Source organism: Chlorocebus sabaeus, chromosome 1 (genome assembly GCF_047675955.1).
Source record: "Chlorocebus sabaeus isolate Y175 chromosome 1, mChlSab1.0.hap1, whole genome shotgun sequence".
NCBI classification, from domain to species: Eukaryota; Metazoa; Chordata; class Mammalia; order Primates; family Cercopithecidae; genus Chlorocebus; species Chlorocebus sabaeus.
Genome location: NC_132904.1, coordinates 13,885,532 through 14,003,818, shown reverse-complemented (window position 1 = coordinate 14,003,818; position 118,287 = coordinate 13,885,532). Strand labels below are relative to the sequence as shown.

Here is a 118,287-nt window from a genome sequence, read left to right as displayed (position 1 = left end):
TAGCAATCTCTAACATCACCTGGTCAAACTTAGATGTGACCTCTGCAATACTCTTTGTAGAAGATCCGAGACCTTCAGTTTCTTGCCTTTAAAGAAGCCTCATCTGGCTACCCTGTCTCCTTGCCCTGAGGGATCAGTGAGCAGGAGAGTTTAACCAAAAATTATGGGGAGAGTTTAACCACAAATTATGAGCTTTGGAAGGGAGCGCCACGAAAGACTTGGGATGCTTCCCACTGGGTATGGTAGAGAAATTGGCAAAAGTTTTCTTTTTTTTTTTTTTTCACTCTGTTGCCCAGGCTGGAGTGCAATGGCACAATCTCAGCTCACTGCAACCTCCACCTCACAGGTTCAAGTGCTTCTCCCACCTCAGCCTCCCAAGTAGCTGGGATTACAGGTGCCTGCCACCATGCCCAGCTAATTTTTGTGTTTTTAGTAGAGATGGGGTTTCACCATGTTGGCCAGGCTGGTCTGGAATTCCTGATCTCAAGTGATCCTCCCACCTCGGCCTCCCAAAATGCTGTGATTATGAGCCACCCTGCCTGGCCCTAAGTTTTATAAACTTTTAGAAGCAAGTTATAAATTTTGATAACAATCTTAGAGTTGCACAAAATATACAACTATAGTGAATGAATTGCAAAGATTTTCTTTACCTCCTTTTAGGACAATACTGTAGGTTGGTTCTCAATTATCTTGCTGAAAGTAGAGCAAGAAATGTAAAGGTTTAACATTTGTGTGCAAATGCAGAGGTCCCTGACAAATTTAATAATTTATCATTTTGCTGAGTCATAATTTTGAATAATGACTGAGCATGGTAGACCCCTCAAGATCCACATCCCAGTCCATCATGTCACATTAAAGGACTCAATGAGGGGTCGGGCATGGAGGCTCACACCTGTAACCCCAGCACTTCAAGAGGCCGAGGTGGGAGGATTGCTTGAGCCCAGAGTTCAAGACCAGCCCAGGCAATATAGTGAGACCTCCATCTTAAAAAGTAAAAATAATAAAGGATTCAATGAGGGATCGTTAAATGTTTCAGCTACATTTGATTGTCCCTAATGCAGGACATTGTATGCCATGGTAGTAGTCAAGATTGCAGGATGCAGCTCTCACAAATGTCAGGGGTCTACTGCAGTGGTTCCTTAGCTTGCCAGAAAAAAAACCTTTGCTGAAACTTAATATCAAATCCAGCCAATGGGAATCAGGCAAATGACTTGAACTTAGGTGGCCTTCCTAAGAACCAGGCTAGAAAATCACCCCTGACATCAGAGCCAACTTTGTAGACAGGAGGGCCTTGATCAATCAAGGAGCCTGTAGGCTGAATTTCAGGGATGCGCCTTTCTTCACGTAGAGCCTTAAAAGAAATGGTGCTGCTGGGCACGGTGGCTCACGCCTGTAATCCCAGCACTTTGGGAGGCTGAGGCGGGTGAATCACAAGGTCAGGAATTCGAGACCAGCCTGGCCAACATGGTGAAATGCCATCTCTACTAAAAATACAAAAAATTAGCTGGGCGTGGTGGTGGGTGCCTGTAATCCCAGCTACTTGGGAGGCTGAGGCAGGAGAATCACTTGAACCCGGGAGGTGAAGGTTGCAGTGAGCTGAGATCACGCCACCGTACTCCAGCCTGGGTGACAGTGCGAGACTCCATCTCAAAAAAAAAAAAAAAAAAGGAAAAAAGAAATGGTGCTATCGACATTAATTAGCTTCTGGAAATGGAAATGTGCATTTATGCATTATGTGATACAAGCTAGGAGGAAAGTGCTTATCAGCTGCCTTCCAACCCAGAGTTTCTTCCAGAGCACAGGACTGTAGAGGTCACAAACTTAACCCAGCTTTGAATTCCAACACTGTGACTAACTGACCAGCTACATGACCATGAGTAAATTTATTTAAATTAGGTTTCCTTCATCTTCAAAATGATTGCAACATTTTCCTCTTAAAATTATTTATACGTAAGCCAGAGAATGGTCAGAGTTCCTATTTCAGCACCCTGTACATGTAGGAAGATGCTCAGCAAATGTGAGGTCCCTCCCACGGGCAGGAATTGCGCTTGCTCTGATCTGAGCCCCCGCCAGGACCATAGGTTACTTTGCCTATCCGCTCCCTGAACCTGAACTTTCCAGTGAAAACTTGTACAAACATGTTCACTATCATCAGTTTTCTCAAAGGTCTTCAAATCAAAACTCAATTGCTTGTTTCAAAAACAGAATTTGAGGCCAAGTGCAGTGGCTCACACCTGTAATCCCAGCACTTTGGGAGGCAGAGGCTGGTGGACTGCTTGAACCCAGGAACTCAAGACCAGCCCGGGCAACATGGCAAAACCCTGTCTCTACTAAAAATTCAAAAATTACCTGGTTCTGGTGGCATGCACCTGTGGTCCCAGCTACTTGGGGAGCTGAGGTGGGAAGAATCACTTGAGCACAGGAGGCAGATGTTACAGTGAGCTGTCATGACACTGCCCTCCAGCCTGGGCGACAGAGTGAGACCCTGTCTCAAACAAAAAACAGAATTTGAAATTCCCACACAAAACAGCCAACAATCTGAGAATCTAAATGGACAAAGGGAATAAATTCAATTTACAGGGAAAATTTTCATTTTTTTGAAGTGAAGCAGGCCCTATATCAAAGACACTAAAAACTATTCCCCTGTACCAAGGTGGGATGTTGACTGTCAGTTTAAGCAGCAGGGGTTGTTAAAACTACTCCTCTGCTCATGGCCCTCCAGAGTGGTGGTGAACAGCTTTTCTTTCCATTTCTCATGAAGACCAGGGCTTCTGAGCTCTCAGAGCAGAACAAATTACCATTGGACCAGTTCTCCTTCCCCTCCCCAACACCACTTCCTGCCTAGCAGCAGAAGTGAATCAGACAAACAATATGACTTTTAAAAAATTATTTAATTTAGTAGTTTTTTTTTTGGAAAAAAAGCAATAAGGCAAAAAAACTGAAAATATATATAGTTGTGTTTTGTTTTCATGTGACTTTATTCCACCTGAAGGATTCTAAACTTCTTCCATTAGCGGGAATCTGATTGGGGATCAAGCCAGAAATGTAGTGCAGATGGCGAAGGAAGGAAAGGAGATAAAGCAGAGAAGTCCAATTTAGTTGGGGAATTCTCACTCTATCCAAAGCCCCAGATGAGGTCACTGCTTTTATGAGCCTCCTTGAAAGAAGCCTTGACATAACCCCTGGCTTATTTTGGGAATAAGGTTCTTAGGAGGAAATTCCCCAGCAGTCAAAGTCACTCCTCTCCCATGTTTATCACAACTAGGAAGGAAGGGATAGGGGAAGGAATAAAAGTACTAATTTACCCAGTAAAACCAATTTCCCCGTAGGGATGGCTTCCTTTGGAATGATATTTTCCCCCAGGACCCACGCTGGCTGAGGCTCAGCAGTTAAGGAACAAAACAAAAAATACTAACAAAAAGCATACAAGGAAGGCACCTCAATTTGTGATCCTCAACCAAGGGTGGGTTGCGCAGGGATATTTCTCAACAAGACAACGAAAACAAATACAGAACAAACAGAGAAGGAAGCCAGGGCCCCACAGGAGCAATTATCTGATCCACCCCACACGACAGTGCTTTAAGCCCCACATACTAGGAAGAAAGTTCTTTTGGGGTTTAGCCCATGTGCCGGACAGAGCAGAATTAAACTGGAAGTTGCCCTCCGGACTTTCTACCCATACTCTTCCTAAAAAGAGAAAGAAAAGAGGCAGGAAAGAGGTTAGGATTTCATTTTCAAGAGTCAGCTAATTAGGAGAGCAGAGTTTAGACAGCAGTAGGCACCCCATGATACAAACCATGGACAAAGTCCCTGTTTAGTAACTGCCAGACATGATCCTGCTCAGGTTTTGAATCTCTCTGCCCATAAAAGATGGAGAGCAGAGGAGTGCCATCCACATCAACACGTGTCCGAGAGAGAGTCTCAGGGAGACAAGGGATATCAAAAAACAAGATTCTTAATGGGAAGAAAATCAAACCAAAAAATTAGATTTTTCTCTACATATATATAATATACAGATATTTAACACATTATTCCAGAGGTGGCTCCAGTCCTTGGGGCTTGAGAGATGGTGAAAACTTTTGTTTCAGATTAACTTCTCCTCTCAAATTCTGAAGTATATCAGAATGGGACAGGCAATGTTTTGCTCCACACTGGTGCACAGACCCAAAATGGTACTGTGCCCGGAGAAAGAAGAGAAGCCAGAAAGACAATGAAGGATGGCATTGAGGGGGGCTGGGAAAGCAAGTGACTAGTAGTCTTTTCCCGTCCTGCCTGTGTTCTCAGAAGCTCTCCGCCAGAGAAAGTCCATAAAACTCCTTTGTGAGGAGAATGCACCCCTCTTACCAACCACCAAAGTGGTCTCCAGTTGCTATTAAAGATGATGGAGAACAACAGAGGGGTGTTCGATGCAAGTAAAAACAGAAACTTCCAAGAATGTAACTCTGAATATTCCAGCCCTATAGAACAATCTCTCTCACAGGTGTTCCAATATTGCAGTTATCTCCGTGTGGACACTCCATTAAACCAACCCCACGTGTGAACACATTTGATGATGTTATACCTAAGCTCCACTGCAACCATTCACGATGCCTCCATTGGTAAGTCTTACAGGTTTCTTTTTAAGGGAACTTCTAAATTCGGTTCTTGCTTTGAACAGCACCAAAATGCCCCTGAATCATAATCTTACGCAGATCTTGGCTGAGCAGGATACTACAAGGGGAGGGTAAGTGACATCATCTTAAACGGGGGCAGAGGGAGAAAGAAGAGCCCAGAATACTTGACTTTGTGGATGTGGAATACACTAACCTTCAGCCACTAAACCTCTCCCTTACAGACATAGTATCTCGTATGTCGATTTCAGTTTCAATCAGCTAAGGCAACCAGCCAATCACCACCACTGGTGTCTCCTTCTGGTGACTGATTTGGAAAAAATGATTGGTCAAGAGAGACAAACTTGAGGAAAGCACTTGGCAAAGAGAGTCACAACTGCCAGCTTTCCCACACATCCTCTGTCCTCTTCTCCATTAGATGCTCCTCTTTTTTGTTACTGCCATTTCAGAAAATGTCCGGGCAAGAGCTCCAGTCCTGTTTTTCTTTACACTCCCAGTATTCTCCCCTATAAATATGGGTTAACTCCTTGGTAACAGGGTCCTTCTTCCGCTCAAACCACAGTGCCTTATAGGGATCATATGGTGTGCCTAAAAGGAAAAGAGAGACAAGAAAAAAATTAGTGCTGGCATTCTCTATGCATCAAGAAAGAAGAGTAGAAGGGAAGTTCATTACCATCCTCTGTGGCTTTCATAGCTTCTGCTTCTCTCTTCTTTCTGGAAAGTCTTTGTTTTTCCTCCAGGCGCTGCTTCTCCGCATTTGCTTCATCCCAGCGCCCATTTTCCATCAGTCTCTGGTCAGGTCGTAACCGGCTGTCTGTGGGGGCAGTGCCACTTTCCCAAGCATTGAGAGTCAGAGCAAGCTCTGAGAAGTAATACATGTTTTCTGCATTCTTCCTAAAAGTAGAAGATAAGAAAAAGAAATGGTAATCCCAGAGCCCAGATCCTATTTAAGGAGCAACAACAACTAAGTACACTGCCAAGGCCACATCACCAAGGCTGTTCTACAAAAACAGGGTCTGTGAAAAGGATCTAGGACCATGTCACGTTGCCCTAACTAAAGGAGAGATCACTCCCCATCTCCTCCCCGGCATCACTCAGTTCCACAGTGTTCTGGTGTTGTGTGGTGCCCAGCTGAAATTATCTACATTCAATAGAAAGAAGGAAACATTCTACTGAATGAAAATTCCTCACTCCTGTTTCCTTAGTTTTCTTTTTAACCTCTCTCTGGGATAATCTTGGCTATCACTACAAACTGACTGTATTAGATGATGACAGGAAGTAAGTGACCTCCATCTTGTTTCCAAAGTCCTGCACATTGTCTCAGGGATCATTCTTTTCTGCTAGGCTTTTTTCTCTTTTTATTATCTATTTATTTAGACAGTCTCACTCAGTCGCCTAGGCTGCAGTACAGTGGCATGATCTCAGCTCACTGCAACCTCAAACTTCTGGGCTCAAGTCATCCTCATGCCTCAGCCTCTCAAGTAGCTGGGATTATGGGTGCGCACCATCATATGTAGCTAATTTCTGTATTTTTAGTAGAGACGGTGTTTCGCCATATTGGCCAGGCTGGTCTTGAACTCCTAATCACAAGGGATTCACTTGCCTTGGCCTCCCAAAGTGCTGGGATTACAGGTGTGAGCCACCGCACCTGGCTGCTGATGGGCCTTTAGGCTAAATTGTTAACAGGTGCTAGGCACCTTCCTCCTCTAGCCACTTTTGAACAGTTTTGCTCTAAACAGTAGAAAAATATCCTTCTGAATCACAATCCAAAGGACCAAAGCACAAAGTATTTTTTGTCAGATGTAGTTTGGTTTGAACTTCCTTGAAATAAGCATATGCTGCAAGTCAAATCACACAATGACAACCTTCTGTTAATCTCTCCAAAGGTCTCAATTTCCCTTGCTCAATTCCTCACATAAATAAGTGAGAGGGCAGGCAGAAATGCCTTCGATATTGCTCCACAGTCAAGGTCAGAGTGGTATCTGGGCAGCATGCATGCTGATACTCACGGTAAAGGATTCCTTTTCCACAGCATGACCCTGCTATCCTCTGCTTCATGGCCTCTCTGTCGCGCATCACCCCCATTTTCCCCAATGACTGGCTGTACTTTGAAACATTCCATTTTCTCATCCCATGTCCCCAGAAGGGCAAAGTGGACTTTTCCTGATGGATCTGTCACTTCCCCTGTCACCTGCAAGGGTGGAGAACAGGGCTTGACTATATAGAATTCATTGTGAATTAGCTTACCTGACTATACTAGAAGTCCTAGGATAAATACTGGTTGGGTCCTGTTATAACAAACACCAGGGAGTCATCCAAATTATTCTTATTATTAGAGATGGGATCTTGCTGTGTTGCCCAGGCTGGAGGACACTGATGCAATCATAACTCACTGTGGCCTCCAACTCTAGGGCTCAAGTGATCTCTCACCTCAGCCACTTGGGTAGCTAGGACTACAGGCATGTGCCACCACATCTGGCTAATTCTTTAATTTTTTTTTCAGAGAAAGGGTCTTGCTATGTTGCCCAGGCAGGTCTTGAACTCCTCGGCTCAAGCAATCCTCTTATTTCTGCCTCCCAAAGTGTTAGGATTATAGGCATGAGCCACCATGCCTGGCCTCAAATTATTTTGTTGTATTTTTTTTCTGCTACTTGAAATAACTGAGCCATTACTTGGGGATTTCATTAATATTTTTTGTTATATGGGGATTTTTGGTAAACTTTTTATTTTTTTATTTTTGTGAGTACATAGTAGGTGTATATATAATTTGCATTTATCCTTTGTGTTGTAAACAATTCAATTATACTCTTTGTTATTTTAAAATGTACAATTAAATTATTTTTGACTGCAGTCACCCTGTTGTGCCAGCAAATACTAGACTTTATTCTATTTTTTGTACCCATCAACTATCCCCACTTCCTCCTTGCTCTCTGTCCCCTCTCCTCACTACCCTTCCCAGGGAGTTTTGTATCAAAGATACATGTAGAAAAAGCACTTGACTGGTACTCAGAATTATATTTTCTTCTCTCCAGAAATTCATAGGGACCCATAAACAGATTGAAATCCCCAGCTATTCTTCAGTCTCCCACAGAAACTCATGACACAAATCATTATGGTGGTATCACACAACTCCCCATCAAACTTCTCAAACTTCTCAGGGATCAAACCCCTTCTTCCTGAAATCTTTTATTAGTCCTTCCTCTGTGTTTTCCCATTTACTTTCTCTTTTTTTCTTTTCTTTTTTTTTTTTATTGAGACGGCGTTTCTCTCTTTTGCCCAGGCTGGAGGGCAATGGCGTGATCTCGGTTCACCGCAACCTCCGCCTCCCCGGTTCAAGCAATTCTCCTGCCTCAGCCTCCCAAGTGGCTGGGATTTCCGGCATGCACCACCATGCCCCGCTAATTTTGTATTTTTTGTAGAGATAGGGTTTCTCCATGCTGGTCAGGCTGGTCTTGAACTCCCAACCTCAGGTGATCCGCCCACCTCGGCTGTTTCCCATTTTCAATCTCTCATTGCTCTTGACACTTTCACTTCCTCACTTATTGTCATTCCCAGAAAAGAGAAGGAATTGATTTAGTAATACAATATAGTATTTCTTGCTGACTTTCTCCTTCACCTCTACCTTTTTTTTCTTTTTTTTTATTTTTCTTTTTTTTTTTGAGACAGAGTCTTACTCTGTCGCCCAGGCTGGAGTGCAATGGTGCGAGACTCACTGCAGCCTCTGCCTCCCAGGTTCAAGTGATACTCCTGCCTCAGCCTCCTGAGTAGCTGGGATTACAAGCACATGCCACCACACCCAGCTAATTTTTGTATTTTTAGTAGAGACAGGGTTTCACCATGTTGGCCAGGCTGGACTCGAATTCTTGACCTCAGGCAATCTGCCTGCCTCAGCCTCCCAAAGTGCTGGGATTACAGCTGTGAGCCACCGCGCCCAGCCTTTCACCTCTACTTTTTTTGAATCACTGTATGTACACATACACTATATATAATGTACACACCCCCCACACCTCCCCACATGTATATACATTCCAGTCCTAAAGGAGTATGCTTTCTAAGAGATACATGCTAAGTGAAGTAATTTAAACTTCCCTTACCTTTCTTGCTACATCCCGAGAGAAGTAGCTATAAGGAACGAATTTAAGATTACATTTGTCTCCTGTCTTGTGATTCACAATATCAATTTCACCAGACTGTAAAATGAAAAAATTCATAGTTTTATTAAGACTGGATAAATTCAATGTCTGCCAAACTCATGGTTCATAATTCTTTATTTTTCAATCTTACATTCTAGTAATCCCTTGTTTAAGATTCCGATCTTAGCTAGCCTTAGGAATGCTATAGAATCCCTATGTAACCTTGGTTTTCCAGGTTGAGATCAAGACCAAGTGACCACTTGTTTTGAATTGTATCTCACATGTTAGATGGCATGATTTGACCTTCTGCACATATACTGAAATTCACATGATAATTTACCTTTCCAAACCAATCCCTCACTAGTACCCTTCATGAACTCTTCTGCTTAAATCAAAATACTCTACTCACAATTTCAAATTACATATGGTGGGCCTTTCTATACTTTACTCATTTCATTTTCCCTCCTTTCTTCTTCTTTTTTTAAAACATTTTTTGTAGAGACAAGATCTCACTATGTTGCCCAGGCTAGTCTCAAACTCCTGTGCTTAAGTGATCCTCCCAGTTTGGCCTCCCAAGATGTTGGGATTACAGGCATGAGTCAACATGCCCGGCCCATTTTCCCTTCCTTTCTATCTTCTGAATCCCAAACCACACTTTAAGATTCAGCTTAGCCGGGCGCGGTGGCTCAAGCCTGTAATCCCAGCACTTTGGGAGGCCGAGACGGGCGGATCACGAGGTCAGGAGATCGAGACCATCCTGGCGAACACGGTGAAACCCCGTCTCTACTAAAAATACAAAAAAACTAGCCGGGCGAGGTGGCGGGCGCCTGTAGTCCCAGCTACTCCGGAGGCTGAGGCAGGAGAATGGCGTAAACCCGGGAGGCGGAGCTTGCAGTGAGCTGAGATCCGGCCACTGCAGTCCAGCCCGGGCTACAGAGCAAGACTCCGTCTCAAAAAAAAAAAAAAAAAAAAAAAGATTCAGCTTAATTCCCACATCTACTGTGAGGCCTTTCCTGACTGCTCAGAAGACAGTATTCCCTCTTTTCTAAATTTACCGCAACCATTGTCTTAAAAGCAAACTGACAATCAGATACTAGCGTAGGGTATCTTTTATATTAGTGTATGTTGCTGCTGCACACTTTCCAACCTACACATTGGTCATGTATCTCCAATGACATAATAACTTCTTGAGGGACATCTCATCAGACTTTGTATCCCCAGGACCTAGCATACTGCCTGGCAATAAATATTTGATGAATAATGAAAGGATTAAGAGTTGGGGCCACGTTTGTTTTTTTCTACCTGTCGTAGCACCCAACACTGTTCTAGCAGAATAGTCATTGATGAATGTTATAATTTGGTCATTTATAAACAATAATTTGTGGTACAGAAACTTGGCGAAGTAGAGGTAGGGTTACTGCCTGAGAGAAATTCCTTAGGAGAAACTGATGAATCAGTAGCAACATTCTGGGACCAGTTCACATGTCCTAAATACTGCAGAAATATATCTAAAGAGGTATTCTTTTAAACTTCACACGCACTTCAGGTACCTTTCCTCACCTGATCTATCCACAACTTGCCCACAATAATGTTGTGTACAGTTGTGGTAACTTTCTTCCAAGTGTAGTGGTGCCCAGTTGCATGGAAAATACAATGAATGGTACCTGGAAGCAGAAAGAGGTATCCAAATTAAGCCAAATGTCAGAAAAATAGCATCATGCAGCCTCAAAACAGTAAAGGATTAATTTCTTTCTATTGATGTTTATTACTTTTAGAAATAAAACAATAAAAATGACTTATACTTTCTTAAATGCTGGAAGTATTGACTGAATTTTTCTCACTTGACTTTTAACAATCTATGAATAAAACATAACTAAATGATGACAAACCCTGGCAACTGATATACCTTAGCCAGGGCACTGTGTTCTATAACACAACTGCAAAATTCATAGAAACAAGTCAAATGTGCCCCAACATGCATCGTGGAAGTAACTGCATTATGGAAGGAGCACACATTGGTAGCCTGTACTGGGACCGGGCTCTACTGTTAGTTACTAGCTGTGTGACCTTAAACAAACCACTTATCTAAGGCCCCTTAATTGTAAAAATAGAATAGTGGATAGAGCTGGGGCTTTGAAATCAGACAGAACTGGATTAAATCCTGGCCCTAGTCCTCATTAGATGTATGACCCTCTGTTATATAATGAAGAATAAAACCCTTATAATTTCCCAAGTGACAGGAGTATCTCTGTTATTTATGGTGGACCTTGACAATTTATACTAATGAGGTGACTCATGGCGGGCCCCAGAGAGCTAATGCTAATAACTTAGGATGAGAACAAGCCAGGCTCTACCATGTGATTAGAGACAGGGTTTTGAGTCACCTGATACTGGGTTAACTTCCTGACCTCTGGTGATGAAAGAGGATCTGGATATTGAATTCAATACTGCAATCAAACCTAAATAATGAAGCCCTACTAAAATCTCTGGACACCAAAGCTCAGTGGAGTTTCCTGGTTGATGAATATATCAATGTGCCAAGAGGGTGATATGCCCTGATTCCATGGTGACAGGGCACAAAGTTCTGTGTTCAGGACCCTCCCAGACCTCACCCTATGGGTCCCTTCATTTGGCTGGCCCTGATTTGTACCCTGAATAATAAAACGGTAATGATAACTAGAGCCCTTTCCTGAGTTCTGAGTCATTCTAATGAATTATCAAACCTGAGGTAGTTGTGGGAACTCCTGAACTTACAGCCAGTTATCAGAAGTGCAGGTGGCCTAGGGCCTCCAACTTGTTGCTGGCATCTGAAGCAAGGGCAATCTTGTTGGGTACTATGCCCTTAACTTAGGGAATCTGCGGGAACTCTGGGTGGTTAGTGTCAGAATTGCATTACAGTATTGCACTATGAATGTTTCAAGGGCCTTGGTTTTATCATCTGTAAACTCGGAATAACCCGTCCTACTGTGCAGTAAATGTCTGTTTATTTGCCTAATAAAATGCTTGAAACATATAGCTGACTCCTGTTCCTATGAGTCAATCTCCAATGAATACCAAAATCAGTGGTTTCACAGGAGAGATAACTGAGGATTCAAAATAATCAAAAATTTAAAAAGATAGACAGTTAATAATAGTCAATTCCAGGCCAGGTGGGATGGCTCACCTCTATAATCCCAGCACTTTGGAAGGCCAAAGCAGGCAGATCACTTGAGGTCAGGTGTTCAAGACCAGCCTGGTCAACATGGTGAAACCCCATCTCTACTAAAAATACAAAAAATTAGCTGGGTGTGGTGGTGTGTGCCTGTAATCCCAGCTACTCGGGAGGCTGAGGTGGGAGAATCACTTGAACCCAGGAGGCAGAGGTTGCAGTGAGCCAAGATCACATCACTGCACTCCAGCCTGGATGACAGAGCAGTCACTGTCTCAAAAATAAAAAATAAAAATATGGGAGGCTGAGGCAGGAGAATGGCGTGAACCCAGGAGGCGGAGCTTGCAGTGAGCCGAGACCACGCCACTGCACTCCAGCCTGGGCGACAGAGTGAGACTCCATAAAATAAAATAAAATAAAAATAAAAAAGTCGATTCCAGTAAAAGTATAACCCTAAGTTCTCTCTGTAACCACTAATAAAAATAAGTCACCAGTTGTGGTTTAGACATGTTTCTTACACAAAAAATTAAAGTAGCCTTAGTAGTTGGCAGACAAGGATAACAACAATGAAGGCGATGACATTAATTATAACAACAGCAACTCTGAGAACACTTGCTGTATACTAGGTGCCGTGCTATGGCCTCCTCATGCATTATTTCATTTAATCTTCACAAATACCTTCGAAATATTTGCTCCACCTAAACATATTCTAAATCTCTGGGTTTCTTTTTTTCTTTTTCTTTTTTTTTTTTCCCCCCCAGATCTTAGCTCACTGCAACCTCTGCCTCCCAGGTTCAAACACTCCTGCCTCAGCCTCCCGAGTGGCTGGGGCTACAGGCGCCCACCACCACGCCCAGCTAATTTTTGTATTTTTAGTAGAGATAGGGTTTCACCATATTGGCCAGACTGGTCTCAAACTACTGACCTCGTGATCCGCCCACCTCAGCCTCCCAAAGAGCTGGGATTACAGGCGTGAGCCACCACACACGATGGTTTTTTTTTTTTTTTTGAGACAGGATCTCGCTTTGTCACCCCGACTGGAATGCAATGGTGTAATCATAGTTCACTGCAACCTTGACTTCCTGGGCTCAAGCGATCCCCCCTCCTCAGCCTCCCAAGTAGCTGGGACTACAGGCATATGCCACAATGCCCAGCTAAATCTTTTTATTTTTTGTAGAGACAGGGTCCCACTATGTTGCCTAAACTGGTCTTCAGCTCCTGGGCTCAGGCGATCCTCCCACCTCAGCCTCCCAAAATACTAGGATTACAGGCACGATCCACTGCACCCAGCCTAAATCTCTTAACCAATACCTCCTCCTCTACCATCTCATTCTATGAGGCCAGCATTCCCTGACACTAAAGCCAGACAAAGACACTATAAAAACCCAAAGCTACAGACCAATATCATATCCCTTATGAACAGTGATGTAAAAATCCTCAAAAAAAAACTAGGAAATTGAATTCAGCAGCATATTAAAAGGATTACACACCATGACCAGGTGGGATTTATTCCTGGAACGCAAGGATGGTTGAACACATAAAAACTGGTAAATGTAATATACCACATGAACAGAATGAAGGGTAAAAAAACACATGATCATCTCAATTGATGCAGAAAAAGCATTTGACAGAATTCAACACCCTTTCAGGATGAAAACACTCAACGAGCTAGAAATACAAGGAAAATACCTCACCATAATAAAAGTCACATATGAAAACCCCACAGCAAATATACTCAATGGTGAAACACTTAAAGATTTTCTTCTAAGATCAAGAACATGGCAAGGATGCCCACTTTCACTGCTTCTATTCAACATATTACTGGAAGTTCTAGCCAGGGCAACTAGGCAAGAAAAATAAATAAAAGGCATCCAAGATGGAAAGAAAGAGATAAAGTTATCTGTGTTTGCAGATGATATGATCCTATATATGAACATGCTAAGAATTACACCAAAAAAAGAAATCCTGATAGAATTAATACACGAATTCAACGAAGTAACAGGGTATAAAGTCAACACACAAAAATTAGGTACATTTCTATTATACACCAACAATGAATAATCTGGAAAGGATATTAAGAACAATTCCACTTATAATAGTATCAAAAAGAACACTTAGGAATTAACTTAATCAAGGAGGTAAAAACTGTAAAATGTTGCTGAAAGAAATTAAAGTTAAAATAAATAAATGTAAACACATCCTATATTCATAGATTGGAAGACTCAACATTGTTAAGGTTGTCAAGGCCCCTCAAAGCAATCTACAGATTCAATGAAATCTCTATCCAAATCCCAAGATGTTTTCTTCAGAAATAGAAAAACCTATCCTAAAATTCATATGGAATCTTAAGGGACCACAAATAGCCAAAATAATCTTGATAAAGGACAAAGCTGGAGGACTCAAACTTCCTGATTTTGATACTTAATACAAAGTTAGAGTAATCTAAAAAGTGTGGTACTAGCATAAAGACAGACATATAGGCCAGTGGAATAGAACAAAGAGCCCAGAAACCAACCCTTCATACATGGTCAAATGATTTTTGGCAAGAATGCCAAGACTACTCAATGGAGACAGGACAGTCTTTTGAACAAACGGACTCACATGCAAAATAATGAAGTTGGACCTTTATCTAATACCATGTACAAAAATTAACTCAAAATAGATGAAAGACCTAAATGTAAGACCTAAAACTATAAACCTCTTAGAAGAAAACATAGGGCAAAAGCTTCACAATATTGGGTTTGGCAATAATTTCTTAGATATGACACCAAAACCAGAGGCAACAACAACAAAAAGACAAAACAGTCCTCCTGAACATTAAAAAATTTTGTGCAATAAATGACAATAGCAACAGAGTAAAAACGCAGCCTCTAGAATGGGAGAAAATATTTGCAAATCATATATCTGATAAGGGATTAATACCTAGAATATACAGAGAACTCCTAAAATTCAACAATAAAAAAAACCTAAAGAACTCAAGTCAACAATGGGCAAAGGAGGCTGGGTACGGCGGCTCACGCCTATAATCCCTGCACTTTGGGAGGCTGAGGCAGGCGGGTCACTTGAGGTCAGGAGTTCAAGACCAGCCTGACCAACATGGTGAAACCACGTCTCTACTAAAAATACAAAAAATTAGCCGGGCATGTTGCAGGGGGCCTGTAATCCCAGCTATTCTGGAGGCTTAGGCAGGAGAATCACCTGAACCCAAGAAGTAGAGGTTGCAGTGAGCCAAGATTGCACCACTGCACTCTAGACTGCATGAGTGTGAGACTCCATGTCAAAAAAAAAAAAAAAAAAAAAAAAAAGGCAAAGGACTTGAACAGATATTTCTCCAAAGATATACACATGATAAATAAGTATATAAAAAAGTGCTCAACACTAGTTATTAGAGAAATGTACATCAAACCACAATGAGATACTAATTCATATCCATTAGGATAGCTACAATACATTTTTTAAAAGTGTTGGTAAGGATATGGAGTAACGGGAACCTTTGTGCACTGTTGGTAGGAATGTATAACCACTGTTGAAAGCAATATGGTAGTTTGCTCAAAATATTAAGAAGGTAATTGCCATGTGATCCAGCAATTCCATTTCTGGGTATATACTACAAAGAACTGAAAGCAGAGTCTTGAAGAGATATTTGTCGTTTCTGAAACATTTTTTTTCTTAAGACTTTAGGCAAAGAGATGAAAGGGTATTTGTATATTCACGTTCACAGCAGTGTTACTCACAATAGCTAAAACATGGAAGCAACCCAAGAGTCCATCAATAGATGAATGGATAAGCAAAATGTGGTATATACATACAATGGGATAAATATTATTCAGCCTTCAAATGAAAGGAAATTCTGACATTTGCTACCACATGGATGAACCTTGATGACATTACGTTAGGTGAAACAAGCCAGTCACAAAGCGACAGAAAATATATGATTCCACTTACAGGAGGTACTTAAAGTAGTTAAAATAGAGACAGAAAGTAGAATAGTGGGTGCCAGGGTTTGGGGAGGGAGAATAGAAAATTATTTTTTGGCCGGGTGTGGTGGCTCACACCTGTAATCCCAGCACTTTGGGAGGTCAAGGCAGATGGATCACTTGAGGTCAGGAGTTCAAGAACAGCCAGGCCAACATGGCCTGGCCATCTCTACTAAAACACCACAAAAATTAGCCTGGTATGGTGGCGGGTACCTGTGATCCCAGCTACTCAGGAGGCTAAGGCACAAGAATTGCTTGCACGCACCTGGGAGGTGGAGGTTGCAGTGAGCTGAGATCATGCCACTGCACTTCAGCCTGGGTGAGAGAGTGAGACTCAGTCTCAAAAGAAACAAAAAAGCCCGGTGCGGTGGCTCACACCTGTAACCCCAGTACTTTGGGAGGCGGAGATGGGTGGATCACGAGGTCAGGAGATCAAGACCACGGTGAAACCCCGTCTCTACTAAAAATACAAAAAATTAGCCGGGCACGGTGGCGGGTATCTGTAGTCCCAGCTACTCAGGAGGCTGAGGCAGGAGAAAGGCATGAACCCGGGAGGCGGAGCTTGCAGTGAGCCAAGATGGCGCCACTGCACTCCAGCCTGGGTGGCAGAGCGAGATTCCGTCTCGAAAAAAAAAAAGAAAATTATTTTTTAATGTATATAGAGTTCCCATTTTATAAGACTAAAGGTTTGGGAGATGGAGGGTGGTGATGGTTGCACAACATTATGTATTTAATACCACTGACCAGTACACTTAAGAATGGGTAACGTGCTAAATTTTATGTTACATGTATTTTACAATTAAAAAATTGGAGACCGGGCACAGTGGCTCATGCCTGTAATCCAGCACTCTGGGAGGCCGAAGCAGGTGGATCACTTGAGGTGAGTAGTTCGAGACCAGCCAGACCAACATGGTGAAACCCCGTCTCTACTAAAAATACGAGTTAGCCAGTTGTGGTGGTGCACGCCTGTAGTCCCAGCTACTCAGAAGGCTGAGGCAGGAGAATCGGTTGAACCCGGGAGCGGGAGGTTGCAGTGAACTAAGATCATACCACTGCACTCCAGCCTGGGAGACAGAGCGAGACTCTGTCTGAAAAAAAGTAAAATAAGTAATAAAAATAAAAAATACGAAATAAAAAAACTGGAAAAAGGACAAGAAAAACAAGTCATAGAGGTCAGAAGGCAGTGGGATATAAGTAAAATGCTGAAACGAAAAGACTGTCAAAGCAATCATTCCTTTTTTTTTTTTGTAGAGATGGGGGTCTCCCTGTGTTGCCCAGGCTGGTATCAGACTCTTGGGCCCAAGTGATCCTCCTGCCTTGGCCTCCCAAAGTGTTGAGATTACAGGCGTGAGCCACTGCATCTGGGCCAAGAGTCTTAATTAAATCTATCTTTTTGGTCAGGCATAGTGGTGCCTCATGCCAGTAATCCCAGCATTTTGGGGGGCCAAGGCAGGTGGATCACTTGAGATCAGAAGTTCGAGACCAGCCTGGCCAACATGGTGGAACCCAGTTTCTACTGAAAATACAAAAATTAGCTGGGTGTGGTGGTGGACAGCTGTAATCCCAGCTACTTGGGAGGCTTAGGCAGGAGAATCGCTTGAGCCTGGGAGGCGGAGGTTGCAATAAGCAGAGATTGCACCACTGCACTCCAGCCTGGGCGACACAGCGAGCCTTTGTCTCAAAAAAAAAAAAAAAAAAAACCCATAAATAAAAATAAATGCACCTTTTTAAACTTCAAGCATATCAGCTAATTTCTATATTCTAGAACTTGATGAAGAAATTCTTATTTGCACTGGGCATGGTAGCTCACGCCTGTAATCCCAGCACTTTGGGAGGCCAAGGTGGGTGGATCATGAGGTCAGGAGTTTGAGACCAGCCTGGCCAACATGGTGAAACCCCATCTCTACCAAAAATACAAAAATTAGCCGGGCACGGTGGCAGGCACCTGTAATCCCAACTACTCAGGAGGCTGAGGCAGGAGAATCGCTTGAACCCAGGAGGTGGAGCTTGCAGTGAGCTGAGATTGCGCCACTGCACTCTAGCCTGGGTGACACAGCAAGACTCAATCTCAAAAAAAAAAAAAAAAGAAAAAGAAATTCATATTTGCCCCTTACAATAGCTTTATTTGGAAACTTCAGTTATATTTTCTAGAAGCATTCTTCTTTCCAAATGTCAAGCATTCTAATCTTTTTAGCCTATTTTATAGGGAGACTCAAACTCATTGCCACTGCCTCCAAGTATCTTTAGGTACTTTCATTGGTCTGTATTAGATTTTCTTCAGTCCTGGCTATGACTTTTTCACAGTGGAGTTAACAGAACCATAATTTTGTACAAAGTTGTCCTGCTACCAAATAACCTTAAAACTGTCTTATCTTGTCAGACCTTGGTGAGAATATTGAGCTGATGTCCTCAGTGTCCTTTTTGCATTGTAATTGTAACTGATGGCTTGCAGTCTCTCCCTTTCAGTACAGCCTAGCGATAAAGACAGTGGTCCCTGAAGCCAGATTGCCTCAACTCAGATCCCATACTAGCTGATTAAGCTGACCCTGACAACGTAACCTATCTATGCCTAGTTTTCTTTGTTTAAAAAATGGCAATAAAGGTGTCTATCTCATGGAATTATTGTTGGGCCTGAATGAGTTAATACCTGAAAAGCACTAATATCAATGGCTGACCCATAACGAACACTCAACAAATGCTACTTCAATTATCAACATAAAAGTTTGAACTACTTTTCCCGAGATGCATTACTTCTTGCTGAACATACTGGAGCAGTGTATTAAACTGCCAGTCATCTATCTGTTCACTCACTCACAACCCTGTCCATAAATTTTTCTTTGGTTATATCTACTGGCTTAACAATAATTTTCTCTCTGAGAATTGAGTGCCATGGCAAATGTAAAAATTTCACTGCATGATTCGCCTTCCAAGCCACTGAGCCTAAAAGTATTAAATACAGCCATCCACAGGGCAGATATCTAGAAATTCCATTCTTTAGATTTCTATATTCAGCTTCCTATCACAAAGTCAATTCTTTCTTCAATCTCCCCATGAAGACCGGGATTTTTGTTTTGTTCACTTACACTTCCCAAACACTGAGAACCATGCCTGCCCCATGGCAGGTACTCAGTTAAGCAGCTGATATGTGGAGGAATTTAACAGGATCCTGGTGATCCAAATCTTAAATAACCATAGGAATGCAAATACTATCAAATTGTTTTCTTTTTAATTAAGTTTTCCTAATTAATTTTTAAAATGAAGTTTCCCTAGGATAAATGTTTTAACGTTAAAAAATTAGATCCTTAACAAATTACTAAAACTTAGAAAAATTAGATCCACCATCTATACCATGTTCATATATTCATTCCTCAAAGAAACCTAGATTAGTCAAATTATAGAGAAAATGTACAGTATTTCATTAGTTAAGTTTGTTATCTTTTAGATGAATACTCTTCCCTTGGTATTTGTGAGGGATTGGTTATAGAACACCCTGCAGATACCACAATTTGGTCAAGTCACTCATATAAAATGGTGCAGAGTATCTACATGTAACCTACACATATCCTCTCCCTCGTATACTTACATTACTTATAATACAATATAAATGCTATAGAAATAGGTTTTTTTTGGTCTTTTTTTGTATCATTATTTTTTATTACTTCTTTCCCACCAGTATTTTTTCTTTTTTCTTTTTTTTTTCTTTTTTTTGAGACAGAGTCTCGCTCTGTCACCCAGGCTGGAGTGCAGAGGCCAGATCTCAGCTCACTGCAACCTCCGCCTCCCAGGTTTACGCCATTCTCCTGCCTCAGCATCCCGAGTAGCTGGGACTACAGGGGCCCGTCACCTCACCCGGCTAGTTTTTTGTATTTTTTAGTAGAGATGGGGTTTCACCGTGTTAGCCAGGATGGTCTCGATCTCCTGACCTCGTGATCCGCCCGTCTTGGCCTCCCAAAGTGCTGGGATTACAGTTTTTTTTTTTTTTTTTTTTTTCCTGAGAGGGAGTTCTGCTCTTGTCACCCAGGCTAGAGTGAAATGGCGCAATCTCAGCTTACTGCAACCTCTGCCTCCTGGGTTCAGGCAATTCTCCTGCCTCAGCCTCCCGAGTAGCTGGGATTACAGGCACCCAACACCGCACCTAGCTAATTTTTGTACTTTTAGTAGAAACGGGGTTTCACCATGGTGGCCAGACTGGCCTTGAACTCCTAACCTCAGGTGATCCGCCTGCCTTGGCCTCCCAAAGTGCTGGGATGTAATTACAGGCATGAGCCACCACACCTGGCCCCCAGTACTCTCAGTATCCATGAATGCAGAATACCCAGGTATGGACGGCTGACTGTACCTAACCACCCATGGAATGAAATATAATTCATCCCTTTAGAGATCCTCAAGGGGCCTCTGAAACTCTTCTCTATGGCAAAACATCACATTGCAATATGGCCACTGACACTCTAATTCTGCAAATAAGATGGTAACATCCCAGGCATTTACTACTCTTAAGCTAATACTTCTGAAATTGTTAGCTGCAAAGACAATTAAGCATGTAGAAGCTTTTTAAAGCTCCTTGGTAAAGATCAAGAGTGATGTATCACTTAGTCTCCTTGTCATTTAGGGACCTTCTGCATATTAACCATGAAATTAGAGGTAACACTGCAATTTCTTTTCTCCCTTTACATACGTTACAAAACATTTGTGAATTTTTTTCTAGCTAATTTCTAGTTTGCACTATGTTTGCTGCATTTGTGTTTCTGAGCAAAGGTGAATTCATTAAAGAAGCAGTCTATATTGCAATATTTAAGAACTGTAGCTATGCTTCGTGAAAGACTAGAACCTGGAAATGAAAAGCCACCAGCAGCTCAGGGAGTTATGGTCAGCTCTGCCTCTTGGGAGCTACTTGGTTTCTCTAATTGCTTTATGCTTTGATATCTTTCTGTAGAGCGGCTTTTACTCTTCAGTACACACTTGGCCAAACATGGTTGCTCTAGTTCAAGAAAGCATTGAGAAGCTCTACTATACTTTTTGAATAATTGGATTTCTTCTAAGGTATAGGATCTCTAACATTGTATATTAGGATTCCATTCCCAGGACTGATTCTGACACAAAATTAACTTGTAATCCAATAAGAGTTTTTGTTTTTTGGGTTTTTTTTTCTTTCTTTCTTTGTTTCTGAGAGAGAGTTTCACTCTGTAGCCCAGACTGGAGTGCAATAGCACAATCTCGGCCCACTGCAACCTTTGCCTCCCGGGTTTAAGCAATTCTTATGCCTCAGCCTCCGAGTAGCTGAGACAACAGGTGTGTACCACCACAGCTAATTTTTTTGTATTCTTAGTAAAGAGGGGGTTTCACCACATTGCCCAGGCTGGTCCAGAGCTCAGACAATCTGCCTGCCTTGGCCTCCCAAAGTGCTAGGATTACAGGTGTGAGCCACCGTGCCCAGCCCCAAGTAAGATCTTTTTAAAATAAAGTTTCACTGACCTAGAATTCACCCATTACATAATTGATACCTAACCCATCAGGTAGAGGAAGAGAAAAGGGAGGAAGGAGAGGAGAAAGCGGAGGGATTAGCTGAGAAACCTAACCTTGCAATCACAAGTTCCGATTTAGAGAGAACCTGATTGCTAGAGAAAGGAGAAAAACACCACCAGTTAAGAGACAGAAATTTTTTAAAAAAATGCATGCTAGGGCCGGGCGCGGTGGCTCAAGCCTGTAATCCCAGCACTTTGGGAGGCCGAGATGGGCGGATCACGAGGTCAGGAGATCGAGACCATCCTGGCTAACATGGTGAATCCCCGTCTCTATTAAGAAATACAAAAAACTATCCGGGCGAGGTGGCGGGTGCCTGTAGTCCCAGCTACTCGGGAGGCTGAGGCCGGAGAATGGCGTGAACCTGGGAGGCGGAGCTTGCAGTGAGCTGAGGTCCGGCCACTGCACTCCAGCCTGGGTGACAGAGCGAGACTCCGTCTCAAAAAAAAAAAAAAAAAAAAAAAAAAAAAAGCATGCTAGAATTTGTGTTCTAAATAGTGCTTAGAGATACATTAAATATAGCTAAGAGGATAAAGAATTTAGGACTAGATGGGTCCTTAAAGAGTTTCTAGCCTCCACACTCATTTGATAGCTGAAAAGTTAAATATCTGCCCAAAGCCAGTCAGTGAGGGTCAGTGCCTGAATCAGACCTCCTGTCTCCTGACTCTTGAGCCAGTGACTTCCTCCATCGTGCCAGAAAACCTTTCATTCCAGGAGCATTAATTCTGACAAAGATGGGAACCTTACCGAGGGGCATAATGGAGAGGTATTTGCCTCGAAACTTGCTGGTGATTTTGATTTCCTGACGCAATGTCCAGCCATTTTTGGACTCAGCATGGTGCGCAGCAGCAGGGGGATGATGACTCACCTTGAAGAAATCAGGTTCAAATTAAGAAGGCAGAAAGGAGAAGAAAAAGATACTGCCTATAAATTGGTGAGAAACACCCAAAATTCACACTTGATGTTTTTACACCCACAACAGTAGGTGAATCCCAGAACCTCCAGTGTCTCCAATGCTGAAGTTCTGAAGAAAAAGAATAAAAGCTGGGATGACAGGGACTAGAATTTCTGCAAACATTAAGACCCAGGGGATTAACCAAAAAATTATCTCTTTCTTCAGAAAGGAAATGAGTTATGGTCCTGAGGCTCCTTTACCTGCTCACAGAGTGATCGGTACCCATTCTCCTCTAATCGGTCCAGCTCAAAGGTCTCTCCAAGCAGTGGGTTGAATGGCTTACTGGTGCGGAAGACAGTAGTGGAGTAGGAGGACACGGTGAAAGCTGCAACATAACAGAGCTGTTCTAGAGAATTCTCACATTTTGCAGCTCGGTCTAACAGCTCATGGTATTCCAGATCTTCAGTAAGGCGCTGAAGCATGGACAAGGGCTCATTAAAGTTTACCTGTAAGGAAAAGAACAGTTACAAAAACTCTGCCCACCCATCTATATGAGACAGTTTAATGTTTTTGCAGTTGAGGAAATAAATCACTGGGGAAAGAGGGCTTTGCTCAGTAGAGCAGCTCTAATATTTAATCCGCAAACAACCCATTCTCCTTGTTAACTGTTCATGTCTGTGAGTGGCAGAAATCCCTGTTTTCATTTCACTAACTGTAAGCTCTTTGAGATGGGAAGCATGCCTCTTCTGTTGAGCACTACATACCCAAGATCCATCAGTGCCTGGCCCACAGAAGACCATCATCAAATAGGTGTTGGATAAGTTTTTAAAAAAAGAAATGTAATGTATTTTAGCACAAGTATACCCAGAGAGGAAGTCAGGTATTTAAAATTCTTGGAGAATGAAAGAAATAGTAGTAAATTGTAAGTATAGTCGTATCCTGACTAGTTATAGAAGTTAGCTTCCACCCTGGACAAAACAATTGCTAAGTCTCAGTTCAGTTCTGCATCAGGCCAGGATTCTGACTTCTCCTCTGAGGCTGGATAATTGTGTTTCTGGGAGTGAAGTGCTCATGATGGGGGTTGAGAGGGGGCTGTGCATGCTCTTACTTTTCTAATTTTGAAGCCAGCTTAAGGTGACCAAGTACTGGATAAAGCAAGCATGTGTGTGTATATGTCTATGAAGCAGGGGTTGGGGGCTTCTGTTGCGGGAGATGTTCATTCATTCATTTATTCACTTACTCATTCCACAAATATTTATTGAGTACCCACGTGTGCCAGACCCTATGCTACCCACTGGGTACAGAGAAGCGAACAAGAGAAGCTGACTTTTTTGGGGAGTGGAGGGGTAGGGAGTGAGAAACATTGTTAATGCTCCCCACCCATCTACTCCCCAAAAAAGTCAGCTTCTAAATTAACTCTTTGAAATTTTAAATGATTTTACTATGTAAAAATTCACTATAAAACAAGTCGGGTTCCCAAGTTAGTCCATAAAGCTTATTTAATTAACAACATAGATGAACGAGTCTAAATATTATTAGCCTGAGTTCTAAGTCTAGAGAAGAAAAGAAGAAAGAAAAAAATTCCCTTTTTAGTGAACGGTTCTGGCCTTAAGCAACACTTTAGTTAAACAAACAAAAAAAACACAACATTTTTCTTTCTGTTTCACCTCTTTCAGCATTTTTGTTCACCCTCCTAATCACCAACCTCTGAGCTACATATTACCCTAATACTTGCTATCCCCCTCAACTGTGAAATTAATATCGTATAACTTTTAACTGTAAAAAACTTTGAAAACAAAGTATCAAGGAAAAAATTTTCTTGAAATGAGATCACCACTATTAACATTTTCAGTTTGTTTCTATACATTCATACATTTTTTTAAAGTAATAAACTTGGCCACGTGTGGTGGCTCATGCTTACAATCCTAGCACTTTGGGAGGCTGAGGCGAGTGGATTGCTTGAGCTCAGCAGTTTGAGATCAGCCTGGGAAACATGGCAAAACCCCATCTCTATAAAAAAATACAAAAATTAGCAGGGTGTGGTGGCGTGCACCTGTAGTCCCAGTTAATTGGGAGGCTGAGGTGGGATGATGGCTTGAGCCCAAGGGGCAGAGGTTGCAGTGAGTCAAGATCATGCCACTGCACTCTAGCCTGGGTAACAGAGTGAGACCCTGTCTCAAAAAAATAAAAATAAATAAATAAATAAAGTAAATTAAATTAAATTCATAAACTACAGCCTGCTTTTTCTCTGAGAAATATCCCAAATGTTTCTCTGTGAACATTTTCCAGTGAACACAGAGCCACAGGACCAACACTCATCCTTTGAGAAACAGGACCTACCAAAACAGTGTGCCATACTCCAGAGCCCTCTTCCCCACACTGACAGACAAGCAGTATGAGGACACGAATGCACACTGAGGGGTGGTGGGTTGAGAAAGCCCTAATCTTCGATTCTTTTTAAAGAGGGCACTTATTAACTACACCCAACAAAATCTCTCAGTGGCAGAATTTCAGGCAACATGAAGTAACATTTCCATACATTTTGAGGAAAGCTGGGGACAGGCAGTGTACTTCACTGGTGGTACTAGACATACCAGCAGTGCATGGGACTAGAATCAGCACATTTTTATCACTGCTTTTCACACACACACAGCCTTGCCCATCAACAACCAGTTTCTCCAAAAGTGCCAAGCTTCTTATAATGGTCATTTTATTACTCAAAAGCCAAGCAGGGAAACAAATGAGTCTGAGTATTTAAAGTGGAAGGAAGGAGGGAGTTACACAGCTGATGAAAAATTGGGCAGCCAAAAAAAGACAACCCAGAGATTAGCAGCAGCAGGAAGCTATAACCATTGGTAGGGTGGAGAGATGGGGAGAAGCAGCAGTATTTCTACAGCTCAGAGGTGGAGGTCCAAGAGAGGAGGATCAGGAGAATGTAAAACATCAAGGCGGGGGAGGCCTGTCCAGTGAAAACTAGAGCACACAGGTGCTGCCAGAGCACCACTTAAGAGGGCATAGAGGAAGAGACTTCCGACAGCTATAACCTCCTACTGGTATCTTGCATTAGTGAAGCCCAGCCAGACTCCAGTAGCCACGGAAGCCTGAAAAAACACTTCCTAGAGGGATTAGTTTTCCTGTGTCACAGCCCAGAGTAGGGGAAGGGTGAAGACTTGATCTGTGGGCAAAACAGGTACAGGATTGTACATTCCTAAAGGCAGTATCAACAAGGGGACTAATGGTAAAGGACAGAGAAGTCACCTAGACCCAGAAGCTATTTCTTTTTTTTCTTTTTTTTTTTTTTTGAGACAGTGTCTGACTCTGTTGCCCAGGTTGGAGTGCAGTGGCACGATCTTGGCTCACTGCAACCTCTGTCTCCCAGATTCAAGCAATTCTCCTGCCTCAGCCTCCCGAGTAGCTAGGATTACAGGCGTGCGCCAACATGCCCGCCTAATTTTTATATTTTTAGTAGAGATGGGTTTTCACCATGATAGTGAAGGTCTCGAACTCCTGACCTCAAGTGATCTGCTCGCCTCAGCCTCCTAAAGTGCTGGGATTACAGGTGTGGGCCACCGTGCATGGCACCAGAAGCTTTTTTTTTCTTTTTTGAGACGGAGTCTCACTCTGTTGCCCAGGCTAGAGTGCAGTGGCTCGATCCCAGCTCACTGCAAGCTCCGCCTCCCGGATTCACACCATTCTCTTGCCTCAGCCTCCCAAATAGCTGGGACTACAGGTGCCTGCCACCACACCTGGCTAATTTTTGTATTTTTTAGTAGAGACGGGGTTTCACCGGGTTGGCCAGGATGGTCTCGATCTCCTGACCTCGTGATCCACCCACCTCGGCCTCCCAAAATGCTGGGATTACAGGCATGAGCCACTGTGCCCGGCCAGCACCAGAAGCTCTTTCTAAGCAGGAACTACATTTCTGAGGCTGCAATGACACGCCTTTCCAGTCCACTTTCCCACTACTCCCTTCAAGGCACCTAATACTCCAGGCAAGTGGGGAATCTTTTCAAGCCCCCAATAAACTAATTATTATTTTAGGTTTATCCTAAGGTTACTCATGGCCTTTTCTTACCTGAAGGTCAATCTTTTTTTGAGACAGGGTCTCGCTCTCACCCAGGCTGGAACGCAGTGGTGAGATCATGGCTCACTGTAGCCTCAACCTCCCGGGCTCAAGTGATCCTCCCACCTCAGCCTCCCAAGTAGTTGGGACTACAGGCACACACAACCATGTCTGGCTAACTTATTATTATTATATTATTATTATTTTTTTGAGACAGAGTCTCGCTTGTCATCAAGGCTGGAATGTAGTGGCACCATCTCGACTCACTGCAACCTCTACCTCCAGGGTTCAAGCCATTCTCATGCCTCAGCATTCCGAGTGGCTGGGACTACAGGCACGCGCCACCATGCCCCCCTAATTTTTTGTATTTTAGTAGAGACAGGGTTTCATCATGTTGCCTAGGCTGGTCTCGAACTCCTGAGCTCAGGCAATCCACCCACCATGGCCTCCCAAAGTGCTAGGATTATAGGCATGAGCCACTGTGCCCAGTCGAATTTTTTATTATTTGCAGAGACAGGTCTCCCCATGTTGCCCAGACTGGTCTTGAAGTCTTGGGCTCAAGTGGTCCTCCCCAATCTCCCAAGTGTTAGGATGCACCCAGCCCAACACTTTTCTTTTTTTTTTTTTTTTTTTTTTGAGGCGGAGTCTTGCTCTGTCACCCAGGCTGGAGTGCAGTGGCACTATCTCGGCTCACTGCAAGCTCCGCCTCCTGGGTTCACGCCATTCTCCTGCCTCAGCCTCCCAAGTAGCTGGGACTACAGGCGCCTGCCACCACGCCCGGCTAATTTTTTTTGTATTTTTAGTAGAGATGGGGTTTCACCGTGTTAGCCAGGATGGTCTCGATCTCCTGACCTCGTGATCCACCCATCTCGGCCTCCCAAAGTGCTGGGATTACAGGCTTGAGCCACCGCGCCCGGCAGCCCAACACTTTTCTAACAAAAATTCTACATATTTATACATAAACCTATTTGTTTTCCAAGACCCAGTTAATTAATTACTTCGACATCTGCTGAATGATTTACACATGCCAGGCACAGGGCTAAGCATGGAGGATATAAAGACTATCAAGATGTAGCCCCTGATCACGAGGAATGCAGTCTATGAAGAGGCAGAAACTACACATTGGTCCATAGCTTCAAGAGGGTAGGGAGAATGCTTCTGTATTTTTGTATGCTAAGTAGCTGGCTGTTGACAAAACCTGTAGCCACTTGCCCATCCCCACTATCCATTCTTCCCTTCTTCTACAACTGGTAGAACTCTTAATTTTTCACAAGGTCATGTCATCCAGAACAGAAGTCTTCATTTCTAGCCTTCTCTCCAGCTACCTGTGGCCATATAGCTAAGTTATAGCCACAAAGATTTAAGTGATAGTGATTTATGCAACTTCCAGGAAGCATCTTCTTGGTTTTTTGAGACAGAGTCTAGCTCTGTCATCCAGGCTGGAGTACTGTGGTATGATCTCAGCTCACTGCAACCTCTGCCTCCTGGGTTCAAGCGATTCTCCTGCATCACCCTCCCAAGTATCTGGGACTACAGGTGTGCACCACCACACACGTTTAATTTTTGTATTTTTAGTAGAGATAGGGTTTCACCATTTTGCCCAGACTGGTCTTGAACTCCTGACCTCAAGTGATGCACCTGCCTCAGCCTCTCAAAGTGCTGGGATTACACGCATTAGCCACTGCATCCAGCCAGGAAGCACCTTAAAAGGTACAGCCTTTCCTCTTTTTCTGTTTTCCGTCTGGCTGGAATGAGGCTCTGATGACTCAAGCTGGAGCAACCACTTGGGCCTGCGGACTGAAGCCAAAGGCAGCAGAGCCCCAAGACAGAAAGAAGCCTGGCCCTGACACCACAGAGTATGGCACTAGCCCTGGACCACCTACTTCTGGGCTTGAACACAATAATGAGTTAAGTCAACATTTGTTTAAGGCAGAGGGCTGACAGCTTTTTCTGTAAAGGACTGGATAGTAAATATTTAGGCTTTGAGGGCCATATGGTCTCTGCCACAACCACTTAACACTGCTGTTGTAGGATGAAAGCAGCTGCAGATGATACGTAAATGAAAGAGTATCACCATGCTCCTATAAAACGTCATGGATGTTAACATCTGAATTTCATCTAATTTTCACATCACAAACTATTATGCTGTTTGTTGAGCCCTGGCTTAAACTGATATATTCTGATTTTTTTGTTTTTGCATCCCCAACCCCACAGCTGGCCTCAAGAATTTGTTTCTTTAATAAATTGAACCTATATCTTCTATACCTAACTGAAAACTAGGGCAACATTAGGCAAACAGTAGGCACCCAGAAAATACTTGTGAAATGAGCAAGCAGTGATACACACTGTTTACACCATAAACAGTGGAACTTGTTGGAACACAAAGGAGAGACATTTCATCCTGATAGGAAGCACTGGAGGAGGTTTGCAGAAAAAGACACACTATAGCTGCATCCTGAAGAAATGGGTATTAGCCACAGCAGAAAAAAGGTGGCAAGTGTTGATAGGGAACTGACAGAAGTCCATGCAGAAAGAGCAGTATGTACAAATGCCCTGAGGGAAAGGACAGGATGCCTGAAGGTAATCCTAATGACTAGAACTCGGGACATGTGGGGTGGAGCCTTGCCCATGAGGAGGAGTTACCAAGCCCCCTAAGGTATCTGGACTATGCTGAAAGCAATGAAGATCCAGTAAAGGATTTTAAGCTGAGGACTGATATTTGCCATTTTTCAAAAATCACTCTGACAACAGTGTAGACAGATTGGAGGAAGACATGACAGGGGAGAGGGAGGTCAGCCCAAACACCATCTTTGCCATGGGGAGGGTCCTCATCTTTCTGGTTTGAATGAACGATTTTTGCTTCGGTATTCCCTAAGCCTTTGTCTGTGTTGTACTTTCCATAATACTATCACAGAAAATAATGTTTTCTACCTGTTTTCATGTCTGTCTCTTTCAAACTACATGCTTCTTGAAAACAAAAACTATGATGTATTTATCTTTGCATGCATGTCCCCAGTGCATCTAGCATAGAAATTTGCTCAAAAATAACTGTTACTGAAAATACACATCTGATTCTAGGTGATCTGGGAACATATCAGATCCAGAGCCAAAATTAAAGCAGCTAAATTTAAGGAACAGTTTATGACTGTAAAGGTAAAAGAGACCATGCCACAAACTGCCGCACAAGTGGGTGGGGCTGTCATATCAGCACTCTTTCCACTGAGGCTTGAGAGGAACTCCTGGCAGCAGCTCCAGTGTACAAGAGCCTTACCGGCATGGGGATCTTAGAGAGTTCTTTTCCAATGCAGTTCTTCATGATGCTCCATAAATTGAGGCTATAGTTTGGCTTGTATGGTATTCTGGTTCTTTTTTCCTTTTTGGTCTCCTCCAGCTGATGCTTGTACTGAGAGCAAAAACAAAGCCATTCAACCACCCACAAAGAACAGAAAACCTGGTATTTATAACCTTCCCTTCCCCCGTGCTAAAAAAAGAAAAAAAAAAAATCAGTTTCTCTTAGTACTTCACAAAAAAAAAATCCTTGGGAATCACAACCCACGTCCCTCACCTCTGACAACTCCCATATAAGAGTTACCTGTTCATCAAGGCTGATGTCACTGCTGGCTCCACTGATATTGCTGCCAGTACGTCTGTACGGATGGGAAACACAGGAGAATGAGAACAAAAACCAGAACTAGAGTTTGGTCCTGGACATTTCTTTACAAAGCAGAATGCCAAGTATACTGTATAAACTTATTGATGGGTGATCAAATGACAACATTTAGAATAGGAATGAATTTAAATATCTGAAGAATTTGTTTATGTAAAAAAGCTGACACTTTTTCACTTACGAAAAAGGGCCCATTCTACAAACAGATCTTGAGACAAAAAAGAAAAAAAAAAAAAAAGGAAAAGGGACCAGACTGAATATTGACAATTATAATACTCTCACTGAAATGTTTTTAACCTTTTGATGGCCAAATATGTTTATTTTCTTCAACAATCAAGGATAACTTACTTGTGGCCCAAATTTTCAGGCATGGTGATGATCTCAGGTGCATCAAAAAATTCATTCTCATCATCTTCATCACTCATGTCCCCTTTGCCAGAGCAGCACTGATCTACAAGAAGAAAAGCCCCATTTGTTGACTTTGGTTATCTTTACTAAATGTCTGATAGAGCAAGTTCTTTTAAACACTAGCCACAAACACAGCAAAAAATGGTAGAAAGTGGAAAATCCAGAATAAATCAATGGGTTCCAATTCCATTTCACACGAGTCAGTGACTGTGGAGAGTTTGGAGTTCTCCTACCAACTGCAGAAAACCATCTGGCTCACCTTAGACCAGGCTACCTGAGAGCTAAGCGTCTTACCTTTACCAGAACCCACACTGCCAGGAGTGTTTGCCGGCAGCACCGTGGCTCCTCGGAAGGCCCTCTCCAGGTGATTATGCTGCTTCGCCAGCTGCTCAAGGGTCTCTTCCAGTCGGATACGCTGGTCTCTTTCGTACTGTAGTGACTTTTGCCATTTTTTACTATGGGTCTGGGCTAACATGAGGAAATCTCTGCAGGCCTGTATGGAGAAAGAGTTGACTGTGTCACCTCAACTAGTCAGTTTCCCCTCAGGCTTCTGCAAGCCACTGAGTAACCTTATTCCGGGAATTTTTAACTGGCAAATTACAATGAAAGACTTTCCCTTTTATGCCAAGGTATCAGGGACAGCTAGCTCCATGCTGAAATCAAGGTCAAACCCAGAAAAAAAGTAAATATGGTTATCACGGTTCTTTTATACTTTCCTGGTCATAAGAACCAAACAAACGCCAAGTGAGCAGTAAACCTAGACAAAGTATTTGTGGCAACATCAGAAAGAGCAGGTATGTGAACTGCACCAAAAGTAGAGAACTGTTGACTGAAAGAAGGATGAGAGCACACACAGGATAACTACTTTCAACAAATTCTTGACTAAACTCAAGTAACTGAAAGCTAAGGAATTCAGACACCAAGAACAGAGAATCTACACTGAGGTAGTCTAGTATGGGGAAACTCATTTTGTTTTTATTTTGGTCACTAAGAGAAACAACTGACCTTAAAAATTAGGAGCCTTCCAGTGTGCAGGAAGAAGGGTTAAAAAGAAAAATATTAGAAGCCTACTTGAAAAATCAAAGAAGGCATTTAGAGAAAAAACCCACAAACATGATTATACCAAGTCCCTCCACTGGCTCCCCACTAACATGAGGATCAAATACTAACTACTGGTTATGAACATAAAGGGACCTTCACAATACTGCCTTGTATTCTCCTCGCCAGGCAGGTGTATTTAGCACTGCACCCTACAATACAGCCGCACTGAATTGTTCACCATTTCTTGGACACAGATTTCGGGGCACAGGCTGGAGTGGAACGCAGATCACAGTTCAATGCAGCCTCAACCTCGCCAGGCTCAGGTGATCCTCCTACCTCAGCCCCGCCGAGCGGCTGGGACTACAGGTATGTACTACCATGGCCGGCTAATTTTTGTATTTTGTAGAGATGGGATTTTGCCATGCTACCCAGACTGGTATCAAACCTATGGACTCAAGCGATCTAACCATCTCGGCCTCCCAAAGTGTTGGGATTACAGGCATAAGCCACCGTGCCCGGCGGTGGACACAGATTTCTTTCAGGCCTGCCTACTTCAGCATATGCTATTCACTCTACCTAGAATGCCCATCCCTATCCCGTTTCTAAGAAAGGGGAAATATTTCTTTAAGATCTATGGCAAATGTTACTTTGTGACATCTCCCCACCAGTCTCATAAGCAGCCAGTCTCTTCTCTACATTTCCATTGCATTTTGCACAAACTTCTATTTTACACATGCACAGCAGTATCGTGACTGATTTTCTATCTCTCCAGATGGATCATATGCAATTTAAAGACACATTTTTGAGCTTATTCATATATAGATCTCCAGCTCCTGATTTAGTTGCTCTGTACACAACAGGGACCTGATAAAGTTTGCTTAATAAATAAACAAAGGAAGGAGGCAAGCAACGTAAACTTAAAAGGCTGTTCCCTGTTATATAGAGAAGCTAAAAGGTAAACAGGATATTTACTCCCATGGTTTCAACAATTGCCTATAGGTTAATGGTTACTAAATCAGTAATTCTAGCCCAGCCCTCACTGAGATTCAGAATAGAATATCCAACTCCCTATTCAACGGCTCAAAGTAACTTCAAAATTAATGCATCCCAAAGTGAACTCATCACCTTCCGTTTTTTGTTTGTTTGTTTTGTTTGTTTTTTTCTTTAAGACATGTTCTTGCTCTGTCACCCAGGCTGGAGTGTAGTGGCACAATCATGGCTCACTGCTGCCTCAACCTCCCAAGTTCAACTGATCCTCCAACCTGAGCCTCCCAAGTAGCTGGGACTACAAGCATGAGCCACAATGCCCAGCTAATTTTTGTAGTTTCTATAGAGATGGGATTCTGCCATGTTGCTCACGCTAGTCTTTCAACTCCCGGGCTCAAGGGATCCACACCTGGGACTACAGGTGTGAGGCACCACGCCCAGCCTCATCAGTTTCCTATGTTATCTCTGCTTTTCCCTTTGATGTTCCCCAACCCAACTTTCAGGGCCCTCCCAGTTGTCCAAGCCAGAAAATTAAGGAGCATCCTTCTCTTACTTTTGTCTCCTTCCTCACAGCCAGTAATCAAGTCCTACTGATTCTTCTTTAATATTTAAAAAATCTGTACACGTCTTTCCATCCTCCATACTCAGAAACAGTACAGACTGCATACTCTGGAGTTGGACTGGTGGGGCTCAAATCACAGATCCTTCCCACTATCTAGCTGTACAAACATACGTAAGTTATTTAACCTCTCTGTGCCTCATCTTCCTTTTCCATAAACAAATAATAACAATAGAGTACCTCATAGAGTTGTTGTTTTACATGTAAGCACTTAGAACCATATTAGGCTCACAATAAACATTCAATAAGGTGTTATTATCATCATAAGCTGGGCATGGTGGCACACGTATGTAAAACACTTTGGAAGGCCAAGACAAAAGGAGTACCTGAGGCCAGGAGTTTGAGACCAGCCTGGACAACATACAAGACCCCATCTCTGTATAAAAATTCAAAAAAGATATAAAAATTTTAAAAAGAGGCTGGGTAGAGTGGCTCACACCTTTAATCCCAGCACTTTGGGAGGCTGAGGCAGGCAGATCACCCAAGGTTAGGTGTTTGAGACCAGCCTGACCAATATAGTGAAACCCCATCTCTACTAAAAATACAAAAATTAGCCAGGCATGGTGATGTGTGCCTGTCCCAGCTACCTGGGAGAATGAGGCAGAAGAATTGCTCGAACCCAAGAGGTGGAGGTTACAGTGAACCAAGATTGTGCACTGCACTCCAGCCTGGGTGACAAAGTGAGACTCTGTCTCAAAAAAAAAAAAAAAAAAGTTGAGTATAGTGGCTCTGCCTATAATCCCAGCTACTCAGGAGGCTAAGGAGTGAGACTCACTTGAGCCTGGGTGCTTATGGCTGCAGTGAGCTCTGATGGTGCCACTGCACTCCAGCCTGGGTGAGAGAGCAATACTCCGTCTCTTAAAAAAAAAAAAAAAAAAAAGAAAAAGAGAAAGGCCAAGCACGGTGGCTCATGCCTGTAATCCCAGCACTTTGGGAGGCCTAGGCAGGTGGATCACGAGGTCAGGAGTTCAAGACCAGCTGGCCAAGATGGTGATACCCCATCTCTACTAAAAACACAAAAAATTAGCTGGGCATGGTGGTGTGAGCCTGTAGTCCCAGCTACCTGAGAGGCTGAGGCAGGAGAAATGCTTGAACCCGGGAGGTGGAGGTTACAGTGAGCTGAGATCACACCATTGCACTCCAGCCTGGGTGACAAAGCGAGACTCCATCTCAAAAAAAAGAAAAAAATTATGACTGCATCAAAATTGGTCTCATCTTCTAATCCACTACTACCAAGCTTAGTATGATCTGCACCCCTTCCTTTCCCCCACAATTAACTCCTCCCAAGCCTCATGCTAGCTACTTCCTTGCCTGACTAATAGTCAATTACCAGCCGTTCCCAGACTCTGGGGAAAGGGATGGATCTGAATATCCCATACCAGTACCTGGATCAAAGCTTCTCCCTCATTCCCTTTTATTTTATTTTATCTTATTTTATTTATTTATTTATTTATTTATTTATTTGTTTGTTTGTTTGTTTATGAGGCAGAGTCTTGCTCTGTTGCCCAGGCTATAGAGTGCAGTGGTGTGATCTTAGCTCACTGCAACCTCTGCCTCCTGGGTTCAAGTGATTCTCGTGCCTCAGTCACCATGTCTGGCTAATTTTTTTATTTCTTTTAGTAGAGATGGGGTTTCACCATGTTGGCCAAGCTGGTCTTGAACTCCTGACCTCAGGTGATACACCTGACTCGGCCTCACAAAGTGCTGGGATGAGGCCACCATGCTTGGCCTCATTTCCATTTAGTAATACTGACTGCAATCAAAATTTGCCAGAGACAATCATATGTCAGGCACTTCACATCAATTATCTGACAGAAGTCTTTCAACAAGCCTTTCAACAAGCCTTTGAAGTATCTACTAGTATCACTACCATTTACAGATAAGGAATTGATGTCACAGAGGATGCAGGCTGCCCTAAGTTATACAGCTAGGTCACAGAGGCAGTTGGACAGGATGCAAGTTGCCTCAAGTTACATAGATAGGTCATGGAGGCAGCTGGCCTCCAGGCCCCAAGCTCTAGCTTGCCTTTCTTCATAGGAAGACTCTCACTGCTCCTTCAGAATTTAGTTGAGGAAATTAGAGAAATTTCCTAGTCTGAGCCAAATACTTCCGAAGTGCTATACCACAGTGGCCTGTGCTCATTTCTATCAAGTCACTTAGCATAGTCCCTAATGATCCCTTTAATTCTTCAACCCTCACTAAATAGTGATCTTCCTGAGGACACGGACCATATCTGCCCTCAGCAATATCCACTAGCACAGTTTGTGAAACACAGCTCATGCTCAATAGATGGCAGATGAATATATTAAAAGTGTCAAATTTACTTCTCTGGTTAGATTCACTTTAAGAGTTAGAAAAGTTCTATCCTAAGCAGTCAAGAAACTGAAGCAGACATAAAAAAGAACAATATTGGCCGGGCGCGGTGGCTTAAGCCTGTAATCCCAGCACTTTGGGAGGCCGAGATGGGCGGATCACGAGGTCAGGAGATCAAGACCATCCTGGCTAACATGGTGAAACCCCACCTCTACTAAAAAAAAATACAAAAAAACTAGCCGGGCGAGGTGGCGGGCGCCTGTAGTCCCAACTACTCAGGAGGCTGAGGCAGGAGAATGGCATAAACCCGGGAGGCGGAGCTTGCAGTGAGCTGAGATCTGGCCACTGCACTCCAGCCTGGGCAACAGAGCAAGACTCCGTCTCAAAAAAAAAAAAAAAAAAAGAACAATATCATGTCCTTTGCAGTAACATGAATGCACCTGGAGGCCAACATCCTAAGTGAATCAATGCAGACACAGAAAAAAAAAAAAAACACGTTCTCACTTATAAGTGGGAGCTAAACATTGGGTACACACCAACACAAAGATAGAAACAATAAACACTAGGGATTCCAAAAGTGGGGAGGAAGAGGACCAAAGGTTGAAAAACTACCTGTTGTGTACTATGTTCACTACTTGGGCAACGGGATCATTAGAAGCCCAAACCTCAGCATCACGCAGTATACCCATGTAACAAACCTGCACACATGCACCCTTGAATCAAAAATTAAATTAATTTTTAAAGAAGAAGTTGAGTGAAATATATTCTTCCTTTGATATAACTTTGCCAGTTTGGAGCTGTGATGCTCTAGCATGTTAATTTTTAACATGTGTATTATACTTAAGGCCTTGCTAGTATCATCTAAAAGGTACAAAGGAAACAACACAGGGATAAAAAAAAGTGTATTTTAAACAATAACTGGCTAGGAAAAGGGCATAGGCAGTGCAGCAAGAGAGTAAAGAATGAAAACAGAACTCACCTCTGACTTCTAAGAGATCATCCCCTTTAACACAAACTCTGGACACTTAGAACTTAGGGAAGAATGTCCCCCAGCGAACAAAGATGAGTACATTTTCGAGAGAAAAATTGAAACTAAAGTTTTAGTTTTATAAAGGGGTGCTTTACTTTGCAAAATTTTTACATCAGAGTAAAAAGAAAATTATGGAGTGGGGTGTTCACCTGATTTGGATAAAAGGTGGCATTCACTCTCAGGAGACCATTGTGCCGAGTTGTTTTATTTAAAAAGTATACGTATGGCCGGGCACGGTGGCTCAAGCCTGTAATCCCAGCACTTTGGGAGGCCGATATGGGCGGATCACGAGGTCAGGAGATCAAGACCATCCTGGCTAACACGGTGAAACCCCGTCTCTACTAACAATACAAACAATTAGCTGGGTGTGGTGGCGGGCTCCTGTAGTCCCAGCTACTCGGGAGGTTGAGGCAGGAGAATGGCGTGAACCCGGGAGGCGGAGCTTGCAGTGAGCTGAGATCCAGCCACTGCACTCCAGCCTGGGCGACAGAGCGAGACTCCGTCTCAAAAAAAAAAAAAGTATACGTATTTACTATTTAATTGACTGTATGACTTAATGAGGTTTTCCTGATCACAAGGGGACTGGAAAACCAGACACACAGTCTCCAGGAATACACCAGACATCAGAAACACAGGCACCCTGAATGGCTGACTGGTCAGTCCTAGAAGATAATCTTCCTGCAGTTCCTAAGTGGAGAATATGTCTTTTACCTTGTGTGAATCACAGCACTGAATAAAGTGTTAAACACATCAGAAAAATGATGTTAAAATAAAGGTTATAACAACTTTCTAAGTAAGAAAGGGGTTAAATGAGAAAAATGATACTTTCCCATGGTCATGGGAAAATATCTTTGACGTTTAGGGGTGACATGAACCAAACTAGTTCAAAGCAGATGATATATCTTACTATGACATATCATAGCACCCTAAACAAAACAAAAGTCTGGCACTAGAGAGGTAATTTCACCCCACTTAATTAGGAAAAAAAATCTACCCTGCATAATTTCTCACAGAGTACTCTTCTCACTTATGAAATGCCTTTGAGTGTTTTTATGTAGAAGGTAACTAAAACAACCTGCCAGGCGAGAATCAGTAGAGGAAAAGCAGCACTGTTTAAAACATGTATTCATTTCATACATATCAATACATCGGTAATGCCATTGGTGCTCTGTTTACTCAGAGTCTTGCACCCAAGTAGCTAAAATATTCTGCAAACCAACAACAGCCACCCAAGATAGGAGTCATAAGGAGGCTGAAGTTTTACCACCCTATTTAAAGAAAGGTGCCCAAAGTTGAATATTTTGTCTTATCACCAAAATTATCCTTGAATTCAAGGACTAAAGATGGGAATAACTAGTATTATAAGGTTCTCACTAGTACCTGATCTAGCCTCACTTACCACCCTTTATGCCTGAATGCATTAGTAAAGTAAGGAGATGACTCCAACTTAAAGCTCAAAGAACATGACAATGAAAGGGACTTAGGGAGATCTTTTAGTTCCAACAGATGAAGTGAGACAAAAATAAATAAATAAATAAATACACACATAAAATCACAACCTAGAGAAATTAAGGGACTCAGCTAATACTGATCAGATGTCCTAGTGGTTGTAGAGCAGTCAGTGCAGGAACCCTGAACTCCTGATTCCCAGCTGAAGCAAAGACCTCCTGATCACTGGAGCAGAGCGTGAAAGTCATTCAATCTGTACAGCCTGTTCTATTTCATGCAGTAAACAATGTAACTTAAAGCCCTTGAGCAGTGAAGCAGGCCTTAATGTTCTGTGCTTTATCACTTACAATTTTTAGGCATTTGGGGAGAATTATGTTTCAAAGAGGGAAAGAATCAAAAAGCAACACAGATACCATCTGCACTCACGTTGATCATGGCATTGGATGTTATCCTAAAGAGTGTGGCTCGTTCGTTGACCTGTTTGATCTTTTCATTGCTCTCAGCAGGCAACTTCAGGGACTCTAGCTCACTGAGGGAACGCTGCAGAGCTGTGCCATGCTTAGCTATCAAGTCATTGCACGTGCTCAAGTCCTCTACTTTGCTGGAGAGGGTCCGAAGGGTATTCTGCAGCTCAGTCTTGTCAGTTTGTGAGACAGACTCTTCATCTCCTGATTCATCTGCAGGAATGAAAAGAAAGGTTACATGAATCCAGAACCAGGAGTAAGAGTTGGAACCCTACCTACTCTGTCCAGAAACAAACCAACATTCCTCACGCTGTGGGCATTCTGACTCACTGAAAACTTGCCATTACCAGATGGTTTCTCTACAGTGTGGTCCACAGATCACCTGCACCACAAACACCCTAGGTCCTTCTCAAAGGGGCAGAGTCTCTAGGCCCACCCCTAGAGACTTTGATTTAGCTGGTGTGAGGCAAAGCCCAGGAATCTGCCTTTCTAATAAGCTGCCCAGGTAACTGATACACACTGAAATTTGAACACCACTGACCCACAAGACAGAATGGAAAAGCTGAAAGGCTCTTGGAATTGGGAATTAATTACTGAGCTCTTTAACTCTAGCTTGAGGATTCCTATCTAGTCCAAGCTAACTATTATTGCAAATCCACTAACATCCGATAGGTGACTGATGGGACCTGTATTAAATGAGTTGAGAATCACAGTCTAGCTCTTTGTAGACAAAGTCCACATCACAAAAAAGGCCATCAATTTGTCTTCTGAAAGAGAGCTTAGAAACTTCATGACTAAAGCCACCATGAAAATAATGCAAAAACTCACTTTAAATAGCTCTCCAACAATAAGTCAAGTATAGAAGCTATGTTGTACCTCTCATACTCAACACTTCATAACTGCAAAGTGGTTTTCTAGCAGTGTCACTTCCTTTGGAGGAGCTAACATTAGCACTAAAATCAAAGCAAGAAAAAAAAAAAAAAAGACCTGTCCTTTATGCTAGACAGAGAGACAGGGCCAAAGTCAAAATATAACTTACTACCAAAAATTTACAAACCAATGAATTCTCCTTTCACTGATGAATGAACATACAGTATGGGAAATGACAGGGGATAACAAAGTCAGCAGGTGACCATCTTGGTCGATGCTAGGTAAACAAGCTCAGTATGATTAAACTATCAACATATCAGGGAAAAATCCTACCATTTTCCTTGAAGAATAATCAAAACATAACTTGATTGCTCCTTTTAGTTAACTAATGCAGCAAAATGAAGATTTTTCATAGAAAATATCACATATACAGTTTTTGGCAGTCTACTAAAATTGTTTCAGCTTAACTAACAAAGGGTTAGGTAAGAAGATATCAGGAGAAAAAGCATGAATAGCTCCAAATTGTGAGGTACAATACTCCCAAGACTGACCCAGCAATAAAATAATTATTTCTCAAAACTTTAAGGTAGCCAATTAAAAGGCAAAAGAACAACTGTTATGCCTCTAGGACAGAATTTTTCAACCTTGGCCAGATAATTCTTTGTTTTGGCGGCTGTTTGGCATAGTATAGGAGGTTCAGCAGCATCCCAGGCCTCTACTTTCTACATGCCATAGCAGCTCCCTCCCTTCAGCTGTGACAACCAAAAATGTCTCCAGACATTGCCAAATGTCCCTTGGGGAGGAGAATCAACCCTGGTTGAGAACCATCACTCCAGCAGAAATACTGCATGAAGATGAGAAGCTTGAGACATCTAGGATATAGGTGATAATCAAATGACACAGCGTAACGATGACAAACAAAATCTGTGCATAAAAGGGGCAAACAGAAAGTTCCCCAGGCAGGTTTCTTTGCTCCTGACCTGACTCTGCCAGCATCTTCACAGCTTTGGCCTTGGCCAGTTCCAGGGCCGTCACCCAGCGCTGCCGCTCAACTTCTGAACTAGCTTTCAGATGGTAGGTCTGAGCGCCCCCATTGGAAATGATGAAGTTGCAGGAGTCCTCCACGGTGATGTTGGCTGTGGCGAGGTTGATGGTACCACGGCAGGTATGTCTCATTTCTGCCTTTGATCTGCAATAACAAGACAAAGATAAGTTAAACAGAAAGTTGATGGTTTATTCTTTATCACATTCCATTTCTTTTCATAACTCTTTACTCCCTGAAAATATGCTTGTCTTAGGAATCAGCAAGTTCTGGTCCCTCAAACGGGTCCCTAAAATTCGAGAAACAATTAGTAGGGATTTCCTTTCAGAGCCTATGGTATTGTTTCTGAGTCTGAGTCAGATTTTCTTTTTTTTTTTTTTTTTTTTTTGCTTTGCTGTCCCTCTTACCATTTTCTTTTTAGAAATAGGCTTTACAGGCCGGGCGCTTGTAATCCTAGCACTTCGGGAGGCCGAGGTGGGCAGATCACCTGAGGTCAGGAGTTCCAGACCGGCCTGACTAACATGGTGAAACCCCATTTCTACTAAAAATACAAAAAATTAGCCGGGCATGGGGGTGTGCACCTGTAATTCCAGCTACACAGGAGGCTGAGGCAGGAGAATCGCTTGAACCCGGGAGGGGGAGGTTGCAGTGAGCTGAGATCGCACCACTGCACACCAGCTTGGGCAACAAGAGCGAAACTCCGTCTCAAAAAAAGAAAGAAAGGAAGAAAGGAAGAAAGAAAGACAGAAAGAAAGAGGCTTTACTGAGGTATAACTACATGCAATGTTAATTTAGCAATTTTAAAGGTACAACTGAATGAGTTTTGACAAATGTACACAACTGCGTAGCCACCACCACGATCAAGATGTAGAACATTTCTATCGTCTCAATAAGTTCCCTCATGCCCTTTTGCAGTCAGGAATTATCTTTCACTTAGCAAGTTATAATTATAAATTGCCCTATAACCTCATGCAACAGTCTCATTTCCTAAGAATAGCTCCATTTTATATATACCAAACCATCTCGCTCCTGACTGTAACTCAGCCCAAATGAGAACTGTTACACCATGCTTAGAATTATATTACAGAAGTGTAAAAAAGCACACTTAAATGTTTAGAGTATGAAATATTGGCTATGGTTCAAATGATATGAAATAAGAATAACTAGCTTTCTGGGGAAGTAAAAAGGAATCACCAAGTGTTTTAATCTTTCTGGAAAATGTTCATTCCTAAGGTCCACCATACTCTACTGGTGGGAACTCCTAAGCCGTCTATTAATAGCTAGGAAAGATTCAGCAGATCTGCTCTCAGAGGCCTGGGTGTAAAAATTTTCCCGATCTCTACTGACTGACAGTTCTATTAATAGACTAACTTTTGAACTTTACAGCATTACTTGGTGACAATAAGCTATAAGACACTTCACATAAAACACCAAGCTTCACATAAAATATCAAGCTTCTAGCGCAATCGAGTGTCTAACACAAACTGTGTCATTTCCCTACCACCCGCTGGTTATGCCCAGGAACCTGCATGTTGAGACTGCAGTTTTCCCTGTACAAATTGGAATACAGAGGTCAAAGTCCTTTGCCAACTGCCACAGTACAAAACAGAGCCATTTCCCTTTTAGTGGAGTTAAGCAGCCAAACACACCTGGCATATCCAGAATTCCTGCATGCCAGAAATGGCACGCACCCCATAAGATCTGGTATGTCTGAGAAAGTCTGGAAGATAGGTTTGTTGTTGTTCAATTTCTCACGTGAACTGTTCTTCCTTCCTCAAATGCACACATGAGTAGTATGGGAAGGCCAGAGGGGTCTCAATGGACTGGGCCATTTTCCATCTCCTGCACCTGCTACACTGTAACATGAATCCGTTTTTTCTATTCTTACCTCCCCACCCCCAAGCTTCAGTTACATTATGAATAATGCAGGCTGAATTACAGATGCACAGCTGACAGGCCAGCTTGCTATGTTCTCTACTCCAAAGATACTACTTGGACCTTCTTCCACATTCCTCCTTATTGGAGCTTTTCACAAACCACTTCTTAGGAATCTCTTCTGCCTGGGTCATCATTGTAAACTAAAGAAGTTTCTCAAATTACAAAAAGTCTGTAGCAGTTTAAAAAATACCAAGGAACTCTGGGAGTAAGGCAGGCTTGATCTTGGAGCTCTTGCGTTTGGGAAGATACACTTATGATTATAAATGATTAGTGTGGAAGCTGGAAAGACACGAATCTCAGGGTACAAGAGAGGTTCTTCAGGCACTACAATATTAGGTGGTATTTTCTGACCAGAAAGTTCTTCCCTGAGAAAGCTAGCTGAAATAGTAATTCAATCTCTAGAAGCCAGCCAGGAAAACTAATACTATGGCCTGTCACGATGTTTCTGGGAGAGCTGGGATTCCATGTAAGGTTTTAAATAATGGGACATCTAAGTAACTGGGTACGTAAGGAAGCCCGGGATAGGTAAAAAGAAGGAAATGGTTTGCCAAGGCCTATTAGGACAGTTCATCCGAGGATGGGTCTAGGAAGTACACAATCCCACTTAAAAGGAAAACAGTATTTTGGAAACAGTATATATAAGAAACTGCAGGTTTTGGAGGTATGAAAAGCAGGAGGAATGACACTTGTCTAGGTAATTCTTGGAGGAAGATGAGGACCAGAAGAACCCTGCAGGAAAAAATAACTGCCAGTATACTTGATAGGAAGTATTTTAGCGCAATTTTGAGGGTAGTGCACAGATTGATAACTCTGGATCCCGCTGGTTTGTTTATGGGTGGGACCGTCTAAGTTGGCTAGGGCAGGCCTATGGCATATTTCCCAATATGTGGTTTGGTATGTTTGGGAAGGAGTTGTATCTGTACTCAGACAGGTACCACTAGCTCTTGTAAGGGAGAAAAGTGGTAACAAATACTTAAAGAGACAGCAACATATAAGTTATTAGTGTCTAAGATCACTACTGATCAACACAAGTACTGATCAAAGAATCCACTGGCCTGGAAAGTGGATCTGGTAAGAACTTGGATGAGAAATGACCACACATGAAGGCCCTGGGGTGATATACAATTTTTGAAAACGCAAAAACAGTAATATTGACTTGCTACCCAAGTCAGGATATAAAGCAATTAAACATTAAAATGATGGTCAATAATAACAGGAAAACATGAACCTGAATGAGAGAAAAATCTAGGGAAATTAAAATTTTAGATTTGTAATCTAAGTTTAAATGGATGGTCCTGGTTAGAAAGGGTTATAGTTAAAATCAATTCTGAATACAGTAATGCAAATGAAATATACAATTATTCACAACTGTTGATGAAGCAGTGAGGATGAGCTATCTAACGCATTTTGCCGTGTAAGAGGACAGGTAAGAAGAATGTGTTCCTGTCAACAACCTCCAACTCCCACCTTCAATTTCTCCTCAAAATTCTCTAAGAGCCACTACAGTGGAGTTAATGGAAAAGAGACTTGTTCAGCCTAACTCTCCGGGTGGCAGAATGATTCCTGGTGAAGGAAAAGAAATATAGAGTGAACTGCCCTTCAACATCAGTGTTTTCGGTCTCAAAGGGGATGGTCTCTGGAAAAAAATATTTCCATTGGAATGTCATTAAGCAAAATATCCCTTAAAGGAGATTTTTATACTTTTTGCATAAAATACACATAGTAAGCATGATCCATAAAATTACTCGCTATTGATAAGCAATTATCTCTGTAACTGACTGATTCATTTAACACTAACCTAAGTTTTAGGTTAGATTAGTGTGAACAGAAGTAGTTTCAAATCCCAACTCCTCCAAAACCTTGGGAAAGTTGCCCATGCTGTCTGTTTCCCTCATCAGTAAGATGGGAATATTTCCCAACTCCTAGGGTTGTTGCTGGGAGTCAACAAAATACTGTAATGAAATACTGTATATAAAACACCTAGACACCTTGTGCAGCCCTCAGGAAATGTCTACGCCCTGTCCCCGAATCACCTATCTTAACTCCTCTATCCTTTTTAGCCCCAAAGCATGCTATGTGATGGCGATGGCCAAGTTATAAGTCACCATAAATATATATTAAACAGTCCAAAACACCTTGTTGAACAGAAGTAATGATACCAAAGACATGGATTCTTCTTTTAATAAATGCTAATCCCAACTAACCAAAAAATCACAGAAATACTGGGTAAAACACTTAATCATTTCCACGGGAGGAAGTGGGGCAAGCAAAAATAAAAGCAGCACTGGGGTGCACATCTCCATTCTAGGCTGTCCAGAGGCAAAAGCGTATGCAAAGTCTTGGAGAGATAAGGCAGAAAGGGGACGGAATACCAAAGCCACCCAGTGTGAATGATGCCCTTGTGTCTCAATGTGAAGGAAGCAAGGACGGGCACATCAAGAGCTACGAATAACCTTGAGTTTTGGAGACTGGGCACTGACAGCTAAAACTTGGGACTTCCAAGGTAAGTTCCTTGGGAGGAGTGCCTCGGGTTTGCTCTGCTGTGTTCCCTTAGTACCCACACCAGTGCCTTGCTTGCATAATTAATAATTGCACCCATGTGCTGGTGGAAATATAATGGAAAAACAGACGCTCTCCAAACAATTGCTGACTGGAAAGGCCGGGAGTGAAGGGAAGATAAGGCACCAAGAGTGTGTAACCCGAGGGAAGGTGAGGTGTAAGTCCAGGGGCTTTTCACTTCGTGACAGTGGGGTCCGACCCCCGGGCTGTCAATCCGCACAGATGACGAAAAGGGGCCTGGGGCAACCCTGGCTGCGGTGCCGGCTGGCGGTAATGCCGGCGCTGGGACTGTCGGCAGCGATGGGAGAGGCAAGGTGAGCGACGGCGCCCCGGAAGCAGTTACCTGTAGTAGCTCAAGAGCCCGTTGCTCAGCACGAACCACCGCCGCTGGTAGCCTTTGATATAATTGGTCCATTTGAAGAGCCAGCCCTCTCGAGCCGAGCCCGAACCCCCAGCGCCCGAGCCGCCCGAGCCCCCAGTCGGCGGCGCAGGGGCCGGGCCAGCCGCCGCCACTCCCCCGGCCCCCGGGCCTCCCGCCGCCGTCGCGACCACTGTCCCTGACGCGGCTCCGGAGCCTGGCCCCGCGTCTCCGCGGCCGCCGCCTCCTCCCACCACTGGGGGACCGGCGCCGCCGCCGCCAAGTGCTGCAATGGCTGCCGGGCCTGGCCCCACCACTCCTCTCAGCTCCGTCGCCGCCATGAGCCGCCGCCGCCTGGAGATACAGGACCGGAACCGCCTACGAGAGCCGCCGTCGCCGCCCGGAGCGCCCCACAACGCTACCGCATCAGCCACCGCCGCGCAGCGTCCCCGCCCCGCCAGGCGAGCCGCGGGGAGGAGGGCTCGACCGCCGGGAAGAAGGACGTCGATTGGTGCCGCTGAGTGTCACTTGAGGAAGACCCCGCGGACATTGGCATTTCTCTCGGGCCTGTCATTCTACATCGCCCAGTGAGAGCTTGGGGTGGGACGCGTCCTCCTGGCCCACCGTCGATTGGTTCAGATAAAGGCCAATCAGACATATGAAGAAGTTCATTGGTGCTTTCCTGAAGTTTCCAGCGCTCAGGGAGGACGGGAGAATGCGGGGTGCCCGGCCAATCTGATCGCCGATTGGCTGGTGTTTCCGCCACTCATTTCAGTTTATGGTCCTGTCACTGCCACGTCACCCCCTCCCATCACTCTTCTCATCATCCTTTTCCGCCCTTATGGATTGGTGGTTGGTATCAGCTGCTCCACATTTTCTACCATTTACTGAACGAGTTGAGGAAAAAGGGAAGGAGTCTTGTCTTTACATCCTCATTTTCTTTTTTTATTGGTTAGCACCTATGCCACTCACGTGGTGGAGAGGCGAGGCAATAGTTGGAGATGATTGGTTCTGAGAATTGGCTGTGAAAGCGGCATTGCTGACCAATGAGAGATACTTAATAAGAGAGGGGCAGGCCGGGGCAACCAACGAAATCCGACAAGAGCGCTTGGGGGCGTGTCCGCCTGTTTCAGCCTTTGGGAAGTTGGTGGGAGGTGAGAGTGACTCGGCCTCTCTAAAAGCGTTCTTTTGACATGGGTGTGTTGTCGTGTTCACGTTTTCTGAATTAAGACCTTTGTAGCTTCTTGTTAGGAAGAACCTGGCGGACAGAGTAACTCTCGGCAGTCAGCCCCCGCCTGAGGCTCCCTTGAAGGACGCCTTTCTAACTCGAAGCTGGACACCCAGATTCCAGGGCTGCCCAGAAGTAGCTTCCCCAGCCCCTTCCTGGATCAATGGTCCCCCTAGTTCCCTTCCCTGTTTGCTCGTTATCGCTCCACACCGCTTGTGTCTTGATTCTAGACTGTCGTGTGCCTATACTAATTCTGTCCCTTTCAGAAGTAGATTCGCGAGGACCTGACTTTATGTGTCTCTTCCAGACCTAAAGGCCCTTGGTCTTAGCATCATAGGTGCCATGTAATGCTTAACTTTGGACAGAAAATCATTACTTTTTTTGTATCTTTAAACTGATATATCGTAGTTGTACATATTTAACTTTGGACAGAAAATTATTTTTTGTGCGTTTAAACTGATATAGTTGTACGTATTTTCAGGGATACATCTGATATTTTGATACACGTATTCAATGTACAATTATCAAATCAGCGTAATTGGGATATCCATCATCTCAAACATTATCTTTGTGTTGGGAACATTTTCTGCTATGCCTTCTCTTGTAGCAGGAAATTGTTATTTTTGATCAACTCACTGTTCACACATTTGTGAAGATTACAAATTCAGTAACTAATGTAACATTTAGATGTAAGCTCTTGTTGCAAATGTAGCCCAAAGCGCTGTACTTTGGGGAATCTAGCATCTGTTACATTTTGCTAGTTTGAACAGGCAATAGAAATAGCTATTAGATACTGTAAAAGAAATTGACTTTCTTTGCCAATGCGCTTCCCAGTGTCAATAAATTAAAGTATCCTTTTTTAGAAAATGGTTTCAAAATAAGAGCAGTATTTATTGAGTTCTGGAGAGAGAATACTCTTTAAAAATCTGCAATTTTTACTATCAGGGATCATTTCTATAGCTCATTACTAGTGAATTTGAATGTGTAGAGCAAAATAAAATCTGCTGTTAGATATAGGCTATTTGGGATTTTTTTTTTTTTTTTAATCGAACTAGAGTTAATCTATTTAGGCTTGAGTCCTGCTTTTGCTACTTACTGGGTCTATGCCTTTGAGAAAGTTATTTAAGCACTCCAAGTCTCAGTTTTCACTTCTGTTAAACAGGAATAAAACCTCACAGGGATGCTGTTGTGATTAAGTGCGTTTGAATGTGTTTGATAAACTGTAGATAGCTACAAACATGTGAGTTGTGTTGCCAAACACATCTCACAGGTTACTTGCCATCACAAAGGAGAAACATACTTTTACAACAGGGAGATCTGGCAGTCCCCACCTTAACCCAGTTATCCAATTTAGTATCAGTAACCCTTGGACAACCAACATTTTTATGAGGTTCCCAGTGTGCTGCAGCAGGAAGTATACAGCATCACTTAATGGTGTTTTCTTGCCAAAAATACTGAAAGTGAATCTTATCAAGACTTTGGATCTAAACTCCAGTTTACTGGGGCTGGAGGAACCAGTTGAACCATAACCCCAAGGAGAAAATCAGATAAATCAAGAACGTGAAGCATTCTACAAACAACTATTTTATAAAAGATAAGACATGAAGATCAAGGAAAATCAATGTCATAAAAATGGTCATGGGTGATTGTTCTAAATTTGAAAAAAAACGTAAAAAGATACAATCAAATGCTTAATTGGATTCTGGTTCTGAAAAAGCAGCCTTTTAGACATTTTTGAGACAATTGGGGGAAATTTGAAATGGTATTAGATGTTGTTAGTTATTACATTTGTTCATTGTAATAATGGTATGCTGGATATGGGGGAAAACATCTTTACAACTTGGAGAAACGTAGGAGTGAAGAGTTATGATATCTGTAACTCTCTTTGAAATGGTTCAGCAAAAAAGAAAGATAAGAGACCAGTCTGGGCAACATAGTTAAACCTCTGTCTCTACGAAAAACAAAAGCAAAACAAAACAAAAAATTAGCTGGGCATGGTGGCCTATTCCTGTAGTTCCAGCTACTTGGGAGACTGAGGTGGGAGGATTGATTGAGCCCAGGAGGTCGAGGCTACAGTGAGCTGTGATTGTGCCTGTGCACTCCAACCTGGGTGACAGAGTGAGGCCCTATCTCTCTCTCTCTCTCTCTCTCTCACACACACACACACACAGCCAAAGAAAGGTATATACTTTGAAATGCATACACACACATCTATCTGTCTGTCTGTCTACTTCCTTTCCTACCTATCAAGCAAATATGGCAAAATGTTAATTGTTAAATCTATGTGGTAAGTATATAGGTGTTTACTATTATTTCTACTTTTATGGTATATTTGGAATAATAATTTTAAAAAAGGTTTTGAAAGGCTAGTTTGACCTACTGTTGTTACCTAACACTGCCTCCAGAATACAGACCAGAATTCTTGGCCTGGCAAATGAGACCCATGACAATCTGATGTCACCTCTCCTTTCCAGTTCTTTTTCTTTTTTAGACAGAATCTCACTCTGTCACCTAGACTGGAGTACAGTGGCACAATCTCAAGTGATTATCCTCCCTCAGCCTCCAGAGTAACTGGGACTACAGGCATGCACTGCCATGTCCAGCTAATTTTTATATTTTTAGTAGAGACAGGGTTTCACCATGTTGGCCAGGCTGGTCTCGAACTCCTGACCTCAGGTGATCTGCCTGCCTTAGCCTTCAAAAGTGCTGGGATTACAGATGTGAGCCACCCAGTGGTGGCTTTGAAATGCGTACACACACGTCTATCTGTCTGTCTGTCTACCGCCCTCCCTACCTATCTATCAAGCAAATATGGCAAAATGTTAATTGTTAAATCTATGTGGTAAGTATATATGCTCACACCTGGCCCCTCTCTTTTGTACTGGTGTACTGTGCGCTCCAGTTAAATTGATCCACACATCTTTTTCCACATTCACCCTACACTTTCTCAAACTGATGCCTTTGTGTGTACTTTCCCTCCATTAAATGCCCAGTGAACTCCCTCCACAGAATTTCCTCAGATTTTCCTGACTAGAAGTAATGCCCCTTCCTCAGGAATTGCAGTTTCCTGTGATGTTAATTGTCTTGCCTTATAATTATCTATGTTTCAATCATATCTCCCCTACTAGAGGGTCAATTTCTCTAATGTGTAACCTGTATCTATTTCATCTTTGTTTCCCCTGTGACAGCACACAACCTAACATATTCATCTATTTAACAAATATTTATCAAGTATCTATTATATGTCTTCAGGCCTGAGCCAAGTCTTAGGGACAAAGTAGTGAATGTACAAATAGGCTCTGGCTCCTCGTGAAACATAAAGGATCTTAGGGATATACACAGTATTTGTAGTGAAAAAATATGTACAGTAATTATACACATATGCACAGTAATATGGAGGACAACAGGTATAACCTGTTTCAGAAAGGGATAAACTGTTTAAGCTGCCATCTGGGGACTGGGGAGGAGTAAGCAAAGGAAATAAATCAGTCTTTCTTTTCGTTTTTTTTCTTCCGTAGCTAAAATCAGTCATTTTTCTGTGAAGGCCTGAAGAAGAAAAGAGAGGCAGTGACTGAGGTGAGTACATAAGGCATGGAGAGTGAAGACCCCAAAGGGCTGTAAGACCTCATAAGGAGTTCAAGTTTTATTCTCATTGCAACAGGAAGCAATCAAAGGGATTAGGGCAAGTGACCCCAATTCATTCATTCTTTGTGTCTTTGTTTCTTTCTCTCTCTTTTCTTTTCTTTCTTTCTGTCTTTTTTCTTGACAGCGCCTTGCTCTGTCATCTAGGCTAGAGTACAATGGTGTAATTACAGTTCACTGCAACCTTGAACTCCTGGGCTTAAGCAATTCTCCTGCCTCAGCCTCCCAGATAGCTAGGGCTACAGGCATGCACCACTTTGCCTAGATAATTTTTATTTTTTGTAGAGACAGGGTCTTGCTATGTTACCCAGGCTGGTCTCAAACTCCTGGCCTCAAGTGATCCTCCCGCGTCAGCCTCGCAGTGTTGGGAGTGGAGCCACCAGGCCTAGCCTCAATTCTTGTTTAAAATGATCACTGGCTGATGTGTGGAGTCACAAGAGTGGAGACGGACAGCAATTAGGAATCTTCTACCATCTTTTTTTTTTGAGATGGAGTCTCGCAGTATTGCCAGGGCTGGAGTGCAGTGGCGCCATCTCAGCTCACTGCAACCTCCACCTCCCAGGTTCAAGCAATTCTTCTGCCTCAGCCTTCCAAGTAACTGGGATTACCGGCACCCGCCCGCATGCCCGGCTAATTTTTTCGTATTTTTAGTAGAGAAGGGGTTTCACTATGTTGGCCAGGCTGGTCTGGAACTCCTGACCTCACGTGATCCACCCGCCTCGGCCTCCCAAAGTGCTGGGATTATGGACCTGAGCCACCATGCCCGGCCTTCTACCATCTTTTAGAAGAGAAATATTGATGACTTGGTTGAATGTGGTGGAAACAGGGATGGAGAGAAGTGGATACATTCCAGATATATTTGGAGATATAACTGATAGGACCGGGCACATGATAGTGATTCAGTTAATGCTTAATGTGTGAAATAATTACAACTTTTAAAAATTGGTGTTTTATTTTTCTCATGAAGTCATTGTTCTTATCCCTGTGTCCAGTCAGTAAAAAAAACTGGATGATCTTTTATACACCCCTTTCTTTACTGGCCTAGATTCTTGTGCATTCTTCTCACTTTTAAACTCGTCCATTTGCCTTTAGTCTATCTATCTTCCAGAATTCTCCTCACAACTGCCAAAGGGATCTTTTTTTTTTTTTTTTTTTTTTTTTTTGATACAGGGTCTCTCTCTGTCACCCAGGCTGGAATGCAGTGGCACAATCTTGACTCACTGCAACCTCTGCCTCCTTGGTTCAAGTGATTCTTGTGCCTCAGCCTTCCAAGTAGCTGGGAACACAAGTGCATGCCCCCATGCTCTGCTAATTTTTGTATTTTTTGTAGAGACAGGTTTTTGCCATGTTGCCCAGGCTGATCTTGCATTCCTGAGCTCAAGCGATCTGCCTGCCTCAGCCTCCCAAAGTGCTGGCATTACAGGCGTGAGCCACCACGCCCAGTTGGATTTTCTTAAAATAGTCTGTTCTTAACTGAGTTTTTTGTTCCATAATCCTCAATGACCCCCTCTGGTCTATAGGATAAAGTCCTGATAGCTCACTTTGCCATCTAAGGCCCTTCCCTACCAGGTCCTAATCTTGCTTTCCTGTCCCACTTTTTACAACTCTTTTCAGTCCATACTGGTTTACCTGCCAGACACCAATATATTGGACATTTTTGCTTTCATGATTTTTTTACATAGACTCTATGTTTTTTTTAGAGCAGTTTTAGATTCACAGCAAAATTGAGCTGAAATTATAAAATTCCATGCACAGCCTCTCCTACTATCAGCATCCAGAGTGGCATAACTGTTAAAATGGATGAATCTACACTGACACATCATTATCTACCCCAAACCTATCGTTTATATTAGAGTTTATTTGGCATTGTACGTTCTATGGGTTTTGACAATGTATAATGACATTTATCCAGGATTATAATATCATACAGATTAGTTTTATTGTCCGAAAAAACCTCTCTGCTCCACTTCTTCATCCTCCTTTTTCCTTAACTCTTGGCAACCAGTGATCTTTCTACTGTCTTCATAGTTATGCCTTTTCCAGAATGTCATATAGTTTGAATCACACACATACAGTTGTCTTTCAGTATCCATGGGGAATTGGTTCCAAGATTCTCTGCAAATACCCAAATCCACAGATGGTCAAGTCTGTTTTACAAAATAGTATAGTATTTGCATATAACCTATACACATCTTCTCTTATACTTCAAATTATCTCTAGATTACTTCTAATACCCAATACAATGTAAATGCTATGTAAATAGTTGCTATCCTGTATTGTTTAGGGAATAATGACAGGAAAAAAGTCTGTACATGTTCGGTACAGGCACAAGCATCTCTTTTTGGGAGAATATTTTTGATCCTTGGTTGAATTCATGAATGCAGAACGCACAGATACGGAGGGCTGACTGTAGTTTGAAAAGAAACCTTTTAAAAATTGGCTTCTTGCCGGGCGCAGTGGCTCATGCCCGTAATCCCAGCACTTTGGGAGGCTGAGGCAGGCTGATCACAAGGTGAGGAGATTGAGACCATCCTGGCCAACGTGGTGAAACCCCATCTCTACTGAAAATACAAAAATTAGCTGGGCATGGTGGTGCATGCCTGTAGTCCCAGCTACTCAGGAGGCTGAGGCAGGAGAATCGCTTGAACCCGGGAAGGGGAGGTTGCAGTGAGCCGAGATCATTCCACTGCACTCCAGCCTGGGCGACAGAGCGAGACTCCATTTTTAAAAATAAATAAAATAAAATAAAATAAAATTGGCTTCTTTCACTTAGTAGTATGCATTTAAGTTTCCTCTATGTATTGCATTATATAGATGTACCACTGATCTTGACCACCCCACTTCAAATCCTGTTTTGACTAAGTGATGTAATCTTGGACTGTTTACTTAACCTCTCACCAGTTTCCTTATGACCATACTAACAGCATCTGTTTCTCAAGGTTTTGGGAAAGGATTAAATAAAAATACATGAAATGTGTCTGGCATATGGTAAATCATAAATGTTGACTGTAATTACTAATTATGCAAGACTATCTTTGTAGTACAATGTAACTAACCCTAAGGAGACCCACACGTCTTTCTTGAGGGCATTAGACGTACCATAGAAAAACCCGGAAACACTGGGACTTTATGTGAGATTAAAATGGATTAATATAATGAAGGCATGCCAGTTTTTATTGAGTGTTAAGCACTTTCACAAATATCAATTTTTTGTCATAATCCCACTTGTTCTATCTCCCCTTTTACAGGGAGAGAAACTGAGATTCATGAATAAAGTAACTTGCAAAGGTGAAGCTAACACTTAAACACAGATATGAATAGGGCTATAGTCCCTAATATTACTTGTGCCTTGGAATCATTTTTAAAACAACAACAATTTGAGGTGCCGGGTGCAATGTCTCATGCCTGTAATCCCAGAATTTTGGGAGGCTGAGGTAGGCAGATCACTTGAGCTCAGCCTGGGCAACATGGCAAAACCCTGTCTATACCAAAGATACAAAACATTAGCCAGGTGTAGTAGCTCACGCCTGTGGTCCCAGCTACTCAGGAGGCTGGGGGAGGCTCTCTTGAGCCTGGTAGATGGAGGCAGCAGTGAGCCGAGATCATGCCACTGCACTCCAGCCTGGGCGACAGAGTGAGACCTCGTCTCAAAACAAACAAAACAATCCAAATAAGTTAGGAGTCGAGATGTATTATATTTTCTGTCGTCAAAATTAAACCAAATGTCACAGAAACCCTTCTGTTTCACAACTGATAATCATGCTTTGCACTTCACAGAGAAAATGCAGGCTCCCAAAGTGCCAGGACCACAGGCCTGAGCCACCATGCCTGGCCAGACATAGACTTCTTTCTCCTCCTTTGTATATTGTTTCTGTTATTACCTTTTGCCCTAAGGTGGCTGCTAGAGCTTCTAGAATTCCCTAGAATTTGTCATAACTTAAAATTCAAGGGTGGGCACAGTGTTTCACCTTTGTAATCCCAGCACTTTGGGAGACTGAGGCAGGCGGATCACCTGAGGTCAGGAGTTCAAGACCAACCTGGCCAACATGGTGAAACCCCGTCTCTACTAAAAATAAAAAAATTAGCTAGGCACAGTGGTGGGTGCTTGTAATCCCAGCTACTCAGGAGGCTGAGGCAGGAGAATTGCTTGAACCTGGAAGGTGGAGGTTGCAGTGAGCTGAGATCGCACCATTGCACTCCAGCCTGGCCAACAGAGCGAGACTCCATTTCAAAAAAAACAATTAGCCGAGCATGGTGGCACGTGCCTATGGTCTCAGATACTTGGGAGGCTGAGGTGAGAGGATGGCTTGAACCCGGGAAGTGGAGGGTGCAGTGGGCGGCAAAGTGAGATCCCGTCTCAAAATAAAGCAAAATAAAATAAAACTAAATTAAATTCAAAAAAAATTTGGAGGTTGGAATGGTGACTCAAATGAAGTCTTCAGAGACATAGACTCTTCTTTTTTTTTTTGAGCCAGGGTCACACTCTGTCACTCAGGCTGGAGTGCAGTGGTTCAATCTTGGCTCACTGCAGCCTCGACCTCCCAGTCTCAAGGGATCCTCCCACCTCAGCCTCATGGCTAATTTTTTTTTTTTTTTGTATTTTTAGTAAAGATGGGGTCTTGCTATGTTGCCCAGGCTTGCCCTGAACTCCTGGGCTCCAGTGATCCACCTGCTTTGGCCTCCCAAAGTGCTGGGACTACAGGCCTGAGCCACCTTGCCTGGCCAGACACAGACTTCTTTCTCCCCATTGTATGTTGTTTCTGTTATTACCTTTTGCCCCAGGGTGGCTGCTAGAGCTTCAGTCCTTACATCTGCATTCTAAGCAGCAAGAAGAGGGAAGGAAAGAGGACAAAAGTGTAGTGCTTTCCCCTTAGGGAGAATCGTTGGAAGTCACACACAACATGTCTACTTATTCTTTGTGGGATAGAGAAATGATGGAAAATGATTGTAATCAGGTTTTCTTTGTCTGCTACTCACACACTGTAATCTTGGACACATGTACATGTTCTCTCTCCCTTCTTCCTTCCTTCAAACACAAGCCTATTACATTTTAACTTAATTAACTCTTTAAAGAACCTATTTTCAAATAGAGTGACATTCTGAGGTATGGGGATTAGGACTTCAACATAAGAGTTTTGGGAGTGGACACAATTTAGCCCATAACATACACAGGATACATATGATATGTGAAAGTTACAGAGCACAATAGTCAAACCAATACTGCTCAATGCACCACTCAGCATAAGAAATACAAAATGACGAGTTTTCTACATCCTATCCCAATTCCACTCCCCTAAACACTTCCAAAAGTAACTGTTGTCTTAAATGTATTTTTTTTCTAACTTGCATTTTGGATTCAGATGTGCAGGTTTTTTACAGGTGTATTATGTGATTTTGAGGTCTGGGGTATAGATGATCCTGTCACCCAGGTAGTGAGCATAGTATCCAATAGTTTTTCAGCCCATGTCCACCCCTCCCCCCACTTTTGGAAGTCCCCAGTGTCTATTGTTCCAATTTTATGCCCATGTATACTCATTGTTTAGCTCCCACTTATAAGTGAGAGCATGCAGTATTTGGTTTTCTGTTTCTGCATTAACTCACTTAGGACAATGGCCTCTAGCTGTATGCATGTTCCTGCAAAGGATATCATATTGCTCTTTTTTATGGCTGTGTAGTATTCCATGGTGTATATGCACCACATTTTATTTATCCAATCCACCATTGTTGATGGGGACCTAGGTTGATTCCATGCCTTTGCTATTGTGAGTAGTACTGAGATGAACATATGTGTGCATGTATCATTTTGGTAGAATGATTTATATTCCTTTGGGTATATACCCAGTAATGGAATTGCTGGGTCAGATGGTAATTCCATTTTAAGTTCTTTGAGAAATCTCCAAACTGCGTTCCACAGTGGCTGAACTAATTTGCATTCCCACCAGCAGGGTATAAGCATTCCACAGCCTCGCCAGCATCTGTTATTTTTTTTCACTTTTAAATAATAGTCATTTTGACTGGTTTGAGATGGTACTTCATTGTGGTTTTGATTTGCATTTCTCTGATGATTAGTGATGATGAACATTTTTTCATGGTTTTTGGCCATTTTTCTGTCTTCTTTTGAGAAGTATCTGTTCATGTCCTTTGCCCATTTTTAAATTGGAATATTTGTTTTTTGCTTGTTGCTAAATCTATGTTTAAAAAAGTTATTCTCTCAGTCACTTTGCCTTTTAAAGGCCCAGATTCATCCTGTAGACCAGTGACAATATGAGGCTCTCTGATAAGTGCTCCCTTTTTTTGTTTATTTCCATCTCCATACAGCAGAGTGATTTTTAAAAGTATAAGTGATATGACGTTTTGTGTTTTTTACTTAAAACTCTGCAAAGATTTCCCATTGCAATAACAATAAATCCCTTCAAGACCCTGCGTGGTCACTCTCTGCCCCACTCCATTCACTCTAGCAACATTGACTTTCGGTGGTTCCTTGAACTCCAACTCATTTTCATCTCAGGGGCTTAGCTACCTTCTTGATTTTGCTTGGGGTGCTCTTCCTAGACCTTTACATATCTGTCTCTTCTCATTATTCAGATGTCTGTTTGAATGTCACCTGCTTATCGAGGCCTTCCTGGCTACTCTGTCTACAGTACATCTCCCCCACTCGAATCACTTTGTTCTTTTCTTAGCACTTATCATTGTAAGTATCCCCCTCAGAATGCAAACTGCACCAGAATAGGGGTTTAGTTTGTCTTTGTCACCACTGTATCTGGAGTCATGTGGGACGTACAAGAGCTTAACTGACTTATGTTATCCAATTGTTCCTGATCTAGGGGTTGTTGTGATAACATGGGTGACAGTGTATTTTGAAATGAGTCTTGTACACACAGATTAATTTATTACATCGAGCTCTATTCTCTGAATAATCTCTTTAAGCTTTGTTTAAGCTTTGTTTGTTTGCTTCTTTCTTTTTCTTTTTTCTTTTTTTTTTTTTTGAGACAGGGTCTCACTCTGTCACCCAGGCTGAAGTGCAGTGGCGCGATCTCGGCTCACTGCAACCTCCACCTCCCAGGCTCAAGCGATTCTCCTGCCTCAGCCTCCCAAGTAGCTGGGATTACAGGTGCTGCCACCATGTCCAGCTAATTTTTTATCTTTTTAGTAGAGATGGGTTTTCAGCATGTTGGCGGGCTGGTCTCGAACTCCTGACCTCATATGATCCACCCACATCAGCCTCCCAAAGTGCTGGGATTACAGGTGTGAGCCACCATGCCCAGCCTTCTCCTCTCCCTTTCCCTCTCCTCCCCTCTTTCCCTCCCTTCTCCCGCCCCCTCTCCTCCCCTCCTTTTCCCTCCCCTCCCCTATTCTCCCCTCCCCTGCATTCGTTCCTTCCTTTGTTTTTGTGAGATAGGGTCTCATTTGTCAGCTAGAGTGCAGTGGAACAATCACAGCTCACTGCAGCATCAACTTCCTGGGCTCAAGTGATCCTCCCACCTCAGCCTCCCAAGTAGCTGGGACTATAGGCATGCGCCACCATGCCTGGCTAATTTTTAAAAAAATTTTGTAGAGATGGGGGTCTCGCTATGTTTCCCAGTCTGGTCTTGAGCTCCTGGGCTCAAGTGATCCTCCTGCCTCAACCTCCCAAAGTGCTGGGATTACAAGGGTAAGCCACTGCACCCAGCTAAGCATTTTTTCTTTCTTTCTTTCTTTTTTTTTTGAAACGGAGTCTTGCTCTGTTGCCCAGGCTGGAGTGCAGTGGCGTAATCTCAGCTTACTGCAACCTCTGCCTCCCGGGTACAAGCGATTCTCCTGCCTCAGTCTCTTAAGTAGCTGAGACTACAGGCACAAGCCACCATACCTGGCTAATTTTTGTATTTTTAGTAGAGACAGGGTTTCACTATATTGGTCAGGGTGGTCTCAAACTCCTGATCTCAAGTGATCTGCCCACCTAACTCTCCCAGAGTGCTGGGATTACAAATATGAGACACCGTGCCTAGCTTTGAATTTTAAGTTGGGATTACAGGTGATGGGATTACAGGTGTGAGCCACTGGGCCTGGCCAGCTTTGTTTCTTAATAACAAAACTATTTCATGACCAGGTATTTGCTGGATGCCTGCTAGGTGTTGACTTTGTGCTGGGCTTGTGGAGCTGTGAACAAGACAATTTCTGTATTTGTGAAGCTCCCATATTAATGCAGAGAATTTATGAAAAAGCCAATTGCTGTGACAATATATCTAATGTAAAAAGTACATTCTAAAAAATACTGGGAATGAGGAAGCGTGGAAGCAAGGAGTCTTTTTTTTTGCCCTCCCGAGATGATGTTTAAATAAAAAAGACCATAAAGATGCCTGACAGCTGCATCGCTGTGACTCTGATTCTTATATATTGCAATTGGTCCTGATAATTACAACCTGAATTGCTCCCTTTTTGACATTACTGAGAAGCAATTGCCTAATCTGCTTACTGAAAATGAAAGCATTAAAATCCAGTCAGAAGAGTTTGCAGATGCAATGTTAAAGCCTTGCAGCTTTTCAGCTGCTCCTCCGAAGCACGGGTCCAGGAATAGGAGCCTTCTTGCAGCCAAGACACTAGAAATGGAGCTCAAAACTTAAGGTTTAAATCCCAGTTTTAGACCTTACCAGCTGGAAGGTCTTGCTGATCTAGTTTTCGTACCGTACAATTATAATTGCCCATCCTATTTCAAAAGGTTAGAGAGAAGACTGAATTGGAATATGAATGTGTTCTTTGTACACTACAAAATAACTATAGAAATGTGACATCGTGAGTTTACCTTTGTTACTGTTAGATGAACAACTGTAACTGAAAAAAAGTATTTGAAGGTTGAATCCTATTAACAGGAGAACAATCAGATAAATGATGGCATAATGGCACACAGTGGAATACTATACAACTATGAAAAAGAACAGGGGACTGGGTACAGTGGCTCACGCCTGTAGTCCCAGCACTTTGGGAGGCCAAGTTGGGAGGACTGAATGAGCCCAGGAGTTTGAGACCAGCCTGGGCAACAAGCAAGACCTTGTCTCTGCAAAAAATAAAATAATTAGCCAGGCATGGTGGTGCACACCTATCCTCCCAGCTATTCAGGAGGCTGAGGTGGAGGTTGCGGGTCTAGTGAGACACGACCACACCACTGGACTCCAGCCTGGGCAACAGAGCAAGACCCTGTATCAAAAAGAAAAGAACAGGGTAGCTCTCTATATACCAACACAGAAAGATGCCCATGATATATTAACAGAGAAAAAAGTAAAACTATAATTCTATCTAGGTATGCATGTGCATGCAGACATCACTTGGAGAACAATAAACTGTTAGCAATGTTTTTTCTGGGAGGTCAAATTTGAGAAACCTTCCTTTTGTTAGTTATATGCAGATTTGTTTCTCATTTGTTAGAGTAGGGCAATCTAAGTAATTTAACAAATTTTATATTCAGAACTGGCAAAGTACATGTGTCACTGATGACCTAGCTCCCTGCTAGATATTTCACACATCTCAGGTCTGATTTTGGTTAATATTGCTCTGGAGAATGAACTTGGCTGAACTGAGAGCTTGGAGAGTCATGTTGAATAACAAACAAGCTCCTCAGAACAGCCTTACGTGCAACATTTGCAAAATAAGAAGCAAAGCAGAGGCTGTCATGAGACCTGCAATCTATTCACAACTGTGTTTCTGATGCCAGAAGGAAGAAGGTCAAAATGCTATTAGGTGATTTTAAGATACTGATTTCCCAGACCCAGACTTGTTTCCTAAAAACCCACATGCTAAGTTCCCAGGGACCACAATATTAAATGTATTTAAGCATAGCTGGGAGAGGAGGAAAAATATAAGACCCTTCAGTCTTCCCAGTTCTGCTTCTCACACAAAGAACTTCATGGCCCCCCAAAAGTAGACGGCTGTCAAATTCAGACAGTTGGCCAGGCACACTGGCTCATGCCTGTATTCCCAGCATTTTGGGAGGCCAAGGCGGGCGGATCACTTGAGGTCAGGAATTCGAAGCCAGCCTGTCCAACATGGTGAAAGCCCATCTCTGCTAAAAATGCAAAAATTAGCTGGGCGTAATCTCAGTAGCTGTAATCCCAGCTACTCAAGAGGCTGAGGCAGGAGAATCACTTGAGCCCAGGAGGCACAGAGGTTGGAGTGAGCCAAGATCGTGCCACTGCACTCCCGCTTGGGCGACAGGGTGAGATTCTGTCTCAAAAAAAATAAAAATTTCAGAAAGTCATGTGTTGTCCTTCCTAATGTTTAGCAGGGCAGTTTGGGCGATTTAACAGCCACAGTTTGGAAAAAATGCAATTTAAATATGGAAGCTATATTTGGAGATTTGTTTAAGTGGTTCTTTGATCCCACACTTGGTATATCATCTTAAATGTTTATAGTAGAGGTCGGGCGCGGTGGCTCACGCCTGTAATCCCAGCACTTTAGGAGACTGAGGCGGGCAGATCACAAGGTCAGGAAATCGAGAATATCCTGGCCAACATGGTGAAACCCTGTCTCTACTAAAAATATAAAATTAGCCAGGCGTGGTGGCTCATGCCTCAAAAGGCTGAAACAGGAGAATTGCTTGAACCTGGGAGGTGGAGGTTGTGGTGAGCTGAGATCGTGCATTGCACTCCAGTCTGGGCAACAAGAGCGAAACTTCCGTCTAAAAAAAAAATGCTCATCATCACTGGTCATTAGAGAAATGCAAATCAAAATTAAAATGAGATACCATCTCACGCCAGTCAGAATGGTGATCATTAAAAAGTTAGGACTTATTTTTTAATGAGAAATAGCTACTATCTTTAGCAGTGTTTTTTGTTTGTTTGTTTTGTTTTTGTTTTTTGAGACAGAGTCTCGCTCTCTTGCCCAGGCTGGAGTGCAATGGCGCGATCTCCGCTCACCACAACCTCTGCCTCTCAGGTTCAAGCGATTATCCTGCCTCAGCTTCCCGAGTAGCTGGGATTACAGGTATGTGCTACTACGCCCGGCTAATTTTTGTATTTTTAGTAGAGACGGGGTTTCACTATGCTGGCCAAGCTGGTCTCAAACTCCCGACCTCAGGTGATCCGCCCGCCTCAGCCTCCCAAAGTGCTGGGATTACAGGCGTGAGCCACCGCGTCTGGCCTATCTTTAGCAGTTTTAAGATAATATCCCCTTTTTAAGGTTATGATACATGCTTATTGAAGACAAATTGGGAAAATATGAAAAAGCAGGAACAATTACCTACTCACAAAATCCTCCACAGCCCTTTTCCTTAAAGGCAACCACTATTTGGTCATCTTTGATTTCACTCTTCTCGCCCATATATATATGTGTGTATATATATGGAGATATATATAGATATAGGTATAGACATATATATGAAGAAATATAAAACATATATATATATATAGACAGAGAGAGAGAGAGAGATGAGGTATCACTCTGTTGCCTAAGCTGGAGGTCAGTGGCACAATCTTGGCTCAGTGCAACCTCCACCTCCTGGGTTCAAGCGATTATCCAGCCTCAGCCTCCTGAGTAGCACACCACCATGCCCAGCTAATTTTTGTATTTTTAGTAGAGATGAGATTTTGCCATATTGGCCAGGCTGGTCTCGAACAACTGATCTCAAGTGATCTGCCTGCCTTGGCTTCCCAAAGTGCTAGAATTACAGGTGTGAGTCACCACGCCCAGCCTCCCATATATTTTTTACTCAACAGAGATTGTCACGTACATATACAGAACCTATTTTTTACTTAACATTATATTCTTACATTTTCCTGTGTAACTAAATTCTTCAAAAACAACTTTTTCTTTAAAAACATTTTTTCTTCCAAGAACATAAGCAATACATTTTCTCTGTAGAAAACTTGAAAATTATCGAGAAGCCAAAAGGAAAAGAAAGTTCTCCATAATCCCATCACCTACAGATACCAGTAATCTTTAGAAACATATCTTTCCAATATTTTCTTCATACATGCATTTTTCTTAAAAATTGGATTCAAAGCATACATATGGTTTTTCACCATACTATATCCAATATTTTCCATGATTAAATATTCTGCCTTTTTAAATTTTTCTAGACAGAGTCTTGCTTGGTCTCCCAGGCTGAATCTCATTATAGCCTCGTACTCCTGGGCTCAGGCAATCCTGCCTCAGCCTCCTGAGTTAGCTGAGAGTACAGGCACATGCCACCATGCCTGGCTGATTTTTAAATGTTTTTGCAAAGTCTTGCAAAGTCTACCCTCCCAAAGTGCTGGGATTACAAGCATGAGCCACTGCACCTAGTCCAATATTCTGCCTAATTGTCCACAACACATGGATCATTGTTTACTTAATCATTATTGTAATGTTGAACATTTAGATTATTTCTAATTTTTCTATTATAAGTAAAGCTGACTGGGTGAAATGGCTCATGCCTCTAATGAATCATTTGGGAGACCAAGGCAAGTTTGAGACCAGCCTGGGTAACAGAGTCTCTACAAAAACTAAAATAATTAGCTGGGCAAGGTGGCATGTGTCTGTAGTCCCAGCTACTCGTGAGGCTGGAGTGGGAGGATTGCTTGAGGCCAGGAGTTCAAGGCTGCAGTGAGCTACGATTGCGCCACTGCCCTAAAGCCTGGGCAACAAAGCGAGATCTTGTCTTCAAAAATAAAATAAGTAAAGCTGTGGTAAGTACCATTGCTTTGTTATATTTCCTGAGATTTATAAAGCCAAAGTCATTGTTCAAAGGCTAAGAATACTTTGAAGTGCTCCACACGATGAAAGCACTTTCCAGAAAGGTAGACATTTACCCCCGCCAGTGAGTGGCAGCCCCAAATTCTCACTAACATTATTTTTAAAGTGTTTATTAACTCGGTAGGTTAAAAACATTTACTTTTTACTTCTCTGATTACCAGTGGGGGTGAGGTTCTTAATATTATTCACTTGTACTTTATTTTGTGAATGATTATTCACAAGGTTGTACCTATTACCCATTAGGGTTAATTACCTATGTATTTATCAGGGTCTTCTTTTTCTTACACAGGATATTACTTGCATTAGTATCAGTTTTCAACTCTGTGTCTTATTCTTGTAGATTATTTTAGTGCATCATTAATTTTTTTTTGAAGTTAATATTGTCCTCATTAGTTACTCTGAGGTTTACAAACGGCTTTTTAAGAAATAATAATTAAAAAATTGTACATGAGATTTTACTATGTTGCCCAGAACCAGGCGTGGTGGCTCATGACTTTTAAAAGTCATTTGTGACCAGGCACAGTGGCCCATGCCTTTAATCCCGACACTTTGGGAAGCCAAGGCGGGAGAATCACTTGAAGCCAGTAGTTCAAGACCAGCCTGGGCAACACAGTAAAATCCCATGTACAAATTTTTCTTTTCTTTCTTTTTTTTTGAGACTGAGGTGGAGTTTTGCTCTTGTTCCCCAGGCTGGAATGCAGTGGCGCAATCTCAGCTCACTGCAACCTCTGCCTCCCGGGTTCAAGTGATTCTCCTGCCTCAACCTCCCGAGTAGCTGGGATTATAGGCATGTGCCACTATGCCCAGCTAATTTTGTAATTTTGGGAGAGACGGATTTTCACCTTGTTGGCCAGGCTGGTCTCAAACTCCTGACCTCAGGTGATCTGCCTGCCTTGGCCTCCCAAAGTGCTGGGATTACAGGCATGAGCCACTGCACCTGGCCTCACATATGAGTTTTTTTTCTTGGCTTTACTACTAGCCAGCTGTGGCACCTTGGGCAAGTCACTGCTCTCTCAGAGATCTGGCTTCCTCAAATTGTGAGGACTGAACTACATGATCTCTAGGGATTTCTTCACGTCTGACTTTTGGAATCTAGTCTACTGTGAAGGTAGGGGCATCCTTGGGCCAGTCCAATCTAACAAAGCAGGGCTATCTATTAACACCTTGTGTTGTTTCATGTTAAAAGGTGTGAATAAATCTTTTACTGGAAGATAATTTTATTTCCTTATAGCAATAATACGCTGTATGAGTCTCCTGCTCTGCTGCCCATTACCTGTGTCACCTCCGCAAGCTACTACTGAACCTCAAGGAACCCATCTCCTCATCAGGAAAAAAATAAAAAACTTTATGTAGGTAGGCACCTTATAATGTTAAATGATCTCCTGTCTCTTTATCATTTAAAACTTTGGAGGCTCATTCCTGTAATCCATCATTTTGGGAGGCCAAGGCAGGAGAATCCCTTGAGCCAGGGGTTTGAGCCCAGCCTGGGCAATGTAGTAAGACCTCATCTCTACTAAAAATCAAAAAAATTAGCTGGGTACGATGGCACCCGCCTATAGTAGTCCCAGCTACTTGGGAGGCTGAGGTGGGAGAACTGCTTGAGCCTGGGAGGTAGAGGCTGCAGTGAGCCGTGATTGTGTCACTGCACGTAACCTGGGTGACAGAGAAACTCGTCTCAAAAAAAGAAAAAACCTTCAGGCTGTGTGCAGTGATTCACACCTGTACTCCCAGCATTTTGGGGGGCCAAGGTGGCAGGATCACTTGAGCCTGGGAGTTCGAGACCAGCCTGGGCAACATAGGGAGATCTCGACTCTACAAAAAAGTATAAAAATTAGCCAGGTGTGGTGATGCACACCTGTAGTCCCAGTTACTTGGGAGGCTGAGGCGGATTGCTTGAGCTTGGGAGATTGAGGCTGCCGTGAGTGGTGATTGTGCTACTGTGCCACTGCACTCCAGCCTGAGCAAGAGAGACCATGTCTTGAAAACAAAACCCCACTTTTTTTGCCCGTTTCTATGTGTTTGCTGAATCTTTTATCTTGAGCATTTTAGAGTAAAAATGATACTCAAGTCTGAAATAATAAAAATAAATTTACTATAAAGAATGACCAACCTTTTCCCATCTCCTTTGAAGAGATGAATTTTGAAATACAATGTGCTCAGAACTAAGAACATACTATCCATGAAGGCAGCTGAATGCCTCACTGGGCTACATGAGTCTCTTAAAGGGGGACAGATTCCTCAATGCCCAGAGATGGGCAGAATGGAGAAGACAAACTACAGTTTATCTACTACAATTTATAATTTTGTCGTATAGTTAAAATGGGGGAAGGAGAAACTGAAAGCATCTTAGATTTTTAAAGAAAAGTTACTATATAAAAATATTTGTCTTCTTTGCAACAAAATTAAAAAGGTAAAAACATAGGTAATAATATCTTTAATCCCCAACATCAAGTTGCCAGTCTATCTAAATATGCTAGAAACATAAAAATCATATTCTGAGGTAACAAAGTAGAAATGCAGGCACTCATTTTTAAGTATACAATTCGTTTTTATTTACAATACCCTATAAAAATGTAAATTTAGAAACTTTTATTTTCATTAATTAGAACAAAACAAAAAAGATAAAGCACAGTAAGGAAGAGATAATAATCAAGTATTCACTTGACTGGTTGTGAAGGGAAGGTAGGAAAGGCGTGTAGTGGAAATGGTCAGTAGATAACGGTAGAGGGAAGCTAGGTAACGTCACTGGGGAACAGCTGGTGGAGCCTGGGGTTACAGCATGGGAAGAAATGGAGATGGAGAACAAGGACAGCTGGTTTTAACAGAGGATCTTACTGTTGTACAATACATGTATGTGCAAAATGTTTATTCTCTTTAAATATCATAACCTGCCCCCCCCACCCCCCAACTACATTCGAAAAGGTAAGAACAGCAGAAAGATCAGGAAGGCCATGTAAAATTAATTCAGATTTAATTTTCTTCAGGGCTGTAATCACTAGGGGTCAAAACTCCTTAGTCTGGTTGATTGCTGAATGGGAGAGGAGTAAGTGAGAAAGATCATGGCAGGCTGGCCCTGCAATTATTCAAACCCAGGCCCCTGGCCGCCTGGGAACGGAACTTGGGTGAGATGAAGTAGTAAGGACAGCAGTTCTGCCCATGGTGTGGAGACTAAAAAGTAAAGCAGGCCAAACTGAGCTTCCATGGTTACAGCTGGAAGTTTCTATTCATGACACCAAATAAAAGTGGGGAAGAAGGAAGCATGGCTTACTGAAGTAGTCTCTGGAAGACAGGGCAAGTGTGCAAAAAGCCACACTGCCAAAGCAGGCTACTAGTGAAGACCATTCTGGGTGACTTCAAATGCACTTGAGGGAAAGGCTCAAGTACACTGTAGTTGTAGCAGGAAAAAGACATAACCATGTGCTGTTTCCATTAAAGTGGACAGAAACTAAGGAAATAAAGGTGGGAAGAAGAAAAAGGACTTCTCAGCCTAGATTTGGGCATAAGCCAATTAAGAGTTCTGATTTTATTAAACGTGCTGCATACTCTTTATTTATGTTAAAACAAGTAGAACCCACCAAATTAATTACAAGATAGAACAGAAACAGATTAAAATACATCAGCTGGTTTGTGTTTAGAGGAAGTAATGAGACAACTAAATATTTTTCAATCTAAAATTCATTCTTTAAGGACCCTCTGAAGACCACATAAATACATGTATGGGGTGTGTGTGTGTGTGTGTGTGTGTGTGTGTGTATGTACCTACGTGTGTGTGTATATCTTGATTTCTACTTAATTGGCTCTTCTATAGTCATATTAATATGGGGCAATGAAAAAACAACTTCAATAGGATGAGGGAAGGAATCCTTTGGCAGACTACAATCTACTCTGAGCTGGAGTAGTGGTGGGATAAAGGGAGAGATTACACTTGTGTCTCTAGGGCAAAGAAAATGCAAAATTGAGAACTGAGTAAAAGTAGGACATGCAGAACTGTAACATAGAAGGTAAAGAAGAAACCAGCAGAAGTATCACCCAGCCAAATTTCATAGAGCAGTGGGGAAATATCTGACATTTAGAGAGACAACCCCTGTAAACAGGAATCGATCCCACAAGACTTTGCTTTGGGGAAAAAGCTACCTTCCCTCCCTCATTAAAAACACTCCATTGGTGATGGCAGCAGTGCAGGTGACAGCCGAAAGGAGGTACAGGACACATTTGGAGATCTTTTATCGTATCCCCTGAACTAGCCTAGGGATAAAAGGAGAGAAAGGAAAATTGTATAAATGAGTTAAAACAAAAGGCAATCTTTCATATTACAGTTACATCTTTGTAAGACTTCTCATAACAAAACACCTGAGATATTTCTCTACCCTTAGCATTTAGTCATCTTTTATGAAGACCCTATTGTACCCAGTTCAGTGTTTTATATCTAACAGATACACAAATAGTTAATAAAAAATCAATCTCTTCCACCAAATTCAGTTTTATTCCCCCCTCCACCGCAATCATACCTTCTTTTTATTTATTTATTTTTTTTGAGACAGGGTCTCGCTCTGTCACCCAGGCTGTAGTGCAGTGGCGTGATCTCAGCTCACTGCAATCTCTGCCTCCTGGGTTTAAATGATTTTCATACCTCAACCTATCGAATAGCTGGGATTACAGGCATGCACCACCACACTTGGCTAATTTTTGTATTTTTTTTAGTAGACGGGGTTTCACCATTTTGGTCAGGCTGGTCTGGAACTCCTGGCCTCAAGTGATCCACCCTCCTGGGTGTCCTAAAGTGCTTGGATTACAAGTGTGAGCCACCGCACCCAGCCTCCCCACCATAACTTCTCAAGTCCCAGCTTTAGTGAGATGTGAAACTCTCCTGTTTCAAACTTACTGCAGTTTTGTCTCCAGCAAGTTCAGTTTCTGCTGGTCAACATAGCGAGAAAAGAGGGACACTAGGTTTGTAGGTATAGAGATTGGCTTGGCCAGGGCTGCTTGGGGAATTTGTAGAAGTTCTCGTGTTGCCATGAACATCACCTCCGTCCTGACAGGGAAGACCCATAATAATATTATGAGACAAAAATTTAAACGATTACCTCAAATAACTTAAAATAAGAGAAGAAACAGTCCACACTGACCACTGATTATTTTGCGTTGATTCTGTAGCAGGGTCTGAACTCTGTAGGTCTTCACCACGGCTCAGGAGGATAAGGAGCAGTGACAGGCCAAACTACGAGAGAAGACAGAGGGAATCAAACTCAACACTGCGTCTAAACCTCCTCCACCACTGTTAAAGGGATCCTGGCATCAGATGGGGAACGGCTCTAAATCAAAATGACCTCACCACTGTGCTTTTCTATGAAACCAGGCAAAGATCAGACAAGCATGAATTGAAAGACTATGTGTCTCTCCAGGTTTTATTCTGGGATAGCAGTGGCCAGGCGCAGCCAACAGAAACGGAAAGTCATGGTGTCCAACACGCCTCTCTGTTCCCCATGCTGAGGTTAACAGATGGTTTTTCCTTGCCATGGATAATGTAGAATTTGACTTTTCTCTTATTTATGAGAACTGAAATAGGCTAAAAAGGAAAGTCAATGAAGACCAACTTTGATACAGAAATTAAAATCAGGAAAAAAAAAGAAAAACCATTAAATACAGTAAGATATTTTGAATTAAGAAACAAGGTATAAACTGTAGGAAAATATACAAATAAGGACAATTGAAATAAACATGTTATAAAGGGAAACTTTTCATTAAAAAGCACATCTCTGTCTGGAAATATAAAGTCTTAGAGAGAATGTTAATAAAAATCTAAAAAATAAAGAGAAAGGGTAAACAGACGTATATACCGTATCTATAATTAAAATTCAGAAACATGCTTTAGAGTATGAAATATATAAAAATGGTCAGGTGTGGTGGCTCATGCCTGTAATCCCAGCACTTTGGGAGGCCAAGGTGGGTAGATCACCTGAGGTCAGGAGTTTGAGACCAGCCTGACCAAAATGGTGAAATCCCATCTCTACTAAAAATACAAAATTAGACAGGTATGGTGGCACATGCCTGTAATCCCAACTACTTGGGAGGCTGAGGCAGGAGAATTGCTCAAACCCGGGAAATGGAGGTTGCAGTGAGCCAAGATCACACCATTGCACTCCAGCCTGGGCAACACGAGTGGAACTCTATCTTAAAAAAAAAAAAAAAAAGTAATATATAAAAATGTGTTTTATTTAGTAGACAATAAAATCAGGAAATGTAGTATTTGGGGCATAGGATAAAATTATGGGCCAGGCGCAGTGGCTCACGCATGTAATCCCAGCACTTTGGGAGGCCAAAGTGGGTGGATCAAGAGGCCAGGAGATCGAGATCATCCTGGCTAACATGGTGAAACCCCGTCTCTACTAAACAACACAAAAAATTAGCCAGGCGTGGTGGGGGGCGCCTGTAGTCCCAGCAACTGGGGAGGCAGGAGAATGGTGTGAACCCAGGAGGCGGGGTTTGCAGTGAGCTGAGATCATGCCACTGCACTCCAGCCTCGGTGATAGAGGGAGACTCTGTCTCAAAAGAAAAAAAAAAAAAATGAACAGGGGACTGGGCATGGGCATGGTGGCTCATGCCTGTAGTTCCAGCACTTTGGGAGGTGAAGGCAGGACTACTTGAGTCCAGGAGTTCAAGACCAGCCAGAGCAACATAGTGAGACCCTGTTTTTGCAAAAAATATAAAGATCAATAGGAGGCTGGGTATGGTGGCTCACACCTGTAATCCCAGCCCTTTGGGAGGTTGAGGCAGGCTCATGTGAGGTCAGGAGTTCCGGACCAGCCTGGCCAACATGGTGAAACTCCGTCTCTGCTAAAAATACAAATATTAGCCCGGTGTGGTGGCGGGCACCTGTAATCCCAGCTACTTGGGGGGCTGAGGCAGGAGAATCGCTTGAACCTGGGAGGCAGGGGTTGCAGTGAGCCAACATATTACCACTGCACTCTGGCCTGGGTGACAGAGCAAGGCTCTGTCTCAAAAAAAAAAAAAAAGTCAATTGGGCATGGTGGCACATGCTACTTAAGAGGCTGAGGTGGGAGGATCACTTTGAGTCCAGAAAGTTGAGGCTGCAATGAGCTATGACTGTGCCACTGCACTGAAGCCTGGGTGACAGAGAGAGATCCTGTCTCAAAAAAGAAAATACAAATAGGGACAAGATCTAGGTTAAATATATGACTCATAGCTATAAATGGATCATAAAAGGAAGGCTGGCAGTACTGTGGGATTCCATCCCAACTTTCTAAGCTCACTCACAGAGGATAGGTAACCTCGCTTTTCTACAAAATTTCCCTTCATGGCCAGTTACAGTAGCTCCTGCCTGTAATCCCAACACTTTGGGAGGCCGAGGAAGGCGGATAGAGACCAGCCTGGGCAACATGGCGAAACCCCACCTCTACAAAAAATACACAAAATTAGTTGGGCGTGGTGGCACGTGCCTGTAGTTCCATCTACTTGGAAGGCTGAGGCGCGAAGATGGCTTGAGCCCAGGAGGCAGAGGTTGCAGTGAGTCAAGATCTTGCCACTGCACTCTGGCCTGGGTGACAGAGCAGACCCTGATTTAAAAAAAAAAAAAATCCCTTTTCATGTTATTCTCAGAAAAAAACTACTACTGCCTTTACTAAAATTAAAACTAAGAGACCAAATAACAGAAAGGCACATTCTTGATCACTCCAGAACCCCATCTAATGTCCCCGGAGGCACTGTCACTTCTTCTGCCTCTGATATACCACCCTTTAGTGTCATGCTTTGGCAGGTTTTCAGGTGCAAAGGAGCAAGAGGCCTTGAGACCACTTTTTCATCTCTACTATACATAGAATGGCCCTTAATGAGTAACTACTATGTACCAGGTATTATATTGAAGCACTTACAACTGTTATCTCATTTAAGTACCAGGACAACTCTATGAAGTATAATCATCACCTCCATCTTATAGACCAGGAAACTGATTCAGCAATGTGGTATCATCTGTCCAAGGTCACAAAGCTAGACAGTAGCAGGCAAGGACTAAAAATTCATATTCTTCACTTCATATAATGCTTCTCCTAGGAATCTCTGAATCTTTAACCTGATGCAAATAAAGTATGAAATGGATGATTCTACTATGACAGAGACTGCTAAATGCCTACCTAATACGCCTTCCTACCCATTATCAGAACTCTTATGTGTCATGACAATGGCATAAACTAGAAGGTATTTTCTAGCCTTCCCTGCACTTAGGTGTGGCCATGTGACAATGTCCTGGCTATTAACAGTAAGTAGAAGTTTTTGGTTAGAACTCCTGGAAAAAGTCTCAATAAGGAAGATGGGCAGTTGGTCCACACCTTTTTGCCCTCCAAAATCCATCCGTCCTTCTTGATGTAAAGCTGAATCTTGAATTCCACAGCCATCTTGGACCATGAGGAATAATGAACATGGAAGCCACTGCTAAGAATGGCAGAGGAAAAAAAGTGAAAAAGCCTAGATCCCTGATGACTGTGGAGCTACTAAATCAAATTTATTTCACACCAGACACATAAAATCCTATTTTGTTAAAACCACTGTTATTTCTAGCCTCTGTTACTAGGAGCTTAATGTAACTCTTGACTGAAAGAAGCCTTTTTCACAAGTTGCTAGAGATACAGCAGCCATTATTTTAATCTATAATGCAAATTAAGACACTTCAAAAGTTCAAGGACTGAAGAGGGCAAGATCACCTTGTTCTGGAGCACAGCAGTGAGGTGAGGATTGGAGGGTGCTGGTGTAGCTGCACTTTGAGGTAGGTTCATTAGCTGTTGCAAAAGGCTGGTGATAGTCACTGATGGAAGATGATAGAGGAGGAGAGAGAAGGGACTCAGTAAGCATGGCAGCACCTACAAAAAATAAATAAAAACATTATATCCTGGCATGTGTTACTTCAGTTACCCTCCATCAGGGGCATGGATGGAAGGATGCTCATTTGCATATTCAACCACTTAAGGCACAAGTCTGGCAGATATGACTACAGTCTTAACAATTAATTCTAAGCTATCTACTGAGAACTTTTTCATCTCAATTTGCATTGAAAACACCACGACTTGTGTGAACCAAGGGTGTAAAAAAAAATCACTCGCAAATACATACCGAGAGTTATGCTAAAACATCAATATTTTACCTCATTCCATAAATATTTTTAAATGCTTACACTGTGCCAGGCCCCATGGGCTAAAAACAAATGGCAAACAGGACATAGAACCTCAGGGATCGATCTAAAGTACAGCGGAGGAGATATGGGTTAACTGGCAATTTCAATATACTGTGAGAAGCACTCTTAAGATAGGTTAAAGGCCAAGCAGAAGAGCACTTCAGGCCAGGAGTTCAAGACTAGTCTGGACAATGTAGTGAGACCTCATCTCTACAACAAATAAAAAAATTTCACCTGTAGTCCCCAGCTACTCAGTAGGCTGAGGTGGTAGGTTTGCTTGAGTCTAGGAGTTCAAGGTTACATTGAACTATGAATGCACCACCACATTCCAGCTTGGGTGACAGGGTGAGACCCACCCTGTCTCAAAAGAAGTGTTTTCAGTGGCCGGGCGCGGTGGCTCAAGCCTGTAATCCCAGCACTTTGGGAGGCCGAGACGGGAGGATCACGAGGTTAGGAGATCGAGACCATCCTGGCTAACATGGTGAAACCCTGTCTCTACTAAAAATACAAAAAAGTTAGCCGGGTGCGGTGGCGGGCGCCTGTAGTCCCAGCTACACGGGAGGCTGAGGCAGGAGAATGGCGTGAACCTGGGAGGCGGAGCTTGCAGTGAGCCAAGATTGTGCCACTGCCCTCCAGCCTGGGCAACAGAGCAAGACTCCGTCTCAAAAAAAAAAGAAGTGTTTTCAGATTTAATTGTATTTTCTCTTATTCTTATAAAAGCTCAATGAGGAAGAAGAGAAATAATTAGCCAATTTTTATAGATTTTTAGAGAATCAATAAAGTGATGAGAAACTCAGTGTTTCGAGTTACACAGCCAGCAGCTAGAGCCAGAAGCCAAGGCTGTTGAATTCCAGTCTTCCAGCCATTTATTTCTTTTGTCATGTAGCCAACTGGAAAGTTAAAATACAGAACTATTAATATAAATAACTAGGTTACACAACAAAGGAAATCAAGAGTGCTTCCAGACAATCAATGCCCACGGTATAAAGTGATGGCTGGTTTACTTTAAATGGCACCCGCAAATGGGGAGTAAAATATTTTTTGTGGTCTACTACTATAAATAAAAAAAGCTTTTATTATGGTCATTTTAAAACATACACGAAAATACAAACAGCAGCATAATGACATTGATGTACTCACCACCCAATTTCAACGTCAACAACCAAATTATCAACATTTTGCCAATCTTATTAAATCCATATTCCTCCTGTATATCATTTCATCCCAAAATACATCAGTTTGTATTTCTAACAAAATCTCTCACAATATCATACCTAACAAAATAAACAATAATTTTTTTTTCATAGAACATTTCTCAGGAAATAATTCTAAAATATCATCTAGTGTCTGTTCCAAATTCAAATTCCCCCAAATGCCTTTAAAAATGTCTTTTAGCAGCTGAACTTTGTATTAGAACCATTATTGTGCTAATTATGGTTCAAACAAGATCCACACATTGCATTTGCCTGGTAAGGTTTTTAAAATCTCTCTAACAGGTCCTCTGCCACTGGCCCTTTTCTCTTGTTATTTAACTGTTAAAGAAACTGGGTCATTTGTTCTGTAGCTTGAATTTGGCAAACTGCATGTTGGCAGTATCACTTAGCAGGTTCTGCTATCCTTTGTTTCCCTCCTAAACAGATAGTTAGAATAACAGGTTTGTTTGATTCAGGTTCAGTAGGGCGTGGGAGGGACATGTGAGAAAACGTCATGGATAGAACTTGTGTGCTTTCCATTGCATTATGTCAAGAAGAGCTAGGTATGGCGGCTCATGCCCGTAATCCCTGCATTTTAGGAAGCAGAGATGGGAAGATTGATTGAGCCCAGGAGCTTGAGACAAGCCTGGCAACATAGGAAGACTCTGTTTCCTTTTTTTTTTTTTTTTTTTTTTGAGACGGAGTCTCACTCTGTCGCCCAGGCTGGAGTGCAGTGGCCAGATCTCAGCTCACTGCAAACTCCGCCTCCCGGGTTTACGCCATTCTCCTGCCTCAGCCTCCCGAGTAGCTGGGACTACAGGCGCCTGCTACCTCGCCCAGCTAGTTTTTTGTATTTTTTAGTAGAGACGGGGTTTCACTGTGTTAGCCAGGATGGTCTCGATCTCCTGACCTCGTGATCTGCCCGTCTCGGCCTCCCAAAGTGCTGGGATTACAGGCTTGAGCCACCGCGCCCGGCCTTTTTTTTTTTTTTTTTTTTTAAAAAGCACAGTGCTTGGTTGTCCCACTCTTGGAGGTATTAAGAGTTCATCAGTGGGTTCACGTGTTGCCAGGCTGCTCCAACCACTGTAAAGTTCCCCATCCACTTTTTACCTAATGCTTTTAGCAGCCAGTAATGAGCACTGTCTAGATTGACTGCTTTTCCATTGAGGTTTGTGAAAACAGTTATTTTCTAATTTTATCATTTCTTTTGTATTAGCGAAAATTCTTCTACAAAGAAGAACTTTGTATTATCAACTGTCTGATTACCATGACATTTGGTTGTAAAAGAAAGGCAGGATAAATGCTTTTCTTTTCCTTTATTTACCAGTTTTCTGAATAGTGTGTTGATGGTCTAGTAGTCTCCAAAGGAGATCAATATATGCTTAAACATTATTAACTCATTAAACATATTTGATATATTTCAATCTACTGCTGTAATTGTTCTTTCTGATGAAAATTATTCCACTTTGGACCAATGTGAGTCCCTTGAAATTAGTTTGTGCGTCCTTTAGACAGGACCCTAGTAATCTATTAACTTCTTTGCTTTCTGGCACGACATATTCCAGGATATCTTGTACATTTCATGATTCAGACCTAGAACCAGCTATTACTTCAAGAAAATGGTATTTAGAGAGATGGTTTATTACTCCTTAAAACATACAGGTAAAAATCAGCCTTGGTATTTAGCCAAACTTTCCTCCCTAGCAGGTAAGCTCTACAAAAGCAGGCATTTTTGTACTCTTATCTTTTAGCACCTAGAACTAGGTGCTGTATTTCTAGGAGGTAAAATAGTGCCTGGCACATAGAAGTATTCAGCAAATATCTCCCAAACTTGTTTCCACAGAAGAGCTCTGGTGGGATTACAAGTGCCCATTACAGTGCGTACAATTTACATGCTCTAAGGTAGCTGTTACTCTTTTAGTCTGGTCTTCTATTTTCTAGGATAAACCTCAAATACTGGAACTTTTCCTCAACTCATTTTTCATTTGTGGAATCTTTTTTTTTTTTTTTTTTTTTTTGAGTAGCTGGGACCATAGGCATACACTACTGTGTCCGGCTCAGTTTTTGTTTTGTTTTGTTTTTTTTCTCTAGTTTTAGTAGAGACAGGTTTTCACTATGTTGCCCCAGGCTGGTCTTGAACTCTTGGCCTCAAGTGATCCACTTGCCTCAGCCTCCCAAAGTGTTGGGATTATAGGTATAAGCCGCTGTGCCCAGCCAAATCTTTTAAATATATACTTGACCCAACCCACTTCACTGCTTTCAATGAGACCTAAACTTCTCTTTCATTTCTTCTGCAGATGCTAACATTTCAAGGATCTACGAAGAAATAGTTTCCCTTCTGTAGCATACCATTTAGAAGGAATTCTGGTGTTCTGTGTTTTCTGGGGACTCATTACTTAGAAGGTTATTACTGAACTTGTAGTCTATAACAGGTTCACTCTCACATATTTTACTACTCTGAATCTTGCACTAATATTCATCCTTTGTCCTACTTTTATCAATTTCTTATTTTGAACTTCTTAAGGCTATTCTAAATTTTGCTCATCTTTCAGGTGTGCTATGACAAGGATAAGGAGAGAAAAACTCTAACCAAGAATTAACTTGCACATGTGATAACCATGTTAAAATTCCAGCCCAGTTTAGATCATGATAAAAATTATTTAAAGGGCTGGCTCGGGTTGGACGCAGTGGCTCAAGCCTGTAATCCTAGCACTTTGGGAGGCCAAGGCAAGAGGATTGCATGAGTCCAGGAGTTTGAGACCAGTCTGGGCAACGTGGCAAAACCCCGTCTCTACAAAAGGTAAAAAAATTAGCCGAGCATGGTGGCGCATGCCTGTAGTCCCAGCTACTCAGGAGGTGGGAGAATCACCTGAGCCTGGGACACAGAGGTTGCAGTGAGCCAAGATGACACCATTGCACTCCTGCCTGTGTGACAGAGCAAAACTCTGTCTCAAAAAAAAAAAAAAAAAAAAGAAACCAAAAGGGGACTAGCTCAACTGCTGTGGGATACCATTTAACTAAGTCTACAGGCTAATATTAAGCTACTGATAACAAATGATACTTTATATCTAGCAAAGTAACCAAGACTAAAAGTTTTCAAACTTCAGTGAACATCAGATTCAGTTGGAGACTAAGATACAAAAACCCTAATCCTTCTGTAAATTCTGATTCAGCAGTTTGGGGTGGAACTGACTTATCTACACAAGTAATTCTGATACAGACCACATCTTCACAACTATGTCAAGTAAGAGGGAATTGTTGTTTTTCTCATGTTTAGAAACGTAGTCTGTTTGACCAAATATGGGATTAAAAATATAGGCCTGAAATACTAAAGGTTTTGTTTTAAATAATCAAATCACAAGGCCAAAGATTAGACAAAAATACAAAAGGGAAGAGGAGAGGAAAATAAGTTTGCATTCTAGAAATCTTATCAGTTATAAAGACTCAAAGGCAAGATGTCCCATCTTGCATAGTCACCTCATCTTGTGCATCCTTCTTGATAAGGAAAGGGAGGTTCCTGGCTGTTGTCATGAGAATGTCAGCTGCTTGCTCTGTGGAGAGGAAAGGAAGAATACGGGCAACCATTCTCTTCCCTTTTCGGATACACATGATCTGTACAAAGTGGTCATCACTAGGCCTGCAACGGAAGAAAAATGCCAACTTAGGTCAGCAAGAACAATTAAGAAACCCTCATTTTTTCCCTCTTAGATGTTACTGAATGAATATACTGTATTCATTTTCTACAATAAAATAAATTAGTAGGAATTACTTCTCCAAATCTCAACCAAATAAAAAGTAAATTTTCAGGTTTTACAAATGTAGAAAATCATCATTTCACAAATTATATGGTTAAAAAAAAACTTGGCCAACTGTATGCACTAATTTCCTTAACTTTTTTTCTTTTCTTTTTTCTCTCTTTTTTTTTTTTTTGAGACGTCTCGCTTTGTTACCCAGGCTGGAGTGCAGTGGCGCTGTCTTGGCTCACTGCAGCCTCCACCTCTTGGATTCAGGTGATTCTCCTGCCTCAGCCTCCCAAGCAGCTGGGACAATAGATGCCCGCCACCATGACCAGCTGATTTTTGTATTTTTCTAGAGACAGAGTTTCACCATGTTGGCCAGGCTGGTCTCCGAACTCCTGACCTCAAGTGATCCACCCCCTCAGGGTCCCAAAGTGCTTGGCCTCCCTCTCTTAACTTTTAAGTAACCATACAAATAACATAGGTTAACAGAGCAATAGCTTTAAAAAAAAAAAAGAAAAGAAAAACATTCATCAACTCAGAGTTAATTAGTGTTACCATTTTAAACAACATTTTGCTTTGTATTACATATTTTTTTCTTTCATAAAACAATGGGCTCATAGAATGCATATGGTTTTGTACCTTGACTTTTTTCACTCAACAACTTATTTCTATGTCAATAAATATATTTCAACCACATACATTTTAATGGCTAGATAACATTCCCATCTATGGATAAACCATTTATTCAACCAGTTCCCTGTCAGCCTAACTCCAGACAAGGTGTGTTGAAAAGGAAGTGCTTATTCTTATGTTTGGTTTTGTGTATGTCCTGGCTTAGAAGGATCAGCGATTCTCTTGAACGGGTAAAAGGAAAGGGAGTTATTAGAAGTTGTAGTTCTCTTGAATATATCAAATAAGTATTTAGGATTTACAGAACATTTAACATGAGCAAGATTCTTTTGCAGATAATGGGGTAGGAGAGGGATTCCTCATTGGAAGACTGAATGGTTTCGACAGGATATAAATATTTTGTGGAGGCCGGGCATGGTGGCTCAAGCCTGTAATCCCAGCACTTTGGGAGGCCGAGACGGGCGGATCACGAGGTCAGGAGATCGAGACTATTCTGGTTAATACGGTGAAACCCCGTCTCTACTAAAAGATACAAAAAAACTAGCCGGGCGATGTGGCGGGCGCCTGTAGTCCTAGCTACTCGGGAGGCTGAGGCAGGAGAATGGTGTAAACCCGGGAGGCGGAGCTTGCAGTGAGCTGAGATCTGGCCACTGCACTCCAGCCTGGGCGACAGAGCAAGACTCCGTCTCAAAAAAATAAAAAAAAAAATAAATAAATAAATAAATAAATATTTTGTGGAAATCCCAGGAAGTATAAATGTTTGTATATCTGATCTTAGTAATAATAAAGATTACAAGGTTAAACATGCTAGTAATCATAAATCAGGTACAATCTGTAAGCACAAAAACAAAAACCCAATAATGTTATCCACTATATCTCTAGCCCCTAGCACTGTCCCTGGCAGATATTGACTATGTATTTGTTGAATGAATAAATTCAGGATAAAGAGGTTTTTTTTCTTTCCTCACTGGAAAAGATAATTCATATTTTAAATAAAGTGGCATTTGAGTTAGGCTAAAAGGATAGATTCTGAGCTTACAGAGATGGTAGGGAAGTGTGCCTAAGAGGCAGAAATGTATGAAGTCCAGTTATGACAGAGGAAGGAGTCCAGTTAGTTTAATGTTTTCCTCAAAGTGCATAATGCTTACCTCTCTTGTCCAGGCAATTTCCCCCTCAAGTTGTCATACATGCTACAAATTTTGTGCTTTCTCTCATCCATTAGGGCAGGTCGCTCTTCTTCTAGACATAGGAGATAACGTCTTTCATAGTCCTCCACATCAAGGAGTAAGCTGTAGGTCTAAGGGAGACAAAAGCAGGCCACAGCATGCTGGGTCAGAACCAGAGTATTAGTTAAACAATTTCACTGTTTAGGACTGACTACTAGAAAAAGACAAAAGAATACAAACTTATTATAGAAAGACTGAGATTTTTTTTTTAATGTGGAAAACCATATGAAATAACTTAAAAAGTTCCTCAAACCACCATTCTTTGTCTCTCTCTGACCTCCATTCTACCAGGCAAAGATATTAAAATAGTCCGGGCACGGTGGCTCATGCCTGTAATCCCAGCACTTTGGGAGGCCGAGACGGGCGGATCACCTGAGGTCGGGAGTTCAAGATCAGCCTGAACAACATGGAGAAACCCCGTCTCTACTAAAAATACAAAATTAGCCGGGCGTAGTGGCAAATGCCTATAATCCCAGCTATGCGGGTGGCTGAGGCAGGACAATTACTTGAACCCCGTAGGCAGAGGCTGTGGTGAGCCAAGATCTCACCATTGCACTTCAGCCTGGGCAACAAGAGTGAAACTCTGTCTCAAAAAAAAAAAAAAGATAGTAAAATAATTACACTTTCCTTGACCACAGTGGCCAACATGGTAAAACCCCATCTCTACTAAAAATACAAAAAATTAGTCGGGTGAGGTAGCCTGCACCTGTAATCCCAACTACTTAAGAGACTAAGGCAGGAGAATCGCTTGAACCCAGGAGGTGGTGGTTGCAGTGAGCCGAGATCACACCACTGCACTCCAGCCTGGGCGACAGAGTGAGACTCTGTCTCAAAAAAAAAAAAAAAAAAAAAAGGCAATCCAAAGAGAAAACTACTACTATCATCTCCATTTTTACAGATAAAGAAACTGAGCGTAGAAAGGTTAAATAACGTGCCTTAAGTTACAGACTCAGAAATGGAAAAGACATGATTTGCAGCTTGGTTCTAGAGTCCATGCTTTTAACCACTATGGTGTATGGCCTTACAATGTGGTGTTTACATTTTACAAATCAACTATTAATATCCATTAGTTTCCTCAGCACCCAGAATAGTGCCCAGTAAATATCTGTGAACTACATTAATCCATAGGTAGGACAATGTAATTTCTATTCCCATTTTATCAGGCTTAGAGAGGTGACTTGCCCAAAGACACTCAGCTATTAACTGAATAAGCTTGGCCAAAAACCCAGTACACTTCCAACTTTAACTGCAGTGTTCTTTCTATGATGCCAATAGGTGAAACATACCATAATCCTTTCCAGAGTTATCTGGCACACAACAGTCACTCACCAAGAATATATTCATGAATTCAAACCAAAGAGCACTGATTGACTGCTCACTGTTTCAGTTCTAGTGTATACATACATGTGACAGCTCCATATTTGAAACTAACTACAGCAACAAATTCTAAACTTACTTTCTCAATTATCACAAGGGTTTTTCTCCTCTTGTCTCGAACTTGTTTTTCTTTTGTCTCCTAAAAAAGAGAAGACTATTCAATGCAAATTCTTTACCTTTGTCAAAATAATTTACCAAGTGTGCATCTGTAGGTTCATTTGTGACAGTACTTTAAGAAGATAATTGAGTCTCTGAAAGTTAATCTAAAACAACCCTAGTATGAACAAAGGTCAAAGTTGACTTAACCCACAAACTATTAAATTGCATTCATAGATAGGCAAAGGGTAATCTTAGTAGAGGATAAGGAAATCATATGAAATATGAAACTCTTGTTTTTTATTTTTAAACTTTAATTTTACGTTCAAGGGTACATGTGCAGGTTATAGGGTACATGTGTTTGTTACATACGTAAACTTGTGTTATGGGGGTTGTACAAATTCTTTCATCACCCAGGTACTAAGCCTCGTACCCCATAATTATTTTTTCTGATCCTTTCTGAAAATCTTAAAACACATAGAAAATGATAATTTTTTAAAACATCAAACTGGAGTAAACACATGGTGTTTGCAGCCAGAGCTACTCAGTCCAAAGACTCCTGCCACCCTAGTCCCCGCCTGGCTGCCTTAGAAATGAAGGTGTTAATATTGCAGCACATCTGTGGAAAACTAGAACGCATGACAAGGTAGGAGGTCCCAGGTTAGACTACAAACAACTCTACCATGCCTGATCTCATTCCATGGTGACCCCAAAAGAAATGGTCACAAATCAGATGTTCTTAAACAGACAATTGTGTTGACACTTACATCATCCTCACTCCGAGATGTCACAACAGCATCAATCATTTTTCGGGGATTATTCACACTAGAAACAGTAAGCTTTCCCAAAGAGCCCTCAAATTGCACTGCAAAGACAAAAAAAAAAAAAAAAAAAAAAACTAACAAAATAAAAAGTCAGCAATGCAGGCAGGCAGTGTTCAAGTAAGATTTTTACTTTCCTCTGTACCTTACTCATAGTCTAATAACTTACTGCAAAAGTCAATGTGTTATTTAGGCCGGGCGTGGTAACTCACCCCTATTATCCCAGCACTTTGGGAGGCCGAGGTGGGTGGGTCACTTGAGGCCAGGAGTCCGAGACCAGCCCGGCCAACATGGCGAAACCCCGTCTCTACTAAAAGTACAAAAATTAGCTGGATGTCGTGGCACACGCCTGTAATCCCAGCTACTCAGGAGGGTGAGACATGAGAGTCGCTTGAGCCCAGGAGGTGGAGGTTGCAGTGAGCTGAGATGGGACTAATGCACTCCAGCCTGGGCAACAGAGTAAGGCTCTTTCTCAAAAAAAAAAAAAAAAAAAAAAAGGTCAATGTATTATTTAAAGCAACCCCTTATCAAAATCTATCCTTTCTCTCTTTTTTTGTTACAATAATTATCACAATAAAAATCTAAAGTATTTCCCCCTTATTTTAGGGGTACTGAAAATTAGAATACATTTAAAAAATCATGAAATCTCAAGTAGAAAAGGACCTGAAAAGGCACATGTCAAAGCGTTCAGTCCAGGCTGGAATAAAGGCTGAGTTTTGCATTTATTAAGGACAATGGTACTTTAAAATCACTTTGAAATGTCTTTACATATCCTTCCACATAGACACTTGTCTATATTTAATCAGCGGCTTCTCAAATTTCTTTTATTATGGGCATTTTTCTTATGAGGACCTTACCTGGCTTATAGGCGTGCTCCAGTTTGGCCACCTGAGGGGTGATAAGCTTGGTGCGCTCCTTCTTAGGGCCATCACCTTGTATTTCTTCAGCAGCTGACAGTTTCTCCAGTTTTTCAAAGTAATTCTACCATGAGAGGATGATTTCGGTTGTAACATAAGCACAGAACACGACTGTTGTTTACCATCAAATAATTTATGCCAGTGACAGTAACACAAGTTCAGTTCTAGAAACGTACTGATAGTGAGTAGTGCAAGAGGCTAAGTATCTCAAAAGAAAATTTTACAAATATTTAATTGTACCAATATTTAAATGAATACCCTTACCAGTGTAGGGGACCAAACTATTATCCTCAAAACTAGCACAGAGTATTTACCTGGTAATAAAAATCATCCAGGTAGGGATCAGTGCTTTGCAGTTGCATCATCTGGATTTTGGAGACCCAATCCTTTTCCCGCTGCAACATGAGATTGGCATATGGATCCTTTCGGAGATGATCTTGATGACTGCTCCGGTGACTTCCTCTATCTCCTGCACCATTGAGATTCCGATGTTGACTGAAAAACATACACCACATTCACTCCAAGTGGGCAAATTAATTACGCTTTTTAACACAGAGGAATAAATGAGGCCAGTTTTTTTTTTTTTTTTTTTTTAAAGATTCCCCTTGCTTTTCTTAAAAGGGGAGTGAAAAAGAACTAAGTTTTAATAGAATTTAAGAGGAAAGAGCTATGTAATAAATAATCAAGAAATAAAACTAAGATCTGAGTACCTTTCCATATGCTAAGCATATTCACCTATGGACTTTTGTATAAGCTCTAGAATAACTCTGTGAGGTAGGTAGTTTTCTCTTCCCCACTTAAGACAACAAACCAACGCCAAAGAGAGATCAAGTAACTTGTCCAAAGCCATACATCTAGTGGTGGACTAAGGGATTTTGACACAGGCGATTTAGATCTGAAGTCTACATAAATATTTTAAACTCATTAAAAATCACGAAATATTTCAAATTCAGAGAAAAAGCCCAGCAAATACTATAATAAATATCCATTTACCCATCACCTAGACCTAATAGAAAAAAATGTATTTGGTTGAATTTGCTTCAAATATTTTAAAGTAATATTAAAATAACACAGTGTTACACTGACAGAGGCCCTGCTGTACCCCTCTAGACCCAGTTTCCAGCTTCTCTTCCTTCATAGAGGAACCACTATCATGCCTTGGTATGTATCCTCCCTGAAATGTTTTTGTACGTTTATTACTTGTGTGTCTGTGTTTAAATATTACACAGTATTACTCTGTGTGCCTTTTAGTTTTACATAAATGGTACATGTAATTCCGTTCCTTGCTTCTTTACTCAATATTATGCTTTCCATATTTACATGTTGATAATACATTCAGGTTTATGGATATGAAGTAAACTTACAAAAAAAACACAAACAACTAAATAGCATGTTGTTACACTGTCAAAATTAAAAGCTGAATTAAGAAGCTATAAAGGAGTTGGATGAGTACTTACTTTCTATTCTGTTGCTGTCTCTGATACAAGAGTCGACGGTGCTGTGGATGAAGGTGAGTTGTGTCTGGTCGAAACACTGGGGCCTGAGATCTAAGAAAAATGGAACAGAGGTTCTCAGTTTGGTCATCCTGATGATTTGAAATTTTAAAGAATGTTGTCAGTACAGGATAACTTCATACAGGTTAACTTAAGGGACTACAAGTCTATTCGGGCTGGGTACAGTGTGTAATCCCAGCACTTTGGGAAGCCAAGGCGGGTGGAACACTTGAGGTCAGGAGCTCGAGACCAGCCTGGCCAACATGGTGAAACCCTGTCTTTATTAAAAATACAAAAATTAGCTGGGTGTGGTAGCAGGCGCCTGCAGTTCCAGCTACTTGGAAGGCTGAGGCAGTAGAATCGCTTGAGCCTAGGAGGCAGAGTTTGCAGTGAGCCGATATCGTGTGGGTCACTGCACTCCAGCCTGGGAGGCAGAGTGAGACTCTGTCTCAAAAAAATAAAAAAATAAAAAAGTCTATTCTAAGGAGACCTTTTAGAAGCAAAAGAGAGTCATATTTTTACATATCTTCCACAAAGACCAAGTTCTAAAAGGGTGATCATGAAATCTGAGTGAATTAGGAGTAAAGCAGTATAATTCTTTTTCTTTTTGCTTTTAACTGTTTAACAGAAGTCTCTAAGTAGGTTTAACATACTCAGTTTCAACTATGTGGGAATATCATTAAAGATATATGTGTGATAGTTAATATGACTAGGCCTTAGTACCCTGTTATTTGGTCAAACACTGCTTAGATGTTGCTGTGAGGGTAAAGATGTGATTAACATTTATAACAAACTAAAGTTTCCCAGAAGAAGGAATTCTGCCTCAAGAGTGGAACACAGAAATCCTGCTTGAGTGTCTTGACTGCTGACCTGCTATACTTATTTCAAACTCAAGACTGCAACTTGAGCTTTTAAAAACTGTTTCTTGCCTGCTGGTCTGTCTTACAGATTTCGAACTTGTCAGTCTCTACAATCACATGAGCCGATTTCTTAAAATAAAACTCGCTCACATGAACATTCTTGCTCTCTTTCCTCTACTGGTTCTCGGGTGTCTCTTGAAAATCCTGACTGCCACAATACGATATGTAATAAAACACAACTTCACCGAAACAGGAACTTGAACCCCTTTTGTTATAAAACCAGAGGATAAAAGCAAACAACTTAGCTAGTGTGAAGATTAGCTGACTTTTCAGCATCTGTCGCTCTATTCCATACCTTCTGGTAATGTGAGAAAAATGTGATTCACAAGAAAGCCTGGAGATTGTCAAACATTTCCATGTTTGTCAACCTGAGGATCCAATAACATCTTAAAATTTATTAGTTAGCAAATATCAAGAGACTTATAAAACTACACATCCACAATCAAGAGACTTGGCTGATAATTAATAAATAGTGGCATTGATTTTGTATACCTTAGGTTTTGCAGGTGGGGTCCTGGACCAGGAGGGTGCTGCTGTGGAGGTGGTGTAGCAGAGGGTGGAGCACTAAAGAAGGCACGGAAGCCTGGTGCTGGGGGAAGCATCTGCCCAACTCGCCCTTGTAGCAACTTGGGATTCATGGCAGCAAGTGGACTACCAACAAATCCAGGCACCCGTGCAAACTGGCTGGGAGACATCCGTCCAGGCTGTAGCTACAAAGAGAAAGATCTTGGATTTAGACAATTAGCAAGTCCCTTTGCTTTTGTCTACAGAAAGGTGAATACTGTTTCCATCAATAACTTTGTTTGAAAAAGTAAAGGCAAAAATAAGAGTAGTGATTAACAGCAAAAAGGGGGCTACCATCTAATGAACTTTAGGAAAGTAGGAGAGTTCTTTATGAGTAGGGTTAATCACAGGCTTACCTGTGCTCCTCCAAGAAGCTGTGCTCTCTGGAGGGGGCTGAGAACAGGAGGAACACTAGGAGGAAAAGGGTGACCCAGGAGGGAAGAGTTCTAAGATAAAAAAAAAAAAAAAAAGAAAAAAGAATATGCTATAAAACAGGGGGTACATCAATATAATAATAAGGAAACTCAGCAGAAATGCAGTATAAACTTGGGTATAATAACTCTCAAATTACAGAGTCAAGTTCTGGAATATAAAAAAAGAGTAACGCTAGGAATTACAAAAACACCATGACCATGTGACATGAAAAAGAAAGCAGTAGAATGTGGGACTGAAACGGTAGGAACCAGATGATCACAATCAGTTTAGATTTTTAAAGATAAGAAAAGAGTTGATGTAAGAAACAACTGTCCTCTGACCTGGGGACAATTAGATCCAGAAATTTAAGTAAGGAGATTATAAAAAATAGGTATATTTAGGAGATGTCAGCAAATCTAAATACTGGCAGTGATCATACAAATAGCGATCAGAAAATACATACTGCACATTTTTGTTAGGCTTAAAGTGACATACCGGGACACTGCAGAGCTGGTTTGGAGACATCCTCTCACCATAGGGAGCAGGATAACGAGGTGGCATTGGGGGCCGAACATGGACAGGCTTCGGACACAGAATCTATCAGGACAAACATATATACAACTACACTCAATGAAATCAGTTTTTCTTCCACCTACACTCCCTCCCCTTAAGTACTGGTAGAGACACAGAACTCAATGCAAAGCCCTACTTCTAAGCAAATTGCTATGGCTACAGGTTCAAATACAGAACCTTGGGCCACTTTCTCTCACAAATCAAGTACAGTGTCAGCATTAACTGAGGAAGATTTAGCTAATTCTCCAGTTATCCCCACCCTTCCATGCTGTCTGAGGGAGATACCAGCAGATATTCTGACTTGCAAATTCTCTCCAAGAGGATATATTTTGGTAGCACTGAGGGAGAAGGAATGATAAGAAAGCTGGAGGATTAACTAAGTCCTATTCTGAAGCCCCTGTGATATGGCCGCCATGCTCAGCACTTTTGTGATAACATTGTGACTCCACCATTTCATAGGATGTTGAGCCTAACTAGGCCATACCAACACCACCCTCCCCCCATACCTTCCAAATTGGCCTTCCTTTTCAGCTGCTGGTTTCAGGTGGAGGAAAGTCTATGGAACAGGACTGCACAGGCTCTAGGGAAAGCAGGGATATCTTAAAGGTAAAAAGGGATGTGGACAATGCTGTGTGTTCCCACTCCCCCCAGCTTTCAGTTATCTCTCTGACAATGTTTTGGGCAGCCAGCAAAACACTTTAAAAAGGATATATGTGCTAAATGTGGCTAACTACCATTTTTTCTCCCCCAATTAAAAGGCAGCAGCAATAGCAGCAGCAAAGGGTATCAGGGAATGTGTCTCTTATTTGTACTAATTTATCCTCTGACTAGCTATTTTTCTTTCTAATCTAATGCCTACCCAAAATTTCCACCCTCCACCCAACATCACCAATTTTCCAAATAATTTTGCCCAGATTCCCAATATCCTGGGCTGTGTGCTTGTTAATGAGAGGTACCTGTTGGGTGAAGCTGGGTACAGCCATCTGTTTAGGTGGGGTGCCTATGGGGACAGCTCTAACAGGAGGACTGCCAATGATAGGTGAAGTTGACCGCCTTGGTAATGCACGTTCAGAAAGGTCCCGATCATCTTCTGGACCCTGGGGGGGCCTCTGAGGCAAGGCATATTCTAATACAGACACTGTAGGCATTTCCTAATTGAGGAAGTGGTAAAATAAAATAGAAATTAACTAACTTGATACGTTTTAGTAATCTCTACAGATGCCAAAAACACCTTAAGAAATTTTTAAACTTTATTTTTAATTCACATATAGTAAAATTTACTTTTTGGTATATGGTTCTCTGAGTTTGGTAAGTAAGTGGCTCATGCCTGAAATCCCAGTGCTTTGGGAGGCTGAGGTGGGAGGATCACTTGAAGCCAGGAGTTTGAGACTAGCCTGGGTAACACAGCGAGACTTCATTTGTACAAAAATAAAAAAACTTAGCCAGGCATGGTGGCATGTGCCTGTAGTCTCAGCTGCTCAAGAGGCCGAGGTGGGAGGATCACTTGAGCCCAGGAGTTCAAGGTTACAGAGAGAGCTATGACTGTACCAGTGCACTCCAGCCTGGTTGACACAGCAAGACTTGGTCTCAAAAAAAAAAAAGAGAGCGAGCAAGAACAGCTGTATCGCTCCCCACAAATTCCACTGTATTGTTCCTTTGCGGTTAACTCCTCCTGTCATGCCCAACCACTAGTAAACACTGATGACTTCTCTGTCCCTACAGTTTTGCATAGAAGTGACTTTTTTTTTTTTTGAGATGGAGTCTCACTCTGTTGCCCAGGCTGGAGTGCAGTGGCGCGATCTTGCCTTACTACAACTTCCACTTGCCAGGTTCAAGTGATTATCCTGCCTCAGCCTCCTAAGTAGCTGGGATTACAGGCATCCACCACCACACCAGGTTAATTTTTGTATTTTTAGTAGAGATGGGGTTTCACCATGTTGGCCAGGCTGGTCTCGAACTCCTCACCTCAAGTGATCCGCCCGCATCAGCCTCTCAAAGTGATGGGATTACATGCGTGAGCCACCACGCCTGGCTCAGAAAAGACTTTTTAAGTGATTCGAATCATAATCATACACTAACAAATTTAAATTCCAATGGCTCCCTTGCAACCTTTACCCTGGAGGCTAAAGAAAGGCATAGCTAAGTGCTGGATGCAGTAGTTGACATAATTCTAGCAAATGAAAGACCCATAAATCCCTTCAGTAAGGAAAGGATGACAACAGGAACCCACTTAAAATTTTTGGATATTAGAAATTTTATATAAAGAGAAAGTATTTAATACCTGAGCAAGCAGTGGTCCTCGGATTCGCCTCAGAACTTCAGATCCATCCCAGATACTGGAATTCAGGCTTCCTGGTTGGGGCTAACAAAAAAGGAAAACATACACACAAAGTCTGAAATGTATACTCTCTGGGTGACTTATCTGCTGTTGGGGAGCAAGGTTCCAAAAGAGCCTCAAGCTGCTTTAGAATAAGAAATTATGGGGCTCCAGAATATACATTATTCCCCAACTTTATCTCTAGAACTGCTATCATCAGGAAATATATTATCAATTCTCTCTGGCATATGTAAATCTTTCATTAGAACAGATAAAATAAAACGGCAAAGTTCAATACTTCACTTTAATTTTTAGTCTGCTATAGTTCTCAAATCAGAGTAACTTACTTACTTGTAAAACTGGCCTGGTCTGCACTGCCCTCATGATAGCTGGATCTTCTAGTTCATTTTCAATCACCATCTTACTGAGCCTTTCTGCCAGATTCTCCTCATGGTCACCCAACAAGTCCATTTCATCTCTCTCTCCATTGCCTGTTTGTTCATTAACTGCCACTGGTAGCTTTTCTTCCAATTCAGCCAGGCGCTCATGTGCTTCCTGCCAATCATCATCTATAAGATGACACAGTTGATGTAAGAAATAGTTCATAGTGGTACTAAAAAGTTTTACACAATTATTCTGTTATTTATTTATTTTTTAAGACAGAGTCTCACTCTGTCGCCCAGGCTGCAGTGCAGTGGCGTGATCTCAGCTCACTGCAACCTCCACCTCCCGGGTTCAAGCGATTCTCTGCCTCAGCCTCCCGAGTAGCTGGAGTAGCTGGGACTACAGGCACCCGCCACCACACCTGGCTAATTTCTGTATTTTTAGTAGAGGTGGGGTTTCACCATGTTGGCCAGGCTGATCTCGAACTCCTGACCTCAAATGATCCACTCACCTCACCCAACTCAGCCTCCCAAAGTGCTGGGATTACAAGCATGAGCCACCACGCCCGGCCTACACAATTCTGTTAACCAAATGAATAATTCCAGAAGATAGGCAGAAAGTTAAGTTTCCACTTAGAAACAGGATATAAGGTTTAAACTAAGGGACATATAAAGCATGCTTTTTACTATTAAAAGCAAATAACATTATACCAGGAATAAAATTCAAAAATGTGAATTAATAGCTTAAAACATCAATAATGTCCAAACTATATTCTGAAACTGTTTCCTAAACTGGTGATAGATATGTATAGTACTACTAGTTGGTTTTGAGATTCTATGACATTTCAAGCAAAAACTTTAAAGGGAAGTTAAAACTCATAGCATTAGCACACAACTTTCTTTTAGATTATAAGTGCCACATTTTTTACATGCTTTTGAATCCATTTGTCCCATTCAATAAATATTTGGTAAGCATCTATTATGTGACAAGCCCTGTTTTAGATGCATGGGATACACTGGTGTACAAAAAGACAGAGATTCCGCCTTTGTAACACTTTCATGCAAGCAGGAAAGAGAGAGAGAGACAATAAGCATAATAATTAGATACTATACCAGAAGATGAAATTGCTATAGGAATAAAAAGGAAGAAAGGCAGATTGAAAATTTAAATAGATGGTCAGAGGTAGGCCTCATTGAGAAGATGACATTTGAGCAAAGATTCTGAAGAGTAAGAGGGTTAGCAATTTGGGTATCTGGGAGAAGACGGTTCCGGGCAGAGGGACAGTCAGTATAAAGAAAGGCCTTAAGGTGAGAGATTGACGGTTTTGAGAAACAGCAAGGAGGACTGTGTTTGGAATGGAAGGAGCAGGGTGGGGAGGGTAAACGAAAATGAGGTCAAAAAGTCATGAGGAGGGGGCTCATTCTGGGCCACTATGCCAATGAAAATTTTCATTTGGCTTAACTTTTAAAAGAATCACTCTGGTTGCTGTGCTGAAAACAGGCTGGGGAAGAGGAAGAGGCATTTTCTTTTTTATTTTAACTATGTCTGCTATTACTGCACACTACTATAAAGTCTGTAGCACTGACACTAAGGTTATTTTTGCATTTGGTATATTGGCATCATTTTTTCTGTTTTTGAATCCCATTACAGCACAGATGACAATCTTCAGAACCCTCTATCAGCTGCTGTGGAGCTAGACCTTACTTCCATCACATTTCACTCCAGTTCTCTCCAATCTTATTCCATTCTGCTTCCATCATGAAAGCTGTACTCACAGTTTTGCTTCTTTTAGTATTCTTTTTTATTTCTATTTTTTGAGACAGGGTCTCACTGTCGCCCAGGTTGGAGTGCAATGGCGTGATCTGGCTCACTGTGGTCTCGACCTCCCGGGCTCAGGTGATCCCCCAACCTCAGCCTCCCAAGTAACTGGAACTACAGGTTTGTACCACCACGCTAGGCTAATTTTTGTATTTTTTGTAGAGTCAGGGTTTCCCCATGTTGCCCCGACTGGTCTTGAGCTCCTGGGCTCAAGCAATCCACCCGCAACAGCCTTCCAAAGAGCTGGGATCACAGGCGTGAGCCACTGCAACCGGCCTTTCTTTTCAGGTATTCAAATGCGAAACTTCTTCCTCCTCATTCCTACTCCTAAATAATCCTTTCATTTTATTTCTTCCTTTACCTCATCTCAATATGCACTACTTTCTAATCCACAAAAAGTATTATTTTGTACATGTTATATGGTATTCTTTTTTAGTTACATGTTTTATATAATTCAACAGACAGGGATAACAGGTCATAACACAGAAACAGGACTTTCTCTTTTCTGCTTTCAAAGAAAATACATGTTTAAAAAATTCAAACACATGTCACTTAAGTGAAAGTTCCCCATAATTCCACAGCTGTGTTAAGTTTTAAATAGTTTTAAGTTGTGTTAAGTTTATACAGTTAACTTGTTTCTTTTTACTTAAGCAATATGTCTTGGACATCTTTTCATGCATGCACACAGGCATAACTACTGATATTATCTCATTCTTTTTAATACCTACATAAGATTATATTTTATTGCTAAACTATAATGTAATTTATCCCCTACTGGTAAATATTTGGATTATTTACAATTTTCCAATATAATAATTAATACTGTAATGAACATCATACATATCTTAACATTTTATGTGACTTTAAATAGACTAACTTCCTTTTAGAATCAGATTATATTAACAGTTAAAATTTGCTATATGTATTTTTTTATCATACAACAAGGTATCACATAATACTAGTGATCCACAGAGTGACGGAAGTGGGACTTTCAAATATATAATTTTGGTATCATAGGACCCACTGCCTAGTTTGGGGGCACTGTGGTAGATTTGAGTGTATTCGTTGTGGTAAGGGATTCCTTAAGTTGAGGATCACTTTGCCATCACTAGGATAAAGGCTGCGGGCAAAAGCTATAAAAATACCCTTACCTAAGCCTCCGGGACCTGGGTCTTCTTTATAATTATGTGGTATTTTTTGCCTACCCAACAGATTCCTCTTACCTGAGTGGCTAGTCAGGTGACACTCTTCTCCTAAATTGTCATCTTACAAAAAAGAATTTAAGGTAGCTATTTTATGATGATGGTCTCTGATAAGTCTATCCTGATGTGCTCCAAAAAATGGAAAAATCCACTTTAAATGAAAATTACAGTATTAATTTAAACGACTAATCATCTGAAAGAAAATATTTAAAGAAGAATGTAATTAAAAACCAAATGTGACATTCATATTTGTGTCATCCTTGGTAAGGAATAGTAAGCTGAGACAGGATAAATTGTTTTTTTGTAACTTTACTAACTTAGCAATGTCACGAGAGTGGGAATCTATCATCTTGAATTGAGGGATTTGTAAAAACATTTATTTCCCAAATTTAAGAAGTTAATTTGTTAGTGGATTTGTTCTAATGCAGTAGAGTTCTAATTTGCATGCTTGTCTGTCACTACTTCCCATATTCATGCTTTCTAACTTTACCAAATCCTATCAAATATGGATAATCTACTTCCCCTTAATAATAATATTTTTAAAATATTGGTTAAGTTGCCATATTCTGTGAGAATAGATCTCTGGTGAATTGAATGTTACATTTCCACACACGTAAGCAAAGGAATCTATGCCATAAAATACTATCATCATCATTTTAGATTTTTCTTACTCTTGTAAAAAATTATCTGAAGTAGTATTTTAGAGATCTTATGCCCTTACTGCAAAAGAATACTTCACCTGTATCTTTTTCAAATGACCTAAAAATATAGTTACTTAGATATGCCAGTGCTTGACCTGAGTCCATTATTGGTCAAAATGATAAAAGGTAGGCAAAAGAGTAACAGAGAAATGAAGGGAAAGAGACTATCTGTAATAATGAACTAACCTATACCCTGATGTGTGTTACTGAATTTCTGGCTGCTTCTATAAATTTATACTTGTTTTTTTTTTTTTTTTTTTTTTTGAGACGGAGTCTTGCTCTGTCGCCCAGGCTGGAGTGCAGTGGCCGGATCTCGGCTCACTGCAAGCTCTGCCTCCTGGGTTCACGCCATTCTCCTGCCTCAGCCTCCCGAGTAGCTGGGACTACAGGCGCCCGCCACCTCGCCCGGCTAGTTTTTTGTATTTTTTTAGTAGAGATGGGGTTTCACCGTATTAGCCAGGATGGTCTCGATCTCCTGACCTCGTGATCCGCCCGTCTCGGCCTCCCAAAGTGCTGGGATTACAGGCTTGAGCCACCGCGCCCGGCCTAACTTATACTTGTAATAACAACCCCTGAAGCCTGTCTCAGGTATAGTTTTGAATGAAAACAAAATAAAAAGGAAGAAGTGATTTAATTTCAAGGCAATCTTTATCTCTAAAGACTATAGTAGCTATCAATAAAAGAGAGGTAGGAAGGAGGGTGATTCCTTCCAAGTAGAGGCAGGATATTTCCAAAGTCCCCAAAAACTATTTAACATAACTAGTACTTTACAGTAATTATATTTATGGTTACTTAACCCGTCACTCTTCCTCATTTGTTAAAATGAGGATAATAACAGTACCTATCTCACAAAGTTGCTGTGAGGATTAACAATATATGTAAAACATTTAGAATGCTGCCCAGTCATAATAAGCACCATGCTAAGTGTAAGCTTTTATTTTTAGAGAAGGAGTTGGGATTACTGCAACACTATTTATTGCTCTTAGATGATGCAAACATTTTTTCATGCAGAAGAGAGTGACTAGTTTCTTAAAGAAAGGTGACCATTTGTAGCCAATGACCTAAAATGTCCACTGTACTAGCAGGTATTATTCAAGATGCCCACTATATGAATTAAAAATCATAAAATCAGAACAAATGTCAAGGTCTGACATTTCACCTCTAGATTTAAACTCTCTATACCAGCTTTGTATCAACCTGCAGACGAGTATCAAAGAAGTCACAGGTTGACTTGGAAAACAATTTTCCTTTTATAGTATTTACACCAAGCTGTTATGAAGAATTAAGATCTTACAATTCAAGTACATTACACTCTCAAGGGAAAGGGCTCACCTTTGGAAATCTTTTCTCCATTATAAACTTTCTTGGGCAAAAAGTCCTTCTAATCACCCTTTGGCCCTAAGGTACAAAGTGGGTTAATCATATGCCATTTCATTGCCTTTACTTTGTACTACCTGTTCTTTTACTGTGTAAACCTAATGGCTTTTTCAGCACATGTGCACTTTCCTTCTTCCCCGTCATATAAAATACAGTTCTGGACACTCTAACATCCTTTTAAGGCAATATTATTCCCATCTTATGAGAAAAAATAGAAACTCAGGAAAAAAAGACTGTCCATAGCACTCTGGAAGTCAATGCTGCCTCATTTTAGTGTCTATAAATCAATTCTAGCTAATTCATTTTAATACTGAGGAACTTATTGAAAAAATGGTTAACATTCAGTACAGTATTTTAATAGAAAAAGAGTTCTAGAAACAAGCACGTGTTGGTAGCTTCTATGGTATTCTATTTTTAAATTATTTGATAATTAACTTTTTAGAGACAAGGTCTCGCTCTGTTACCCAGGCTGGAATGTAGTGGCACCGCCATAGCTGATGCAGCCCTGAACTCTTGGGCTCAAGGGATCCTCAGCCTCCTAAGTGGCACATACCAGCATGCCTGGATATTTTTCAAAAAAAATTTTGTAGAGAAAGAGTCTCACTATGTTGCCCAGGATGGTCTTGAACTCCTGGCCTCAAGTGATCCTCCTGCCTTGACCTCCCAAAGTGCTGAAAGCTGTGGGCTTGAGCTACCACAAATAGCTTATTGTGTTCTACTGATCATCACTAAACTACCTTCCAAATATAATTTGCAATTCACATCAGTTTCCTGCTTTTGTAACTCCACTCTACATCTCTTTGCCTGTGATGTCCATGGAGAGAGATAATAGCATCTTGGATCAAGTTATCCTCCTGGACAATCTCATCTGCCAACCCATGCCTATAATCCAAAAGGTCTTTGATTCCCTTCCATCATGAGTCTAGCTTCCACTTTCGACACTTTTCTTGCTGCTTCTAATCATAACAAAGTTTTAGTTCTCTACTGAATTTTACAAATAACTGACAATATTAAAACACCTTCATTTTTGCCAGTTTATTCAATTCAGTCTAAGCTGCAAAACCAGTGACCATTATAATACTTTAAGGTCTCTTATTTGTTTTTGATATTCAACATCTTGGGATTACCAACTATTGCTAAATTTTCTCTTCTTCCTTATGACTTAACTTGGAGCATTTGTTGCAGACAGAAGTGTTGCGACTCCAAAGAATCATACATATTTATACATTTGAACATAAACACTGTTATTGCTGCTTTCTAGCACCAAGTCTAAGCAAACATATCTGCATTGACTCTTACCTATTCATTTGCTTAAAAATATATAGTTTTGGCCAGGCACGGTGGCTCACACCTGTAATTCCAGCACTTTGGGAGGCTGAGGAGGGATCACCTGAGGTCAGGAGTTCATGACCACCATGGCCAAAAATGGAGAAACCCTGTCTCTACTAAAAAATACAAAAATTAGCCGGGCGCCTGTATTCTCAGCTACTTGGAAGGCTGAGGCAGGAGAACTGCTTGAACTGGGGAGGCAGAGGCTGCAGCGAGCCAACATCATGCTACTGCACTTGTCTAGGTGACAGAGCAAGACTGTGTCTCAAATCAAATGTATATGTATAGGTATATGTATGTGTATATAGTTTAAAAGTTTAAATTTTAACTTATTACTCCACTTGTTCTACACCTGTTCTAAGTAACATGTGTTCTCGAACGTTATAAGCTTGCTTCCTAAATTTTCCATCTCGGTATTTATAACTCTGTGGTCTGTAAGCTTAGTTTGGCTCTTTAGGTTTTAAACTTATCCCAACTCTTAAAATATGTATCTACAGGCCGGGCGCGGTGGTCAGGCCTGTAATCCCAGCACTTTGGGAGGCCGAGGCAGGTGGATCACGAGGTCAGGGGTTGGAGACCTGCCTGGCCGACATGGTGAAACTCCGTCTCTACTAAAAATACAAAAATTAGCCAGGTGTGGTGACAGGTGCCTATAATCCCAGGTACTCGGGAGCCTGAGGCAAGAGAATTGCTTGAACCCGGGAGGCGGAGGTTGCAGTGAGCTGAGATCATGCCACTGCACTCCACTCTGGGTGACAGAGCAAGACTCCATCTCAAAAAAGAATAAATAAATAAATAAAAAATATGTATCTATATCCAGGGATGGACAAAATTTCATCTGTGCATACTTTTCTAACTTATGAGACCTTTCTTGACCCCCAAAATTCTTGGTATAAAAAGCTTTACATTTTGTTGAAGATACTATAAGTTGCAAAGTTATATAATATACTAGTGATAGACTAAATTTTAAAACACATACACCCACATACTTTTCTACTAGTACACTAGTTTTCCTTAAGTTATATGTCATACAAATAAAAATTCCTCTCATTTAGGATTACTTTAAATCTCTCTTAAATGTTTACTTCTCTAAACATTTGAATCCCTCATAGGGGCAACCTGTAGCCATAGATCATATAGCTGGAAGGGGAAAGGCTTACAGAATACCTGATTTTATAGGTGAGGCAAAAAGATACTCAGAGGATCAGGATAGGTGCTGTTTCCAGTGAAGAATGAAACATTCTGACTAAGATGAGGAATAGAAGAATATCTTGCCAAGTTAGTGAATGAGGTTAACCCTAATAAGATAATGCACTTCTAAAAGACAGCACTTGAAAAGAGCAAGAAGCCAAGATGATATTATAAGAGAAAGATGTCACTTACCAACTGCACCTGACCCAAATGTATCATCATTGAATTGATCAATCTCTTCATCTTCTTCTCCCAGTCCCTGAAATGCATCTTCATCTTCATCCAGAGGACAATCCTCCAAAGACTAAAAAAAGAGGAAAGACATTAGTTATTCATGAAATTCACACCCTCATTTTAAAAAGGTTCTAAAAATGTTCATCTTACCTTCTCAATGAACATAATTGCTTCATTATGACTTTTTGTAAAGATAGCATTTTCTACTTCCCAATTTCTGACACTGGAAGATTTCATCAACTTTCTTTCACTTTCTATTTCCTATTCCTTATTTAATTCTCGCCCCACCTCACAGCATTCCATTTCTCTATTTTATCAAAAATCCACTAACAGCAGTTCCTCATGCAACCAAGAAATTAAGTCCACAACTTCCCTTATATCACTGGTTGGAAAAGTGATGACAACTAATAATGAACCCTTTATTTTCTTGTATCTTTATGTATCTTTTCTAGCAAAATTCTCATCTTTCTCATTATATTCATGTCATGTTTTCAACTATTATTCCCTTTCAAAGCTTTGTCTTCATTTTCCATCTTTTTTATCTTCCCTATAGGCCTAAACTCTAGTGATTAAAGTTAGGTCTTCAACCACAATAAAATGAACTCTGGAAAAGCTGTGATATGACAAGTTCAAGTTCTGGCTCCACTTCTACAGTCAGTGTGAACATGGGCAACTCAGAAAATTTCTAATTAGCTCATCAAATACCTTTATAGAACCTATTGTATCTAAGGCTCTGTGCTAGGCTGTAAGGCTCAGTCTCTTACATCGTAATGCAGAGACTATACCAACTATGGCAGAGAGTTGTGATGATCAAAGCAGGCAAAGATTACAGATTATCAAACAAAAGCTAGAGATCACCACATCCTAGGTAGGTTAACTTCACTTCAATTTTACTCAACTGATTTATTCTCCAAGTTTTCCTTTCGGTTTGGTCTTGGATCATTCCTATCAAGTATATCTGTCCTCAATTTTCAAAAATTCGGAATCAGAATTCCATAGTCGATCAGTAGATACGTTTGTGATACACCTTGCCTGGCTACCTCTTAGCTACCCTGTTTACAAAGGAAATATTAGGTCAAAGGGCATTATTCTCATGCCAGAGCCCTTCCAAACTTATGCAAATAGGCATGCAGCTGCCTCCTTATCAAAGGCAACTTCCAGCAGCACTCCCTTCCAAATCACAAAGATCTACTTTACCAAATCACTGCTTTTTCAATTAAAAATTCTTAAGGATCATTTACATCAGTTCTTTCATGCTACAAACCCAGAAAGTTTACGTCCAGAGATTAGGAGTCGCTCAAGGTCATACAGTGAGTTGGTGACAGGGTCAGCACTGTTTGTTGCTATTGCTACATTCCCGGGACCTTCACCAAACCCACGTCTCCCAGCACTACTAGCTCAGAGGGAACTTCTGCTGGACACGCCCCCCTCCCAACTCGGAGCCCTCTTTAGTAAACGGGCTGGGGCCCTAGTCCAACGGCAAGCCCAGGCCCCCTTGACCTGAAGGTAGCCTGTGTGAATGGGGTGTGTGTCAGTGTAATTCGAGTGGAGGTGGGTGGGGGGTGGTTCCGGGTCCAGGGCGGGAAACTCGGCTCTGGGAATTCCCGGGTGACTCCTACTCAAGAAAAGCACCCGGGTAGATGCAATACTGTACCCTTGATGGCTCCTCTAGGGGTGGGGGCGGGGGTGTGGTCTGGTTACAGCACTTAACGGGCCCTCCCCACCCCAAAACGGAGGCCAACTTTCCCCAGCGGCAACTAATGGGACTGTCTCGACCCCTGAAGCCAGCTCCCAGCCCTAGAATTAGACCCGCGACCCCAGGCCAGTCGCGTCCAGCTAAGTCCTGCGACTCCCCAAGCCCGCCCCTTGCCCCGCAAGAACACGGGACCGGCGTGCGGAGCGGGAGTGAGGGAGAGGGGCGCGGGAGGGAGGGAGGGGTCACTTCCGGTCGCAACAGCTCACCTCGTAGCGGAACATTATTGGGGAGGGGGGCAGGGAGCGGGGAGGGGAGAGGGGGAGGGAGGGAAGAAGCGCTGACTCCCCGGCTCCTCCGCGCGCGGGTCCTCAACCGGCTCGCGACCCCTGGTCGCCGCCGTACGCCGGAGCGTGCGTGGGGACGTGCGCAGGCGCGCCTCAGGCAGGGCGGCCACCCGGCTCGGCGCCCGGCGGCGGCGGCTGCGCAGGGACAGATTTGGCGTCCTGCTTCCTAGTCTCAGCGGCGGGAAGGAGGTCCCGTGGCGAGAGACTGCGCACGCGCTGCCCGTCGTCCGCTGCCTGGTGATCTGGGCTTGCAGCTCCGCCCCCTCTTTCTCCGCGCCCGCTAGGCTCTTGGGTTGGAGCTGAGGGGCAGGTCACGAGTTCTCCGTCACCCGCGAGGCGGAGAAAACCCTTGTGATTGTCACAGGGTATGGCTCTGAAGAATCCTGGGCTTAGCCTGGGCTGGGAAACATGGAGATTCCCTGGCTGTTTTTCCAACGTCCGACTCACTCTTGGGGTTGCTCGGGGGTCTCCACGTTACGATCTGCGCCTTGCGCAGGGAAAAAAGAATGGAAAGTTGCTCGTCTTCGAAAGGGGCGGACTTCTTCGCCACTTTCAGTGGCTCGTCGCCTGCTGAATCCGCAGCAGGTCAGGGCTGTGATTTATGTGGCTCTAAACGATGACGGCCCCCCCTTTTTTTTTTTTTTTGGAAATGCCGAAGACAGGTTCTGGGAGGTTTAACTAGGGTGGTATTTTTAGGCGCCAGTCTCATCAGGCGCGAGGAGCTGCAGAGCCTTGAAGGGCAGCACGGCCATGGGCTGCGGGCCACGCAGCAGCAGGGTCTTCGGGCCGGGATGCGCCGCTGGGTGACGCCACTTCCTTAGAGGATCGAACCCAGAGAGGACTGTGTCCAGCTTAGAAGCTGCGGACCCCTGGTTCCAGAATTCTGTTGGGTGGTTTGTTACTTCTAGCACGTTCCATGCCCTTCTTGCCCCTTTCCCTTCAGACAAAACTTGCACCACAAAGAGTGAATTCTTGTGGCTTTCGCAATCCGTTTCTTCCCTGGGCGTCTTAAAATGCAGCCTCGCCTCGGAATGGCATACAGTAAATCTCCTAAATGTTAGTGTATCTGCATCAGTTTGAGTACAGGAAACGTTGAATTTGTGAAGAAAAGTTCTGGGTGGGAGTTCGTGCTTTGCCACTGGTTAGGAAACTTTGGGCGACTTACCGAAACCTCTCTAAGCCTTAGTTTCTTGTAAAATGGGTATAATTACACCTGCCTCATGATGTTAACACTACTACTAACGATTGAAGGCTGCCTGGGACTCTGCTAGGCGCTTTATATGGATTGTCTCATTGAATCCTTCCTTATGTGCTCCCCATGAGGTAGGTACTGTTATTTTCTCAGTTTATAGTTGAGGAACCTGAGAATTAGCGACATTAAGTAGTTTGCGTCCAACCACCCAATGGCGAGTGGCAAAGCTAGTAGCTGAGATTTGTCTGATTGTTAAAAGCCCAGTGTCTTAATCACTGTGCCAAGATAAAAGCAAATGTTGACATGGGCCAGGCCTGAACTTTAAAGAAGTGGAGGAGGCTAGGGATAAGATGATTTATTGGTTTTCAAACATGCATGGAACATTATAAAATATCAAGTACTAAGTAACAGTACCTCTTAATAATTACCAAAGAATTGGTGCCATGTAGATCAAGGGTTAGCAGGCTGTGGCCCACAGCCCAATCTGGCTAGCCACCTGTTTTTGTAAGGGAAGCTTTGTTGGAATACAGCCAACCTTATTTATTTGCATATTGTCTTTGGTTGCTTTAATGTTATAAAGTCAGAATTGAGTCGTTACAATGGATACAGTGTGTCCTGTAAAGTGTAACATATTTACTATTTGGCCCTTTACAGAGTTTGCTGATCCCTGATCTTGCAGATAATGTTTTCTGATCATTATGTAAGATATCAATAGTAACAACAGATTAGGAAAAAAAGTCTTAAATTTTCAACAAAAACAACAACAACAACAACAAAAACCGTCTAGGCCGGGTGTGGTGGCTCATGCCTGTAATCCCAGCACTTTGGGAGGCCGAGGCGTGTGGATCACGAGATCAGGAGATCGAGACCATCCTGGCTAACACGGTGAAACCCCGTCTCTACTAAAAATACAAAAAAATTAGCTGAGCATGGTGGCGGGCGCCTGTGGTCCCAGCTACTTGGGAGGCCGAGGTGGGAGAATGGCGTGAACCCGGGAGGCAGAGCTTGCAGTGAGCTGAGATCTCGTCACTGCACTCCAGCCTTGGCCACAGAGCCAGACTCCCTCTCAAAAAAAACAAAAACAAAAACAAAACAAATACCCCTCTAATTCACTGACTACTTAAGATAAAATAACGGAAAGCAGAAAATATTTACAACTGAGTGATAAATGTGTTAATATGTCAAAACTTTTAGGACACTGACAAAACAATTTATATAATAAAATAGGGGGTGGGTGTGATGGCTCATGCATGTAATACCAGAACTTTGGGAGGCTGTGCTGGGTGGATTGCTTGAGCTCAGGAGTTGGAGACCAGCCTAGGCAACATGGCGAAACCGCGCCTCTACAAAAAATATAAAAATTCACTGAGTTAATTTTTTTTATTAGCTGCTCTGCATTATTTCTGGTATTAGTGTGCACTATTAGTGTGCACTGGTATTAGTGGTGTGCACCTGTGCCTGTAGTCCCAGCAGCTACTCAGGAGACTGAGGACAAAAATAGGGAAGGCTGAATATAAATTAACTATAAAATAAACCCAAAGAAAGTACAAGGAAAGAAATGCTGTAGAGCAGGAATTAAAGGAACAGAAAACAAGGTGTCATAGACAGGATCAACAAAATTTCCCATTTTCTCTTATACACCTGTCTGTGAGGGAGATTGAAAGTCCCTTTAAAAGAATAATGTATTTTTAGGCAGGGCACTGGTGGTGTACAGCTGTAATTCCAGCACTTTGGGAGGCTGAGGCAGGTGGATCACGAGAGTCAGGAGTTCGAGACCAGCCTGGCCAACATAGTGAAACCCCGTCTTTACTAAAAATGCAAAAATTAGCCTGGCGTGGTGGCACTTGCCTGTAGTCCCAGCTACTCGGGAGGTTGAGGCAGGAGAATTGCTTGAACCCAGGAGGTGGAGGTTGTGGTGAGCTGAGATCGCACCACTGCACTCCAGCCTGGATGAGACTCCATCTCAAAAAAAAAAGAAAAAAAAAAAAGAATAATTATTCTTTTTTTTTTTTTTAGCTGCTTAATAGGCCCATTATTAAGATGGAGAAGGTACAAGTTCTTTTCACAGGTGGTTCTTTAGACATAAGGTATGACGTCTCTGGGAAGTGTCCCTTGAGTGGTTGGGAGAAGGGAGGTGTCTCCTGCATGCCAAGTATGTGGGAAAGGTTATTGACAGCTGAGGAAGGCCGTCAGTTAGAGAAAAGCCACCACACCAGCTTTCCTTGTCATTATCTGTGCTTTCTGGAGGTTCTGTAAGCCATTATAGTATTTACAGACTATACGTTGTTTCTTTTTTACTTTTTTTTTTTTTTTAAACCAGACAAGGTCTCACTCTTGTTACTTGGGCTAGAGTACAGTGGCATGATCACAGCTCACTGAGCTTCGACCTCCTGGTGTCATGCCATCCTCCTGTCTCAGCCTCCCAAAGTGCTGGGATTATAGGCGTGAGCCACTGCACCTGGCCTGTTTCTTTTCTAAATGTAAACAAAAAATGACATAAAATTTACTTTCTTGTGAGACTAGTTTCAGATATTTTCATCAAGTAACTTACATCTCTAAAACACTGATTTCAAACTTTAGCATGGATTTAGAATTGCCAAGATGGCTTGTGAAAACATAGACTACTGGGCCCTATCCCCAGAGTTTCACATTCAGTAGGAGGGAAGTCAGGCCTGAGAATCTGCATTTGTAACAAGTTGCCACATTATGCTGATGCTACTAGTTCTGTGACTACACTTTGAAACCCCACATTGTCCATTAGTGCTTGCAGGGTTATAGAGGGAGAAAAGAGTAGTGGGCTGCACCCAGGGTCATTTCTCATGTAGTGAAAAAAGTTATGACAAACCTCCCAGAAAGTAATGGGAACCCTTAGTGCAACAGATCTTAGGGGAAAAGATTTACCCATATAATAAAAATAACTGTTTACAAGGCAAAATTTATGATGGACTAAACATGGCCACAAATTCTTTGACAGTTCTCACATTTAATAATTATCTGACTAGTTTTTATTATTTACTTTTCAGAGGTGGGGTCTCACTCTGTTGCCCAGGCTGTAGCGCAATGGTGTGATTATAGTTCACAGCAGCCTCAAACCCCTGGGCTCAAGAGATTCTCCTGACTCATCCTTCTGAATAGCTAGGGCTACAGGTACACACCACTATACCCAGCTCATTTATTTTTTATTTTTGTAAAGACAGGGTCTCACTCTGTTGCCCAGGCTGGTCTCGAACTTCTGGCCTCAGCCTCCTCCATAGCTGGGATTACAGGCGCAAACCAGCACACCCTGCTACTTCTCCCATTGGGAGGTAGGATCTATGTTCCCTTTTCCTTGACTCTGGACTGGGCTATAACTGCTTTGACTAATGGAATATGGAAGTGGAGATGCTCTGCCAGTTCTGGGTCACCTTTAAGAAGATTGGCAGTGTAAGTCCATGTAAAATACCTGGCTGCTTTGCTGAAGAGCTCACATTTACTGAAATTACATAAAGAGGAAGGTGGGTCCAGCTGTATTTAGCTTATTAACCATCCCAGTCAAGACACCAAGTATGTGTATAAAGCTGTCTTGGACTCTTCACACCTGTTCAGCTACCAGCCGAACATTGTGACTCCATTCCATGTCATGTAGAGCAGAAGAATCACTCAGTAAAGCTGCTCCCAAATTCCTGGCCCATAGAAGTATTTTATATATATGTATACATATATAGAATAAAATGGTTGTAGTTTTAAGCCACAAATTGTATTGTTTGTTTTGTTTGCTTGTTGTTTTTTGAGACAGGCTGCAGTGCAATGGTGCAGTCATAGCTCACTGCCACCTCAAACTCCTGGGCTTAAGCCATTCCCCCACCTCAGCCTCCCCAGTAGCCAAGCCTTCAGGCATGTGCCACCACATGTGGCTATATATATATGTACATTTCAACCACAAAGTTTTAGAGTCATTTATTGCTCACTAATAGATAGTGGGAATGTGTCCGTTTAGAAAAATTATACAAAACTTGGAAATAAGGAAAAAGGATTGTTGTGTGCCTTGCAGTGTTGTAATAAGAGCATTATCTAACAAGCCTGCCTAAAGGTCATTTAAAGTTCTACAGAGAGGTAACCTTGTTTGACTTAGTGTTTATTATTAACGAGACCAGACTCAGTAAAGTTAGATATTAGTTTATAGAAGATTAACAAGTTGCAAATTATTTTTGTCCAGTGGAGATAATTTCATTTTGGTAGGAAAGATCATCTCAAAGGAGACAGTTTTATTGCCACACAGAACATTAACCAATGTTATATTTAACTTTTGAGTCTTAATTCAGCATTTTCCCCCACTCTATATAGTTCATAGTTTCTTGTATCCTCCTTTGAATCAGCTTCACCACCTTGCTGTTTCTTTTCATTAATAAGATAAATAAATATTTTGACACATGCTCATAATATAATTGAAAGAGAATAATTTTTATTTAGCTTTTTGAAAGTTATGCTTTGGCAAATAAACTTTTTTTTTTTTTGCAGGGGATTCAACTCAATACATGTTTATCGAGAATCTATTATGTAAAATGGTGAGACGTGATATTTATGCTATAGCCTACTGTACAATGGTATTATGTCTTTAAAAACCCAATGTACATACCTTAATTAAAAAATGCTTTATTGCTAAAAATGCTAACGATCATCTGAGCCTTTAGCGAATCTTAATCTTTTTCCTGATGGAGGGTCTTGCCTTGATGTTGGTAGCTACTTACTGATAAAGGCAGTGGTTGCTGAAGGTTGGGGTGGCTATGGCAATTTCTTAAAAAAAGACAAGGAAGTAAGCCACCTCAATTGACTCTTGCTTTCACGAAAGATTTCTCTGTAGCATGCAATGCTGTTTGGCATTTTACCCATGACTAGCATTGTCTTCACTAGCATTGGAGAACCTGTGCTCAAGATGGTTCACTTACATGGCTGTTGGCAAGAGGTGTCAGTTCCTTCCTGGCTGTTCATAGGAGACCTCAGTTCCTTGCTACATTAACATCTCCATAGGGCTTCTTGATTGTCCTCAGGACATGGTAGCTTCTTTTAGAGTGAGTAATCTGAGGTAGAAGCTAAAGCCACAATACCTTTTATGACCCCCCCTCCCCTCAGATGTCAAACACTGTCACTTCTGCCACATTCTATGTACTAGAAATAAGTTACTAAGTACAGCTCATACTCAAACGGAGAGGAATTAGGCTCCACTGTGTAATGGGAGGAGTTTCAAAGAATTTGTGGACATATTTTATAGAACCACCACGGCCTACTTGAAGAAGAACTGACCTTTTAATCATGGCAAATTTTCTGGACAGATAAATAGATTCCAGGGTTGGAATGATGTCAGCAAGATGGTGGTATAGGAGGTCACCTGCTTTTATGCCCCAACAATAAGAATTCTTCACCCATCCAGACAAAAGTCTCTTTGTGGTAGCCTCAGGACTCAGGTAGAAGGTTGTGGAAGCCTGATGGAGCCTAAGGCCTAGGAGGGTGATTTTGAGAGTGCAAGCCTATACCCAGTTGGCAGACCCATCAGTTGTGCTCCCAGAGTCAAGCCTGGGGAAATGGCCTCATTCCCCAAGGGTCTTGGCAACAGCCCCTACTGGCCTTGAGGCTACCACCAAAACCGTCTGCCAGGGAGTGCAGGAAGAATCGTGCACACCAGTGTCTCAGCAGGGAAGGCTCATCTGCCTGCTGACATTGGTTTTGGCAGTTTCGACTTGAAAGTTGTCTTGTGGCTCAGCTCCACCCCTCCTCAGCTGTGGTCCCAGCTTAGTACTACTTGCTGGGAAATTGCTTCCCAAAGGGAAAGTTGTCCATATCTCACAGGAGTTCATCTGATCCTCTGCAATGGGCTTTCCAGTCTCTGTCCAACAGCAGATTCTGAGACCCAGTCTCAAGTCTGGCCCCACACCCATCTAAACCAATGGGATGGGTTTGCTGACCTCTGTTCCATGGGGGCCCCTGAGGGGGCCCAGTCTCAGCTCCAGCCCCTCTTTCCACATGTGGGGATTATCCTGCCTGTGCAGGGAACTACTGGGAGGGGTGTCTGTCCAGGCCACTGGGACAGGCTTCTGGGCTTGGGTCCCTGGCTAGCTTATCTATACAGCCTAGGTACCTTCCTTCAATCTTCCTCAGGTCCATCCTGACTGGGGTGCTGTGTCAACCTCAAAGTCCTTGCAAAACTTGTGGTGAACCTGGGCTTAGGGCCCCCTCTAGTGCTGAAGTGGCTGCAACAGCCACAGGCTTAGGAAACACAAGTCAGGTTGCTTAAAACTTCTAGACAGGCCTATTGAAGTAAAACAGGGACAAACAAAGCCAAAATGCAAAGACTAGAATAAATACCTAATACACAGACATTGATGCACATCTGCAAGCATCCAGAATAAGCAGGGAAATTTGACCTCACCAAAAAAAATAAGATGCCAGTGACTGACCCTAAAGGGAAGTTCAAGAAAACACAGAGAAACAATTTAAAAATTTATCAGAGAAATTTAACGGAGATATTGCAATTAAAAAAATAGAAATCTAGGCCAGGCACGGTGGCTCAAGCCTGTAATCCCAGCACTTTGGGAGGCCGAGACGGGTGGATCACGAGGTCAGGAGATTGAGACCATCCTGGCTAACACGGTGAAACCTCGTCTCTACTAAAAAATACAAAAAACTAGCCGGGCGACATGGCGGGCGCCTGTAGTCCCAGCTACTCGGGAGGCTGAGGCAGGAAAATGGCGTAAACCTGGGAGGTGGAGCTTGCAGTGAGCTGAGATCCGGCCACTGCACTCCAGCCTGGGTGACAGAGCAAGACTCCGTCTCAAAAAAAAAAAAAAATAGAAATCTTGGAGCTAAAAAACAATGAATATTGAAAAATATTAGTAGAGAGCATCAAAAGCAGAATTAATCAAGCAGAGGAAAGAATCTGTGAACTTGAAGATAGGTTATTTGAAAATATACTGTCAGAGGAGAAACACGAAAAAGTAACGAAAAGGAATGAAGAAAGCTTATGGGATTTATAGGATAACATCAAAAGAGCTAATGTATGGGTCACTGGAGTTCAAGGGGAAGTAGAGAAAGATAAAGGAGTAGAAAGTTTATTTAAAGAAATAATAGCAGAAAACTTTCCAAACCTGGAGAAAGATACAAATATCCAGGTACGAGAAAGTCATAGGCCACCAATCAAATTTAATCCAAAGAAGACCACCCTAAGACATACTATAATTAAATCGTCAAAGGTAAATGTCAAAGAGAGGATGCTGAAATCAGCAAGAGAAAATAACAACATAAAAGGGACTTTTGCAGTACGCTTAGCAGCGGACTTCTCAGCAGAAACCTTGTAGGCCAGGAGAGAATAGGATGATATAGTCAAAGTACTAAAGGAGAAAAAACGCTGTCAACTGACAGCAGTGTACCCAGCAAAGCTGTCCTTCAGAAATGAAGGAAAAACAAAAACTTACCCAAATAAACAAAAGTTGAGGGAGTTCATCACTACTAGGCCTGCCTTACAAAAAAATGATAAAGGGAGTTCTTCAAGCTGAAATGAAAGGATGCTAATGAGTAACATGAAAACATCTAAAAGTACAAAACTCACTGGTAAAAGTAAGTATATAGTAAAATTCAGAACATTCTGATAATGTAATGGCAGTATAATCAATATACTAAAAATAAAAAGGAATCAAAACAGACTGCCAGGAAAAACCCCTTAACCACAAAGGAAGACAGTAAGAGAGGAAGAAGGAAAAGAAATGCAATACAAACTAGAAAACAATTAACAAAACGACAGTAATAAGTTCTTACCTATCAATAATTACCTGAATGTAAAGGAATTAAATTCTCCAATTAAAACACATGAAATTGCTGAATCTATCTATCTATATGTATGTATGTGTATATATATCCAAACTACATGCTGCCTAACCCTAATGTTGCACCTCAAGGAACTAAAAGAGAACAAACTAAACCAAAAATGAGTAGGAGGAAAAAATGAATAGAAGGAAAAATATAATAAACATCAGAGCAGAAATAATGAAATAGAGACTAAAAAAATACAAAAGATCAACAAAAGTTTTTTGAAAAGATGAACAAAATTGACAAACCTTTATCTAGATTAAGAAAAAAAGATTGAAATAAAATCAAAAGTGAAAAAGGAGAAATTACAACTGATACCAGAGAAAAAGAATCATAAGAGAATATTATCAATAATTATATGCCAATTAGATAACCTAGAAAATTTAGAAAACAATTAAATTAGATAACCTAGAAAAATGGATACATTCCTGGGCACATACAGCTTACCAAGATTGAACTATAAAAAAATAGAAAATCTGAATAGAACGATATTGAATAAGGAGACTGAATCAGTCATAAAAAGTCTCCTATTAAGGACAAGTCCAGGACCTGATGGCCTTACTGCTGAATTCTACCAACATTTAGAGAACTAATAAAATTATTCTGAAATCATTTCAAAAAATTGAAGAGGAGGAAATTGTTTCAAATTCGTTCTATGAAGCCAACATTACTCTGATTACAAAACCAGACAAGGACACAATGATAAAAAAAAACTACAGGCCAATAACCTGGATGAAAACAGATACAAAAATCCTCAACAAAATACTAGTAAACAAATTCACCAGCACATTAAAAATATTCATTATGACCAAGTGGGATACATCCCAGGAGTGCAGGGATGCTTCATTATATAAAATCAATAAATGTAAAATATTACATTAACAAAATGAACAATAAAATCCATATGGCCAATTCAACAGATGCAGGAAAAGATTCAACAAAATCCAACATCTCTTACTGTCAACAAATTAGGTATAGAAAACTCTCAACAAATTAGATATAGAAAAAATATAACTCAACACAATAAAGGCCATGTTTGACAGACCCACAGCTAACATCATACTGAATGGGGGAATGTTGAAAGCTTTTCCTTTAAGATGTGGAACAAGACAAGGATGTCCAGTTTTGCCACTTCTGTTCAACATAGTACTGGAAGTTGTAGCCAGAACAGTTTGGCAAGAGAAAGAAAGAAAAGTCATCCAAAGTGGGAATAAAGAAGTTAGATTTTATGTGTTTGCAGATGACGTGATCTTGTATATACAAAACCCTAGAGACTCCCCCCAAAAACTACTAGAACTAATACATTCAGTAAAGTTGTGAGATACAAAATCAACATATAAAAATTAGTAGCACTTCTGTATGATAATGGAAAAGTATCTGAAATAGAAATCTAGAAAACAATCCTAATTATAATGGCTGCACAAAATAAGATGCTTAGGAATAAATTTAACCAAAGAGATGAAGTATCTCTACAATGAAAACTATAAAACACTGATGAAAGCAATTGAAGAAGACACAAATGAATGGAAAGATATTCCATTTATTTTTATGGACTAGAAGAATTAATATTGTTAAAATGTCTCTGCTACTGAAAGCAATCTACCAATTCAGTGCAATTCCTATCAAAATACCAATGACATTCTTCGTGGAAATAGAAAAAAAATTCTAAATTTTTTATGGAACCACAAAAGACTCCAAATACCCAAAGCAACCCTGAGCAGAAAGGACAAAGTTGTGAAGGCATCATACTGCCTGACTTCAAAATATATTACAAAACTATAGTAACCAAAACGTCATGGTATTGGCATAAACAGACATATAGACCAATGGAACAGAATGAGACCCAGAAATAAATCCACACATTTGCAGCCAACTGATTTTCAACAAAGGTGCCAAGAACACACCTTGGGCAAAGGATAGTCTCTTCAATAAATGGTGCTGGGAAAACTCAATATCTGGATATTGAAGAATGAAATTAGACCCTTATCTCTTATCATATAAAAAAAAATCAACTCAAGATGGATTACAAGAGTTCCATGTCAGTCCTGAGAATATAAAATTATTAGAAGAAGGCCTAGGGGAAAAGCTTCATGACCTTTGTCTGGGCAATATTTTTTTTTAAAAGAAAACCTCAAAAGCACAGGCAACAGAAGCAAAAATAGACAAATGGGATCACAGCAAATGAAAAAAGCATCTAAACAGCAAATGAAATGATCAAGAGTGAAGAGACAACATACAGAATGGGAGAATATATTTGCAAAGTATACATCTGATATATAAGGAACTTAAATAACTCAATAGAAAAACACCAACCCAATTTAAAAATGGGCAAAAGACCTGCATAGACATTTCTCAAAAGAAGACATACAAATGGCCAACAGATATATGAAAAAAAATACTCGACATCACTAGTCATCAGGGAAATGCAAATCAGAACTACAATAAGATATCACCTCACTCATTAGAATAGCTATTACTAAAAAAAAAAAAAAAAAAAAAAAAAGATGAAGATGTGGAGAAAAAGGAACTTTTACACACTCATAATGGCAATATAAATTATTATAGCCATTATGGAAAACAGAATGGAGGTTCCTCAAACAATTAAAAATGGAACTATCATATGATCCAGCAATTTCACTACTGAGTATATTTCCAAAGGAAATGAAATCAGTATGTTAAGGAGATACCTGTACTCCCGTGATTATTGCAGCACTGCTCACAAAAGCCAAGATATGGAATCAATCTAAGTATCCATCAGTGGATGAATGGATAAAGAGTATATGGTATATATACAAAATGGAACATTATTCCATCATAAAAAAGACAAAATCCAGTTATTTGTGACAACACATATGAACCTGGGGACATTATGTTAAGGGAAATAAGCCAAGCACAGACAGAAAGACAAATACCACGTTCTGTTACTCATGTATGGACTCTAAAAGGGTTGATCTCATAGAAATGGAGTAGAATAGTGATTTCAAAAAGTTGATCTCATAGAAATAGAGTAGAATAGTGATTTTAAATAGTTGATCTCATAGAAATTAAGTAGAATAGTGATTATCAGAGGCTGGAGAGGGTGAGGGAAGGTGAGGAGAGATTGGTCAATTGGTACAAGGTTTCAGTTAGATAGGAGGAATAAGTTTTGGTGGTGTTTTGCACAGTAGGGTGACTATAGTTTACAATAATGTATTGTATATTTCAAAACAGCTAGAACAGAGGATTTTAACGTTCCCACCACAAATTATAATTGTTTAAGGTAATAGATATGCTGATTACGTTGATTTGCTCATTACACTGTGTATACATGTATCAAAACATAACACTGTACTCCATAAAAGCATACAATTATAATGTGTCAACCAAAAACAAAATAACACTAAAAAGTAGATTATGACATTATGATACAAATGTTATAAAATACCAGTGATGCAAACAATGTGGAATTGTAGGAACAATTGTAGGATGATACAGACTAATTTATAGAACACAAAAGGTAGCCAACAATAATCAACCCTTAGGGTAAATGTGTGTTTAGTATGTGATAAAGATGATACCTCAATTCAATGGAAAAAGGAAACATAATTTTAAAAATTATGCTAATGCAACCGGTAGAAAAGTTCCAGATTTGTACCATAGCATACAACAAAATAAATTCCAGAATAATAAATAGGTTTCATGTAAAATTTTAAATCATAAAGCAGCAGGAACAAAATATGAATGGATATTTTTATGACTTCAGGATAAAATTTTAGAATGTATGATAAGACTGGAAAAGTCAGAGCAAAATGTTGATTATTGAATTCCATAATAATAAAACATACATAAAAATAATTAACAAAGTTTCAAAATGATTTTTACACACATTTTAGAGTGTTAGCATAAAATATAGACTTCAAAATCAGTCTCAAAATTCTTTAAGCACTTTAGAAAAATACACAAACATTGCAAATGGCTATAATGTATGTGATTAGATCAATTTAATAACTGTAAACAAGGTAAATAGTTGACATTGCAAACCATCAAATTGACAAATGAAAGAAAGAACGGAAGGAGGGGAAGGAAAGGAGGGAAGGAAGGGAGGAAAGGAGGAAGGAATGGAGAAAAATAGTAGGAAGGAGGGAGGGAAGAGAGGAAGAAAGAAAAAAGGAAAGAAAAAGAGAGAAAGCAAGCTAGTCAGTTCACTGTTGACCATAAGGTGAACACTTTGTAAATAGCTTGTGGGAATAGAAATTAGTACGTTTTTTTAATGCAGTTTGCCAGTGTGTATCTAGAGGTTGAAACAAAACAAAACAAAACAAAACAAAAACTGAAACGAAAGTTCGACATATGAAAATGCGTATATCGGGGTAGATTATGGGCAATTACACAAAGGAAGTCCATAAGATCTTTCTGAGTTTCATAATCATTAACTACGTTTTGAAGTCTTGCATTGCAATAAATAGCTGTTTTTTTTCTTTTAGGACACGGCTCTTCTTGGAGAATATGCTCGCATTCATTTTCTATGTGGTGCTGCTTTTTTGGAAATTCTTCTATGATTCTATATACATGGACATGAGCATTCCCTATTACATTTTTTCATCTTCTGTGCCATCCATCTATATTGTTTTGGGCATGTGGAAATTCATACACTTACATGCAGACCATAAATTTGGCAGAAACAATACTGGTGATCAAACAGCAACACCATTGTGTGTCTTCTTAGCTTACTTTGCACATAATTATTTTCGAACCAATCAGCAACTTCACTGACTTCTTCAGGCAAATGCAACTTTAATTTGTTCAAAGTTTCTAGAATGTTATCAGCTGAAAGGAATGCCAATGCAGGCAAATTATCCATTCTCACACTGAAGTTGTCATTGTCAATCATGTGGCCAATTCACTCATCTGAATTTTTCACCAAATGCATTGGGATGAATTTTTTTAAAAAGCTCTTTATTGGTAACACCTTGAAATTCATTTTTAGAAGTCTTGATTGCACCTAATTCCAAATCTGTCATAACTAGGGAAACTGATGGCGTAACTCTGAGTCTGAGGCTGACAGGAACCTGGGGATTGCTAGTGAGTCCTGGAGTCCAAAGGCTGCTGGCCTGGAGTTCCAATGTCTAAGGCATCCGAAGAAAAGTATGTTCCAGATCTCAGAGAGAGGCCAATTTGCTTCTGGTTTGTGTGTGTGTGTGTGTGTGTGTTTTTGAGAAAGGATCTTGCTCTGTCACCCAGGCTGGAGTGCAGTGGTATGATCTTGGCTCACTGCAACCTCTACCTCCTGGACTCAAGCAATCCTCCCATCTCAGCCTCCTGCACAGCTGGGACTACAGGCATGAGCCACCATGCCTGACTAATTTTTTCTTTTCTTTTCTTTTCTTTTTTTTGGTAGAGAGAGGATTTTTTGCCATGTTGCCCAGGCTGGTCTTGAACTCCTGGGCTCAAGCAATTTGCCCCCCTCAGCCTCCCAAAGTGCTAGGATTACAGGCATGAGCCACCATACTCAGCCTGCCTTCTGTATCTCTGGGCTCTCTAGGTCCCCAGCCCATTGAATGGTACTAGCTGACATTGAGGGCAGATCTCCCCCACCTAATCCACTCAGACTCACACACTAATCTCCTCTGGAAACACCCTCACAGACACACCTAAAATAATGCTTTAACAGGTTTCTAGGTATCCCTTAATCCCGACAAGTTGACACCTAAAATTGAGTCCACAAGTCCACCTTTGTCAATTTGGCACCAACATTCATCTCTTTAAACCACAGTTAATTTCCAGATAGATACAATAATAAGGTAATAGTTCTGCCTAATGTGATGCAACTGTCACATGATTGTGATTTTGGGGAATTTAAATATAAGAGATTTTCAGTTTAGAAATTTTGATCTTTCAGGATTTCAACATTTGGGATTCTGTATGGTGTTCGAGATTGTGATCCAAACCCCTTGATGGCTGTCGGCCTATGAAATGCTGATCAGCAGTAATTTCTCCACTTTTTATTAGATTCCAATGATGAATCCCTGGATTGGCTCCCGCTGTTATGGAAAGGGGTCCTGACCCAGAACCCAAGAGAGGGTTCTTGGATCCTGTGCAAGAAAGAATTCAGGGCAAGTCCACAGAGTAAACTGAAAAGCAAGTTTGTTAAGAAAGTAAAGGAATGAAAGAATGGCAACTCCATAGGCAGAGCAGCAGAATGGGGTGCTCGTTGGCTATTTTTATGGTTATTTCTTGATTGTATGCTAAACAAGGAGTGAGTTATTCATAACTTTTCTGGGAAAGGGGTGGGCGATTCCCAGAACTGAGGATTCCTCCCCTTTTTAGACCATATAGGGTAACTTCCTGACATTGCGTGGCATTTGTAAACTGCCATGGCGCTGGTATTATGGCAGACCAGGTCTCACTAACGCAGGCCTCCATTACAACTGTCCCAGCACTGACTGAGTAGCCAGGTTAAACATTAAAAGCTGATGGAGCCAGTGCCCTTATACAAAGCCTGGAAGGTAACAAAGAGCCCACCAAGAGTTTTACCTTGGCTTTTCCTGGGCCTTGAAGCATGGCAGGGTGATGAAGGAATTCTTAACAGGACCCTTTTAGGATTAACCAAGTTTTATTGGGGGTCTGAAGAAACTCCCCAGGCCTCCACAAACAGGTTTACTGGGGTCTAAAGGAACTCCCCAAACCTTTACGATTTAGCAGGAGACATGATAAGGGTAATCACCCCAGCACCTAGACCCATTTAGATTAAATAAACTGACTGAGGCTCCAGAAAAAGGTCTTCAGGCTCAGACTTTAGTTATAGATTAAAAGAAGTTGGCCGGTCGTGGTGGCTCATGCCTGTAATCCCAGCACTTTGGGAGGCTGAGGCGGGCAGGTCACCTGAGGTCGGGAGTTTAAGACCAACCTGACCAACATGGAGAAACCCTGTCTGTACTAAAAGTACAAAATTAGCTGGGTGTGGTGGTGGGTGCCTGTAATCCCAGCTACTTGGGAGGCTGAGGCAGGAGAATTGCTTGAACCCGGGAGGTGGAGGTTGCCATGAGTGGAGATTGTGCCATTGCATTCCAGCCTGGGCAAGAAGAGTGAAACTCCGTCTCAAAAAAAAAAAGTTAATCACTTGTGTCTTTACATGAATGCACACTTACATATAAACATACAGCTTAGAAGGTATATAAGCTCTGGAAAACTATAATTTTGTGTTGATCTGGTAATAATTTCCAGGCCTTCTCCCTTCTCCGGTCACAGAAATGAAAACTCTGTTCCTCCCTGTTTATCTGCATCTCATCCACGAGAAATAGCAGCTCAACCCTCAGTTTGGTCTGGGAACAGTAGAAGTGTCCTCTAGCATGCTAATGCATTATAACTAGTGTATAATGAGCAGTGAGAAGGACCAGAGGTCACTTTCATTGCATTGCCGTTTTAGTTTTGGTGGGATTTGGCTGACTTCTTTACCATATGCTGTTTTATCAGCAAAGTCTTTGTGACCTGTAACCTGTGCTGACCTCCTATCACAGCCTGTGTCTTAGAATGCTTAACCTTCTAGGAATGCAGCCCAGTAGGTCTCAGCCTTATTTTACCGAGCCCCTATTCAAGATGGTGTTGCTCTGATTCAAATGCCTCTGATACTACCACCTCCACCAAACTCCTCTTCCACCATAAGGCTTAGAATAAGGACTGGCACAGGAAGGTCAACGAATAAAAGAATGAATGTGGCCAGGCGCGGTGGCTCACGCCTGTAATCCCAGCATTTTGGGAGCCTGAGGCAGGCGGATCACGATGTCAGGAGATCAAGACCATCCTGGCTAACACGGTGAAACCCCGTCTCTACTAAAAATACAAAAAAATTAGCCAGGCATGGTGGCGGGTGCCTGTAGTCCCAGCTACTCGGGAGGCTGAGGCAGGAGAATGGCGTGAACCCGGGAGGCAGAGCTTGAAGTGAGCTGAGATTGCGCCACTGCACTCCAGCCCGGGAGACAGAGCGAGACTGTGTCTCAAACAAACAAAAAAAGAAAGAATGAATGGATGCATGGTGGGAGCAGGTGGTAGAGTGGATGCCATCCTGTCTCCTGTTTTGAGGGCCTACATCCCTGAAGGCATGCAGACCCAATGGATTTACATATCCATGTGTCTTTTTGACCCTTTGTCTTTTAAGGCCTGCTCAAGTTCCACTGCTTCAAGAAAATCTGTCTGGCAACTCTATCTGCTGGTGATCTTTCTCTTTTCATTAAATCATACTTCTTTCTATAAACTGAGTTTCATAGGTTTTGGTATTGCCTCTATAATATGCCTATAAGGCCCCTTGGGTCAGAAGACAGGGCTTACTTTTTCTCTGTATTTTCTGGCACAGTGCTGGGCACATAGTAAGTGCTTAGCCTTAGGGTCCAGGGCACAAACTTGAGCTCTAATCTTTCCTTTATGTAAAAAGGGGATAATAATAATGACAGCTTTCCTACCTCAAAGGATTGGAATGATAGTCAAATGAGATAATGGGTATGCAAAAATATAATAGGAAAGTACACAATAAGCTCTGTGTGTGTGTGTGTATGTGTGTGTGTATGTATCTTTAAGGTCATTACTCACTTGCAACCGAATAGCTCTCGCTGAGTTGTTTAAGTCCCACCTTCCTGAAGGTCATATCAGCCCTTCCCAAAATATGTAGTAGAGTCAGCTGCTTCTTATGGCAGTATATTGGGTCCTGGAATCCTTCCAGGGGAATGCCAAAACCACGATAGGCAATGAGCAGGATTGTTATGGAGATTGGTGGAGAGGCTCAAATGGAAGATTAGGAGTAGGGAAAGATATTTTCAAGATACCTTCCTTAATAAGATTTTTTAAAAAAATCTCATTGTCTTCTGCTTTTTTTTTTTCTTTCTTTCAATATGGAGTCTCCCTCTGTCACCCAGGCTGGAATGCAGTGATGCAATCTTGACTCACTACAACCTTCGCCTCCTGAGTTCAAGTGATTCTCCTGCCTCAGCCTCCCAAGTAGCCGGGACTACAGGCGTGTGCCACCATACCTGGCTAATTTTTTTTTTTTTGTATTTTTAGTAGAGACGGGGTTTCAGCATGTTGGTCAGGCTGGTCTTAAACTCCTGACCTCGAATGATCCGCCCACCATGGCATCCCAAAGTGCTGGGATTACAGGTGTGAGCCACCATGCCTGGCCCCTCATTCTCTTCTTGATGTTGCAAATGCAATGCAATAGATGATAGAAGCCACTCTATCCTGTATCTGATTGTGCAATATACAAAAAAGGGAAAAAATGAAGAAAACCAATATGGAAACCCAGTGGCAAGAATTCTTGGGGTCCTTGGCTGGGCAACAACATTAAGAAGTGCAGGGCCATAAAAGCATTTATTTATTTATTTATTTATTTTTTTTTAGAGTCGGGGTCTCACTCTGTCGCCCAGGCTGGAGGGCAGTGGCATAATCATGGCTCACGCAGCTTGAGCTCCTGGCCTCAAGTGATTCTCCCACCTCAGCTTCCTGAGGTTTTGGGATTACAAGGATCAACCATAGTCTTAGCACAATTATTTTTAATGGTGCTAATGTGGAGAAGATTTGATAAATATTTTATCTATAACAATGGCATTTGTTGAACTTAATAAATTACTTCTCTATTTTTAATCTATTCTATTCCCAATATCCTTCCACAAAAGATTTGAAGCAGCTTAAAGATACATCTAATCCAAAAGTTAAAAACACATGGTTGGCCGGGCACGGTGGCTCAAGCCTGTAATCCCAGCACTTTGGGAGGCCGAGACGGGCGGATCACGAGGTCAGGAGATCGAGACCATCCTGGCTAACACGGTGAAACCCCGTCTCTACTAAAAATACAAAAAAAAAAAAAAAAAACTAGCCGGGCGAGGTGGCGGGCGCCTGTAGTCCCAGCTACTCCGGAGGCTGAGGCAGGAGAATGGCGTAAACCCGGGAGGCGGAGCTTGCAGTGAGCTGAGATCCGGCCACTGCAGTCCAGCCCGGGCTACAGAGCAAGACTCCATCTCAAAAAAAACAAAAAAACAAAAAAACACATGGTCAAGAAGATTGGGGTAAAGAAAAAAATCTGTCAGGATTGTAAAAAATACAGTAGTAAGATTGCTATGCAGAAAGGCAAAGCATGCACTCCTCTGCGGTTTAGAGAGTGGCCACCTATAGGCATCTGAGCTTCCCAGTAGCCAAGAGAAAGAATAAAAGACAATTAAATTTGAGAATTTTAAAGTCATATAATAACATACAAGTATATGAAGAAATCTAAGTTTTTTTGGCATAACTTTCGATGTAAAAGGGTCTTTTCCTACAGTTTTCAAAGGAGAATATACCATATATTAAAACACATCAACAATGATAATAACACTAGCTGTCTTTTATTGGGCATTTAAGTATGTATCAGACATTGTTTTAGGTGCTTAGTTAACATGTTAACTCATTTGAGTCCACAAAATCTTATGGAGTAGGTACAATTATCATTCCCATTTTACACATAAAGAACTGAGGCTCAGAGAGAGTAAGCAAATTTCCCAAGATTATACAGGTACTAAGTGCTGGCTCAGCCTCACTCCAGAGCCTGTGACCTTAACCATTAATTCTCAATGTAGGCTAATGGTGTGTCATTGACATACAAGGCACTTTGAGCAGTTCTGGAATGGGCCATCACAATCAGTAAAAGGATACAGCTATTGATTGTCTAACTTGATTTTAGGGAATAAACCTAAACTTTTAGAGCCTGATTAGCCAGCAAGTATTTCAAGAAATGCTCCACGAACACTGTTTTACTCAGGCAGGATCTTGATAGGAATTGGAAAAGAGAACATTTCTGATTATAGTTTCTCCCCAAGAGCAGGAACACCTATATTCTGCAATAATAATAAGTAAGAAG

At 41.7% G+C, this 118,287-nt stretch overlaps 2 protein-coding genes and 2 long non-coding RNA genes across 5 annotated transcripts; 2 read left to right on the top strand and 2 right to left on the bottom strand.

Moving 5' to 3' along the window:
* Window positions 1-2,872: 2,872 nt before the first annotated feature.
* OSBP (oxysterol binding protein) lies at window positions 2,873-45,576 on the bottom strand. The gene is made up of 14 exons (XM_037999272.2): window positions 45,077-45,576; window positions 40,175-40,383; window positions 38,287-38,537; window positions 30,716-30,914; window positions 30,362-30,464; window positions 29,939-29,993; window positions 29,618-29,749; window positions 22,544-22,789; window positions 22,136-22,256; window positions 10,304-10,407; window positions 8,705-8,800; window positions 6,620-6,801; window positions 5,284-5,504; window positions 2,873-5,198 (listed from the first exon to the last, which is right to left on the bottom strand). The coding sequence occupies exons 1-14, from the start codon at window positions 45,430-45,432 to the stop codon at window positions 5,056-5,058; spliced, it is 2,418 nt and encodes an 805-aa protein (XP_037855200.1). The 5' UTR covers window positions 45,433-45,576; the 3' UTR covers window positions 2,873-5,055.
* Window positions 45,577-46,147: 571 nt separating this feature from the next.
* Window positions 46,148-64,038, top strand: LOC103234890 (uncharacterized). The gene is made up of 4 exons (XR_012093090.1): window positions 46,148-46,245; window positions 49,838-49,895; window positions 60,817-60,914; window positions 63,895-64,038. It is a non-coding gene; the product is annotated as an uncharacterized lncRNA (long non-coding RNA).
* A 1,152-nt stretch (window positions 64,039-65,190) lies between these two features.
* PATL1 (PAT1 homolog 1, processing body mRNA decay factor) lies at window positions 65,191-98,480 on the bottom strand. Its single transcript, XM_037999270.2, has 19 exons — window positions 98,324-98,480; window positions 96,320-96,431; window positions 88,477-88,694; window positions 88,090-88,170; window positions 86,765-86,959; window positions 85,731-85,832; window positions 85,178-85,267; window positions 84,750-84,967; window positions 83,302-83,391; window positions 82,159-82,339; window positions 81,785-81,908; window positions 80,874-80,971; window positions 80,090-80,149; window positions 78,556-78,704; window positions 76,515-76,674; window positions 71,378-71,533; window positions 67,790-67,881; window positions 67,546-67,695; window positions 65,191-66,908 (listed from the first exon to the last, which is right to left on the bottom strand). Exons 1-19 carry the CDS (start codon window positions 98,336-98,338, stop codon window positions 66,887-66,889), a joined length of 2,313 nt encoding a protein of 770 aa, XP_037855198.2. The 5' UTR covers window positions 98,339-98,480; the 3' UTR covers window positions 65,191-66,886.
* Window positions 98,481-98,707: 227 nt separating this feature from the next.
* On the top strand, window positions 98,708-116,376 carry LOC140711803 (uncharacterized). Of its 2 annotated transcripts, XR_012093089.1 has the most exons (3): window positions 98,708-102,898; window positions 104,091-104,137; window positions 111,893-116,376. It is a non-coding gene; the product is annotated as an uncharacterized lncRNA (long non-coding RNA). The 2 variants fall into 2 exon arrangements; XR_012093088.1 differs by lacking the exon at window positions 111,893-116,376 and having other exon boundaries at window positions 104,091-104,238.
* Window positions 116,377-118,287: the final 1,911 nt, after the last annotated feature.

What these genes read in the sequence shown, in the direction of transcription:
- OSBP (XM_037999272.2), bottom strand. Translation starts at nt 45,432, where the DNA reads ATGGCGGCGACGGAGCTGAGAGGAGTGGTGGGGCCAGGCCCGGCAGCC. An exon ending in GCAAGTTGTGGATAGATCAG is followed by an intron (nt 8,801 to 10,303) that starts GTGAGGAAAGGT and finishes TTCATTTTACAG; the next exon opens with TCTGGTGAAATTGATATTGT. An exon ending in TATGAAAGCCACAGAGGATG is followed by an intron (nt 5,199 to 5,283) that starts GTAATGAACTTC and finishes TTTTCCTTTTAG; the next exon opens with GCACACCATATGATCCCTAT.
- PATL1 (XM_037999270.2), bottom strand. An exon ending in AGCTTCTTGGAGGAGCACAG is followed by an intron (nt 84,968 to 85,177) that starts GTAAGCCTGTGA and finishes TTCTCTTTGTAG; the next exon opens with CTACAGCCTGGACGGATGTC. An exon ending in TGGATGATTTTTATTACCAG is followed by an intron (nt 81,909 to 82,158) that starts GTAAATACTCTG and finishes CTCTCATGGTAG; the next exon opens with AATTACTTTGAAAAACTGGA.